This window comes from Oncorhynchus kisutch, linkage group LG14 (genome assembly GCF_002021735.2).
Source record: "Oncorhynchus kisutch isolate 150728-3 linkage group LG14, Okis_V2, whole genome shotgun sequence".
Taxonomy (NCBI): Eukaryota; Metazoa; Chordata; class Actinopteri; order Salmoniformes; family Salmonidae; genus Oncorhynchus; species Oncorhynchus kisutch.
Window position 1 is genome coordinate 14,113,827 of NC_034187.2, and position 144,179 is coordinate 14,258,005.

General features: G+C 43.2%; 2 protein-coding genes and 1 long non-coding RNA gene across 4 annotated transcripts in view; all 3 read left to right on the forward strand.

Moving 5' to 3' along the window:
* The window catches only part of LOC109904270 (calmin), a 44,550-nt gene extending 29,648 nt beyond the window's left edge, over positions 1 to 14,902 (forward strand). The window contains exons 3-13 of one of the 2 annotated variants that reach the window (XM_031787895.1): positions 1,824 to 1,919; positions 2,283 to 2,366; positions 2,876 to 2,968; positions 3,105 to 3,298; positions 3,650 to 3,843; positions 4,126 to 4,208; positions 4,365 to 6,884; positions 7,670 to 7,869; positions 9,180 to 9,267; positions 9,412 to 9,470; positions 12,022 to 14,902. In XM_031787895.1, the coding sequence (XP_031643755.1) occupies positions 1,824 to 1,919; positions 2,283 to 2,366; positions 2,876 to 2,968; positions 3,105 to 3,298; positions 3,650 to 3,843; positions 4,126 to 4,208; positions 4,365 to 6,884; positions 7,670 to 7,869; positions 9,180 to 9,267; positions 9,412 to 9,470; positions 12,022 to 12,163 (3,753 nt within the window). In that variant the 3' untranslated portion in view covers positions 12,164 to 14,902. Of the gene's footprint in view, positions 1 to 1,823; positions 1,920 to 2,282; positions 2,367 to 2,875; positions 2,969 to 3,104; positions 3,299 to 3,649; positions 3,844 to 4,125; positions 4,209 to 4,364; positions 6,885 to 7,669; positions 7,870 to 9,176; positions 9,268 to 9,411; positions 9,471 to 12,021 lie in introns of both variants that reach the window. The other variant, XM_020501513.2, reaches the window with a different exon arrangement.
* A 9,982-nt stretch (positions 14,903 to 24,884) lies between these two features.
* LOC109904588 (endoribonuclease Dicer) lies at positions 24,885 to 90,799 on the forward strand. Its single transcript, XM_031787896.1, has 35 exons — positions 24,885 to 25,083; positions 45,487 to 45,544; positions 45,685 to 45,752; positions 46,409 to 46,613; positions 46,873 to 47,035; positions 47,346 to 47,476; positions 47,804 to 47,938; positions 48,290 to 48,450; positions 48,767 to 48,935; positions 49,364 to 49,522; positions 53,214 to 53,527; positions 53,737 to 53,869; positions 54,175 to 54,296; positions 54,487 to 54,607; positions 54,878 to 55,032; positions 55,199 to 55,331; positions 55,652 to 55,727; positions 56,016 to 56,155; positions 57,141 to 57,320; positions 58,925 to 59,138; positions 59,596 to 59,749; positions 60,150 to 60,332; positions 62,151 to 62,256; positions 62,450 to 62,625; positions 64,181 to 65,438; positions 65,797 to 65,949; positions 66,307 to 66,459; positions 69,349 to 69,498; positions 71,450 to 71,700; positions 82,090 to 82,345; positions 82,670 to 82,922; positions 83,145 to 83,413; positions 85,186 to 85,348; positions 85,548 to 85,623; positions 88,518 to 90,799. The coding sequence occupies exons 4-35, from the start codon at positions 46,500 to 46,502 to the stop codon at positions 88,681 to 88,683; spliced, it is 6,387 nt and encodes a 2,128-aa protein (XP_031643756.1). The 5' UTR covers positions 24,885 to 25,083; positions 45,487 to 45,544; positions 45,685 to 45,752; positions 46,409 to 46,499; the 3' UTR covers positions 88,684 to 90,799.
* A 32,428-nt stretch (positions 90,800 to 123,227) lies between these two features.
* Positions 123,228 to 129,512, forward strand: LOC116353344 (uncharacterized). The gene is made up of 2 exons (XR_004202693.1): positions 123,228 to 123,347; positions 125,762 to 129,512. It is a non-coding gene; the product is annotated as an uncharacterized LOC116353344 (long non-coding RNA).
* The last annotated feature ends 14,667 nt before the right edge of the window (positions 129,513 to 144,179 follow it).

Below are 144,179 nucleotides of genomic sequence, written 5' to 3' on the forward strand. Positions count from 1 at the left end.
AGAGGAACCAGGCTATGTGGGGTGGCCAGTCCTCTTCTGGCTGTGCCGGGTGGAGATTATAACAGAACATGGCCAAGATGTTCAAATGTTCATAAATGACCAGCATGTTCGAATAATAAGAAGGCAGAACAGTTGAAACTGGAGCAGCAGCACGGCCAGGTGGACGGGGACAGCAAGGAGTCATCATGTCAGGTAATCCTGGGGCATGGTCCTAGGGCTCAGGTCCTCCGAGAGAGAGAAAGAAAGAGAGAAGGAGAGAATTAGAGAACGCACACTTAGATTCACACAGGACACCGAATAGGACAGGAGAAGTACTCCAGATATAACAAACTGACCCTAGCCCCCCGACACATAAACTACTGCAGCATAAATACTGGAGGCTGAGACAGGAGGGGTCAGGAGACACTGTGGACCCATCCGAGGACACCCCCGGACAGGGCCAAACAGGAAGGATAGTCATCATACATCAGACATCAGTCATCATACATCAGACGTCAGTCATCATACATCATACATCAGTCATCATACATCAGTCATCAGTCATCAGTCATCAGACATCAGTCATCAGACATCAGTCATCAGACATCAGTCATCAGTCATCATACATCAGTCATCATACATCAGTCATCAGACATCAGTCATCATACATTAGTCATCAGACATCAGTCATCAGACATCATACATCAGTCATCATACATCAGTCATCATACATCATGCATCAGACATCAGTCATCAGACATCATATATCAGACATCAGTCATCAGACATCAGTCATCAGACATCAGTCATCATACATCAGACATCAGTCATCAGACATCAGTCATCAGACAACAGTTATCAGACATCATACATCAGTCATCAAACATCAGACGTCAGACATCAGTCATCAGACATCAGTCATCATACATCAGACATCAGTCATCAGTCATCAAACATCAGTCGTCATACATCATACGTCAGACGTCAGTCACCAGTCATCATGCATCATACATCAGTCATCATACATCATACATCAGACATCAGTCATCAGACATCATACATCAGACATCAGTCATCAGACATCAGTCATCATACATCAGTCATCAGACATCAGACGTCAGTTACCAGTCATCATGCATCATACATCAGTCATCATACATCATACACCAGACATCAGTCATCAGTCATCAGCCATCATACATCAGACATCAGTCATCAGACATCAGTCATCAGTCATCAGACATCAATCATCAGACATCAGTCATCATACATCAGACGTCAGTCATCATACATCAGACATCAGTCATCAGTCATCAGTCATCAGACATCAATCATCAGACATCAGTCATCATACATCAGACATCAGTCATCATACATCAGACGTCAGTCATCATACATCAGACATCAGTCATCAGACATCAATCATCAGACATCAGACATCAGTCATCATACATCAGACATCAGTCATCATACATCAGACGTCAGTCATCATACATCAGTCATCAGACATCAGTCATCATACATCAGACGTCAGTCATCATACATCAGTCATCAGACATCAGACATCAGTCATCATACATCAGTCATCATACATCAGTCATCATACATCAGACATCAGTCATCATACATCAGACGTCAGTCATCATACATCAGTCATCAGACATCAGTCATCATACATCAGTCATCATACATCAGTCATCAGTCATCAGACATCAGTCATCATACATCAGACATCAGACAAACTCACTTTAGCTGTTGAGCATCATCAAAGGAAGACTGAAATGTGTTTACATTTTTACATCATCAGGGCTGTTGAAAGATGAACTCTCCTCTCCTCTCCTCAGTGCACTCCTCCGATGGAGGTGAATGACCTGTTCAGAGATATCCAGGATGGAAGGATACTCATGGCCCTGCTGGAGGAACTGTCTGGATGCAAGCTGGTGAGATTTCCCTTTTAAACAATATTACACCATCCACAGTGTATTCAGATGTTAGTTGCGGTTTGTTGATTCATGTGTATGCATTCCAAATGGCACCCTATTCCCTATGGAATTAATGACTGGGGTGCTGATTAATGACTGGGGTGTGCCACAAATTGCACCCTATTACCCTATTACCTAACCAAAGCCCTGTGGGCCCTGGTTAAAAGTAGTGCACTATATATGGAATAGGGTGCAATTTGTGAGGCAAGCCATGGTTATGCTAGATATGGAGAAGTCGTGTGTTAAAGATTGTGTTTGAGTTTGTTATCAGTAGCTAACAACACACCTGTTGATCATTGTATGGTTGATGTCCTCCACCAGCTTCATGGATGGAAGCAGTCCTCACATCGTATCTTCAGACTGAACAACATCGCTAAGGTCCTTACCTTCCTGGAGGAGAGAAATGTGAGTATCACAGCCAATCACCTATGAATATCACAGCCAATCACCAATGAATATCACAGCCAATCACCTATCAATATTGCAGCCAATCACCTATGAATATCACAATAATTTTTTTTAAATCTTGCTTAAAGCACTAGCCAGTCCCACCAGAATTTCGCAGGGATTTTTTGTGATATTTGTGGGTAATAATGCTTGACATTTTGCATGGCAATATGAAATGGTTTTGTCCAATTTGTCGCGAAAATGTGCTGACGAGTAAAACGGTTTAGACGGTGATGGGTTAATTTGTTGCGATAATATTGTGATGATTTTGCTGTTTTATGCAGAAACAGTGTGGTGATAGGTAAAATTTGCAGGCCCTCTCATAATATGCAGGAATTGTTGATTTTCCCCAAAAATGTGCAATCGCAAAATTGCGAAATCCCGAAAGGACTGACTAGCATACCACAACTGTCTAAACCTCCTGTTGATTGGTTGGATTGTTTACCTCGGTGTGTTTACCTGCACAGGTGAAGCTGGTCAGTATTGACGCTGCAGATGTTGCCGATGGCAACTCTTCCATCGTTCTTGGACTCATCTGGAATATCATCCTGTTTTTCCAGGTAAACTCTCTCTCTCTCTTTCCTTCTCTTTCTCTTGCTCTTCTTACCTCTGTCTTTCCACTGCTCGCTCTCTCGCCCTCTCTCTAGAAGATATTCAAATCATGAAATAAGGGCCTCCTCCTCCTCTGTCTCTCAGATCAAGGAGCTGACAGGGAACATTAAGAGTCAGTTCCCCTCGTCCTCTAGCCTCTCCTCGCTCCCCACCAGCTCAGACTCCGACACCTCCCACTCCAGCACGCCCTCCTTCGAGAGACCGCGCTCCATCGCCATGAGGGATCATGGGAAGCCCATCAAGACGCTCCTGCAGTGGGTCCAGAGACGAACCCGGAAGTGAGTGGTGATTGGACAGCAATCATATATCAAATTCATAAGAGATGATCTCACCAATTGGATAGTTTATTTGATTAGCCTGAATATCCAGTACAGGCAACAGTTAATACAGTAATATACATACACACAAGTTTGAAAGTTTGATTGCAATGCAGTTTTTCCAGACATCATGTTTAAGTGTTGTCAGTTGTTGCTGACTTGCTGAGTCCTGTCTGTCTGTCTGTCTGTCTGTCTGTCTGTCTGTCTGTCTGTCTGTCTGTCTGTCTGTCTGTCTGTCTGTCTGTCTGTCTGTCTGTCTGTCTGTCTGTCTGTCTGTCTGTCTGTCTGTCTGTCTGTTTGTCTGTCTGTCAGGTACGGTGTGGCGGTGCAGGACTTTGGGAAGAGCTGGACCAGTGGGCTGGCCTTCCTGGCTGTCATTAAGTCTATAGACCCCAGCCTGGTGGACATGAGGAGAGCTCTGCTGAGGACAGCCAGGGAGAACCTAGAGGAGGCCTTCAGGACAGCCCACTACAGCCTGGGCATACCCAGACTACTGGATCCAGAGGGTAAACTATTCAATTCCAACTCAGTTCAATTAAATAAGACTTTATTCATTCCCACAAGGGGCAAATATACTAGTCTGGTCTCAGATCAGTTTGTGCTGTATAGCCAACTCCTATGGCTGTTGTCATGCCAAACTGTTTGACATGACAGTGGTCATAGATGTCAGTTGACAAGACAGTACAAGCAGATCTGGATCCGGGCTACAATTATGCTGGACAAGCAGTGTACATTTTCCACTAGGCTGTTGTCCTTCTGTTATAATTCTCACGTTAATATTTGCATAGACGTGACCATCAACCCTCCAGACGAGCAGTCCATCATGACCTATGTGTCCCAGTTCCTCGAGCACTTTCCTGGGATGGAGGAGGTGAGAGAGGCTGCATAGAGTGCATAGGGGTCTGGCCAAAAGTAGTACACCATATAGGGATATGTAGTATAAACAAACCATAGGTGACTCTCTCTCTCTCCCTCTCTCTCTCTCTCTCTCTCTCTCTCTCTCTCTCTCTCTCTCTCTCTCTCTCAGCCCCAGGAAAATGCATCTGATGTGATACAGAGGAGTGTGTCGTCGGGCAGACTCAGCTGTCGTGTCAACGACTCCTCCCACGACCTGAGGAACGGCGTCCACCGGAGCCGGGACAGAGAGAGGCCCTACGTGGTCCGGAGAGACTGGGTCCAGCCTCCGCCCAAAATCTTAATCTCCTCCGTCTCTGAGGATCTCAAGTCTCCTACTTCCCCGGTCGCAGTGGAGCGCTCCTGGGTCAACGAGGGCTCGTCGGTTGGGTCCACCCCCAGCCCTGTCTTCACTGTCTCCACCTCCAGCTCCCCGCAGCCCTCCTTCGTCGACTCGGTCATCGGCTCTGTGTCTTGCGACTCACCAATCAGTGACTCTGTCATCGGTTCACCAGACTCCTGCTGGGAGGGCCATCCAAACGAGGCAGTGACTCCAGACAGGTTTGTGGAGAGCCGTAGCGATGGGTCGCTATGCGACAGTGGGCTATCCTGGGACATGAGCATCCCTCCCTCTACCCCCCACGGGGTCACGCCTGACCTGGAGGAACCGTTGCCCTCGGTTATGGGGCTGACAGGGAAACCCCAGGATGGGGAGATGTTTGTTGACGAGGCAAACTACTCTCTAAACTCGTTGGTGAGCACACAGGACAGATCCAGAACACGCCCAGAGAGAGAGGAGGACGGGGGGGAGAAAGAGGAGGAGGAGGAGTATAACTACATTCTGGACCTGAGTGAGGACAAGGCAGCCAAGCAGGAGCCTGATCAAAGAGAAGGAAATAACAAGTACAGGTCAAGTACAGGTCAGAGTAACAGCGTTAACAAGGAGCAGGGGTGGCCATCTTTAGAGCTCTCTGACGAGCCTCAGGAAACTGACTCTGACCAGAAGGGGGAGAGTGTGTGTGAGGGTGAGAGTGTGTGTGAGGGTGAGAGTGTGTGTGAGGGTGAGAGAGGAGGAGCTGTGTATTCTCCACAACATGAGAAAATCAGCCAATCAAAGCAGGGCTCTGACATCACACATCAGGAGACCCCCGACCTGCATGAAGAGCCCAATCAACGGGACATTGTCCCGGAGACAACAGACAGGACATCAGAATGTGCCAAGAAGGAAACGGCGGAACCATCTAGAGATTCCAGGAAGGCTGGAAACCCTGAGGAAGAGTTAGCTAAGGAACATTCTGATAAATCAGAGGGTCAAAGTGATGTGACTGACAGAGTGGAGACGGAACACAGACAGACTACTTCTCTGTCAGAGAGGGACAGCGATGGGGAGCGGTCCCTGGAGGAGTCAGAGGAAAGGCACAAGCAGGTCACAGAAGAGTCTGAAACACAAGAGAAGATAACAGATGTCTGGAACAGCCACGTAGAGTCACAGGAGAACACTACGACACAGGTTGATGATGTCACAGAGTCAACGCATCCACAACCGTATATGGAAATGGACCAGAGTCGGACCATCCTGGGGGGCACCTCAGAACAATGTCTGGACCCGGTGGAGCAGAGCCATACTGGGACAACTCCTGCCTGCACAGATGGTGGGCAGAGTTCCACACTCCTAACAGGGGCCGGTAAGGAAGGGATCCTGAGCCCAGAGATGGAAGTGGAGGCTGGGGATGAAGACATGTGTGGGCACCCTGGAGGTTGCTTGGTTGAGAGGACTGGAAAGTGTGAGAGAGCCTCTTGTGTTGGAGATGCTGACGTGAATGTAGTAGCTCCTGAGGAGAAGAGAGTCGCAGAAAAGGAACATGACTGGGTGGATGGGTCTGGGACCACAGACAACACAGAGACCGTAGTGGAGGTCCCCCATCAGTGCACGCCAGTTTCCATTATACCCCTTGACATGGTGTACTACCCCCACTATGACGTCCCCATCTCCCAGGTGATCGAGGCTTTTGTGGAGCCTAACCCTGAATCGATGCTCACTGGGCTGGTTCCTCAGTCTTCTCTCTTTGACACAAACACCCAGAGCCAGGCTGTACTGCATAGCCAGGAGGAGAGAGACTCAGAGAAGGACACAGGGGATCATACTGATGGCGGTCATAGTGAGACAGAGGTCTCTGCTGTTGAAGAGACAGGGGACAAAATGGCCGACACAGAACAGAGTGAAACCAAGCCTGTGAATATGACCTATACAGACACTGAGAGGAGAAGTGCTTTGGAGTCTGAAAGTGAACCAATGGACTTGTTCTATACAGACAGTGATGCTGGCGAGAGTTCTAGATCGGCCCTTGAGGAGCCAATGACAGTGAGCGACACTCTGGAGCCAATGGATCTGTTCTACCCGGATACAGATGATTGTGGCCCTGTAGAGGAAGCAGAGAACGACGTGGAGACCTCGCCGTGGTCCTCCTCCTTCAGCAAGTCAGTAGAGACCTGGCCCTCAACCTTCAGTGTGGCAGCTCTAAAACCAGCACCGTCCTCAGAACCAGAACCACTGCCAGAGACACACACACAGATACACACAGACTCACACACACACAACACGGTGTATCAAGAGGAACTCTGCGAGGTGTCAACCACACAGGAGCAGGATAAGGTAATCCAGTTTTTATGGAAGTCAAGGACAGATCTGTGTGTGTGTGTGTGTGTGTGGTGTGTGTGTGTGTGTGTGTGTGTGTGTGTGTGTGTGTGTGTGTGTGTGTGTGTGTGTGTGTGTGTGTGTGTGTGTGTGTGTGTGTGTGTGTGTGTGTGTGTGTGTGTGTGTGTGTGTGTGTGTGTGTGTGTGTGTGTCTTTGTGCAGTGACCTGAACTGGTGTATGTACATGGTGATCCAAGATACACAAGACAACATCAAAACGCTGTGACATTTCTCACATACACAGTAGGTCAGGTCACTGTCTCCATGTAATTCCATTGTGATAGTCTGTCTCAGATTCCCTATATGGTGAACTACTTCCATCTGAGACGCAGAGAGATTATGACGTATGGGGCCCGGGTCAAAAGTAGTCCAAGTATTTGGGATGCATCCCTGTGTCATCTAGTTTTTCTGGGAGTTTGATAATGTATGTAGTGTTTGTTGCTGTATGTTCTGACCCAGATGTCAACCACCATGAATGATTGATAGGCCAGAGGAGCAGAGGAAGATAGATGGTGTATTTAGAGAGCGCCGTGATATACCCTCTGAATCTAGATCACACCATCTGCATACCAAGCTCATATATTTATCAGTCATTTTGTACGCTTGGGCCAGTGAATCAATCATTAGAACGTGATCAATGAGTTAACGACTTATAGAGTAGTTAGGTGTTAGAGAATTAGTGATATGTTTATGCTACTCTACTCTACAAGTCTCCTTTATCCCAACACCATCCACATTACCAGGAGATTGAGGTGAGAGGGGGCTCTGGTGGATCAGACCCCCAGGAACGGTGCTCCATGCTGGGTGAGCAGACGGCGGGAGACGGTGCTGTGGTGGAGTTGGAGACCCACCGTGGGCCTGCTGAGAGCAGTGATCTCATCATGACTGACAAGGAGAGGCCTGGCTCTGCTGCTGCTGCCAGAGAAAGCAACGAGACCGTGAGGTAGGAGGCTATTCTTAGCCCCCCTGGTTCAGAGGAGGCTTCGTCCCAAACGACACCCTACTCCCTCTTATAGTGTACTACTTTTGACCAAGGCTCTGCACAAAACTAGTGCACTATGATAAAAATACAGTAGGTTTCATTTGGGGCACAGCCTGAGAAACTCAACAAAATTACAGCAGTGAAGGACATGACTGTTAGAGCAAATTGCCTTAAAAGTACTCTGGCTGGTCATAGAAATCAGTAGAGGCTCCAAGCAATTCAAGCAATGACTGATTCTGAAATGCTTTTTCCTCTTGGCTTTAATGAGGGAAATGTACTTGTATGTTACTTACTGCATGTCGTTGCGCAAACAATAGCTGTAGAAACATGATGTTGTCTTTGTTCTGAATGAGAGCGTTCATACATTATTAATCTAGCAGAAACATAAACATAGAATAAACTCTCTGTCACTCTCTCTCTCTCTCTCTCTCTCTCTCTCTCTCTCTCTGTCACTCTATCACTCTCTCTCTCTGTCACTCTCTCTGTCACTCTCTCTCTCTATCGCTCTCTCTCTCTCTCTCTCTCTCTCTCTCTCTCTCTCTCTCTCTATCACTCTCTCTCTCTGTCACTCTCTCTCTCTGTCACTCTCTCTCTCTGTCACTCTCTCTCTCTATCACTCTCTCTCTCTGTCACTCTCTCTCTCTAACACTCTCTCTCTCTGTCACTCTCTCTCTCTATCACTCTCTCTCTGTCACTCTCTCTCTCTATCACTCTCTCTCGCTCGCTCTCTCTCTCTCTCTCTCTCACTCTCTCTCTCTGTCACTCTCTCTCTCTGTCACTCTCTCTCTCTGTCACTCTCTCTCTCTATCACTCTCTCTCTCTATCACTCTCTCTCGCTCGCTCTCTTTCACTCTCTCTCTCTGTCACTCTCTCTCTCTATCACTCTCTCTCGCTCGCTCTCTGTCACTCTCTCTCTGTCACTCTCTCTCTCTATCACTCTCTCTCTCTATCACTCTCTCTCTCTCTGTCACTCTCTCTCTGTCACTCTCTCTCTCTATCACTCTCTCTCTCTATCACTCTCTCTCTCTATCACTCTCTCTCGCTCGCTCTCTTTCACTCTCTCTCTCTGTCACTCTCTCTCTCTATCACTCTCTCTCGCTCGCTCTCTGTCACTCTCTCTCTCTGTCACTCTCTTTCTCTGTCACTCTCTCTCTCTGTCACTCTCTCTCTCTATCACTCTCTCTCGCGCGCTCTCTGTCACTCTCTCTCTCTATCACTCTCTCTCGCTCGCTCTCTTTCACTCTCTTTCTTTCACTCTTTCTGAACAGAAGGAACGCTGACAGTGATGGAGCCCTAGATGATCAGTGTTCTATGTGTTTTACTCCTCTCCACAAGAGGAAGAACAATGGCTCCAATGAGGTTTGTGGCAAAACATCTCAGATATTTTGTAAGGAAATAGAATTGTTACCTGTATAATTATTTGACCATTTGAGGAGTGACCTGTTATTTTATCATTGTTACTCATGTGTTATGGATTGTAATATTCAACCCTCTGTCCCATAGAACGACAATCAGAAAAGTTTGGCATCCAGCCGAACTCACTGTACCAAGTCTGACACCAGGTATGAATAAGTCAGTAGGTCTCTAGCCCTGAAGGGTTGGGTGGTGCATGGCAGTTGTAGGCTCTTCACTGCAAAACAGTGGTTTGTTGCACGAACCGTTGCCCTCTTCCTCTTTTGTCACTGGGTGGGGTGTGGCTCGTCATCTAGTTGTTGCCATGACAACCCTCTTGTGTGAGTGTTGAGGCATCACAGGAGTCTGAGGGTGTTTTCAAATATAGTCCTCTTTAAAATAACTGATCTCAGTCCTCTTTAAAGTGAACTCTGAGGTAAAAAAAAAAAAAAGGTGAAAGAACTCAGTTCTCTTTGTATTCACACTGCCCTTGAGGACTCAACTCTTTTGCCAGTTCACTTCACCTATTTTGTGATCCGAGTCCTCTTTGCAATCACATTGCTATGTTTAGAAAGGAAACAAGATCTTTTCCCAACATTCACTCTGCACTCTGGATTTTTACCATGTGCAGGACAAGCCATTCCATCAGAATGTGTTATCAGACAGCTAGATATACACTATATATACAAGATTATGTGGACACCCCTTCAAATTAGTGGATTTGGCAATTTCAGCCACACCAGTCAACTGTAAGGGCTGTTATTTTGACGTGGAAACGTCTAAGAGCAACAACAGCTCACAGAACGGGACTGCCGAGGACTGAAGAGTATAAAAATCGTCTGTTCTCTGTTGCAACACTTACTATCGACTTCCAAACTGCCTCTGGAAGCAAGGTCATCACAATAACTGTTTGTCGGGAGATTCATGAAATGGGTTTCCATGGCCGAGCAGCCGCACACAAGCCTAAGATCACCATGCGCAATGCCAAGCGGCAGCTGGGTGTCCACATACTTTTGGTCATGTAGTGTACCTACTGACATTTTGGAAGCTGATAGATTATGTTTAGTTAAAATATGATACAATAATTGTAATCAGAATATACTATTAACATGTAAATATTATTGGTTACAGAATAAAAAAGAAGAAATTCCTGCAGATTAAATAATGCTGTAATTGACAATTGTACACCGAATTTAGGCTACTGGCCCCTTAAGAGCTAGAATAGATGTTGTACCCTATGTTGTGGTTCTCACCAGATATATTGTCTTCTCACACTATTCAAACCCCAATAAAATAAACAGCTTCTGAAGTGCTCTCAGCCTATAGATCACATATTGCAAAAAAATAATCTGAACTAAAAACTCACACACATATTTAGGAATTTCTGTGCATCCTGGACAATCGCTAATCAATATTTTAAAAAACAGCACACATTTTATTCTGCATGGTGTTGCAGTAGTCTAGTGTGGGGGTTTATGACAGGGGAAACAGTGTTACAGTAGTCTAGTGTGGGGGTTTATGATAGGGGAAACGGTGTTGTAGTAGTCTAGTCTGAGGGTTTATGACAGGGGAAATGGTGTTGCAGTAGTCTAGTGTGGGGGTTTATGACAGGGGAAACAGTGTTACAGTAGTCTAGTGTGAGGGTTTATGACAGGGGAAATGGTGTTGCAGTAGTCTAGTGTGAGGGTTTATGACAGGGGAAACAGTGTTACAGTAGTCTAGTGTGGGGGTTTATGACAGGGGAAACAGTGTTACAGTAGTCTAGTGTGGGGGTTTATGACAGGGGAAACGGTGTTGCAGTAGTCTAGTGTGGGGGTTTATGACAGGGGAAACGGTGTTGCAGTAATCTAGTGTGGGGGTTTATGACAGGGGAAAGAGTGTTGCAGTAGTCTAGTGTGAGGGTTTATGACAGGGGAAACGGTGTTGCAGTAGTCTAGTGTGAGGGTTTATGACAGGGGAAACGGTGTTGCAGTAGTCTAGTGTGAGGGTTTATGACAGGGGAAACGGTGTTGCAGTAGTCTAGTTTGAGGGTTTATGACAGGGGAAATGGTGTTACAGTAGTCTAGTGTGGGGGTTTATGACAGGGGAAACAGTGTTACAGTAGTCTAGTGTGGGGGTTTATGACAGGGGAAACAGTGTTACAGTAGTCTAGTGTGGGGGTTTATGACAGGGGAAACAGTGTTACAGTAGTCTAGTGTGAGGGTTTATGACAGGGGAAATGGTGTTACAGTAGTCTAGTGTGGGGGTTTATGACAGGGGAAACAGTGTTACAGTAGTCTAGTGTGGGGGTTTATGACAGGGGAAACAGTGTTACAGTAGTCTAGTGTGGGGGTTTATGGCAGGGGAAACACTTCAAGGAAAATGTTACGGACAGCTGTTCTACGGGATAAATGAAATCCATCATGGGCTTTTGTTTTGGTATCATTAAAGAAGCCGAGCAGCTCTTTATATTCTAACCCCTTTTTTATTTAACCTCTGACCCCTTTTACTACCATGAATAGTAGCTCTGCTGTTGATGTTGACATAAAGAGATCAACTCTCAAGTCTGTTTAGTTCTGTTGACCTTCTGCTAAACCCTGTTCTGTGTGTGTGTGTGTGTGTGTGTGTGTGTGTGTGTGTGTGTGTGTGTGTGTGTGTGTGTGTGTGTGTGTGTGTGTGTGTGTGTGTGTGTGTGTGTGTGTGTGTGTGTGTGTGTGTGTGTGTGTGTGTGTGTGTGTGTAGCTGGAAGAAGATACAGATTCCAACGTCATTGACAGAGTACTACGTTCTCCTGCTGCTGTGGCTGGTCCTCTACTGTCTGTTGGTGCTGCCACAGATCCACTACAGAGACCTGCCACTCCTTCTGCTCAACCTGGGCAAATGAACACACACACACACACACACGTCATGTACATGTCACACACACGACACATACACAAGTACGTACACACATACACACACTCATTCTCACAGGCATGCATACACACACACACACTCATTCTCACAGGCATGCATACACACACACACTCATTCTCACAGGCATGCATACACACACACACACACACTCATTCTCACAGGCATGCACACACACACTTTGCTATCTTCTCCAGTCAACATTGTCCCTCATTCATATCGGCCCTTAACCTTTTCCTTTCAACACATTTCATATCGACAGCAAATTAAGGCTTTTTTTTATTCCAGAATAATTTAAAGGTTTTTAAAGATTCTGCTCTTTGGCTTTTAATGTGGCTTGAACTGATATGCTTACATTGTAAAGACAAAGCTATAACTCTGTATGTTTCTCTGAGTTTATTGATGTACAAAGAGAGAAGTCTTGTAAGAGTCTGTAGGATTGTACAGAACACATTCTTTTAAATGTTTTGTTTTCTGCAAAGAGTTTGAATACAGTTTATGAAGCTTTGCAGTGGGCCCATTTATGTAAATGTTGTGGAAAAACATGTTTCAGATTCATCCCTTTATGTCATTTTAGAATTTACACAACGTTTGATAAGAAAAAGTAAGAAAATGTGAGGTATTTCACAGACACACAAATATCACATCCAAGACATGCTAACCTCTCACCATTACAATAGCAAGGTATATTAGCATTTTCTATCATACCTCCAAGACATGCTAACCTCTCACCATTACAATAGCAAGGTAGGTTAGCATTTTCTATCATACATCCAAGACATGCTAACCTCTCACCATTACAATAGCAAGGTAGATTAGCATTTTCTATCATACCTCCAAGACATGCTAACCTCTCACCATTACAATAGCAAGGTAGATTAGCATTTTCTATCATACCTCCAAGACATGCTAACCTCTCACCATTACAATAGCAAGGTAGATTAGCATTTTCTATTATACCTCCAAGACATGCTAACCTCTCACCATTACAATAGCAAGGTAGGTTAGCATTTTCTATCATTCCTCCAAGACATGCTAACCTCTCACCATTACAATAGCAAGGTAGGTTAGCATTTTCTGGGGATTATGATATTTGTGCATCTGTAACTTTCTCACTCATCATTATTCACAATTCATTCAGGACTATCTGTAATCATGGTAGCATCCACATTAATGTAGAAGTGTTTAGAAACCTATTCTGTAATGATTTACAATAAAAGGGACTCCAAATGACACAACACATTATTTACCATTCATTTGTATTGGGTGCAAAGTAATCTGAAAAACAACCAAAACAAACAGAAAATGCTTGATGTAATCACTGTGTTCTAGGAATATGGGACCAAATACTCAACTTTTGACTACTTTAAAACACATATAAGTAAATTTGTCCCAATACTTTTGGTCCCCTAAAATGGGGGTACTATGTAAAAAAAAATGTTGTAATTTCTAAACGGTTCACCCAGTATGGATAAAAATGCTCAAATTAAAGCTGACAGATCCAAAGTGCTGGAGTACAGAGCCAAAACAACAACAACAAAAAGTCACTGTCCCAATACTTTTGGAGCTCACTGTATTTACACATTTGAGATAAAGCACAAATTTCATTGGGCGATGAACCTCTAGAAGGTACTACTTGTCTTACAAGAATCTCTCAGTGGATTCTGCAGAGGATTGAGAGGGTGTCAGTTGTGAGGCTTGGAGGGTGTCAGTTGTGAGGCTTGGAGGGTGTCAGTTGAGAGGCTTGGAGGGTGTCAGTTGTGAGGCGTGGAGTGTGTCAGTTGTGAGGCGTGGAGTGTGTCAGTTGTGAGGCTTGGAGGGTATCAGTTGTGAGGCTTGGAGGGTGTCAGTTGTGAAGCGTGGAGTCTGCCAGTTGAGAGGCTTGGAGGGTGTCAGTTGTGAGGCGTGGAGTGTGTCAGTTGTGAGGCGTGGAGGGTGTCAGTTGAGAGGCTTGGAGGGTGTCAGTTGTGAGGCTTGGAGGGTGTCAGTTGTGAGGCGTGGAGTCTGCCAGTTGAGAGGCTTGGAGGGTGTCAGTTGTGAGGCGTGGAGGGTGTCAGTTGTGAGGCGTGGAGGGTGTCAGTTGAGAGGCTTGGAGGGTGTCAGTTGAACTTTTTGAAACACAGTGTGTGAACTGCCAAAGATACAGTGTTTGGAATGCTGAATATAGAATAGTCAACTCACCACTATAAGTTAACACACAGAGGAACTAGTTATGAAGTGACAATATTGGTTTAATAATAATATGTTGGTCTTATATTTTAAGGATTTTCAGAATGCTGAAGCATATCAATCTTTGTCATGTCTAAGGATACGTTGGAAGTACAGTATATTAAGGCATTTTTTAAGTTTAATGATTAATTCCGTTAAATAGTTATGTTTGTATGCCTGTGGGTTGTTTTTTAAACTGCTGTGATTGATTCAGCTATGCTTGAGCTTGTAAAAGTCATTTTAATAAAAAGAGAATGGTTTATGATGAATTGTTTCTTTAGAAATGTTTTTTTAGCAATGTCTGTAATTAAGTAATGTACCATGATAAACATTTGATTTAAATCTGCTTTTGTTTTTCAGCCACCTGAATCTTCAAAATAATTCCTCCAACTAGCACAGAATTCCTATGAAATAAGATTGTATTTGTCACATGCGCCGAATACAACAGGTGTAGACTGAATACAACAGGTGTAGACTGAATACAACAGGTATAGACTGAATACAACAGGTGTAGACTGAATACAACAGGTGTAGACTGAATACAACAGGTGTAGACTGAATACAACAGGTGTAGACTGAATACAACAGGTGTAGACTGAATACAACAGGTGTAGACTGAATACAACAGGTGTAGACTGTATACAACAGGTGTAGACTGAATACAACAGGTGTAGACTGAATACAACAGGTGTAGACTGAATACAACAGGTGTAGACTGAATACAACAGGTGTAGACTGAATACAACAGGTGTAGACTGAATACAACAGGTGTAGACTGAATACAACAGGTGTAGACTGAATACAACAGGTGTAGACTGAATACAACAGGTGTAGACTGAATACAACAGGTGTAGACTGAATACAACAGGTGTAGACTGTACCATGAAATGCTTATTTACGATCCCTTTCCCAACAATACAGAGTTAAAAAGTACAAAAAAATGTGCTAAATAAAAAAAGGAAATAAAATAATAATAACGAGACTATAAACAAGGACTACCGGTACCGAGTCAATATGCAGGGATACGAGGTAATTATGCACATGTAGGTAAGGGTAAAAGTGACAAGGCAATCAGGATAGATAATAAACAGAGTAGCAGCAATGTATGCAAAGAGTGAAAGTGTGTGTATGTGTGAGTGTGTGTGCGGTGTCAATATGTGTGAGTGTGTGTGCGGTGTCAGTGTGTGTGTATGCATGCGTGCGTGCGTTGGTGTCAGTGTAGTTGTGTGAGTGTGTAGGAACACTTTCACCAACAGAAGGGTGAATTTATAACATGTGTGTAGGCTATGTGTAAAAGCCACATGATACATATAGGACTTCCTGTACAAAAGGGGATCTTAACAGCCTTATATGTGCATTTTGATTAAATAGGTTGGCTATACAGACATTGCATGAGATCTAGATGGGTTGTGTGGAGGTCTGCATGATCAAGGGACACAATACATACTTCCTTGTGAATGAAGTGACCTGGGAAGGCCTCAAAGAGGGCGTCGTACTTTTGTATCGGAACCCAGTGTGTTCAAAAATGTCTGTCAAGTGCAATAAAGGACGTCTTGCTCTTTTGTCTGTTGTGTGATTTATTTGATCAAGACGTTTTTAATGCGTAACGCATGAGTAGAAGTCACAGCTCACAGCATTTCATTGTAGCTTATGGCGTGTATTCGCATGTTCAGATATACGTTGGAAGTGTGTTTGGGAACATTCTAGTCAATGCCCCTGAACTTAAAAAGGCCTGCTTTGCCTTTTGCCTTCCCTTGAAGCCGATTGCGAACCTCCTGCTGTCAGATAAGTCCTTTTTGTAATTCAATATAATCAGAGTAAATCTGATTATGTCAATAATTTTCGGTTCATACTAATGTAATAACATAAATTGCCATCGGTTGCAAGAAATTATCTATCACGTCTCATAGTAGGACTGCTGACTTATGATCAGTTTAGCTTTTTAGATCACAATGAATAGGATTACATGGACAGGGGTGAACTGATCCCAGATCAGTACTCCTACTCAGATGCTTAATACATACGGCCCCTGGCCTCAGTAACCTTGTGTATTCTGCCATCTAGAGGACAGCATAATCAGATGACTTGACACAAACAGAATGCATTTCACTAAGCCTACATTTTTGGTGTACATGTACAGTGAGGTCCAAAAGTAATTTCACAGTGACACATTTGTTGTTGTTTTGGCTTGGATTGGTGCTTTAATTTGAGGGTATTTTCATCCATTTCGGGTGAATACTTTTTGTATATAGTCCGTTCATTTTAGGGAACCAAAAGTATTTGGACAATTTCACTTATATGTGTACTAAAGTAGTCAAAAGTTTAGTATTTGGTCCTATATATATATCCTTGCTTCAGGTCCTGATCTACAGGCAGTTAGATTTGGGCATGTCATTTTAGGCGAAAGTTGGAAAAAAGCTTCCGGTTTAAATGTTTTGTATATTCAGTGTATTTCTGAATACTTCTACATTAATGTGGATGCTACCATGATTACGGATAATCCTGAAAGAATTGTGAATCATGAGTGAGAAAGTTAGATGCACAAAGAATCATACCTGCAAGACATGCTAACCTCTCACCATTACCAATAACATGGGAGGTTAGCGGGTTTTTTTGAGGCGGGGAGGGGGTATGAGAGTTTAGTACAGAACCAAATCAACAAAACATGAGTTAATGTATCAATACTTTACTTTTGGACCTCACTGACACTTGTTTGCTGATTACATCTTTTTGTATTGCATATTGAGGCATCAGAATGTCCCTTCTGAAACCATCAGAAAGGTAGACAGGACAGGAGTGACAAATGTGGTATTTTATTAGGATCCCCATTAGCTGTTCTGAAAGCCGCAGCTACTCTTCCTGGGGTCCACACAAAAGTCTTTGAATTATGCTTTACTGAAATATAAGAAGAATGCAATGAGGCGATAACAAAACAGACTTACAACACAATGAAGCTACCCGATAATCAGCTGAATAGTATTTGCTTGTCACTGATTTTACTTCATGGAATTTCTTGTAAAAAAATAAAACACAAATTTAACATAACGTTTCCATCATGCTACACCTGTCTCTGATACTAATGTCATGACAACAAACTTCACCCTGACAACATGACAAAACGTGTATATAATTTACATTAAATGTTTTATGACATTTTGATGACTGACCTGTTCTTCACAATCCAGTGGTCCATGTTGCGTCTGCCATACCCAACACCCAAAAGCACACACAGTGGATGACCACATTTTGTAGTGCATGTGTCAATCTTCAATTCCCTCTCATCTTTAAAGCTAGAGCAAATAAAGGGGATGGAGTCTTGGAAGGTTACCCTTATAAATCAAATCAAATCAAATTTTTATGAAATCAAATCAAATTTTATTTGTCACATACACATGGTTAGCAGATGTTAATGCGAGTGTAGCAAAATGCTTGTGCTTCTAGTTCCGACAATGCAGTAATAACCAACAAGTAATCTAGCTAACAATTCCAAAACTACTACCTTATACACACAAGTGTAAGGGGATAAAGAATATGTACATAAAGATATATGAATGAGTGATGGTACAGAGCGGCATAGGCAAGATACAGTAGATGGTAGTGAGTACGGTATATACATATGAGATGAGTATGTAAACAAAGTGGCATAGTTAATGTGGCTAGTGATACATGTATTACATAAAGATGCAGTAGATGATATAGAGTACAGTATATACGTATACATATGAGATGAATAATGTAGGGTATGTAAACATTATATTAGGTTGCATTGTTTAAAGTGGCTAGTGATATATTTTACATCATTTCACATCAATTCCCATTATTAAAGTGGCTGGAGTTGAGTCAATGTGTTGGCAGCAGCCACTCAATGTTAGTGGTGGCTGTTTAACAGTCTGATGGCCTTGAGATAGAAGCTGTTTTTCAGTCTCTCGGTCCCAGCTTTGATGCACCTGTACTGACCTCGCCTTCTGGATGATAGCGGGGTGAACAGGCAGTGGCTCGGGTGGTTGTTGTCCTTGATGATCTTTATGGCCTTCCTGTGACATCGGGTGGTGTAGGTGTCCTGGAGGGCAGGTAGTTTGCCCCCGGTGATGCGTTGTGCAGACCTCACTACCCTCTGGAGAGCCTTACGGTTGTGGGCGGAGCAGTTGCCGTACCAGGCGGTGATACAGCCCGCCAGGATGCTCTCGATTGTGCATCTGTAGAAGTTTGTGAGAGCTTTTGGTGAAAAGCCGAATTTCTTCAGCCTCCTGAGGTTGAATCAAATCAAATCAAATTTATTTATATAGCCCTTCGTACATCAGCTGATATCTCAAAGTGCTGTACAGAAACCCAGCCTAAAACCCCAAACAGCAAGCAATGCAGGTGTAGAGGCACGGTGGCTAGGAAAAACTCCCTAGAAAGGCCAAAACCTAGGAAGAAACCTAGAGAGGAACCAGGCTATGTGGGGTGGCCAGTCCTCTTCTGGCTGTGCCGGGTGGAGATTATAACAGAACATGGCCAATATGTTCAAATGTTCATAAATGACCAGCATGGTCGTATAATAATAAGGCAGAACAGTTGAAACTGGAGAAGCAGCACGGTCAGATGGACTGATTTGATTTGATTTGATTTGATTTGGACTGGGGACAGCAAGGAGTCATCATGTCAGGTAGTCCTGGGGCATGGTCCTAGGGCTCAGGTCAGTTGAAACTGGAGCAGCAGCACAGCCAGGTGGACTGGGGACAGCAAGGAGTCATCATGTCAGGTAGTCCTGGGGCATGGTCCTAGGGCTCAGGTCCTCCGAGAGAGAGAAAGAAAGAGAGAAGGAGAGAATTAGAGAACGCACACTTAGATTCACACAGGACACCGAATAGGACAGGAGAAGTACTCCAGATATAACAAACTGACCCTAGCCCCCCGACACATAAACTACTGCAGCATAAATACTGGAGGCTGAGACAGGAGGGGTCAGGAGACACTGTGGCCCCATCCGAGGACACCCCCGGACAGGGCCAAACAGGAAGGATATAACCCCACCCACTTTGCCAAAGCACAGCCCCCACACCACTAGAGGGATATCTTCAACCACCAACTTACCATCCTGAGACAAGGCTGAGTATAGCCCACAAAGATCTCCGCCATGACACAACTCAAGGGGGGGCGCCAACCCAGACAGGATGACCACATCAGCGAATCAACCCACTCAGGTGACGCACCCCTTCCAGGGACGGCATGAGAGAGCCCCAGTAAGCCAGTGACTCAGCCCCTGTAATAGGGTTAGAGGCAGAGAATCACAGTGGAAATAGATGATGCACTGCTGCGCCTTCTTCACGATGCTGTCTGTGTGGGTGGACCAATTCCGTTTGTCTGTGATGTGTACACCGAGGAACTTAAAACTTACTACCCTCTCCACTACTGTTCCATCGATGTGGATAGGGGGGTGTTCCCTCTGCTGTTTCCTGAAGTCCACAATCATCTCCTTAGTTTTGTTGACGTTGAGTGTGAGGTTATTTTCCTGACACCACACTCCGAGGGCCCTCACCTCCTCCCTGTAGGCCGTCTCGTCGTTGTTGGTAATCAAGCCTACCACTGTTGTGTCGTCCGCAAACTTGATGATTGAGTTGGAGGCGTGCGTGGCCACGCAGTCGTGGGTGAACAGGGAGTACAGGAGAGGGCTCAGAACGCACCCTTGTGGGGCCCCAGTGTTGAGGATCAGCCGGGTGGAGATGTTGTTGCCTACCCTCACCACCTGGGGGCGGCCCATCAGGAAGTCCAGTACCCAGTTGCACAGGGCGGGGTCGAGACCCAGGATCTCGAGCTTGATGACGAGCTTGGAGGGTACTATGGTGTTAAATGCCGAGCTGTAGTCGATGAACAGCATTCTCACATAGGTATTCTTCTTGTCCAGATGGGTTAGGGCAGTGTGCAGTGTGGTTGAGATTGCATCGTCTGTGGACCTATTTGGGCGGTAAGCAAATTGGAGTGGGTCTAGGGTGTCAGGTAGGGTGGAGGTGATATGGTCCTTGACTAGTCTCTCAAAGCACTTCATGATGATGGAAGTGAGTGCTACGGTAGTCGTTTAGCTCAGTTACCTTAGCTTTCTTGGGAACAGGAACAATGGTGGCCCTCTTGAAGCATGTGGGAACAACAGATTGGGATAGGGATTGATTGAAGATATATAAAGGGAGTATTGTGAGTCCGTGAAGATGAGATGAAGAAAATATGTGTTCTTCTAACCTAGTTCTTCATGTTTGTCACATATCTGTGTGTACGCCAGTCTCATGATGATGTGACTTTGGCAGTCGCGTTCCACTCAGAGGGGGATCTCCTCAAAGCCGCGCTGATTCTCAGCCACAACAGGCAGCATGGCATTGTACTCTCTGTGTGTCTAAATGTGTGGGAGAGAAAACAAAGTACTATCAAATAATAACTATGAAATTATCCAATCACACATTTCTTCAATGCTTTTTTTGAAGGAGCCTGTTTGTAATATAGCCTACAATTCAAATAGGTCCCACTCTATATTGTGGCACTAATACATGTAATATCTGAGTATTTACATGGTAATCAATGCAGTTATTATAGTGTAACAACCTAAGTACATACAGTACCAGTCAAAAGTTTGGACACACCTACTCATTCAAGTTTTTCTTTTTTTTTTAAACTATTTTCTTTTGATGAAGACATCAAAACTATGAACACATGCAGTAACCAAAAAAGTCTTCAAAGTAGCCACCTTTGCCTTGATGACAGCTTTGCACGCTCTTGGCATTCTCTCAACCAGCTTCACCTGGAATGCTTCCCCAACAGTCTTGAAGGAGATCCCAAAAATGCTTAGCACTTTTTGGATGCTTTTCCTTAATTCTGAGGTCCAACTCATCCCACACCATCTCAATTGGGTTGAGGTCAGGTGATTGTGGAGGCCAGGTCATCTGATGCAGCACTCCATCACTCTCCTTCTTGGTCAAATAGCCCCTACACAGCCTGGAGGTGTGTTGGACCATTGTCCTGTTGAAAAACAAATGATAGTCCCACTAAGTGCAAATCAGATTGGATTTTAGTATCGCTGCAGAATGCTGTGGTAGCCATGCTGGTTAAGTGTGCCTTGAATTCTAACTAAATCACAGACAGTGTCACCAGCAAGGCTCCCCCACACCATCACACCTCCTCCTCCATGCTTCACGGTGGGAACCACGCATGTGGAGATCATCTGTTCACCTACTCTGCATCTCACAAAGACACGGCAGTTGGAACTAAAAATCTCATCAGACCTACGGACAGATTTTCACTGGTCTAATGTCAATTTGTTGTGTTTCTTGGCCCAAGCAAGTCTTTTCTTCTTATTGGTGTCCTTTAGTAGTGTTATTTTGCAGCAATTTGACCATGAGGGCCGGATTCACGCAGTCGCCTCTGAACAGTTGATGTTGAGATGTGTCTGTTACTTGATGTTACGTTCCCCAATTTCTGTGATGTTTTGGGTTTGTATGTGTGTATTTCAGGAAATGGCTTCTTGGATTCTAAACAGCCGATTGGTCAGTCCCATTGCAGGGGATACAGCTGTCTGCAATTACCTACTCCTTCTGCAGCTTGAAAAGCAGTGTTCCTTTGTTAGGAGATAGCTTCTTTGTGTGTTGGTTTGTTGTAAAGTATTTTGTAGCTGGTCCTGCAGAGGTATGTTTATTTCAGAAGGACTGTTTTTGATTATTGAAATTGTTAATTTTATGTTAGTAGTTATTCTGTTTTTGTTCCCAGGGGGGAAGGCACCTTGGGAGTGTTTAGGCAAGATACCTGTAGTATGTACTCTGTCTATGCACACTAGGTTAGACCTGGGCGGTTCACCCCCTGTACTTTGGTTGGCGCGCCAGGTAGTAAGAATAGGTAAGTAGTATTCTGAAGCATTTATTTGTGCTGCAATTTGAGGTTGGTTACTAATTTATCCTCTGCAGAGGTAACTCTGGGTCTTCCTTTCTTGTGGAGCACCTCATGAGAGCCAGTTACATCATAGCACTTGGTGTCTGTGACTGCACTTGAAGAAACTTTCAAAGTTCTTAATTTTCTGAATTGACTGACCTTCATGTCTTAAGTTAATGGACTGCCATTTTCTCGTTCCTTATTTGAGCTGTTCTTGCCATATTATGGACTTGGTCTTTTACCAAATAGGGCTATTTTCTCTACCACCCCTACCTTGTCATAACTGATTGGCTCAAACTGATAATTTGTGGCACACCTGTTAATTGAAATGCACCCCAGGTGACTACCTCATGAAGCTGGTTGAGAGCATGTCAAGGTAAAAGGTGGGAATTTTGAAGAATCTCATATATTGATTTGTGGAACACTTACTACATGATTTCATAGCTTTGTCTTCAATATTGTACAATAAAGAAACCCTGGAATGAGTAGCTGTTAACTTAACTGGTACTGTAAATGGTATCCTATTTCCTACGTAGTGCCCTACTTTTGACTAAGGCTCCGGTCAAACAGAGTACAACAAAGGAAATAAGTTGCCATAACCATGGTTACGGGGACGTACCATATCTTCAAGATGGATTATTCTCATGGTGTAGGTGTGCTTGGCCCTGCTTCCTCCAGGTTGTGTTGGTCGAAGGAACTCATGTCGTACTCCCAGACCATCCTGCTGCGGTTCTCTACTGGACCATAAAGTACAAACTTTACTACTAGGTTATGTCCCAAATGGCACCATATTCCCCATTTAGTGCACAATGTTTGACCAGGACTCATAGGGTTCTACTCAAAAGTAATGCCTTATATAGGTGTCACATCTACTCCCCGGTGCTCGACATCATCAAATCAAATGTATTTATATAGCCCTTTGTACATCAGCTGATATCTCAAAATGCTGTACAGAAACCCAGCCTAAAACCCCAAACAGAGGGGTCATCGGCAAGTCACCTTCAACATGCGGTGTGCATAGAGATACATACACACACACACACACACACACAGCAGTGGAGGCTTTTGAGGGGAGGACAGTTTATAATAATGGCTGGAGTGACTGCAATTGCAAATGCATGGAAACCGTATGTTTGATATATTTGATACCATTCCGCTCCATCCATTATCACAAGCACGTCTTCCCCAATGAAGATGTCACCTACCTCCTGTGATACACAGTAAATGGCTAAATAACAATGAGCATAATAAGGTAAGAACAGTTACTAAATGGTAATTATTGTGAGTTTCTGTAAGTGAAAACAACCTGGTGAACAAAAACTAAATATTTTAAATTTAAAAAATAATCAAGTACCTGTCTGTTTCAATAAGCCAGTCGCAGTATGCTGAGTAATGGGACAAGACCAGATTTATCAATCACACCACTCAATGAAAATGTATTAAATGTGCATTGGAACTTCTGCTTTTGAGAGGTGGACCACACAGGTGGTTGTACTCGGGATACCTACAATCAGTGGTGCAACTTTCACTGTGGGTGGGGGGGACACCCCACATTCTGAAATTAGATATTTGTCAGTTTTATATTTGGAATGTGACATAAAACAAGGCAATGGTGTGGCTTAGGATCATGTGGACGCCCCCGAGCGGCAGGTAGGCTGTTTGGAGTGTTTGTCCGGAAAAAAGAATACTTCTAATACCAACGTTGCACTCCTGTCTCCAATCAACACATTAACACAACACAGAGACTTGATAGATAACTGTGAAGGCACACTGCTATTGGTGTGGGACTATGGAGACAGCAGGTGCTCTGTCCTGTCTCTCCATCTCCTGGCACGAAAATTAACCAGCATGGCAGTGGAAACAGGTAGATGTGTGGTGCATTATCCAGAGCAACACCTATTAATTAAAATGGACTAATCAGCTTATTGGCTACCATAAATAATAATTAATTTCATAGATGCACCTTTACCCTGTTACACTACCTATTTCAGGGACTGGCATACAGTATAGGTGTAAAAAAAACATGCAAAAACACGTTTGGATTTATGTGATACTCAGTTGATGGATATATTTAAATTGTTTAAGAAATAACAAGTCAGTTCCTCTTCAGGTCTTGATGGTCACACATCTCATCTTGTCAAACCACTGATACAATTATAATGTATATAGTGCTATTTCTATTGCTATTTTTTTATTACTATTTTCATGATTTTATTCCACTTAGTCCTGAATGATTTTCACTGTACCCTGCAATCACAACTGCAACCCTGTATATGTGACTATTAAACACTGAATCTCCAAATGTCCCTAGGTGGAACACTGCTGTTGCCCTTTTGCTTAAAAACATTTGTTTCAAGCAGGCTACAAAGTTGTGGAAACAAAATAACACGAATAAAGTTGGACAGCTCTTACAGTTTCAGTCAATGTTATAGCTATTTTCCCTGTTTCTTTGTTATGCACAAATCAGAATTTGACATTTACTTACTTTAACATGAGGGGCCAATGTTGGGAGTGGGGGGGTCGTTTTATTTGCGTAGTTACTCTTTGGTTTTGAGGGGATTTGTATTCTCGACCACCACTCGCACGTCATCCAGGCTATGAAAAATACATTTTTTTACGTAGCTAGCTACTTTACGCAAAAGTGTTGCATTTCGAAGGCCCAGGTGGAAGGAAGTCTTGACGGTGGTGGATTAGTTCCTGACAGCAGCAGCAGGAGGGAATGGTGGAAAGGGGTATCAGACGAAATAACAGGACCATTTCCTATCAAGACGGCCCAATACAAATATTTTATAGGTGAGGAAGTTTAACCGAAACACCCTGAATGCATGCTATTCCTTACTGGTGGCTATGTGCATGCCTTGTCACATCCAACTATGTTAACTAGCAAGCTAAGCTAGTGAATAATGTTAGCAAACTAGCTAGTTAGCATGGCTAACTTTGTTTCCACATGATTATTGCAACTTTGCATATGTAGCCATCTCCATTAGACGTGTCAGACAAAACAATTGTATACACTTATCTGTACTGTATCTATATTGATTATATCTAGTCAATCAGCCAGTTACTAGCTACTTCGCTAGCCTGTGTCAAGTTCGGTAGCAAAGTTAGCTAGCTGCACGCGTGGGATTTTGACGTTTTGTTTGACTAGAACGCCATTGCATCAGCTATCAACTCCTTTACTAGTTATCAAACGATCAAATAATAAACATATTGTATGAATAGTAATGTATTTAGACATTCCCCAATGTATACACGTGTTCTCGTGGACGTGGTTGTTTGCCACCAGCTTGTTGTAGCTAGCTAGTTAGCCAGTAGCCACCTGTGCTTAGCTAGCTTGCTAAATGCTACTGCAACAGACAGTTTTGTTATCATTCACTCGCCAGTTAGCTATTTCCTTTCAATGAAAGGCCAAGGTCGCCTTGAGGCCTAATTTAGAATAGCTCGTTCGCTAGTGTTTTTCCAAATTATTTCCCTAATTTCTAGTCGTAGTTTGGAATGTGTCGGTTGATGATTCTAAACGAAAGTCGTCAGTTGCTAGTTAATTGTGCATAAATGTAGCTAACTATGTGCTATGTACACTTATGTTGATCAGTTAACTTTTGGAAAATCAGTGGACTGGTTATGATGGCTCATTCATTGATAAAAATGTCCCCAGTCATATTGCCACAGTATGACTAGCTGGGGTTGTGGCATTGAGTAACACCGAATCAAGTCGTTTCACCACAGAGCTAGTTACCAGTATATTTGGTTTCACTGTCTGATCAAAGAGTTCAGTTTCTCATGTGAATTTGACTTGTTTAAAGTCAATTTTATATACCACAGGCCTATACCCACCCACCCCTGCTCAGTTTCAATATTAGCCCATGTTCCCGAATGTGAAAGCGGGTTTTGAGGTGGAGGGGGTTGTCACGTCACCATTTCCCCACATGTGCTTAGCAAATGTTTCTTCACACAAAACTGTTCTCTCTGTCACTAACCCCAAATGTGAGTTTCGGCAGAGTAACTTTTGACCAGGCCCCATTGGGTAGGGATGAGCTTTCCCAGGGTACTTAGGTACCAATACCATATGTTGGTAGTTGCCATATGGCCAAAACAAAAGTGAAAAAATAATTTCCTCTAAATTTAAAGTAAAAACACAACAAACTACATTTAGTCACAAACTGTCTCAACAATTCAAAATGTTACATGGCCACCTTCAATTTAGAATTTATATCCAATTTAATGAACCATTTCATATATTAGAGCCTTGAATTTGGCCTCTGGTGTGACACAACAATTGTTAATATCAAGTTTTAATGATTCCCAAATAGAGTAGATAATTATTTTTACACATTATTTAGTTATGTCTTTTATATCATTAATTATATTATTGCATTTAAAATGAAAAACATTTCATTGGATAATAATGATGATAACCAAGTGTCTCACAATTACATTAAGATTCACTGGCATTAAACTAAACCTCGATAAAAAACAATTATCATACTTGTGTATTATGTTACCTGCCCCATGCTTAACAATAATTAATGACACTTTCAGAAGTTTCTGACCACTGTAAAAATGCTTCTAAACATCAGTTCTAAACATCAGTAATGGATCCTCATTAAATAATTTCACGTGTACTCATTCAAATTTAGGGCTGGCCCCGAGAAGAATAAAAAATCAGGTCTTCTATTCTTTCGACCAATCGAAACAGGTGCTGTTAGATTACAATATAATTTTTATGACCGTTTGGGACAATGTAAACAACACAATCAATTATAAGTGTACCAGAGTGTGTTGTAATGTTTTTTTGTTAAGCCTTTATTACAACAAAGACTAAAAACAGTCACATTCATTTGTGAATGGAATTACATAATGGAACGGTTTATTTATTGTGTAAGCTAATTATTCAAGACTCGCTTTATTTTAAAACATAATGCTTGATTGCATTTCAAATCATGAATGACTATTAGGCTGTGTGATTACATAAACAAATGATTGATACAGTAGCCTATATAAGTATTGAAATATAGGCCTAAGTTACGGTATTAAGACTAAACAGGATGCACTCTTAGGCCTACAGCTCAATGGTGATTATACTAGGCTGCTATACGAAGCCGATTAATGATAATGACATGTACTATTATAATGAACAAAATAGATGTAATAACAATAAGTAGATCAATAAAAAGGAGGGTTATTATTATAAATATAATTTATATACATATTATATATTTTTAAATGACACGGAATCAGTAAGCTAATAAACACACACTCAAACAGGCCACAGAAGCGGGATATGTCATATGTCTGTGTAAAAATTCCCTGTCTTAGGTCAGTTAGGATCACCACTTTATTTTAAGAATGTGAAATGTCAGAATAATAGTAGAGTGATTTATTTCAGCTTTTATTTCTTTCATCATATTCCCAGTGGGTCAGAAGTTTACATACACTCAATCAGTATTTGGTAGCATTGCCTTTAAATTGTTTAACTTGGGTCAAATGTGTTGGGTAGCCTTCCCACAATAAGTTGGGTGTATTGTGGCCCATTCCTCCTGACAGAGCTGGTGTAACTGAGTCAGGCCTCCTTGCTCACACATGCTTTTTCAGTTCTGCCTACACATTTTTTTCTATGGGATTGAGGTCAGGGCTTTGTGATGGCCACTCCAATACCTCAACTCTGTTGACCTTAAGCCATTTTCCCACTACTTTGGAAGTATGCTTGGGGTCATTGTCCATTTGGAAGACCCATTTGCGACCAAGCTTTAACTTCCTGACTGATGTCTTGAGATGTTGCTTCAATTTAGCAACATAATTTTCCTTCTCATGATGCCATCTATTTTGTGAAGTGCACAAGTCCCTCCTGCAGCAAGGCGCTGCCACCTCCATGCTTCACGGTTGAGATGGTGTTCTTCGGCTTGCAAGCCTCCCCCTTTTTCCTCCAAACATAACGATGGTCATTATAGCCAAACAGTTCTATTTTTGTTTCATCAGACCAGAGGATATTTCTCCAAAAAGCACTGTCTTTGTCCCCAGGTGCAGTTGCAAACCGTAACCTGGCTTTTTTTATGGCAGTTTTGGAGCAGTGGCTTCTTCCTTGCTGAGCGGCCTTTCAGGTTATGTTGATATAGGACTTGTTGTACCCTGGATATAGATACATTTGTACCGGTTTCCTCCATCTTCACAAGGTCCTTTGCTGTTGTTCTGGGATTGATTTGCACTTTTCGCACCAATATACGCTCATTTCTAGGAGACAGAACAGATCTCCTTCCTGAGTTGTATGATTGCTGCGTGGTCCCATGGGGTTTACACTTGCGGTGTGGTACCTTCAGGTGTTTGAAAATTGCTCCCAAGGATGAACCAGACTTGTGGAGGTTTACATTTATTTTTCTGAGGTCTTGGCTGATTTCTTTTGCTTTTCACCTGATGTCAAGCAAAGAGGCACTGAGTTTGAAGGGAGGCCTTGAAAGACATCCACAGGTACACCTCCAATTGACTCAAATTATGTCAATTAGCCTATCAGAAGCTTCTAAAGCCATGACATAATTTTCTGGAATTTTCCAAGCTGTTTAAAGGCACAGTCAACTTAGTGTATGTAAACTTCTGACCCACTGGAATTGTGATACAGTGAATTATAAGTGAAATAATCTGTTTGTAAACAATTGTTGGAAAAATGACTTGTGTCATGCACAAAGTAGATGTCCTAAACCTCTTGCCAAAACTATAGTTAACAAGACATTTGTGGAGTGGTTGAAAAACAAGTGTTAATGACTCCAACCTAAGTGTATGTAAACTTCAGACGTCAACTATTTATATATCTATATATGGTTGATTTCTAAAGCCAGATACATTTAACAGTTAAGCTATTGATTAGACTTAAGTTGGGGTTTTCTCTCCTCAATTTTCTTAGACAATAAGACAAGGTCTCCTTATTCTGCTGCTATCTCCGCCGCAGTGTTCTCAACAATATGCTGGTTAACTTTGTTATTATGCACATGGCAACATGGTCTAGGCAAAGGCGTCAATTCAACAGCGCACTGATGTGTTTCAGAACCTCGGACAGTGACCGCTATCCAATGCGGGAGAAAGCGCGTTTGTTATATTATTTTTTATTAGTGTTGCACCATTATTATGTAATATAACCATATACAATTTCAGAAACACATGTTTTAGGGTGATGGACAGTGTCATCCCCACGGCCTCCACGTTGGATCAGTCCACTCAGACAGGCGAGAATCAGACAGGTGTCTTGTATTTCCTCTGGTGTGACACGGTCTTCATGTCACACCAAGGGAAATAAAGCTGTTACACTGTTGGAAATCTCAGGCTGTATGGTCCAGTTTGGGCCTTATTGTTAACAGTAGGCCTTCAGTATGATTTCACCACATGTTTTTGTTGCTTTTTATACTTTAATTGTCAACAAATATTATTTTCATATATACATTCAAAAAGCATCACACCAAAGAACTAAGAAACTGACACCTTTTATGGCAATGGCAGAAAAGTTTAATATTTTGGTACATGTTTCAGATACAATCTGTTCAGGCCATGTGCTCCAGCCATGTCTTCTGTACTTCCTCATTGCAAGAGAACCCTCCCCAGCGCAATGGTGTCCAAATGCTGGGTCGTTATCTAATCCCATAATTGTCCCACCAAGTGGACTTTGCTTTAGGGACAAAATGTAATCAATTAAAACTATTTGGAAATGTCATGAATAGACTTGGACTATTGTTTTTTTTAAATAAACTTCTGTGCATTAACTAAAAGCATAGGTAAAGGGAAGTGTTATTCATTTTTTCATGAATTTATTTAAGTTCAAAGTTCCATACCTTTACCTCAGACAGTCACACCATTGGACAATTGTCAAGTTTGGTTCAAAACTGTAAGAAAACATATAATACACTTCATGAATTTACTTGTGATCAAAGTAAAAACTCAAACCCATTTAAAAAGATGGAGAAAAAGCTATCAAGGCTAAATACTGGAGTTTTGGTGCAGGGTACTGCCAACTAGCGCAAAAATCATTTTCATATATTGTCAAAATGATACGATGCAGTCAAAAATAATATCCCGAAATGTAACTTCAGTGTTGTGTTTGAGACCACCTAAACCTAAAGCGAGACCAATTCAAGACCAGAGCGAATTGAGTCAGTCAAGACCAAGCCCGGAGGGGAGGCGATGGGTTCGAGACCAAGAGTCATGACCAAGACCAGAAAAATTAGTCCAATTCAAGACCATGATTGTAATTTTGTCAAATTGCTATCATAATAAGAGTTCAAAATGTCCAGTACTTCTGTGGTCATATGTCAGAAGAACATGTGGATTCTTTAGACATTTAGAAAAAAATTCATGCTGAGGGCAAGTAGGCATAGATATAAGGCAATTGTCACAGTGGAATCAACCAATCACATTTTGATTTGTCATTTGTGGGAATGTTTTTACAAAAACGTATAGAAACTTCTCTTCTCAAAGGCCAACAGGTCACTGCGCAATAGCGAGCAGGAGTTTTACCACAGTTTTGCTAGCTAGCTTTTGTTGTAGTCTAGTTTGCTCCAGCTGCAGCAGGTGTTAGATGTTGTTGCCAATTTGTTAGCTTCAAGTGATCATCATCTGGTGAGTAGGACTGCTTTTTTTTTATTGCAGCTCGCTTACTGTTAGCTATCTCTTCCAAAATAACTTATGTTGGTTTAGATCACCTAAAGTTCAAATTAATGTGATAGTTTTTTTTGTTGCAATGGGATGTAATAGTTGTACATTTCGATTGGGAAATTCTTAGCCTAATGGTTGTGTTTTTGTGTTCTTATGATTGGGACCTGCTGGCCTTTTATGTCTGAGTGAATGGGCTGATTATCCTTTAACATCATGCTGTGTGTGATGGCTGTCTTTCTATCAGCCCTATGTGTTTTACAAAAAGTGCAGTCTCCAACACAGAGTGCGCTGGTATTACAGTCGCTGTCCTTTCAGAGTCACAAGCTTGTCACACACATCATTTTGATGTGTCACTCATAGTGTGATGGTGATGCTGTTAGGCTACCATAGGTTGTGTGGTTGTTGTCGTTGGTAGCGTTATCTGTGTGAGTGCTATTGAGGTGAGTGGCAACCTGAAGCTCGTCTCAGTCTCAGGCCTGTTTGTTTCATTTGAGTGCATTTAAGTTATGCTATGTCAGGGCTTGACATTTTTTTGCCACTTGTCCTTCGGACATATAGGACTGACAAGTCAAAAAGGAGACTGAAAATGGTGTTGTGTGATGCAAGAAATCACTTCACAAAACAACATAAATTATTATCATTGGTATTGACAAAGGATGGCTGCTGCTGTCTGATCCCATGTGTTATACAGCATCTTTTGCCTTTGTGGCCTTAAGGCAAGGCACTTAAACCTCTACAAAGTAAAATATTGCACTGATAGGATACTGTATAAAACACGTGGTCCGTCAACCCTCTATCTGGAGAGCTACTGGGTGTTCAGGCTTTTGATCAAACCCTGCTTGAACACACCGTAGTCAGCTTAAGGTCCTGTTGAACAGCCGATTGTTAAATAAATAAATATATTTTATAAATGTGGTGTATTCGCGCAGGGTTGGTTGGCTACCCTGCATGCCCAGTAGCTCTCCTGGAATCTCCTGGAGGATGGTTCGCTACCCTGCACTCCCAGTAGCTCTCCTGGAATCTCCTGGAGGATGGTTGGCTACCCTGCATGCCCAGTAGCTCTCCTGGAATCTCCTGGAGGATGGTTTGCTACCCTGCATGCCCAGTAGCTCTCCTGGAGGATGGTTTGCTACCCTGCACGCCCAGTAGCTCTCCTGGAATCTCCTGGAGGATGGTTTGCTACCCTGCACATCCAGTAGCTCTCCTGGAATCTCCTGGAGGATGGTTTGCTACCCTGCACGCCCAGTAGCTCTCCTGGAATCTCCTGGAGGATGGTTGGCTACCCTGCATGCCCAGTAGCTCTCCTGGAATCTCCTGGAGGATGGTTGGCTAACCTGCACACCCAGTAGCTCTCCTGGAATCTCCTGGAGGATGGTTGGCTACCCTGCATGCCCAGTAGCTCTCCTGGAATCTCCTGGAGGATGGTTGGCTACCCTGCATGCCCAGTAGCTCTCCTGGAATCTCCTGGAGGATGGTTGGCTAACCTGCAACATTACAATTACAACCACATGTTTTTTTTATGTCTTTATAAGATATATTCCCTCATTCAATGAACCAGAGATCAAATGGCTACTGTTTGCGAGGTAGTTAATCTAAGATGTTTATCTATTTGTAAGGTTAAAATATTCAGTGTTCAGGGGATTTCTTGACAGCGTAGGAGTTACTTGTCAATTAGGCTATTCTAAGAACATATATATATATATATATATTAACTTTGTCAGAATGTCATGGCAAGTATTGAATCCTAGCCTATTTTGAGCATTTTACATCCGGAGTATGCAGCATTGATTTCATCAACTCTGCACCTGTATCAACTGCATTGGCTGTTTTCCGATTATACACGAGTACCGGTGGAAAGTTATTTTACGACATGGGACATGACAATGACATTAATGTCTATAATAGATATAAAGACTGTTATAATCCCGTCCCCCCTTACCAATAGTGAGCGTGTAACTTTCAAACAACCTCACCCCTGTCTCCCCTTACTAATAGTGAGTATGTAACTTTCAAACAATCCCCCCCCCCCCCGTCTGCCCTTACTAATAGTGAGCGCGCAACTTTCAAACAATTGCCTCCCCCCCCCCGCCTCCCCTTACTAATAGTGAGTGTGTAACTTTCAAACAACCCCCCCATCCCCGTCTCCCCTTACTAATAGTGAGCGCGTAACTTTCAAACAACCCCCCATCCCCGTCTCCCCTTACTAATAGTGAGTGTGTAACTTTCAAACAATCCCCCCCCGTCTGCCCTTACTAATAGTGAGCGCGCAACTTTCAAACCATCCCCCCCACTCTCCCCCCAATCTAAGAAATTCTGTCGATCATGGCAAAGTTAAGAGAGATTTTTTTACGAAAGTGAAGAACAGTAAAGTTAACAGTAAAGTAGGACGCCCAGGTTTCAACTAGGCGATAAGATAGTTTCATGAAAGGAGTGTATACAGTGCCTTGCAGAAGTATTCATCCCCCTTGGTGTTTTTCCCATTTTGTTGCATTACAAGATTTTTATTTGGATTACATGTAATGGACATACACAAAATAGTCCAAATTGGTGAAATGAAGAAAGAAAAAAAGAAGAGTGGTGTGTGCATATGTATTCGCCCCCTTTGCTATGAAGCCCCTAAATAAGAGCTGGTGCAACCAATTACCTTCAGAAGTCACATAATTAGTTTAAAGTCCACCTGTGTGCAATCTGTCACATTATCTCAGTATATATACACCAGTTCTGAAAGGCCCCAGAGTCTGCAACACCACTAAGCAAGGGGCACCGCCAAGCAAGCGGCACTCTGAAGACCAAGGAGCTCTCCAAACAGGTCAGGGACAAAGTTGTGGAGATGTACAGATCAGGGTTGGGTTATAAAAAAAATATCTGAAACTTTGAACATCCCACGGAGCACCATTACATCCATTATTACAAAATGGAAAGAATATGGCACCACAATAAGCCTGCCAAGAGAGGGCCACCCACAAACTCACAGACCAGGCAAGGAGGGCATTAATCAGAGAGGCAACAAAGAGACTAAAGATAACCCTGAAGGAGCTGCAAAGCTCCACAGTGGAGATTGGCGTTTCTGTCCATAGGACCACTTTAGGCCGTGCACTCCACAGAGCTGGGCTTTACAGAAGAGTGGCCAGAAAAAAGCCATTGCTTAAAGATAAAAATAAGAAAACACGTTTGGTGTTCACCAAAAGGCGTGTGGGAGACTCCAAACATATGGAAGAAGGTACTCTGGTCAGGTGAGACTAAAATTGAGCTTTTTGGCCATCAAGGAAAATGTTATTTATGGCGCAAACCCAACACCTCCATCACCCCGAGAAGACCATCCCCACAGTGAAGCGTGGTGGCGACGACATCATGCTGTGGGGATATTTTTCATCGGCAGGGACTGGGAAACTGGTCAGAATTGAAGGAATGATGGATGGCGCTAAATACAGGGAAATTCTTGAGGGAAACCTGTTTGTCTTCCAGAGATTTGAGACTGGGATGGAGCTTCTCCTTCCAGCAGGACAATGACCTGATGTGCAAGTAAAGATACTGGGGTGCAAAAGAGCAAAACAAATAAAAAATAAAATAACAATATTGGGATGAGGTAGTTGGGTGGGCTATTTACAGATGGGCTGTGTACAGGTGCAGTAATCGGTAAGCTGCTCTGACAGCTGATGCTTATAGTTAGTGAGGGAGATATGTCTGCAGCTTCAGTGATATTGCAATTTGTTTGTCATTGGCAGCAGAGAACTGGAAGGAAAGGCGGCCGAAGGAGGTGTTGGCTTTGGGATGACCAGTGAAATATACCTGGAGTGTGTGCTACGGGTGGGTGTAGCTATGGTGACCAGTGGGCTAAGATAAGGCAGAGCTTTACCTAGCAAAGACTTTTATAGATGACCTGGAGCCAGTGGGTTTGACGACGGATATGTAGCGAGGGCCAGCCAACGAGAGCATACAGGTCGCAGTGGGTGGGTAGTATATGGGGCTTTAGTGACAAAACGAATGGCACTATGATTGACTACATCCAATATTCTGAGTAGGGTGTTGGAGGCTATTTTGTAAATGACATCGCCAAAGTCGAGGATCGGTAGGATAGTCAGTTTTACGAGGGTATGTTTGGCAGCATAAGCGAAGGAGGCTTTGTTTCGAAATAGGAAGCCGGTTCTAGATTTCATTTTGGATTGGAGATGCTTAATGTGAGTCTGGAAGGAGAGTTTACAGTCCATCCAGACACCTAGGTACAGTGGTTCCTCCTTTAAAAGTTGTCATACTGCGGCACACCTTGCGTGCTGCCTTGGCATTCTGTGGCATGTCATTTAATTCTCACCCATTTTCTTCTGTTATTGTAAGTTATTGCTAGTTTGACCACCAGAGGCATCTTTGAGAAGCATTTGATATTTTTCCGTATTGACATTACCAGAGAATTTAAGAACTTTTTTGTAATAACATAGTATATGGGATTGATTTGATGAAATTTGGCTTAATTCATTTGATTAATATTATGTTTCTATTCAGAGAAAATCAAAACCCTCACGGTTTCTATGGCGCTGTACAATGTGACGTCAGGAGGATTCTAAATAGTTTGCCTTCATTAGCCAACTTTGTTCCAATATTTCTGTAAATCAGTGATATTTATTCCCATAGTAATTCGTTGTGGAATGGATCCATAACTAAATCAACATCTGCATTTTGAAAGAGGATTTTTTTTAAATCATTATTTTTTTACCTAATGTGTTTTTGTTTATTAGGCTACTGTGCAGTCGACAATAAATACTGTAGTAAACATGGGAAAGTGCCCAATTCCTTACATAAGGGAGAGCAGGCCATGTCTGTAGTACAAAATGCAGGGCATGCATTATTTCATAGTTCATAGTGATGTCTTCACTATTATTCTGCAATATATTAAAATAGAAAATAGTAAAAATAAAGAAAAATCCTGGAATGAGTAGGTGAGTCCGAACTTTTGACTGGTACTTGCTTATTTAATTTGATTAATATTATGGTGTTTCTATTCCATGAAAAAACAAAAACCCTCTGGGTTTCTGTAAGAATGGAGAGGAAAATATGGCGTCCTACAATATGATTCCATATGTGTTATTTCATTGTTGTGATGTCTTCACAGCATAGTTGTGATATTATATATTATTATTATTATTTATATAATATATTAGACATTAATCAACACTAGGTGAGACTCATTTCGCCTATGGTAGGCCTACAGTATATTGAAAAAAAGACTCTATTAATATCGAAGGGGCATTTTCCGTTAGGATCTGTGAGAATATCTGACAATATCTAAGGGTCTTTTATATAATTCTAAATTAATTTATTATAATAATCACTTTGTTAAAGGGTAATGATATTTAGGAGAGTTTGTTTTCATTTAACCTAGAGAGGGCAAGAAAAAGGCTTCTATTCAGTCAACACACATCTCAGGAATATGGCATATTTGAACAAGTAATTCGTTATGGATCTGAGTATTTTTATCATTATTCTATTTACGAAAGCATAGTTGCTGATGAAGAAATACAATACTGTACAGTATTGGGGTGGCAGGGTAGCCTAGTGGTTAGAGCGTTGGACTAGTAATCGGAAGGTTGCAAGTTCAAACCCCCAAGCTGACAAGGTAACAGCCCCTGAACAGGCAGTTAACCCACTGTTCCTAGGCCGTTAACAGTTAACCCACTAGGCCGTCTTAGGCCTACTGTTCCTAGGCCTAGTTAAATAAAGGTAAAATAAATATGGATAGTAAAGCATTTTGAAGATATAAGCCAGCTGCATTTGTTTTTTAGGCTACTGTGCAGTCTGACAAATAAACATAGAATACAGTACTGTAATTTCCGGACTATAAGCCGCTACTTTTTTCCCACACTTTGAACCTCGCGGTTTATACAATACGATCTTTCACAAGATTCATGCCGCCAATAAACTGAGCACCGTCACATAATGTGACGTAAATCGAGCGCGCTCAAACTTCCCATCATTCTGATTACGGTAGTCATTTTGTCACCCTCATCATGGCAAAGACAGAGAAATGCATATGATGCAGCTTTCAAGTTGAAGGCGATCGATCTGGCTGTTGGAAAAGGAAATAGAGCTGCTGACAGCGTGGAGCATTGTCAAAAAATCCACTATCATCAACGGGTTTGGCTGGACTGCTGCGTGTTGAAGAGGGCAGCGATCCAACATCGGATGAAGCAATTCTGAGGCTATTCAACTCCGACACCGAAGGAGATGACTTCAGTGGTTTCAGTGCACAGGAGGAGGAAGATAGTGACCAATGACTTTCTTGGTAGGCTACTGTTTACTGCTATTTGTATTTTTTTTGTTACAAGCCGTGTTTTGTTTAAAAGCCTATTTATTTTTGTTACAAGCTGTGATTCGTTTAAAGGCTGTGTAAAGTTAATTTGTTTCAATGTACCGGTAGGCAACTGCGGCTTATAGACATGTGCGGCTTATTTATGTATAAAATACATATATTTTTTTTAATTCAGTGGGTGCGGCTTATATTCAGGTGTGCTTAATAGTCCAGAAATTACGGTAAATACTGTAGTAAACATGGGAAATGCCTAATGCCTTACATAAGGGAGAGCAGGCCATGTCCAGACTTTCTCGGTGACCTCAAGTACTCATTAACTCTGTCTTTTAATGCTTTTTCGGGTTGCACCAGTCATGGATGGAAACTCCTGAGACACAGTATTAACGATGACCACCCGGAGGTTCACTGGTAAGCTACATTTGCCTCGAGATCCATCCGTTTGTATTCTGTGCCCAGTCGAGGTAACTCTCTTCGATTACACATCCTTGGAATAGCAGAACAGCATAATGGTCTGGGCGGCCCTTGCTGTGCCTGGTGAGCAGTTGGTCAAGTTCTGTTGTCAGGGCTTTCAGCAGGAACGGAAAATCTACTGGAGACATTTCAAAAATACTGGTAGACTTGGGGATTTTGGTCACGGACAGTGCTATTCACAAACACTATCATCAGATGCCTGTTTTACGCCGAACTCGAAAGCCCAGGAAAATTAACAGGTACAGTAGACTACCATATTTTAATGTAGGCCTAATAATGCTAAAAAATAATGCTTAAATAAATTGACTGCTGATCTTTACTGTATGCTGCACATTTTCACATTGTATTTCATTTCCAGTGAGACTATTCAAGCCATCGACTCACTGATGAATGTAAATGACGAGCGATCGGCAAAGGCAATCTGTAATCTGCTGGCATCATGGCACGACATCAACATCACTCTAATTACGGTCAGAAGACAGTTGAAGAAACTAGGGTGGACTTACAGAAAGGCTTAGTAAGAAATGATATATATATATTTTTTAAATTATCAGAACATTAACCAGGTGTGTTCACTTGTTTTGTACTGTTCTGTAGTTTCGACCCAATGATTCGTCTGACAAAGAACTTTGCGCTCTGCAGGCCCAGGCATGGATCAAAGCTGGCGAGACGTTCAATAATGTCATCGTCACAGACTAATCAACCGTGGCCCTTGAGCAATTTGCTCAAAATTGCTACAAAAAAAAGGAAGATCAAACGAGCCGAGTCCCAAGCATCTGCTCAAACTCCATGTGTGGGGGGGCATTTTCTCGCCAGGGACCAGGCCCATATTTTACTTTTGATGGTGAGTTTGGCTATTTACAAAGCAAAAGCTACATCAAATATTGTAGGCTACAACTCAGTCCGTTATGTGTTCCACAATAATTCACCTTGCCTCCTTTTTCAGGTATGGCTCAAGATTTATTTTTCTTTCTTTGAGGAAGAAAACCTTAGGAGATATGCTGGACCCTGTGTCAGAGAGGTGTTTCTGGGACCACATTGTTTCTTTCAAAGTAGGATTATAGCCATTTTTTATTACATTTAGGCCTATTTACATGTATATTTCTATTATTGTACCTAATTTTGGCTGTTAGGCGCATATTTTTTTCTTCTCCAAATGCAGACTACCCAAAACACACTGCCGCTTGGGTTGCATTGCAAATGAGGGCATAAACTGGGTCAGGACGCCAGCAGAGTAAGTAGACCTTTATGAAGTAAAATAAAGGTTAAATAAAAATGTAAAAATAAGACCTACAACACCTTCTGTAGGCCTACAGTATATCTAAAGATGTAAAGATGTTGCTGAATAAATACTGTACTGCTGTTTGAGTTAGAAATGTAACACTTTAGAGTACTTAAGCATCATACGTTGATGGATTTTCACAACAGTAGCCGGGTTATACAAAAAGTCTATTGTTCTGCTAATAGGAAACATTAGCATGATGGGCTTCACCTGCTACAGTTGTGAAAAACAAGTGTTTGCAAACCTGTTTTCAAAATGCCTCCAGTTGTCCATCACTACTGTAAATAAAAACACATTTTGTTTCCATTCTTTATTGTGTCACACATCATTTGTATCTACCTTTCCAATTACTTTTAGAGTTTGGGATTTACAAATGTGCGCTTTTTAATTATTTATTTATTTCACCTTTATTTAACCAGGTAGGCTAGTTGACAACATGTTCTCATTTACAACTGCGACCTGTCCAAGAATAAAGCGAAGCAGTTTGACACATACCACAACACAGAATTACACATGGAATAAACTGAAATAGTCAAAAATACAGTAGAACAAAAATCTATATACATGCTTTTTTTCCTTTTAAATGATTGTTTTGCGTAGGATGCTACATTTTTGACCATTTGTAAGTAGGCCCAATAAAGCCTCATAGCCTCCCTCAGCCAGTTAAGTTATTTTATATAGGTCTAGGCTCTGAAGAAATCGACTCTAATTAAGCACACTTGGTGTTTGTAAAGTCAAATTAAAATGAAGATTATTGTTGAAATGAATTGCTCGACTGGTGTAGGTTTTCGTGTGCAACACTTGAATAACAAGCTAGCTATATTTTCAGCACCAGCCTACCCCAGCACCAGCCTACCCCGGCCAATGAAGGCCTACCCCGCTGGGCCAATTGTGCGCTGCCCTATGGCACTCCAAATCACGGTCGGATATGATACAGCCTGAATTCAAACTATATTTCTATTAAAAAAAATGTGGGTTCATAACAATAACCGTGTGTAGGTAGTTGTGGAAAGATGGACACCAATTATTTGTTACAAGCTGGGGGGGTTCACACCTTGCTCGGCTATTAGACAATTCTTTAGTAAAGGTTGAATAGTCTATTGTTCAGCTAATAGCCCTCCTGCTATGCTTGTGAATAACGAATGATAATACTTTTCCCCCTTTCCACATGTTAAAGATTCCAGTAGATAGTGTTTTTAGCACAATCGGCCCCAAACCCAGTTGATAGCGTGCTGGACTTCGGGCTTGAATGTTGAGGGTTCGAAACCTGCTCCATGCTTGTTTCATTACATTATTATGCAGGTCTCAGAGCAAATAGTCTGGATTGTTACTCCCATCTCATTCCTCATTCTCTTCCATGTGTCATTCATCATGCTTGTGAGCGTGCTGGCAGGATGTACTGTTGTTTTATTCTGTATATATGAATTACAAAGTCATGTTTCTAGTCTATTGCATAGTTACAATGGGTAATCATTGATGTCCCAGGAGCAGGAGTGGTAAACACTGTTGAAGTGTATAATTGTAGTACATGCATGCAGACACAGCACCATTCACAGAATGGAGTTTGATACACTGGTCACCATAGCAGCACCCACCCGTAGCACGCGAACCTGCAGGTACATCTCAATGGTCACTACCAAAGCTAATTCTTCCTTTGGCCGGCCTTTCCTTCCAGTTCTCTGCTGACTGGAATGAACTGCAAAAATCACTGAAGCTGGAGACTCATATCTCCCTCACCAGCTTTAAGCACCAGCTGTCAGAGCAGCTCACAGATCACTGCTCCTGTACATAGCCCATCTGTAAATAGCCCATCCTACTACCTCATCCCCATACTGTATTTATTTATTTATCTTGCTCCTTTGCACCCCAGTATCTCTCCTTGCACGTTCATCTTCTGCACATCTACCATTCCTGTGTTTAATTGCTATATTGTAATTACTTCGCCACCATGGCCTATTTATTGCCTTACCTCCCTTAACCTACCTCATTTGCACACACTGTGTATAGACTTTTCCTACTGTATTATTGACTGTATGTTTGTTTATTCCATGTGTAACTCTGTGCTGTTGTATGTGTTGAACTGCTTAGCTTTAGCTTGGCCAGGTCGCAGTTGTGAATGAGAACTGGTTCTCAACTAGCCTACCTGGTTAATTAAAGGTGAAATAAAAAATAAAAACACCTGGTATTGGATATGACAGAAAAAAAACTTTGCGATTTTCGTAAATTAACTTCATGACAAAAAAATATGCACAATTGTTTGTCTCTACAGTACATTAACTAACATATTCGTCTCAATTGTACATTTTTTGCTTGACTCGTTATGCCGTTATAACTGCTTACATTTGCCTCCCCGTAATGTTTTGTCAGCCATCTATGCTGAAGAAAGCCCCCAGGGAGGGGTGGCTCTGTGTGAAATTCGTCATTGGAATCACTCGATATGATTGGTCATATAAAAACCTTGGGACCCAAATGCATAATGAGTGCTCTAACTCCCCCTTGTGGTGCTCTGGAGCAATGAAGCCGTGACGTTGGGTACCTCTAAGTCCCGCGGCGTAAGCTCGCAACTTTTTAAAGGAGAAACCACTGTATTTGTAGTAGTTCACATATTCTAAGTCAGAACCATCCAGAGTAGTGATGCTAGTCGGGCGGGCGGCAGCGATCAGTTGAAGAGCATGTATTTAGTTTTACTAGCATTTAAGAGCAGCTGGAGGCCACGGAAGGAGTGTTGTGTGGCATTGAAGCTTGTTTGTAGTTTTAACACAGTGTCCAAAGAAGGGCCAGATGTATACAGAATGGTGTCGTCTGCGTAGAGGTGAATCAGGGAATCACCAGCTGCGGGCCTCCCGGGTGGCGCAGTGGTTAAGGGCGCTGTACTGCAGCGCCAGCTGTGCCACCAGAGACTCTGGGTTCCCGCCCAGGCTCTGTCGTAACCGGCCGCAACCGGAAGGTCCGTGGGGCGACGCACAATTGGCCTAGCGTCGTCTGGGTTAGGGAGGGTTTGGGCAGTAGGGATATCCTTGTCTCATCGCGCACCAGCGACTCCTGTGGCGGGCCGGGTGCAGTGCGCACTAGCCAAGGTTGCCAGGTGCACGGTGTTTCCTCCGACACATTGGTGCGGCTGGCTTCCGGGTTGGATGCACACTGTGTTAAGAAGCATTGTGGCTTGGTTGGGTTGTGTATCGGAGGACAAGTGACTTTCAACCTTTGTCTCTCCCGAGCCCGTACGGGAGTTGTAGCGATGAGACAAGATAGTAGCTACTAACAATTGGATGCCACGAAATTGGGGAGAAAAGGGGGTAAAATTCAAAAAACAAAAAGAGAATCACCAGCAGCAAGAGCGACGTCATTGATGTATACAGAGAAAACAGTCGGCCCGAGAATAGAACACTGTGGCACCCCCATCGAGACTGCCAGAGGAACTCTATCTGAGAAGTAGTTGGTGAACCAGGCGAAGCTGTCATTTGAGAAAACAAGGCTGTTGAGTCTGCCGATAAGAATGCGGTGATTGACATAGTCGAAAGCCTTGGCCAGGTCGATGACGACCGCTGCACAGTACTGTCTTTTATCGATGGAGGTTATGATATCGTTTAGGACCTTGAGCGTGGCTGAGGTGCACCCATGACCAGCTCAGAAACCAGATTGCATAGCGGAAAACGTGCGGTGGGATTCGACATGGTCGGTGATCTGTTTGTTAACTTGGCTTTCGAAAGAGAAAGGCAGGGCAGGATGGATATAGGTCTGTAACAGTTTGGGTCTAGAGTGTCAGGGGTATGACCGCGGCAGCTTTCCAATCTTTAGGGATCTCAGACAATACGAAAGAGAGGTTGAACAGGCTAGTAATAGGGATTGCAACAATTGCGGTGGATAATTTTAGAAAGAGAGAGTCCAGATTGTCTAGGCCAGCTGATTTGTAGGAGTCCAGATTTTGCAGCTCTTTCAGAACATCAGCTATCTGGATTTGGGTGATGGAGAAGCGGGGGGGGGGGGGGGGGGGGGGGCTGGCTTCGGCAGGTTGCTACGGGGGGGTGCAGCGCTGTTGGCCTGGATAGGGGTAGCCAGGTGGAAAGTATGGCCGGCCGTAAGAAAAATGCTTATTGAAATTCTCGATTATCGTAGATTTATCGTGGTGACAGTGTTTCCTAGCCTCAGTGCAGTGGGCAGCCGGGAGGAGGTGCTCTTATTCTCCATGGACTTGTGTCCCAAAACGTTTTGGAATTAGTGCTGCAGGATTCAAATTTCTGTTTGAAAAAGCTAGCCTTAGCTTTCCTAACTGACTGTATATTGGTTCCTGACTTCCCTGAAAAGTTGCATATTGCGGGGGCTATTCGACACTGATGCAGTACGCCACAGGATGCCTGGTTCTATCAGCTTACGGTTTGATGAAATAACACGCATGACTCGAGGGAGCCAGAGATCTAGATAACCAGAAGAAAGAAAAAATAACGTACCCTGACCCAACCATTCTCCTCCTGCTGGCTTTCGCAGGTTCTGCCATTACTCTCCTGAAGTTGCCGGTAATAGGCTATACGGGGAGTCGGCAACCTTTGTCATGTGGAATGCCAATTTATATTAACATTTCTACCGATCTGCGTGCCAGTTCTGGTTTTCATATGCACATTTTTGTGGAACAGTTTCATTTAATTTATAATGTCTTATCTCAAAATCAATGTCACATGGTTAATCTAATTTCTCTCCAAATCTAACTGAAAATGATAAACCTAAAAAGTAAATATGTAAAAATAGCCTACAAATAAAAACATTGTACAAAATATCCTGATAGTTACTTTTTAAAAATCCTATAAATAACAGGCTACACATGGCCTGTGTGCAAGGAACTTGAAACGTTGTATCAACGATCAACTTCAGTCGGCCTCAAGCTTGCACTAGCAAACTTCCATCATTGTATAAAGTATCCTGGGCCCTCACAGTTTCCTGCTCCAGTGAGCTCGGGACAGACACAGCTGGAGGCTATTTGCGCAAGGGATTAGAAGCAGAGCTTGACATTGGCAAGGGCTCACCAGAGTGGAGCATCTCAAATGTTGTACTGTTTGAGCTCCTGTTCCTCTTATAGAATATTATCACAGAAGTATTGTGGAGCTCCTACACCTATATATAAACAGTACCATCACCCAAGTCAAGCACTGATAAGAAGTAATCAGGTAGGCTTGTTTTATTACGTTTCCACTGGATCACGCTGAGTGGTTATGGAAAGGGAGCGGGCTGGAAAGATTTTTCCAATAAATTGAGGTACTATTGTCATTCTCAACGGATATAAAAACATTTCTTGTTTGCTTTTTGAGGTGAAGAAAACATTACTTTGAGAAGCTCCACAGCTTAACGTACCATTGGTGTGGTACGTTAAGCCAATCAAAAATACTATCAGATACCCAAATTGACACATTTTATATGCAAAGGTGTCATCCAAGGTAAAGGGTGGCTACTTTGATGAATCTCAAATATATAAAATATATTTTGATTTGTTTAACACCTTTTTTTGGTTAGTACATGATTCCATATGTGTTATTTCATAGTTTTGATGTCTTCACTATTCTACAATGTAGAAAATAGTAAAAATAAAGAAAAACCCTTGAACGAGTCGGTGTTCTCAAACTTTTGACCGGTAGTGTACTTATGCGTAATCAGGTGCGCGTCCTTACTCAACATTGACAGGAGCACTCCAACCAAAAGACAATGACTAAATTGAATTGAATTGACAAAACTCAGAAATGGACTGAAATAAACAAAAACTTGTTTCTCACAAGTTTAGCATAGGTTGTGTGCTCTGCGAACAATGTGTCAATTCCGAGAATGAGAACGGTAAGACTGGAATAATAACATATTGAAAGCATTAACATAAATGACCATAACCTTATTCAGATTAATTCACTGAGATGGGTGCAAATATATATATATAAATATGCTACTGCTCAACTAAAAAGATCATGGTCGACCAACAGCTAATCGACCAAACAATGGACCAGTAGACTAATTGGGGTTAGGCCTAATATAATGGTTTGTATTTGATTTATATATGCATGTATGTTCTCTCTCGGCATGGCGTCAGAGAGACTGGCACACCATCCCATTCCCTAAGTAGTGTACTACCTTTGACCAGGTCCCATGGGGGCTCTGGTCAAAAGTAGTGCACTATATATGGAATAGAGTGCCATTTGTGATGCAGTCAGCGAGAGGCAGTCAACCGCCTTATAACCAGCAGCAAATGTGATCACTCAATAAAAATGAGGGCTTGTGCTGGCTGAGCTGAAATGACTGCTGGTATTGGTTGCAGCTGTGTTGAGCAGCGGTAGTCGGGGCAGACGTGGGGTCTTGATTTTAGGGCGGCAACAATGTGTTGAAAAGCTAGTGGCCATCCAGAATTTAGATTACCCTCCCATTCCACCGCCCTCCCTCCTCCACTCCCCTCCGGCCCACACCAGAACTCTCCTATTTCCTCCCATCAAGATGTCTGTGCTCATGTATTTTCCCCTTCTGTCTGTGATTTCTTTTTTAGGAAGGAAAAATCTTCAGCTTCTCAAGCCCTGCCATTACAGCCAGTCAACTGCATAGAGGTAAAAATACATTTTACCATAAGCCTGACATATGATAGTTAGCCTTAATCTAGGAAATAACAGTTTCATTTGCTTTAGTGCAATAGGTCTGTCAATGGTTTTAATGTTAAGGGGGTTGTGTTGTGTGTTTCTCTGTACAGCTCCTCTAGTTGAGATGAAGCCTAGAAGAAGTCCTGCCTGGCCCATCACAGAGTCTATGCCGCTACCTGTAAGTATACATTTCACGTGTGTGAATATCATATTTATTGTTGATCATGTCTTGTCAATAATATTAGTAATTATTGTATTACTGGTAACATCATGCTGTCTGTTACTTCCTGAACCAGTTAGCTTTAGAGGAGGAGAAATATTCAATGATTTATTATTGGTCATGTCATCTAATAATATTAGCAATTATTGTATTAGGGCAATTCCATGGTGACAGTGATGCTGAGACTCAGCTTTTTCATTATACCATGTATGTCAAGCAAAAAACATTTATTTCAAAGTTGAACAAACCATACAACTCTATGCACAAAGACCACTGTTAACCATTTCCACTGACATTTTTACAAAAACACGTTTACTTGAAGAACAGTGCAGATGCAAAGTTTGCTAACAGAATGATGGCACAAACAGCACCAACCGTCATTCTGTTACCGAAGTTTTCATCTGCACTGAGTCTGCATCACTCTGTTACTGTGGAATTGCCCATAATTAGCAACATCATGCCTGCATGCTGTCTGTTTCTTTCTGAACCAGTTAGCTTTAGAGGGGGAGATTGATTCAATTATTTATTATTGATCATGTCATTCAATAATATTAGCAATTCTTGTATTATTAGTAACATCATGTCTACATGCTGTCCGTTTATTTCTGAACCAGTAAGCTTTAGAGGAGAGGAATGATGAAATTAGATAAAAAATAAAGTGGAAGAGTGGAGGACCGCACCCCCCCAGCATCCCCCAAAAGCAGCATGGCAGGACTGCAACTGGTCACCCCCGCCTCCAATCCCATGGGGCCTTTCTTTGGTCTCCCGTGGCAACAGGAGGCCATCCACGACAACATCTACACGCCTAGGAAATATCAGGTGAGGAATGAGCAAGTAGTCCAGCTAACAATTGAGAGAGGAGAGTGCAATGAGGAGAGTGCATTGCGTTGTATGTAGACATTGGTACATTCATCACCATTGATCTTTCGCTCAATAAACTGCGAACATTCGCCAGTGTGCAGCATCTATCTTTTATTTCACAAGATTATTCATTTGTAACCACCAGTGCATTTATTTGCAACCAGTTATAGTGCACAACGTTTGAAAATAATGACTGTGACCTCATCTGTCCTGCCAGGTTGAACTTCTTGAAGCAGCTCTTGAACACAATACTATTGTCTGCTTAAATACTGGCTCAGGGAAGACTTTTATTGCAGTACTCCTAACTAAAGAGCTCTCCCACCAAATCCGGGGAGATTTAGTCGAACAGGGGAAGAGGACAGTTTTCCTGGTGAATGCAGGTAGCTACATTTGAAGACGCAGATAAATGTACTATTTGGTGCATCCCATTTCTTCATACTTTTCCCAAAGTGTGCATGTGCACTCCCTGGCATGGATTTAAAAGCATTAGATTGGTTTAAGCATTGGTTGGAGGACGTTTCACCATTGTTAAATCCATTTCAGGCAGAGTGGAAGTGCACACTTTAAGGTGAAGGGTGGAGAGTCACAATGCAGCCTTTTTATAAGTATGAACTTCTAATAAGTGTACATCAATATGATTGAGACCATGATTCTTCTGTTTTCCCCTCTTCTGTTCCATGGTAAATAAAGCATCGTCTGTGATTCAGCAAGCAGCTAGTGTTAGGACCCACTCTGATCTCCAGGTTGGAGAATACATGTGTGTGGAGAAGACCTCATCATGGTCCAGGGAAAAGTGGAGCCAAGAAATGATTGAAAATCAGGTGCCGTTCATTGAACCAACTTTCTGGAAAATTACCAGTTATCAATTTTCATATAATTCTAAGCAATCGACAGAATAAAGTACCAATTGTTAAGAGTTCTTTCATGATAAATACCAATGGTAATTCTACAAAATAAAACATTACCAAAGTTTTCTCCCCTCAATTTCAACAACTTAGAAAAAGAACACTGATTACCCTCAGTGTTTTGTCCATAAGTAGGAGAAGTTATTAATTGTGTCCATGACAGAATACTGTCTCACAACTATAATCTATTCTTCGAGGCAATATGCCATCCTCCACTCACTCTATCCATCGTTTCTGTTCTAGGTGCTCGTTATGACGTGCCATATCTTCCTGCATGTGCTGAAGAGTGGAGTGCTGCCACTATGGAAACTCAACCTGGTGGTGTTTGATGAGTGTCACCTGGCAATCACGGACCATCCCTACCGGGAGATAATGAAGGTACATTTACTATCTGTTCTACGTAGCTATCCATTCAACTGTCGCTTGAAAGCCAAGCACGTACTCTTCCTTCCCTGTATGGAGAAAGCCAAGGCCTTATGGAGATTGGAGATGATTCATTATATTGTTCCCCATTTTGTAGATGAGAAAAGTGTGGTCAGTCAGCCTTCATTATTGGACCCCATTGGAGGCTGGTCAATGTTTTTGGAGTTTCCTTGTTTTAGGCTGGCTCAGTCTTCCTGTCTCCCATTTCTTTGTTTCCAGTGATGTGATTGCCTTCTCTTCATGTCTGTTTCGTCTATCTCTCCTCTGTTTCAGTAATGTGTGGGCTGTGTCTATCTCCTGTTTCAGCTATGTGAGGGCTGTCCGTGCAGCCCTCGGATCCTGGGCCTCACTGCATCAATTTTGAATGGTAAATGTGACCCGTCTGAACTGGAACAGAAGATCCAGAACTTGGAGCAGATCCTGCGGAGCAATGCAGAGACAGCTACTGACCTTGTTGTCCTTGACAGGTAATTCTACACATCATGTATTCACAAAGCGTCCCAGTGGGACTGCTGATCTGGGATCAGGTACCTCCTGTGCACATAATCTAAGGGCTCGATTCAATCCGTATCGTGTAAGTTCAGCTGTATAGCGCGATTGAAATGTTAAGGTAATTTCCTATTGAGCCGACATATGCAGCGTTTACCATGAATGCAATCTTGGCTAACGCGGGAACATTGCCTTTAGATTTAAATTGCACTGAACTTCGGGGGACCGATTGAATCGAACCCTTACTTATTATGATTGAAAATGGAACATTTAACTGTGTTGTGTGTGTCCCAGATATGCCTCCCAGCCCAGAGAGGTGGTACTGGACTGTGGACCCTACCTGGACAAGAGCGGCCTTTCAGAGCATCTACTGAGCGAGCTGGACGAGGCTCTCCACTTCCTCAACGACTGCAACATACCTGTGCTTCGAGAGGACAGAGACCCCACCTTCATATCCAAACAGGTCTGACCCCACCTTCATATCCAAACAGGTCTGACCCCACCTTCATATCCAAACAGGTCTGACCCCACCTTCTAATCCAAACAGGTCTGACCCCACCTTCATATCCAAGCAGGTCTGACCCCACCTTCATATCCAAGCAGGTCTGCAAAGGAGAATGTGTGCATAGTCCTAATCTACACCAGAGAGTATTGAATAGCAAAAGTATGTTTTAAGGGAGAAGTGAGGCTGGTCTGAAGCTTAAAAAAAGAACGGAAATTCACATGAGCACCACAAGGCCTAACTTCACCCATGCACTACAAATGTTTTCTGGCATACAGCTTTGACCTATTACAGGAGCTATGGTGGCCTACAACATGTAGGCTACTACACACAGGTTTTTAGGATTAAAACATTCTCAAAGATCCTCATTGAATGATCTCCTTCCCCAGGTGCTGAGTGACTGCCGGGCGGTGCTGCTGGTGCTGGGGCCGTGGTGTGCCGACAAGGTGGCTGGCATCATGGTGAGGGAGCTGCAGAAGTACATCAAACATGAACAGGAAGAGATCAACAGGAAGTTCCTGCTCTTCACCGACACCATCCTGAGGAAGGTATGTGTGTAACGACTTACTCTTGTGTATATTCTTTGTGTGATTCCCGTTGAGTTTGGTCTCCTGTCTTACTATGTAGGCCTAGCTGCGTTCTGTAAAGCGCTTGCGTGACATCCATTGCTGTAATAAGGGCATGGCATCCATTGTTGTACCTTCATGTTAGAAGCAGACCACCATAGTCCCTGTGCTCAAGGAAGCGAAGGTAACCTGCCTAAATGATTACCACCCCGTAGCACTCACGTTAGTAACCATGAAGTGCTTTGAAATTCTTGTCATGGCTCACATCAACAGCATCCTCCCAGATACCCTAGACCCACTCCAATTCGCATACTGCCCCAACAGATTCACAGATGACGCAATCTCAATCGCACTCCAAACTGCCCTTTCCCACCTGGACAAAAGGAAAACCTTTGTCAGAATGCCGTTCATTGACTACAGCTCAGCGTTCAACACCATAGTGCCCATGAAGCCCATCACTAAGCTAAGGACCCTGGAACTAAACACTTCCCTCTGCAACTGGATCCTGGACTTCCTGATGGGCCGCCCCCAGGTGGTAAGGGTAGGCAACAACACATCCGCCACGCTGATCCTCAACACTGGGGCCCCTCAGGGGTGTGTACTTAGTCTCCTCCTGTACTCCCTGTTCACCCACGACTCCAACACCATCATTACATTTGCTGACAACACAGCAGTGGTAGGCTTGATCACCGACAACAATGAGACAGCCTATAGGGAGGAGGTCAGAGAACTGGCAGTCTGGTGCCAGGACAACAACCTCTGCCTCAACGTGATCAAGACAAAGGAGTTTATCGTGGACTACAGGAAAAGGCGGGCCGAACAGGTCCCCATTAACATTGACATGGCTGTAGTGGAGCTGGTCTAGAGTTTCAAGTTCCTTGGTGTCCACATCACCAACAAACTATCATGGTCCAAACTAGAGGTCAACCGATTAATCGGAATGGCCGGTTAATTAGGGCCAATTTCAAGTTTTTATAACAATTGGAAATCGGTATTGGCCGTTTTTGTTTTTACACCTTTATTTAATCTTTATTTAACTGGGCAAGTCAGTTAAGAACACATTCTTATTTTCAATGACGGCCTAGGAACGGTGGGTTAACTGCCTCGTTCAGGGGCAGAACGACAGATTTTCACCTTGTTAGCTTGGGGGATTCAATCTTGCAACCTTATAGTTAACAAGTCCAAAGCTCTAACCACCTGCCTCTCATTGCACTCCACGGGGAGATTGCCTGTTACCCGAATGCAGTAAGCCAAGGTAAGTTGCTATCTAGCATTAAACGTATCTTATAAAAAACAATCAATCAATCATAATCACTAGTTAACTACACATGGTTGATGATATTACTAGTTTATCTAGCGTGTCCTGCGTTGCATATAATCAATGTTGTACGTATCGTTGCTCCAATGTGTACCTAACCATGAACATCAATGCCTTTCTTAAAATCAATACACAGAAGTATATATTTTTAAACCTGCATATTTAGCTAAAAGAAATCCAGGTTAGCAGGCAATATTAACCAGGTGAAATTGCGCGCAATGAACGAAAGAGAAGTGACACAGAGTCAGTGTATATGCAACAGTTTGGGCCGCCTAATTATGTCATAACATTGAAGGTTGTACAATGTAACAGGAATATTTAGACTAATGGATGCCACCCCTTAGATAAAATACGGAACGGTTCCATATTTCACTGAAAGAATAAACGTCTTGTTTTCGAGATGATAGTTTCCGGATTCGACCATATTAATGACCTAATGCTCGTATTTCTGTGTGTTATTATGTTATAACTAAGTCTATGATTTGATAGAGCAGTCTGACTGAGTGGTGGTAGGCAGCAGCAGGCTCGTAAGCATTCATGCAAACAGCACTTTCGTGCATTTTGCCAGCAGCTCTTCGTTGTGCGTCAAGCATTGCTCTGTTTATGACTTCAAGCCTATCAACTCTCGAGATTAGGCTGGTGTAACCGATGTGAAATGGCTAGCTAGTTAGCGGGGTGCGCGCTAATAGCATTTCAAACGTCACTCGCTCTGAGACTTGGAGTGGTTGTTCCCCTTGCTCTGCATGGGTAACGCTGCTTCGAGGGTGGCTGTTGTCGTTGTGTTCCTGGTTCGAGCCCCGGGAGGAGAGGGACAGAAGCTATACTGTTACACTGGCAATACTAAAGTGCCTATAAGAACATCCAATAGTCAAAGGTTAATGAAATACAAATGGTATAGAGAGAAATAGTCCTATAATTCCTACAATAACTACAACCTAAAACTTCTTACCTGGCAATATTGAAGACTCATATTAAAAGGAACCACTTTTAACCACTAGCTTTCTTACATAGCACATATTGCACTTTTACTTTTGCACTTTTACTTTTTGCATTATTTAAACCAAATTGAACATGTTTCATTATTTATTTGAGGCTAAATGTATGTTATTGATGTATTGTATTAAGTAAAAATAAGTGTTCATTCAGTATTGTTGTAATTGTCATTATTACAAATACATTTTAAAAAATTGTCCGATTAATCGGTATCGTCTTTTTTTGGTCCTCCAATAATCGGTTCGGCGTTGAAAAATCATAATCGGTCGACCTCTAGTCCAAACACACCAAGACAGTCGTGAAGAGGGCACAACAAAAACTTTCCCTCCTCTGGAAACTGAAAATATTTGGCATGGGTCCCCAGATCCTCAAAAAGTTCTACAGCTGCACCATCGAGAGCATTATGACCAGCTGCATCACCGCCTGGTATGGCAACTGCTCGGCATCTGACCATAAGGCGCTACAGAGGGTAGTGTGTACGGCCCAATACATCACTGGGGCCAAGCTTCCTGCCATCCAGGACCTATATACCAGGCGGTGTCAGGGGAAAGCCCATAAAATTGTCAGAGACTTCAGTCACCCAAGACTATTTTCTGGAGTGCCAGATCTCAGACCAAAAGGCTCCTTAACAGCTTCTACCCCCAAGCCATAAGACTGCTGCTGAACAATTAATTAATTGGCCACCGGACTATTACATTTACCCCCCCCCCATTTGTTTTGTTTTGTACACTGCTGCTACTCGCTTTTTATTATCTAGTCATAGTCACTTCACCCCTACCTACATGTACAAAAGACCTTGACTAACCTGTACCACCGCACACTGACTCGGTACCGGTACCCCCTGTATAAAGCCTCGTTATTGTGTTACTTTTGATAATTCTTTACTTTAGTTTATTTAGTAAATATTTTCATAACTCTTCTTGAACCGCACAGTTGGTTAAGGGCTTGTAAGGAAGCATTTCACGGTAAGGTCTACACTTGTTGTATACCGGCGCATGTGACATAAAGTTTAATTTGATTTGGCTACATGACATACATGGTATTGATTGCCTTTAGTATTTTGTGTTGCTGTGTGTGTGTGTGTGTGTGTGTGTGTGTGTGTGTGTGTGTGTGTGTGTGTGTGTGTCTTCCTGGTGTCCTAGGTCCACAGGGTTTATTATGAAGTTATTTCTTCCTGGTGTCCTAGGTCCACAGGGTTTATTATGAAGTTATTTCTTCCTGGTGTCCTAGGTCCACATGGTTTATTATGAAGTTATTTCTTCCTGGTGTCCTAGGTCCACAGGGTTTATTATGAAGTTATTTCTTCCTGGTGTCCTAGGTCCACAGGGTTTATTATGAAGTTATTTCTTCCTGGTGACCTAGGTCCACGCCCTGTGTGAGGAACTCTTCTCCCCGGCCTCTCTGGACCTGAAGTTTGTGACCCCGAAGGTCATCCGTCTCCTGGAGATCCTCCATGAGTACAAGCCCTTTGAGAGGCAACAGTTTGAGAGTGTGGAGTGGTACAACAACCGCAACGAGGACAACTACGTGTCGTGGAGTGACTCGGAAGACGAAGACGAGGATGAGGAGGTGGAGGTGAAGGAGAAACCCGAGGCTAATTTCCCCTCGCCGTTCACCAACATCCTGTGTGGGATTATCTTCGTAGAGAGGCGCTACACGGCCGTCGTCCTCAACCGGTACGCATCTGGTGTTCAATGCCTATTTGGCTCAATTGTGTGATACCTCTGCTACACTGGCTCCTTGGATAGATTCTTGTTCACTGCTCAAAAGACTAGAAGAATGAATGAATTGTATTGATCTAACTTTGTGATTTAGCAGTATATTTTGGGGGGAGGATTTCGGTTGTCTAAATACCATTTCCATGATTATTGTCCCTCTGTGTCAGGCTAATAAAGGAGGCAGGGAAACAGGACCCGGAGCTGGCCTACATCAGCAGTAACTTCATCACGGGACACAGCATCGGAAAGAACCAGCCACGCAACAAGCAGATGGAGGTGGAGTTCAGGAAACAGGAAGAGGTGGGAACACAACATCTTGGATTGTGACATTATCCCATCTGTTTACATTGAAATTGACCTACCCCTACATTAGTGTGTCTCTGCCTCTCTCTTTCTCGTTCTCTCTCTCTCTCTCTCTCTCTCTCTCTCTCTCTCTGTCTCCCTCTCTCTCTCTCTCTGCCTCTCTGTCTGTCTGTCTGCCTGTCTGTCTGTCTGCTTTCCTGCCTGTCTGTCTGTCTCTCTCACTCTCTGCCTCTCTCTCTTTCTGCCTATCTCTCTCCCCTCCTTCCATTCAGACCTAACCATATTTCCTCATTATCTCTCAGGTTCTGCGTAAGTTCCGTGCCCACGAGACCAACCTGCTCATAGCGACCAGCATCGTGGAGGAAGGGGTAGATATTCCCAAGTGTAACCTGGTGGTGAGGTTTGACCTGCCCACTGAGTACAGGTACAGCACTGCTTGTCCATCCACTACCTTGTTGCTTCTTGCTCAATGGACTATTGGCTTCTCTTTTTGTTATGTTTTATATTGTTGATATTGTTCCCGTTCTACATTTTGTTCCTCTTTTTTTTAAACATATAAAGTGTGTTGTGACCCCTGGTAAATACACTTTCAATAAACTTTGACTTGACTGTAGGTCCTACGTTCAGTCTAAAGGCCGAGCCAGAGCCCCTGTCTCCAACTACATCATGCTGGCTGAAAGTGAGAGGACCAAGACCTTCGAGGAAGACCTGAAGACCTACAAGGCCATAGAGAAGGTGTGGTTTTCAGAGCCTGTCCTCAAGGCCCCATTGTGTCTGTCTGAGGAACACAGGGATTCTCAGAGATTTGTTTAAGGATGCATCCCAAATGGCACCCTATAGCGTAGTGCACTGTACTGTATAGGGAACTATCTGCCTGTTTAATTGATTTGTGTGTCTGTCCACAAGGCCCGTCCTTGGATGATATGAGAGGTCCTTGGTGTTTCTCTGCTCGTATTGTGACAACCCTAATACTGATGACTGTAGGTCTTCTCTTGACGTCTTCAGATCCTGAGAAACAAGTGTTCCAAGGCAGCGGGGGTCGGCGACTTTGAGGTGGAACCGGTGCAGGATGATGACAACATCCTGCCTCCCTACGTGCTCCGCTCTGAGGAAGGAGGGCCCCGCGTCACCATCAACACGGCTATCGGACACATCAACAGGTAAAGAGAGAACCGCCAGCCCTGCTTTGAGTCTGTGAAAGATATATACAGTTTTAAAATGGTTCTCATTGGAAACAAGGCTCTAAATGGACTGAGAACAAAATATGTTTGATTTTGTTTTAATTTGGCTGTGGATGGTCTGGTGTGCTAATGACCCTCTCTCCAGATACTGTGCCCGTCTGCCCAGTGACCCGTTTACCCACCTGGCACCTAAGTGTAAGACCAAGGAGCTGAAGGATGGGCGCTACCAGTCAACCCTCTACTTGCCCATCAATTCCCCTCTACGGGTGCCCGTCGCTGTGAGTCTCAGGCTTTCCTCATTGATTTGATTTGTTGGTCTGATTGATTTGATTTCTAGGTCTGATTCACAAATGGCCGTATTGCCTATATATTCTAGCTCTGGTCAAAAGTAGTGCACTATATAGGGAAACGGGTGCCTTTTGGGACACTTATACAGTGCTTCCAGGTGCACAAATGGCTGTAGTAGGCTACATGGGGGTGAAATTCACCTCTTCCACCGCCAATGTGTAGCATCCACTTTTTCCATTTGAGACGTCAAGATTCAGTGTGTTTTATGGATGTCTTTGAGACCTATGTACACTTTTTTTTGTCATTGCAGGGGCCAATCATGAACTGTGCACGACTGGCAGAGAAGGCAGTGGCACTACTTTGTTGTGAAAATCTTCACAAAAAAGGTCAATAAAATGAAACTATTTGTTAGAATATCCTTCATCATGCAGTACTCTCTGCAGATAGTCCCTGATTGTATCTCTCTCTTTCTGTCACCCTCCCTCAAATCTCCCTCTCTCTCTCTCTCTTCAAGCTTGTGGGAATGTAACTGAATTTGCTGGGGTGTGAGGGGGGTTCAGTATTAAGGGGGACCTGGTATTAACTGCTGTGCAGTGACATATTTAACTTTTTGGGCATAATTTTTTTGCTATACTTCTACGGTAGTTAAATGGTTCTGCCTTTCTCTTCTCCAGGTGAGTTGGATGACCACTTGATGCCTGTGGGGAAAGAGACCGTGAAGTATGAGGAGGAGCTGGATCTCCATGACGAGGAGGAGACCAGTGTTCCAGGCAGACCAGGATCCACCAAGAGGAGGCAGTGCTACCCTAAAGCTGTGAGTTGTCACCACACTGAATTCTACCCTGAAGCTGTGAGTTGTCACCACACTGAATTCTACACTAAAGCTGTGAGTTGTCACCACACTGGATGCATCACTGAAGCTATGAGTTGTCACCACACTGGATGCTTCCCTAAATCTGTGAGTTGTCACCACACTGAATTCTACCCTAAAGCTGTGAGTTGTCACCACACTGGATGCATCCCTGAAGCTGTGAGTTGTCACCACACTGGATGCTTCCCTAAAGCTGTGAGTTGTCACCACACTGGATGCATCCCTGAAGCTGTGAGTTGTCACCACACTGGATGCATCCCTGAAGCTGTGAGTTGTCACCACACTGGATGCATCCCTGAAGCTGTGAGTTGTCACCACACTGGATGCATCCCTGAAGCTGTGAGATATCTCTACACTGGATGCTTCCCTAAAGCTGTGAGATATCTCTACACTGGATGCTTCCCTAAAGCTGTGAGATATCTCTACACTGGATGCATCCCTGAAGCTGTGAGTTGTCACCACACTGGATGCATCCCTGAAGCTGTGAGATATCTCTACACTGGATGCTTCCCTAAAGCTGTGAGATATCTCTACACTGGATGCATCCCTAAAGCTGTGAGATATCTCTACACTGGATGCTTCCCTAAAGCTGTGAGATATCTCTACACTGGATGCTTCCCTAAAGCTGTGAGATATCTCTACACTGGATGCATCCCTAAAGCTGTGAGATATCTCTACACTGGATGCTTCCCTAAAGTTGTGAGATATCTCTACACTGGATGCTTCCCTAAAGCTGTGAGATATCTCTACACTGGATGCTTCCCTAAAGCTGTGAGATATCTCTACACTGGATGCTTCCCTAATGGCACACTATTACTTTGATACAACAATGGACTACTTTGACCAGAGCCCTATGGACCGTCAGATCTGACTGTTCCTTCTGGAGCATCTAACAGCTAGATGACCTCTGTCTCTCTCTCCTGTCCAGATACCAGAGTGTCTTCGGGACAGTTACCCTGTACCGGAGCAGTCTTACTACCTGTATGTGATTGGCATGGTCCTCACCACCCCTCTGCCTGACGAACTCAACTTCCGCCGCAGGAAGCTCTACCCTCCAGAGGACACTACCAGGTGCTTCGGCATCCTGACTGCCAAACCTATACCTCGGGTAAGGAACACACCTTTTTCATTTTCCCATTGAGGACCTGCCATGAAACAAATAAAATATTTAGGGATGCAAACAAGCAATTCCATTTCTATTGAAACTGATAGAGAACATATTTTTTTCTAGGAGGCAACAGCTAGACAGTAGGGCCCACCTTGCTTTTCGACAGTTAGTATGCCCTTTTATTTAAGTTTACTGTGATACTCACCTAACTAGAGGTCGACCGATTATGATTGTTCAACGCCGATACCAATTATTGGAGGACCAAAATAGCCGATACCGATTAATCGGGCAATTTCTTTATTTGTAATTATTAATCCGTTATTTTACCAGGTAAGTTGACTGAGAACACGTTCTCATTTGCAGCAATGACCTGGGGAATAGTTACAGGTGAAAGGAGGGGGATGAAAGAACCAATTGTAAACTGGGGATTATTAGGTGACCATGATGGTTTGAGGGCCAGATTGGTTTAAATAATGCAAAAACAAAGTGATGGAGAAGAAAGTAAAAGTGCAATATGTGCTATGTAAGAAAGCTAACGTTTCAGTTCCTTGCTCAGAACATGAGAACATATGAAAGCTGGTGGTTCCATTTAACATGAGTCTTCAATATTCCCAGGTAAGAAGTTTTAGGTTGTAGTTATTATAGGAATTATAGGACTATTTCCCTCTATACCATTTGTATTTCATTAACCTTTGACTATTAGATGTTCTTATAGGCACTTTAGTATTGCCAGTGTAACAGTATAGCTTCTGTCCCTCTCCTCGCTCCTCCCTGGGCTCGAACCAGCAACACAACGGCAACAGCCACCATCGAAGCAGCGTTAGCCATGCAGAGCAAGGGGAACAACTACTAGAAGGCTCAGAGCGAGTGACATTTGAAACGCTATTAGCGCGCGCTAACTAGCTAGCCATTTCACTTCGGTTACACCAGCCTCATCTCGAGAGTTGATAGGCTTGAAGTCATAAACAGCGCAATGCTTGACGCACAACGAAGAGCTGCTGGCAAAACGCACGAAAGTGCTGTTTGAATTCATGTTTACGCGCCTGCTTCTGCCGACCACCGCTCAGTCAGATACTTAGATACTTGTATGCTTGTATGCTCAGTCAGATTATATGCAACGCAGGACACGCTAGATAATATCTAGTAATATCATCAACCATGTGTAGTTAACTAGTGATTATGATTGATTGTTTTTTTATAAGATAAGTTTAATGCTAATTAGCAACTTACCTTGGCTTACTGCATTCGCGTAACAGGTAGTCTCCTTGTGGAGTGCAACGAGAGAGAGGCAGGTTGTTATTGCGCTGGACTAGTTAACTGTAATGTTGCAAGATTGGATCCCCCGAGCTGACAAGGTGAAAATCTGTCGTTCTGCCCCAGAACGAGGCAGTTAACCCACCGTTCCTAGGCCGTCATTGAAAATAAGAATGTGTTCTTAACTGACTTGCCTAGTTAAATAAAGGTATATTTAAAAATTATATATAAAATAACAAAAATACCGATTTCCGATTGTTATGAATACTTGAAATCGGCCCCAATTAATCGGCCATTCCGATTAATCGGTCGACCTCTACACCTAACCACGTCCTCCTCCCTCTCCCCAGATCCCCCACTTTCCTGTGTACACGCGGTCTGGTGAGGTGACCATCTCCATGGAGCTCCAGAAGGCTGGGTTCACTCTGAGTGCTGTCCAGCTGGACCTGATCACCAGACTACACCAGTACATCTTCTCTCACATCCTCCGCCTGGAGAAACCTGCTTTGGAGTTCAATCCCACGCAGGCTGACTCGGCCTACTGCGTTCTACCTCTCAATGTTGGTGAGTTAGTTAACCTACTGCATTTTACCTCTCAATGTTGGTGAGTTAGTTAACCTACTGCGTTCTACCTCTCAATGTTGGTGAGTTGGTTAACCTACTGCGTTCTACCTTAATGTTGTTGGGTGAGTTAGTTCAGCCTACTGTGTTCTACTTCTCAATGTAGGTCAGCCTACTGTGTTCTACTTCTCAATGTAGGTCATTGAGACCCCAACGTTACACATAATACTGTAGGCCCTGTTTTTTAAGGACAAAATACACTGCAACGGTGGTGAATTCCATATGTAGAATTGTTGGTAAATTAACAAAAATTGTCAGCCCATGTTGTCAGTCAATAGTACTGCTACCCGCTGTTCTTAACGTTTTGTCGGCATGGCGTGTTTTGTCCTTTAGTCCTTCATGCCGTAACTAATGATTCCCTCGTCATATAAGATCAATAACACACTGTCTCCTCTTTCAGTTGAGGATTCCAACACTCTAGATTTGGATTTTAAATTCATGGAGGACATAGAGAAGTCCGAGGCTCGTGTTGGCATTCCTACCACCCAGTACACCAAGCAGAACCCCTTCACCTTCAAACTGGAAGACTACCAGGACGCTGTCATCATTCCACGGTACGCTGCTCACTACCCTCTCTGACGGAGGAGCCAATGGAGTTTTAGGTTCCAAATAACACCCTATTCCCTATATAGTGCACTTCTTTTGCCCAGGGTCCATAGGGAATAGGATGCCATTTGGGACACATCTTCACTTTTTTGAAGCAACATCCAATACATTTCATATGACCCACACGAAAATAAGATTATTTCAAAAACTGAAACTAGCATGGTGCAGATTTGGATGTAAACATCTTGCAAGTTTTGAGTGGCGAATTTAAAGTATATCTTCACTGTTCCATTATGCCAAACCTTGACCCCTGTCTCTCTAACCCCTGTCTCTCTAACCCCTGTCTCTCTAACCCCTGTCTCTCTAACCCCTGTCTCTCTAACCCCTGTCTCTCTCGCTCTCTCTCAGGTATCGTAACTTTGACCAGCCTCACCGTTTCTACGTGGCTGACGTTTACACAGACCTCACACCTCTCAGCAGGTTCCCGTCACCGGAGTACCAGACGTTTGCTGAGTACTACAAAACCAAGTACAACCTGGACCTGTCCAACGTAAACCAGCCACTACTGGACGTAGACCATACCTCCTCACGGTGAGAAGACGAGAGAGAGAGAGAGAGAGAGAGGGAGGACGGGAGAGAGGATGAGGACGGGAGAGAGGATGAGGACGGGAGAGAGGATGAGGACGGGAGAGAGGATGAGGACGGGAGAGAGGATGAGGACGGGAGAGAGGATGAGGACGGGAGAGAGGATGAGGACGGGAGAGAGGATGAGGACGGGAGAGAGGATGAGGACGGGAGAGAGGATGAGGACGGGGAGAGAGGGATGAGGACGGGAGAGAGGATGAGGACGGGAGAGAGGATGAGGACGGGAGAGAGGATGAGGACGGAGAGAGGATGAGGACGGGAGAGAGGATGAGGACGAGAGAGGATGAGAGAGGGAGAGAGGACGAGAGAGGGAGAGAGGACGAGAGAGGGAGAGAGGACGAGAGAGGGAGAGAGGACGAGAGAGGGAGAGAGGACGAGAGAGGGAGAGAGGACGAGAGAGGGAGAGAGGGAGAGTACGAGAGAGAGAGAGTACGAGAGAGGGAGGGGACGAGGGGGAGAGGGAGAGGACGGGAGAGAGAGAGGGAGAGGACGAGAGAGAGGGAGGGGAGGGGACGAGAGAGAGGGAGGGGACGAGAGAGGGAGGGGACGAGGGGGAGAGAGAGAGGACGGGGAGAGAGGGAGGATGGGAGAGAGAGGACAAGAGAGAGGGAGAGTGGTTGAGAGGACGAGAGAGGACACGAGGGAGAGCACGAGAGAGAGGGAGGACGAGGGGGAGGGAGGATGGGAGAGAGAGAGGACAAGAAAGAGAGGATGGGAGAGGACGAGAGAGAGAGTATGAGAGAGGGAGAGGACGGGAGGGAGAGGACAAGAAAGAGAGGATGAGGTCGAGAGAGGGAGAGGACAAGAAAGTGAGAGGGGGAGAGGGAGGACGAGAAAGAGAGGGAGAGGACAAGAGAGCCTGGATGAGAGGACGGGAGAGAGGGGGAGGACACGAGGGAGAGGACGGGAGAGAGGGGGAGGACACGAGCGAGAACAAGAGGGAGAGAGAGAGGATGAGAGAGGGAGAGGACGGGAGAGGGAGATAACAAGAAAGAGAGGGAGGATGAGAGCGGGAGGACAAGAGAGAGCGGATGAGAGAGGGAGAGGAAGATGACAGGAGGGAGAGAGAGGGAGCCTGGATGAGAGAGGGGAGGGAGAGGACAGGAGAGAAAGGGGAGGACACGAGGGAGAGAGGACAAGAGGAAGAGGGAGGGAGAGGATGGGGAGAGAGGGAGGATGGGAGAGAGGGAGCAGACAAGAAAGGGAGGGAGATGACTAGAGAGAGAGGGGTGAAGAGGATGAGGGGGAGAGGACGAGAGGGAGAGAGAAGGGGGAGAGGACTAGAGAACGGGTGAGGACTAGAGAACGGGTGAGGACTTAGGGGAGAGGACAAGAGAGGGGGGAGGACGAGAGAGAGAGTTTGAGGGGAGAGGACAAGAGAGGGGGGAGGACGAGAGAGAGAGTTTGAGGGGAGGGGACAAGAGGGAGAGGAGTAGAGGACAGGAGAGAGAACGGGTGAGGACTTAGGGGGAGGGGAGAGGACGCGAGGGAGGGAGGGAGGGAGAGGGTAGGGAGGATGGAGGGGGTAGGGAGGATGGAGGGGGGAGACCAGAGAGAGGACGAGAGGGAGGGAGAAGAAAATGTATCTTAATCAACTCTGCCATCATAAGGATGACCTCTGTCTAGTGGCTAGTGTGGGGAGCATAACCAACATCAAAATTAGTAAAGATATGGGGAGAACCCTTTGTCTGTTCCTTGACACCTATACAAGTTACTGTATCTGTTAAACTCACCCAGTGTTTGACCTCTGACATCTCCCTGTAGCCTGAACCTGTTAACCCCTCGTCACCTGAACCAGAAGGGGAAAGCCCTGCCCCTCAGCAGTGCAGAGAAGAGGAAGGCCAAGTGGGAGAGTCTACAGAACAAACAGGTGATCTAGTGTACACACAGAGCCATGGCTCTATACCGGTTTATGGTTGAAGCTCTGAAAATGAACTAGATTAGAATATGTTGGAGAACAGCTGTACTCCTAGGGCCCTGGTCAAACAGTGCACTGTATGGGGAAAAGGGTCTCATTTGGGACTTAACCAATGTCTAACTTTCCTCACTCTCCTCCCCTCCAGATCCTGGTCCCAGAGCTGTGTGCCATCCACCCCATCCCAGCCTCTCTGTGGAGGAAGGCTGTGTGTCTCCCCAGTATCCTGTATCGCCTTCACTGCCTGCTCACAGCCGAGGAGCTGAGGGCCCAGACAGCCAGCGACGCTGGAGTAGGAGCCCAGACCCTGCCCTCTGACTTCAGGTACGTCTCATTTCCATTTTCCTGGATTTCACTTTGGCCTTTCTAGGGAGTTTTTCCTAGCCACCGTGCTTCTACACCTGCATTGCTTGCTGTTTGGGGTTTTAGGCTGGGTTTCTGTACAGCACTTTGAGATATCAGCTGATGTACGAAGGGCTATATAAATAAATTTGATTTGATTTGTTTGAAGAGGATTGTATGGTGTTATATTTAATAGATATACAGTTGAAGTCTGAAGTTTACATACACTTATGGCACATATTACACTTTTACTTTCTTCTCCAACACTTTGTTATTGCATTATTTAAATCAAATTGAACATGTTTCATTACTTATTTGAGGCTAAATTGATTTTATTGATGTATTATATTAAGTTAAAATAAGTGTTCATTCAGTATTGTTGTAATTGTTATTATTACAAATACAGTAAAAAAATTGTCAGATTTATCGGTATCAGCTTTTTTGGTCCTCCAATAACCGGTATCGGCGTAGAAAAATCATAATCGGTCGACCTCTAGTACACACGCAGCTCTCCTTCCTATACCCTCCTCTTCTTTATCTCCTTATTGTTGTTATTATTATTATGATGATCCTCATTATAATAATAAGTAATGTCATTAGTAGTCTTAGTATAGTTTCCTTGTATAACCACCATCGAGCTGTAGACCTAAGAGCGAATCCTGTTTAGTCTTAATACCGTAACTGATTTAGGTCTATAACTCAATATATAGGCTACTGTATCTATCAATCAAGCATTTTAGTTTTAAAATTAAATAACAAAGGGAGCTTTTGAAGTCAATGTCTTCCACACATCTGACTTCCCCGTTCCCTCCTGAGCAACCAGTAAACATTAACCCGTTTCCAGTGTCTTTTTCACATCCTCCACATCAGTTTTACTGTCGACATTACTATGTTCGGAGTTAGTTATAACCAATTTATTGATGTGATTATGATCGGCTATAGCTCAGGCCCTATTGGTCACGCAATAGATGCTTACATGTTTTACTTAAAGAGAGTAAGGTTTCAGGGAATAGGGAATGTTTTTCCTAAACAAATGAGGGATTTCTTTAACAACTTTTCAGTCAGAAACAAGTAAGAGACTAAATTGCTGAATTTTGTTGCAGCTTCAGCACGGACAGCGCAATAAACACTTCCTGTGCTCTGGTGCCTTTTCTCTGTGTTAGGGAGGAGTGCGAGACAACGTGCGCCAGTCACACAGGCACTCAGTCATTTTGTTTTAACACAGGATGGCCATCGGGCTCTTTTTTGAGTCATTTCTGTTTCTTAATGTTTTTAATCAAGCTGTATGCTTAAAGCATCAGACAAGCTCAGTGCATATTTAGTTGGTTTTATTCAAACACGCGGTGTCTGTCTAATATGGAAAAATAATCGATTGGTCGAAATAACAGGACAACTCTCAGTTGACAAATATTTTTTTGTCGGACAGCCCTAGAACTATCTTTTTAAATCTAATTGCTACTTGATGTTTGGCTGTTGGATAATAGCACTCCAACACCACATAATGTCCCTAAATCTCACACGGTATCGGTCTTTATAGGTATCCAAACCTGGACTTTGGATGGAAGAAGTCCATCGACAGCAAGTCATTCATCTGTCTGCGTGATGAGGATGAGGAAGAGGAGGAGGAGGAGGAAGAGGACAGCGGTGACGATAACTGTAAACAGCAGGGCCAGACTGTAGCCCCTGACCCTGGACTTGCTGCTGCTGTTTCCCAGCAACCCTGTAGTGACTGTCATGTCTCTTCTCGGCCTGAGGGGTACGACATCCACCAACGCCCCGAAGATGACAGACCAGAGGACGAGGAGCCCCAGCAGCCAGACTCCGCCTCCTGCACTAGCATCCTCGCTAACGGCACTGCCCCCATTGCTAATGACAACGGTGACCACGGCGACCATTCACACCTTCACGACGGACGTGACAACTGCCAATGTCTCCCGGCTGGTTCTGGTTTGCCACTGGAGAATGAAAAAGAAGTATCAACAACACAAACCACTACCTCAGTTCTTCCTGTGCAGCCCTCTCTTAGCATCGAGAACCAGAATCTAACCCCAACACCCCCTCAGCCCCAGCCAGGGACCCAGCCTCCACCCCCTCACCCCCAGGCAGGGACCCAGCCTCCACCCCCTCAGCCCGGGACCCAGCCTCCACCTCCTCCACCCTCTCAGCCCCAGCCAGGGACCCAGCCTCTACCCCCTCAGCCCCAGCCAGGGACCCAGCCTCTACCCCCTCAGCCCCAGCCAGGGACCCAGCCTCCACCCCCTCAGCCCCAGCCAGGGACCCAGCCTCCACCCTCTCAGCCCCAGCCAGGGACCCAGCCTCCACCCCCTCAGCCCCAGCCAGGGACCCAACCTCCACCCCCTCAGCCCCAGTTAGGTACCCAGCTTCCACCCCCTCAGCCCCAGCCAGGGACCCAGCCTCCACCCCCTCAGCCCCAGCCAGGGACCCAGCTTCCACCCCCTCAGCCCCAGCCAGGGACCCAGCCTCCACCCCCTCAGACCCAGCCAGGGACCCAGCCTCCACCCCCCCAGCCCCAGCCTAGCGATGAATGTAGACCAGGGAGGACCTCAGAGCTCCGTGAGGGTGACGGACACCACGTGAATCAAGCTACCTCAGACTGCTGCAGCCCAGCAACGATGACGGGGCCCGCCGGCACAGCTCCCATCACCACAACACCTTTACCTGACCCCTCAGAGCCCCTAGAGACCCAGGAGATCACCACCAGCAGCTCTGTAGTGGGGGATACCCTTGGCCCCTGCTCCAAGACCCTGGGGCCCAACCCTGGGCTCATCCTTCAGGTATGGTTCAACAAGTTTTTCAGCGTTAGTTGATGGTTACCTGGGTCGTTTAATTGAAGTTTTGATTGTTTTAACTAATAAATATCAGATTTTCTATCAAAATATACTTAGATATTCACATGCATACTAGACTTCTTACTTGTCTGTTGTGGGGGAGAAAAACCACAAATATTTAGAATCAACACATCCCTCTTGTCCTCTTGTTTATTTGACTTAAATCTCTGTTCAGCAATTAAAAATATCACTTACACATGTTTTCATTGTTTGATTCCTACCTTCAAGCCCTCAACAAAAAGTGATTCAGTCAAAAATGGTAAAAAAGACCAGCAATCACCTGAATCTTTGTTTGTTTCTGCAGGCCCTGACCCTGTCCAACGCCAGTGACGGCTTCAACCTGGAGCGTCTGGAGATGCTGGGAGACTCCTTCCTGAAGCACGCCATCACCACCTACCTGTTCTGTACCTACCCCGATGCACACGAGGGACGACTCTCCTACATGAGGAGCAAGAAGGTGAGCCTAGGGGAGGGGCGAGGGGAACGACTGACTTTTTGCTTACATCCCAAACTGTACCCTATAGCCTTTATAGTGCACTACTTTTGATCAGGGCCTACATTAGGGCTCTGGTTAAAAGTGGCGCACTATATAGGGAATAGGGTGCCATTTGGTACGCATCCCGGGGGTTGGGGTTGAATGTTTGTCAGTGGAATGCTTTGTTTGCCTATTTGTATGAGAGTTTGTTTGTGGTTCTTTGTTTTACTGTACATTTTGTCACATAGGCCTACATTTCACCTAATGCATTCTTAAGAAGTTTGCATATGATTTATGTGTGGAATGGTGTGAATTGAATAGTTATTTTGTGTTTAACAGGTGAGCAACTGTAACCTGTATCGTCTGGGAAAGAAGAAAGGTCTTCCTTGCAGGATGGTGGTGTCCATCTTTGACCCACCGGTCAACTGGCTGCCTCCTGGCTACGTGGTCAACCAGGACAAGAGCAGCGAAGACAAATGGGACGAGGATGAGGTACGTGATGCAGTGTGTCTGTGTGTGTTTGTGCTCATGTTTGTGTGTGTTTGTTCATTTGCCTTGTGAAGTTTAGTCTTACATGAGCCTTCCTAGCCTGTTTCATCACTCACTGTCTAATCTTCTCTGCTCCTCTCCTGATTTGGCCACTAGAGGGCAGGCCTATACCTTATTGCAGTGGTTCCCAAACTTTTTATAGTCCCGTACCCCTTCAAACATTCAACCTCCAGCTGCAATACCCCCTCTAGCACCAGGGTCAGCGCACTCTCAAATGTTGTTTTTTGCCATCATTGTAGGCCTGCCACATACACACTATACAATACATTTATTAAACATAATAATGAGTGAGTTTTTGTCACAACCCGGCTCGTGGGAAGTGACAAAGGCTCTTATAGGACCAGGGCACAAATAATAATATTATAATAATCTATAATTTTGCTCTTTATTTAGCCATCTTACATATAAAACTTCATTTGTTCATCAAAAATGGTGAATAACTCACCACAGGTTAATGAGAAGGGTGAGAATAACTCACCACAGGTTAATGAGAAGGGTGAGAATAACTCACCACAGGTTAATGAGAAGGGTGAGCTTGAAAGGATGCGCATCAAATCAAAGTTAATTTGTCACGTGCGCTGAAACCTTACAGTGAAATGTTGACTTACAGGCTCTAGTCAATAGTGCAAAAAAGGTATTAGGTGAATAATAGGTAGGTAAAGAAATAAAACAACAGTAAAAAGACAGGCTATATACAGTAGCGAGGCTACATACAGACACCGGTTAGTCAGGCTGATTGAGGTAGTATGTACATGAATGTATAGTTAAAGTGACCATGCATATATGATAAACAGAGAGTAGCAGCAGTGTAAAAGAGGGGTTTGGGGGGGAGGTAAATGGCTTGGGGGTAAAAACACACAACTCTGCAATGTTGGGTTGTATTGGAGAGAGTCTCAGTCTTAAATCATTTTCCACACAGTCTGTGCCTGTATTTAGATTTCATGCTAGTGAGGGCCGAGAATCCACTCTCACATAGGTACGTGGTTGCAAAGGGCATTTTTTACGCTGCTGCTACTCTCTGTTTATCGTATATGCATAGTCACTTTAACTATACATTCATATACATACTACCTCAATTGGGCTGACCAACCAGTGCTCCCGCACATTGTGGAATTCCCGCGAGACAGTAGCAGTTAATGTGATTGGAGGTTAATTATTTGACTAGGCTACCTGTATTTGACATTGTGTTGTTATTTCGCTGAATACTAGATGGTTTAATTTTATTTTGGGCAGTGAAACGAGGCCACCTGTCTTACTGGTATACATCAACTGGTAGGCCTATACATTACTGGTTTACATCAACTGGTAGACCTATACATTACTGGTAGACCTATACTTTACTGGTATACATCAACTGGTAGGCCTATACATTACTGGTTTACATCAACTGGTAGACCTATACATTACTGGTAGGCCTATACATTACTGGTATACATTACTGGTAGGCCTATACATTACTGGTAGGCCTATACATTACTGGTTTACATCAATTGGTAGGCCTATACGTTACTGGTAGACCTATACATTACTGGTAGACCTATACATTACTGGTAGACCTATACATTACTGGTAGACCTATACATTACTGGTAGGCCTATACATTACTGGTATACATTACTGGTAGACCTAATACATTACTGGTAGACCTATACATTACTGGTATACATTACTGGTAGGCCTATACATTACTGGTAGGCCTATACATTACTGGTAGGCCTATACATTACTGGTAGACCTATACATTACTGGTAGACCTATACATTACTGGTAGACCTATACATTACTGGTAGACCTATACATTACTGGTATACATTACTGGTAGACCTATACATTACTGGTAGACCTATACATTACTTGTAGACCTATACATTACTGGTAGACCTATACATTACTGGTATACATTACTGGTAGACCTATACATTACTGGTATACATTACTGGTAGACCTATACATTACTGGTAATGTATATCCGGGTTGGATGCGCGCTGTGTTAAGAAGCAGTGCGGCTTGCTTGGGTTGTGTATCGGAGGACGCATGACTTTCAACCTTTGTCTCTCCCGAGTCCATACGGGAGTTGTAACGATGAGACAAGATAGTAGCTACTAAACAATTGGATACCACGAAATTGGGGAGAAAAAGGCGTAACATTTAAAATAATAATAATAAAATACTGGTAGACCTATACATTACTGGTAGGCCTATACAATACTGGTAGGCCTATACATTACTGGTAGGCCTATACAATACTGGTATACATTACTGGTATACATCCACTGGTATACATTACTGGTGTGCATAAGAAAGTGAGTGGTGTGTGCAACAGAGAGTGAGTGTGTGCATAAGAGAGTGAGTGGTGTGTGCTCAGGGCCATTTTCAGCATCATGGTCTGACTATTATTATGTTACATGTCAATTAGCATTTAATGAATATGCATAGAGAACTTCCCACATGGTAAACTTCATGGGTTATTAATGATTTATAAATGTACTATTCAGGACAAAGCTTGTCAGATATTGAATTACATTAGGTCTGTAAGTCATTGAGTTGGATAGGGCTGCCTCCCGTCTCACATCCAAAGCTAATCTAATGCTGCGTTGAGAGTAAAACTTTGGGACGATAATCTGTATTAATCCTATTGTGGGATTTGACCACAGCTCCAGGAGTCAACTACAGGCCTGGAGGCACTACTGGATTAAAGAGACATTGGATAATAAGACATTAAAACAATTCCCATAGTAATCCATCCACTTTTTCTCCTTTCCCTCTTTGTCTCTCCTCCTAACCTCTCCCTTGGCTTTCTTTCTCTCGTCACCCTCGCTTACTCTCTCTCAGGCCAAAGAGGAGCTCCTGGCCAACGGTAGTGCTGGAGAAGAGTTGTGTGTGGAGGAACTAGGGGAGGAGGTTCTGGAGGAGGATGAAGATCTGATGTGGAAGGAGCCTAAAGACGAGGTCAACGTGGAGGACGACCTGGAGTACTACCAGGTAGGGAGGAGTTCAAGACGACCACAAATGGCACCCTATATCCTATATAGTGCACTACTTTAGACCTGGGCTCGTAGAGCGCTGTTCAAAAGTAGTGCACTACATAGGGAATATGGTGCCGTTTGGGATTGGTTGATGGTTGTTAGCACAGCTAGCACACTGTGTATGTGACGGAATATGATTTGATTTGAGTTTTATATTCAACAAATACTATACAGTATTCAGACACCTTGACTTTTTCCACATTCTGTTAGGTTACAGCCTCATTTCAAAAATTTATAAAATCGTTTTTTTTCACTATCAATCTACACACAATACCCCATAATTACACTTTTTCCCCCCTGCTAATTTATATTTAAAAAAATCCCCTAAAATATCACATTTACATAAGTATTCAGACCCATTACGCAGTACTTTGTTTGAGAACCTTTGGCAGCGATTACAGCCTGGAGTCTTCTTGGGTATGAATAACGCTACAAGGTTGGCACACCTGTATTTGTGGAGATCTCCCATTCTTCTCTGCAGATCCTCTCAAGCTTTGTCCGGTTGGATGAGAAGCGTCGCTGCAGAGCTATTTTCAGGTCTCTCCAAACATGTTAGATCGGGTTCAAGTCCAGGCTCTGGCTGGGCCACTCAAGGACATTCAGAGACTTGCGCCGAAGCCCGTGTGCTTAGTGTCGTTGTCCTGTTGGAAAGGTGAACCTTTGCCTCTGAGGTCCTGAGCGCTCTAGAGCAGGTTTTCATCAAGGATCTCTCTGTACTTTGCTCTGTTCATCTTTGCCTTGATCCTGACTAGTCTCCCAGTCCCTGCCGCTGAAATACATCCTTGCAGCATGATGCTGCCACCACCATGCTTCACCGTAGGGATGTTGCCAGGTTTCCTCCAGGCGTGACTCTTGACATTCAGGCCAAAGAGTTCAATCTTGGTTTCATCAGACCAGAGAATCTTGTTTCTCAGAGACTTTGGCTGCCTTTTACTCCAAGCGGTCTGTCATGTGCCTTTTACTGAGGAGTGGCTTCTGCCTGGCCACTCTATCATAAAGGCCTGATTGGTGGAGTGCTGCAGAGATGTTTGTCCTTCTGGAAGGTTCTCCTATCTCCACAGAGGAACTCTAGAGCTCTGTCAGAGTGACCATCGGGTTCTTGGTCACCTCCCTGACCAAGGCCCTTCTCCCCCGAATGCTCAGTTTGGCCGGGCAGCCAGCTCTAGGAAGAGGACCTTCAATGCTGCAGAAATGTTTTGGTACCCTTCCCCAGATCTGTCCCTCGACACGATCCTGTCTCGGAGCTCTACGGACAATTCCTTCAACCTCATGGCTAGGTTTTTGCTCTGACATGCACTGTCAACTGTGAGACCTTATATAGACAGGTGTGTGCCTTTCCAAATCATGTCCAATCATTTGAATTTACCGCAGGTGGACTCCAATCAAGTTGTAGAAACATCTCGAGGATAATCAGTGGAAACAGGATATACCTGAGCTCAATTTCGCATCTCATAATAAAGAGAATGAATACTTGTGTAAATAATGTATCTTTGATTTTAATACATTTGCAAAAATGTCTCAACCTGTTTTTGCTTTGTCATTATGGGGTATTGTGTGTAGATTGCTTAGGAAATTGTTTAATTTAATCCATTTTAGAATAAGGATGTAACGTAACAAAATGTGGATAAAGTCCAGGGGTCTGAATACTTTCCGAAGGCACTGTATGTGGTGTGTAGACCAATACACGTTTCCATGTAATTACTCTATATAGTAAGAGGTATGAATGCCTGCATACCAGACACATGCTTGCTTATCAATTACAGTGGGAAATGCTGTATCAAAACACAATGTCATTTATTTAAACACATTTTATTTTCAGCTATGGAAAATGTCATTTAAATGTGTTAATTTCTAATCGATAAGGATTTCCTCAATCGACTAATTGATTAACTCATTCCTACTACCAGGAGCACATCAAGTTCATCGACAACATGCTCATTGGCTCCGGTGCCTTCGGCAAGAAGATTTCCCTCGGTACCTTCCCCCCTGCCCCCGCCACCCCTGGCCCAAGTCCCAGCCCCTCCGCCCGTTCCTCCTCCCCTGCAGCCGAGCCCAGCTACGGGGAGTGGAAACCCCCCAAGAAACCTGGCCCGGTCCCCACCCCCCACTACCCCTCAGAGCCTAGCGGTAGTGGCTCAGCAGATGAGTTTGACTACAGGTGAGTTTCCCCCAATCCCATGTGATGTTGTACCTGAGCACCTAGGAGGCAAAGCGCTATATTTGAGCAGTAAGGCCCGACGGGGTGTGGTATTTTTTATTTAACCTTTATTCAACTTGGCAAGTCAGTTAAGAACAAATTCTTATTTACAATGACGGCCTGCCTAGGCCATACCAGCCCTTAGCCAATATACCATGGCTACGGGCTGTTTTAGTAGTAAAATGGCGCCGGAGAAGAAGGCTGATGTTCTACGTGTCCCCAACCGATAGTTTTTTTTGTTTGTTTATTTGCGTTGTTTGTTTTTACTTATTTTGTTTGTAACTTAATTTTTTACTTATTTTGTACATAATGTTACCGCTACCGTCTCTTATGACCGAAAATAACTTCTGGACATCAGGACTGTGATTACTCACCACAGACTAGCAGACTCCTTTTTTTCCTTTAATGAGTCTGACGAGCCCGACGCAAATTATATACTGCTTTCTCGGGAACAGGCCCAGATCCCCTTGATTTACGTGAAGAGGAGAAAAAGGGGCCAGAGGGCAGGCTGCCTTATGAGAATTCGTAGGCGATCGAATAAACTCCCACTTCCTTCCATTTTGCTAGCAAACGTGCAATCTTTGGAGAATAAAATCGATAACCTATGTGGAAGATTAAACTACCAACGGGACATTCAACACTGTAATGTCTTATGCTTCACGGAGTTGTGCCTGAATGACAACACTATCAACATACAGCTGGCTGGTTATACGCTGTACCGGCAGGATAGAACAGCAGCGTCTGGTAAAACAAGGGGCGGCGGACTATGTATTTTTGTAAATAACAGCTGGTGCACGATATCTAAGGAAGTCTCGAGCTATTGCTCGCCTGAGGTAGAGTATCTCATGATCAAATCCAAATCAAACTCAGCCTAAAACCCCAAACAGTGTAGAAGCACGGTGGCTAGGAAAAACTCCCTAGAAAGGCCCATACCTAGGAAGAAACCTAGAGAGGAACCAGGCTATGTGGGGTGGCCAGTCTTCTTCTGGCTGTGCCGGGTGGAGATTATAACAGAACATGGCCAAGATGTTCAAATGTTCATAAATGACCAGCATGGTCAAATAATAATAATCACAGACAGAACAGTTGAAACTGGAGCAGCAGCACAGCCAGGTGGACTGGGGACAGCAAGGAGTCATCATGTCAGGTAGTCCTGAGGCATGGTCCTAGGGCTCAGGTCCTCTGAGAGAGAGAAAGAAAGAATTAGAGAGAGCATACTTAAATTCAGACAGGACACCGGATAGGACAGGAGAAGTACTCCAGATATAACAAACTGACCCTAGCCCCCCGACACATACTACTGCAGCATAAATCTTGGAGGCTGAGACAGGACGGCTCAGGAGACACTGTGGCCCAATCCGATGATACCCCCGGACAGGGCCAAACAGGAAGGATATAACCCCACCCACTTTTTATTTTTTTATTTTACCTTTATTTAACCAGGTAGGCAAGTTGAGAACAAGTTCTCATTTACAATTGCGACCTGGCCAAGATAAAGCAAAGCAGTTCGACAGATAAAACGACACAGAGTTACACATGGAGTAAAAACAAACATACAGTCAATAATGCAGTATAAACAAGTCTATATACAATGTGAGCAAATGAGGTGAGAAGGGAGGTAAAGGCAAAAAAGGCCAAGATGGCAAAGTAAATACAATATAGCAAGTAAAATACTGGAATGGTAGTTTTGCAATGGAAGAATGTGCAAAGTAGAAATAAAAAAATAATGGGGTGCAAAGGAGCAAAATAAATAAATAAATTAAAATTAAATACAGTTGGGAAAGAGGTAGTTGTTTGGGCTAAATTATAGGTGGGCTATGTACACTTTGCCAAAGTACATCCCCACACCACTAGAGGGATATCTTCAACCACCAACTTACCATCCTGAGACAAGGCCGAGTATAGCCCACAAAGATCTCCGCCACGGCACAACCCAAGGGGGGGCGCCAACCCAGACAGGAAGATCACATCAGTGACTCAACCCACTCAAGTGACGCACCCCTCCTAGGGACGGCATGAGAGAGCCCCAGTAAGCCAGTAACTCAGCCCCTGTAATAGGGTTAGAGGAAGAGAATCCCAGTGGAAAGAGGGGAACCAGGCAGAGACAGCAAGGGCGGTTCGTTGCTCCAAAGCCTTTCCGTTCACCTTCACACTCCTGGGCCAGACTACACTCAATCATATGACCCACTGAAGAGATGTGTCTAAAGAGATGTGTCTAAACACTTAAAGGTTGAGCCCGAGTTTGCGTCTCTCACATGGGTAGGCAGACCATTCCATAAAAATTGAGCTCTATAGGAGAAAGCCCTGTCTCCAGCTGTTTGCTTAGAAATTCTAGGGACAATCTTGTGACCGTAGCGTACGTGTAGGTATGTACGGCAGGACCAAATCAGAGAGATGGGTAGGAGCAAGCCCATGTAATGCTTTTTAGGTTAGCAGTAAAACATTGAAATCAGCCCTTGCCTTGATAGGAAGCCAGTGTAGGGAGGCTAGCACTGGAGTAATATGATCAAATTTTTTGGTTCTAGTCAGGATTCTAGCAGCCGTATTTAGCACTAACTGAAGTTTATTTAGTGCTTTATCCGGGTAGCCGGAAAGTAGAGCATTGCAGTAGTCTAACCTAGAAGTGACAAAAGCATGGGTTAATCTTTCTGCATCATTTTTGGACAGAAAGTTTCTGATTTTTGAAATGTTACGTAGATGGAATAAAGCTGTCCTTGAAACAGTCTTGATATGTTCTTCAAAAGAGAGATCAGGGTCCAGAGTAACGCCGAGGTCCTTCACAGTTTTATTTGAGATGACTGTACAACCATTAAGATTAATTGTCAGATTCAACAGAAGATCTCTTTGTTTCTTGGGACCTAGAACAGGCATCTCTGTTTTGTCCGAGTTTAAAAGTGGAAAGTTTGCAGCCATCCACTTCCTTATGTCTGAAACACATGCTTCTAGCGAGGGCAATTTTGGGGCTTCACCATGTTTCATTGAAATGTACAGCTGTGTGTCATCCGCATAGCAGTGAAAGTTAAAACCTCTTAGGGATAGTGAGCGTCTCACGTGACCAATAGCCTCGGGAAATGCCAAATTCAAATAAAACTCGAACTTTCATTAAATCACACATGCAGGGTACTCAATTAAAGCTACACTCGTTGTGAATCCAGCCAACATGTCAGATTTTAAAAATGCTTTTCGGTGAAAGCATGAGAAGCTAATATCTGATAGCATGCACCCCCCTGAACCACCTGAACGAGTTGTAAACAAAATAATTAGCGTAGCCGGCGCTACACAAAACGCGGAAATAAAATATAAAATATGCATTACCTTTCACGAGCTTCTTTGTTGGCACTCCAAAATGTCCCATAAACATCACAATTGGTCCTTTTTTTCCGATTAATTCCGTCCATGTATACCCAAAATGTCCATTTATAAAGCAGGTTTGATCTGGAAAAAAACAGCTTTCCAAAACACAACGTCACTACAAAACATTTCAAAAGTTGCCTATAAACTTTGCCAAAATATTTCAAACTACTTTTGTAATACAACTTTAGGTATTTTTAAACGTTAATAATCGATCAAATTGTAGACGGGGAAAACTGTATTCGATAGAGAAAGTAAACAAAACATGCCCCTTTTTCCCTCTTGCGTAACTATCAACAGTGTAACGTTGTTCCAGGAAGTGCCTCTTCTTCGTTTCACCAATGATTAACTTCAACCTAATTCCAAAGACTGGTGACATCCTGTGGAAGTCGTAGGAACTGTAAAATGGGCCCTATCTAATTTCCCTTGGCAAAGACAACTGAGGGAACTGTCAGAGGAAAAACAATTTTTTATTCTGAACAGTTTTTCCTTGGGGTTTTGCCTGCTACATAAGTTCTGTTATAGTCACAGACATGATTGAACCAGTTTTAGAAACTTCAGAGTGTTTTCTATCCACACCTACTAATCATATGCATATAATATATTCCTGGCATGAGTAGCAGGAAGTTGAAATTGTGCACGCTATTTATCAAAAAGTGGTAATGCTGCCCCCTATCTCTAAGAAGTTTTAACATTATGTTTTCGAATGACATCCCCAAGAGGTAAAATATATAGTGAAAACAATAGTGGTCCTAAAACGGAACCTTGAGGAACACCGACATTTACAGTTGATTTGTCAGAGGACACACCATTCACAGAGACAAACTGATATATTTCCGACAGATAAGATCTAAACCAGGCCAGAACTTGTCCGTGTAGACCAATTTGGGTTTCCAATCTCTCCATAAGAATGTGGTGATCGATGGTATCAAAAGCAGCACTAAGGTCTAGGAGCACGAGGACAGATGCAGAGCCTTGGTCTGATGCCATTAAAAGGTCATTTACCACCTTCACAAGTGCAGTCTCAGTGCTATGATGGGGTCTAAAACCAGACGCATTTCGCAGACGAAATGAAGCATTTCGTATACATTGTTTGTCTTCAGGAAGGCAGTGAGTTGCAACAGCCTTTTCAACAATTTTTGAGAGGAATAGAAGATTCGATATAGGCCGATTTTAGTTTTTTTTTTCTGGGTCAAGGTTTGGCTTTTTCAAGAGGCTTTATTACTGCCACTTTTAGTAAGTTTGGTAGACATCTGGTGGATAGAGAGCTGTTTATTATGTTCAACATAGGAGGGCCAAGCACAGGAAGCAGCTCTTTCAGTAGTTTAGTTGGAATAGGGTCCAGTATGCAGCTTGAAGGTTTAGAGGCCATGATTATTTTCGTCATTGTGTCAAGAGATATAGTACTAAAACACTTGAGCGTCTCTCTTGATCCTAGGTCCTGTCAGAGTTGTGCAAACTCAGGACAACTGAGCTTTGAAGGAATACGCAGATTTAAAGAGGAGTCCGTAATTTGCTTTCTAATAATCATGATCTTTTCCTCAAAGAAGTCATGAATTTATTACTGCTGAAGTGAAAGCCATCCTCTCTTGGGGAATGCTGCTTTTTAGTTAGCTTTGCGACAGTATCAAAAAGGAATTTCGGATTGTTCTTATTTTCCTCAATTAAGTTGGAAAAATAGGATGATCGAGCAGCAGTAAGGGCTCTTCGATACTGCACGGTACTGTCTTTCCATGCTAGTCGGAAGACTTCCAGTTTGGTGTGGCACCATTTCCGTTCCAATTTTCTGGAAGCTTGCTTCAGAGCTCGGGTATTTTCTGTGTACCAGGGAGCTAAGTTTCTTATGAGAAATGTTTTTATTTTTAGGGGTGCAACTGCATCTAGGGTATTGCACAAGGTTAAGTTGAGTTCCTCGGTTAGGTGGTTAACTGATTTTTGTCCTTTGGCATCCTTGGGTAGACAGAGGGATTCTGGGAGGATATCAAGAAATCTTTGTGTTGTCTGAATTTATAGCACAACTTTTGATGTTCCTTGGTTGGGGTCTGAGCAGATTATTTGTTGCAATTGCAAACGTAATACAATGGTGGTCCGATAGTCCAGGATTATGTGGAAAAACATTAACATCCACCACATTTATTCCATGGGACAAAACTAGGTCCAGAGTATGACTGTGACAGTGAGTGGGTCCAGAGACATGTTGGACAAAACCCACTGAGTCGATGATGGCTCCGAAAGCCTTTTGGAGTGGGGCTGTGGACTTTTCCATGTGAATATTAAAGTCACCAAAGATTAGAATATTATCTGCTACGACTACAAGGTCCGATGGGAATTCAGGGAACTCCATGAGGAACGCTGTTTATGGTCCAAGAGGCCTGTAAACAGTAGCTATAAAAAGTGATTGAGTAGGTTAAGCTGTAGACCACACTATCTACCTAGAGAGTTTTCATCTGTATTTTTCGTAGCTGTTTACATACCACCACAGACTGATGTTGGCACTAAGACAGCACTGAATATGCTTTATTCCCACATAAGCAAACAAGAAAACGCTCACCCAGTAGCCAGTAGTGGTGCTCCTAGTAGCCGGGGACTTGAATGCAGGGAAACTTAAATCCGTTTTACCAAATTTCTATCAATATGTTAAATGTGCAACCATCGGGGGAAAAAACTCTGGACCACCTTTACTCCACACACTGAGACGCATACAAAAATCTCCCTCGCCCTCCATTTGGCAAATCTGACAATAATTCTATCCTCCTGATTCCTGCTTAGAAGCAAAAATGAAAGCAGGAAGCACCTGTGACTAGATCAATAAAAAAGTGGTCAGATGAAGCAGATGCTAAGCTACAGGACTGTTTTGCTAGCACAGACTGGAATATGTTCCTGGATTCCTCCGATGACATTGAGGAGTACACCACATTAGTCATGGGCTTCATCAATAAGTGCATCGATGACGTCATCGCCACAGTGACTGTACGTACATACCCCAACCAGAAACCATGGATTACAGGCAGCATCCGCACTAAGCTAAAGGCTAGAGCTACCGCTTTCAACCCAGAAGTTTATAAGAAATCCTGCTATGGCCTCCAACAAACCATCAAACAGGCAAAGTGTCAATACAGGACTAAGATCGAATCATACTACACCGGCTTTGACACTTGTCGGATGTGGCAGGGCTTGCAAACCATGACAGACTACAAAGGGAAGCACAGCCGAGAGCTGCCCAGTGAGACGAGCCTAGCAGTCGAGCTGAACTACTTTTATCCTCGCTTCGAGGCAAATAACACTGAAACATGCATGAGAGCACCAGCTGTTCTGGACGACTGTGTGATCATGCTCTCCGCAGCTGATGTGAGTAAGACCTTTAAACAGGTTAACATTCACAAGGCAGCATGGCCAGATGGATTACCAGGATGTGTACTGCGAGCATGCGCTGACCGACTGGCATGTGTCTTAACTGACATTTCAACTTCTCCCTGTCCGAGTCTGTAATATCAACATGTTTTAAGCAGACCACCCAAGAACACTAAGGTAACCTGCCTAAATGACTTCCGACCCGTAGCACTCACATCTGTAGCCATGAAGTTCTTTCAAAGGCTGGTCATGGCTCACATCAACACCATTATCCCAGAAACCCTAGACCCACTCCAATTTGCATACCGCCCCAACAGATCCAAAGATGATACAATCTCTATTGCACTCTACACTGCCCTTTCCCACCTGGACAAAAGGAACACCTATGTGAGAATGTTTTTCATTGACTACAGCTCAGCGTTCAACACCATTAGTGTCCTCAAAGCTCATCGATGAGCTAAGGACCCTGGGACTAAACACCTCCCTCTGCAACTGGATCCTGGACTTCCTGATGGAAGTGGTAAGGGTAGGTAACAACACATCCGCCACGCTGATCCTCAACACAGGGGCCCCTCGTGTGCGTGCTCAGTCTCCTACTGTACTCCCTGTTTACTCATGACTGCACGGCCAGGCACGACTCCAACACCATCATTAAGTTTGCTGATGACACAACAGTGGTAGGCCTGATCACCGACAACAATGAGACAGCCTATATTGAGGAGGTCAGAGACCTGGCCGTGTGGTGCCAGGACAACTACCTCTCCCTTAATGTGATCAAGACAAAGGAGATGATTGTGGACTACAGAAAAAAAAGAGGACCGAGCACACCCCCTTTCTCGTCGACTGGGCTGTAGTAGAGCAGGTTGAGAGCTTGCAGTTCCATGTCCACATCACCAACAATCTTACATGGTCCAAGCACACCAAGACAATCGTGAAGAGGGCACGACAAAACATATTCCCCCTCAGGAGACTGAAAAGATGTGCATAGGTCCTCAGATCCTTAAAGATTTCTACAGCTGCACCATCGAGAGCAACCTGACTGGTTGCATCACTGCCTGGTATGGCAACTGCTCGGCCTCCGACCGCAAGGCACCACAGACGGGAGTGTGAACGGCCCCGTACATCATTGGGGCCAAGCTTCCTGCTATCCAGGACCTCTATACCAGGCGGTGTCAGAGGAAGGCCCTAAAATAGTCAAAGACTCCAGCCACCCTAGTCATAGACTGTTCTCTTTGCTACCGCATGGCAAGCGGTACCGGAGCACCAAGTCTAGGTCCAAAACGCTTCTAAACAGTTTCTACCCCCAAGCCATAATACCCCTGAACATCTAATCAAATGGCTACCCAGACTATTTGCATTGCCCCCCCCCCCTCCTTTACACCGCTTCTACTCTCTGTTGTTATCATCTATACATTGTCACTTTAATAACTCTACCTACATGTACATATTACCTCAACCAACCGGTGCCACCGCGCGTTGACTCTGTACCAGTACCCCCCTGTGTATAGTCTCGCTATTGTTATTATACTGCTGCTCTTTAATTACTTGTTACTTTTCTTTCTTATTCTTATCCATATTTTTTTTAACTGCGTTGTTGGTGATGGGGTCGTAAATAAGCGTTTCACTGTAAGGTGAAAACTGTTGTATTCGGCGCATGTGACTAATACAATTTATTTTATTTGTTCTTAAGCATGACACAAAGGAGAGTGCCTGGATACAGTCTTTAGCTGTGGTATATTGGCAATATACCACAAACCCCAGAGGTGCCTTATTGCTATTATAAACTGGTTAAAATCAAATGGGCCTTTTACCGTTAAATGCTAACTTACAAGCTCCTAAACAACAATGCATTTCAAGAAATAAAAAGTAACACTATAACATTGTGTAACAATAATGAGGCTATATTCAGGGGGTACTGGTACCGAGTCAATGTGCGGGGAAGCAGGTTAGTCAAGGTTATTTGTACATGTAGGTAGATGTAAGGTGACTATGCATAGATTACCACTGCAATTGTAGCAGTAAAAATAAATGTTTTGTCATACCCGTGGTATATGGTCTGATATACCACGGCTTTCAGCCAATCAGCATTCAGGGCTCTAACTATTATAATACAATCGATTGTTTATTTGAACAACTTGGTACATATGCAGAATCATACATAAAATGATATGTCATACAATATATAAAAAAGAGGTACAAATATACAGTACCAGTTAAGTTTGGATACATCTACACATTCAACGGTTTTTCTTTATTTGAACTATTTTCTACATTTTACAATAATTGTGAAGAGATCAAAACTATGAAATAACACATGGAATCACGTAGTAACCAAAAAACTGTTAAACAAATCCAAATATATTTGAGATTCTTCAAAGTAGCCACTCTTGGCATTCTCTCAACCAGTTTCATGAGGAATGCTTTTCCAACAGTCTTGAAGGAGTTCCCATGTTTGCTGAGCACTTCTTGGCTGCTTTTTCTTCACTCTGTGGTCCAACTCATCCCAAACCATCTCAATTGGGTTAAGGTCAGGTTATTGTGGAGGCCAGGTCATCTGATGCAGCACTCCATCAATCTCCTTCTTGGTCAAATAGCCCTTACACTGCCTGGAGGTGTGTGTTGGGTCATTGTCCTGTTGAAAAACAAATGATAGCCCCACTAAGCGCAAACCCGATGGGATGGCGTATTGCTGCAGAATGCAGTGGTAGCCATGCTGGTAAAGTGTGCCTTGAATTCTAAATAAATCACAGACCATTACACTTCCTCCTCCATGCTTCACGGTGGGAACCACACAGGGGGAGATCATATGTTCACCTACTCTGCGTCTCACAAAGACACGGCGGTTGGAACAAATAAATCTAAAATTTTGACAGATTTTCACCGGTCTAATGTCCATTGCTCGTGTTTCTTGGCCCAAGCAAGTCTTATCTTATTTTTGCTGTCCTTTAGTAGTGGTTTCTTTGCAGTAATTCGACCATGAAGGCCTGATTCACATAGTCTCCTCTGAACAGTTGATGTTGAGATGAGTCTGTTACTTGAACTCTGTGAAGCATTTATTTGGGCTGCAATTTCTAAGGTTGGTAACTCTAATGAACCTTTCCTCTGCAGCAGAGGTAACTCTGGGTCTTCCTTTCCTGTGGCGGTCTTCATGAGAGCCAGTTTGATCATAGCGCTTGATGTTTTTTGAGACTGCACAAGTTTTCCAGATTGATCATTAAAGTAATGATGGACTGTCATTTCTCTTTGCTTAATTGAGCTGTTCTTGCCATAATATGGACTTGGTCTTTTACCAAATATGGCTATCTTCTGTATACCACCCCTACCTTGTCATAACACAACTGATTGGCTCAAACGCATTAAGAAGGAAAGAAATTACACAGGGGTGGCTACTTTGAAGAATCTTTGTTTAACACTTTTGATTACTACATGATCCCATATGTGTTATTTCATAGTTTTGGTGTTTTCACAATTATTCTACACTGTATAAAATAGTAGAAATAATAAAAAACCCTTGAATGAGTAGGTGTGTTCAAACTTTTGACTGGTACTGTATATTCTACCTAAATGTATGGACAGTGCATTAATGACTGATTTGGCATACCACTTAATTAATAAGTAGACATATCAAATGATTGTGAATTATTCCAGCTCGTGGGATGCCATGTGTTACCTGGACCCTAGCAAGGCAGGGGAGGAGGATGATTTCGTGGTGGGTTTCTGGAACCCGTCGGAGGAGAACTGTGGGGCAGAGTTGGGGAAACAGTCTATCTCCTATGACCTGCACACAGAGCAATGCATCGCTGACAAGAGCATCGCTGACTGTGTGGAGGCATTGCTGGGCTGCTACCTCACCAGCTGTGGGGAGAGGGCTGCTCAGATGTTCCTCTGCTCACTGGGACTCAAGGTATGGCCTTAGATACACCACCTCTCTATCGTCTATCTCTGCTGTTACTCTTGTGTTAATGTAGACTAATATATTAAACTACCTCTACTGTTGTGTTAATGTAGACTAATATATTAAACTACCTCTACTGTTGTGTTAATGTTCACTCTAGTTATAATGTTCCTCAAGGTAATTGATGCCTGTGATAATGTTTATTATAAATAGCAGATGCTTTTATCCAAAGCAACTATGTGACCTATGGGAAAATCAAATGCACAAGTTACATACCTGAGCCATCACATGAAGCATGACTTAATAATACAACCTATCACCATCATGAACCAGGTGTTACCGGTTGAGAGGAGGAGGCTGAAGGAGAAGGATGGGGTCATAGAGGTCGTGAACCTTGACCTCCAGTATGGCTGGCTGAAGATCCCACCCCGCTGCATATTTGACCACCCGGACGCCGAGCTCACTCTCAACCACCTCATCTCTGGCTTTGAGAACTTTGAGAGGAAGATCAGCTACACCTTCCAGAACAAGGCCTACCTGCTGCAAGCCTTCACACACGCCTCCTACCATTACAACACCATTACTGGTAAGCATGAGTTTCCTACGGAATCTATTTCAAAATGGATGAATCCTAATGAAGGAATGCACATATTGCATAAGATTGCATTGTTTCTAAAATATTGTAGTAATTCCAGCACGTTCTGTAGTGTGCCTTTAATATAATTTTGTTCCATTGTAGAATGATTGACACTTCCTCTCCCTCATACTTCCTCTCCATTCTCCCTCCCTCGTTTTCTCTCTTTCCCAGATTGTTACCAGCGACTAGAGTTTCTTGGCGATGCAATTTTAGACTACCTCATAACGAAGCACCTTTATGAAGACCCGCGCCAACACTCTCCTGGCGTGCTCACAGACCTGCGCTCGGCGTTGGTCAACAACACTATCTTCGCCTCCCTGGCCGTCCAGTACGACTTCCACAAGTACTTCAAGGCTGTGTCGCCCGAGCTGTTTCATGTCATCGACGACTTTGTGCAATTCCAGCTGGAGAAGAACGAAATGCAAGGCATGGACTCTGAGGTGGGTTTAGGGTGGTCCCACCCGCAATTGTAAAGTTTGATTGCATCTCGAATGGCTCCCTGTAAGTGGTGCACTATATAGGGAACAGGGTGCCATTTGGGATGCATCCTTGTTGAAGAAGTGTGGTGTTTTGTTGTGGTAGTGTATTTACTACTTTATGGGTGTGGAACAAAAGTGTTTGTTTGTTTGTTCTGGGGTGTTTGTTGTTGTGGGTGTACATCTGTTGTACTCTTGTTCTATTGTTCCATATTTTCCCAGCATACCCCAGTGTATATTTCTACCAAGAAATCTTTGCAGAGACCTAATGATAGCTTTTGGCCTTGTTGATAATTACTAACATTTAAACATGTTTTGTGGGACATACTCATGTTTTTTTCTGCCCCTAACATAAAAGTCCGAAAACATAGGCTGTCAGTTCATATGAATCTGTTTTAGATTTAGATTTTGGAATGTTCAGTATAAAATTACATTTATATTAAATCCAGTTGGATTTAATTTATTTTTAAGTGCCTATCTTGGCAGTGAATCGGATCTCGTTTGAGCAGAGCTTGTTTTATGCCAAAGGGATAACATTAAAACATTTTAAAGAAGAAAAACGAATTTAGGAAAATGTGTAAATATTTCCCCTTAATAGCTCAACTGGACGGCGGGGTCTCTGGGTCTCCAGTGTGTGTGAGGGTACAGCTGACTTTGTATTTGCTATTAAACTTAATACAGTAATAACTTTAAAGGCACAGTGCAGTAAAAAATTTGATTTGCCTGTGTTATATATACATTTCCACACTGAGTTGGAACAATACTGTGAAATTGAAAATGACAATTAAGCCCTTTTAGTGTAAGAGCTGTTTGAAAAGATCATCTGAAATTTCAGCGTGTTTTGGTGAGATGGAGTTTTGGTGACATCACCCGGTGGTAAGTTAGTTAATAGACCAATAAGAAATAGTTCCAAACCTCTCTGCCAATAACAGCTCATTTTCAGATTCCCCTTTCAATCAGGCCACTCCTTTCTTGAGAAATTGCTCTTTGAAGCTAAGTTTTGTTTCATTTCATACCATTTTATTTTAAAACATTCACTGTAAGGTACTTAATTGTTAACCAGAAACAATTGAATATTGAGGTAAAAACAGTTGCATTGGACGTTAAATACAGTTCAATACTTGTATTACTTGAATTTAACACTTGGCCTCCCAAGTGGCGCAGCGGTCTAAGGCTGCAGTGCTAGAAGCGTCACTACAGATCCGGTTTAGATCTCGGGCTGTGTCACGACCGGGAGACCCATGAGGCGGTGCACAATTGGCCCAGCGTCATCCGGGATAGGGGAGGATTTGGCCGGCCGAGATGTCCTTGTCCCGTCGCACACCAGCGACTCCTGTGGCGGGCCGGGCGCATGCACATTGACACGGTCGCCAGTTGGACTGTTTCTCCTCTGACACATTGGCTGGCTTCCAGGTTAAGCGAGCAGTGTGTCAAGAAGCAATGCGGCTTCTTCGGGGGACTGTAACTACCAATTGAATATCTCGGAAAATGATCCTCAGATATTCATTTTCCAAAGGAAAATGCTCAATTCACTCTATAGCAAATTAGCACATTTGTTAGTAGATATGAATATGATATCACATGGGAGACCATGTTCAGTCTGAGTTATTAGAAAGATGCCGTACTAGAGCACAGACCAAAAAAACAACAACATTCAATCCACTCGTGAGAACATATTTTTTTCCACCTTAACAAAAATGACTTTTACGGCATCTGTTATTCCCCCTTTCCTTCAGCTTCGGCGCTCAGAGGAAGACGAGGCGAAAGAGGAGGACATTGAGGTCCCCAAGGCAATGGGAGACATATTTGAGTCACTAGCCGGAGCAATTTACATGGATAGCAGAATGTCACTGGAGACAGTGTGGCAAGTGTATTATCCAATGATGAGGCCACTTATAGGTAAGGAGGAGAGCGAGAAACTACTTCTTCCACCTTTGATTTTCTCTTTTCTGATTGTTTGGCAGTTCATGCAGGGAGGCTTTTAGTTTCAATGATTTACTAACTATTAATGTTCTCATATGTCTGTCCCAGTGATCATCATATTGAGGAGTTAAAAAGATGAGGGTTCATGTTATAATGTTTTTCTTTTCCCCCGCAGAGAAATTCTCGGCTAATGTCCCTCGCTCTCCGGTGCGGGAGCTATTGGAGATGGAGCCTGAGACAGCAAAGTTCAGGTAGGAGGATTTCTGTTGTGTGTGTATACAGTGCATTCGGGAAGTATTCAGACCCCTTGGCTTTTTCCACATTTTGTTACGTTACAGCCTTAGTCTAAAATTGATTAAATTGTTAATTTTCCTCAACAATCTACACACACTAATACCCCATAATGACAATGTAAAACAGGTTTTTAGACTTTTTTGCAAATTGATACAAATACATTTTAAAAAAGGTAAAATATTTACGTAAGTATTCTGACCCTTTACTCAGTACTTTGTTGAAGCACCTTTTGTCAGCGATTACAGCCTCGAGTCTTCTTGAGTATGAGTTTACAAGCTTGTCACCTGTATTTGGGGAGTTTCTCCCATTCTTCTCTGCAGATCCTCTCAGGCTCTGTCAGGTTGGATGGGGAGCATCGCTGCACAGCTATTTTCAAGTCTCCCCAGAGATGTTAGATTGGGTTCAAGTCCAGACTCTGGCTGGGCCACTCAAGGACATTGAGACTTGTCCTGAAGCCTCTCCTGTGCTGTCTTGGTTGTGTGCTTAGGGTTGTTGTCCTGTTGGAAGGTGAACCTTCACCCCAGTCTGAGGTCCTGAGTGCTCTAGAGCAGGTTTTCATCAAGGATCGCTCTGTACTTTGCTCTGTTCATCTTTCCCTCGATCCTGTCTAACCGCCCAGTCCCTGCCGCCACCATGCGTCACCGTAGAGATGGTGCCATGTTTCCTCCAGACATGACGCTTGGCATTTAGGCCAAAGTGTTCAATCTTTGTTTCTTCAGACCAGAGAATCTTGTTTCTCATGGTCTGAGAGTCCTTTAGGTGCCTTTTGGCAAACTCCAAGTGGGCTGTCATGTGCCTTTAACTGAGGAGTGGCTTCTGTCTGACACTCTACCGTAAAGGCCTGATTGGTGGAGTGCTGCAGAGATGGTTGTCCTTCTGGAAGGTTCTCCCATCTCCACAGAGGAACTTTGGAGCTCAGTCAGAGTGACCATTGGGTTCCTGATCATCTCCTTGAACAAGGCCCATCTCCCCCAATTCCTTAGCTCTAGGAAGAGTCTTGGTGGTTCCAAATGAATAAGGCTATAAAGTAACAAAATGTGAAAGGATCTGAATACTGTGTGTGTGTGTGTGTGTGTGTGTGTGTGTGTGTGTGTGTGTGTGTGCGTGCATAGTACCAGTCAAAAGATTGGACACCTACTCATGCAATGGTTTTTCTTTATTTGTACTATTTTCTACATTGTAGAATAATAGTGAAGACATCAAAACTATGAAATAACACTTGGAATCATGTAGTAACCAAAAAAGTGTTAAACAAATCCTTCTTCAAAGTAGCCACCCTTTGCCTTGATGACAGCTTTGCACACTCCTGGCATTCTCTCAACCAGCGTCACCTGGAATGTTTTTCCAAAAGTTTTGAAGGAGTTCCCACATATGCTGGGCACTTCTTGGCTTTCTTTTCCTTCACTCTGCGGTCCAACTCATCCCAAACCATCTCATTTTGGTCGAGGTCGGGTTATTGTGGAGGCCAGGTCAACTGAGGCAGCACTCCATCACTCTCCTTCTTGGTCAAATACCCTTACACAAATGATAGTCCTGCTAAGCGCAAACCAGATTGGAAGGTGTATTGCTGCAGAATGCTGCGGTAGCCATGCTGGTTAAGTGTGCCTTGAATTCTAAATAAATGACTGACAGTGTCACCAGCAAAGCACCATCACACCTCCTCCGCCATGCTTCACGGTGGGAACCACACATGCGAAGATCATCTGTTCACCTACTCTGCTCTTCACAAAGACACACGGTTTGAACGAAAAATCTCATATTTGGACTCATCAGAACAAAGGACAGATTTCCACCGGTCTAATGCCCATTGCTCGTGTTTCTTGGCCCAAGCAAGTCTACTTCTTATTGGTGTCTTTTAGTAGTGGTTTCTTTGCATAAATTTGACCATGAAGGCCTGATTCACATAGTCTCCTCTGAACAGTTGATGTTGAGATGTGTCTGTTTCTTGAACTCTGAAGCGTTTATTTGGGCTGCAATCCGAGGTGCAGTTAACTCTAATGAACTTATCCTCTGCTGCAGAGGTAACTCTGGGTCTTCCTTTCCTGTGGCGGTACCCATAAGAGCCAGTTTCATCATAGCGCTTGATGGTTTTTGCAACTATACTTGAAGAAACGTTCAAATTCTTGACATTTTCCGCATTGACTGACCTTCATGTCTTAAAGTAATGATGGACCTTTGTTTCTCTTTGCTTATTTGAGCTGTTCTTGCCATAGTATGGACTTGGTATTTTACCAAATAGGGCTATCTTCTGTATACTACCACTACCTTGTCACAACACAACTGATTGGCTCAAACGCATTAAGAAGGAAAGAAATTCCACAAATGAACTTTTAACAAGGCACACCTGTTATTTGAAATGCATTCCATGTGACTACCACATGAAGCTGGTTGAGAGAATGCCAATAGTGTGCAAAGCTGTAATCAAGGCAAAGGGTGGCTATTTGAAAAGTCTCAAATATAAAATATAAAACACTTTTTTGGTTACTACATGATTCCTTATGTTTTATTGTCGTAGTTTTGATGTCTTCACTATTATTCTACAATGTGGAAAATTTGTAAAAAATAAAGAAAAACCATTGAATGACAATGTGTCCAAACTTTTGGCTGTTACTGTGTATATTTTTTAAACGGTTTTAGCTGGCTTGCTTACTTACTTGATTGCAATTATTATATTCTCTTTTCCATTAACTCATCCCCTACCCCATATATATTCTATAATTCACATATTATAGAATCTATATGCATTGTACAATATTTAATTCGTTTCTAGAATGGAAGCTTTCCTGACCATGTTGCTAGGATGCCACTTCACTTTATTGTCCTGTATGTAATTCAATGCCCCCTTCCTCAGCCCTGCAGAGCGGACGTACGACGGGAAGGTCCGTGTGACAGTGGAGGTCGTGGGCAAGGGCAAGTTCAAAGGCGTGGGCCGCAGCTACCGGATCGCCAAGTCTGCTGCCGCGCGCCGGGCCCTGCGCAGCCTCAAAGCCAACCAACCTCAGGTCCCAAACAACTGAGCTTCACACGCTAACTAGCTAGCTACTGATGCTAGCTACTGATGCTAGCAACTGACGCTATCTACCTACAACTGTCGCTAGCCAGTAGCCACTGATGCTAGCTTGCTACTGATGTTAGCTAGTCGCCACTGATGCTAACTACTGACGCTAACCAGTAGCTACCAGTGCTAGCAACTGATGCTAGCTACCAACACAGTGCAGCATTAGTCCTGTATCTTCAGCCCTCAATGGCACAACCAAGGCAGCCAGGGAACGTTCTGTGGAGACATGGGGAAGTCACAACGAGAGCTGATCTAGTTGTAACGGATTTCACATTTTATTTTACATTTTTTGCAAACACAATCTTTCCTTTCCTTCTGTTCTCTGCTTTGTGTAATCACAAGAGTGCTTTATTAACGTATAGCAAAGTGTTAAAAAGAAGAAAAAAGGTCAGGTGTTGCTTTGTTAATTTCTCACTTCTTTTTTTAAATTTTATTTTTTACTTTTTGTTTGTTTAACCTTTGCTTTGTGTCAGTGAGATGTTAGGCGTATGCGTATTATGAGTAGTATTAGATTTGTACATAGTTCAAATCAAAGGTGTAAATCTAAAAACGCTATACTCCTCAGTCTGTGCACTAGTGCCAGTTTTAAAGCGGTTTTTAAAATGCTATTGCTAAGGAAATGGCAAGCAGAGGCCAGACCACCAGTGAAGATGACCAGTGTGGCCCACCTCTGTCTGAACTCTGTCTTGAGATGCTATTCTTAGGATGCGTCTAAAATGGCACCCTATCCCCTATATAGGACCCTATGGCCCTGGTCAAAAGTAGTGGACTATATAGTGAATATGGTGCCATTTGGGACGTAGCCTCAATCATTATTGCACTTATTCCATTAGGGTCTGTTATGTTCAGAATTGTGTGGTCGGATTGGACAACAAAATCCTATATGTAACAAAAATATATATATACATTTATGATGAAATATAAATATTATTTGCCTTACATACTAAGGCCCTCCCTCGTATCCTGAAAAAAAGAATAGGAATTCAACATTCCCGCTTACTGTAAATTTAAAAAATAGTTTTTAAACAGCACTCGAGGATGCATGTTCGTGTAGCTTATGTATTAATAACCATGGCAACTGGATGGCTTATATAAACATTTATAAATCTATCAATATATCTAGAGGGAAAGAGATATTAAATGTTTATTATTATGACATAAGTCGACAACTTTAGTCTCAAGTAATGTCTTTTGATACCAAGATTGATCATCTTTATTTTGTTGGTCATTTTGTAAGACTCAGAGCACCTTTTGAGTATAGTCTTTAGGACACAGGTTGTTCTTCTTTTTCAACAGAATCGTGGTTCACACATCCCTTCACTTTACCAAAGCTAATACAGATGTGACTCTACAGGGTTGCACATGTGAAGTCAGTTCCTAGGGATATGCACACCAGCCTTTTTGTTTAATTATTTACTTCAAACACATTGTGACATAGCGTCCACGTTATGTGACTACATAGCCTCTTAGACTAAATGTATTTTATTTTCTCTCAATAGTATCAATAAGCCCTCTTCACTTGAATACCTCAGTTGATTGCATGCATTTGTTTTTGGTGCTATGTTTTGTGTTGTATTAAGCTTGAATTTCTCATCCTTTTTGCACTGTAACTATAATACCTCTTTCTTTGACCTTTTTGAAATCTGTCAGTTGGGTTGGTTGTCCTGTTCTAGCAGCCTTCAAGCTGTAGTGGTTCAGTTGCATCGGTGTTTTCTTTGTTTTTCTTCTCTCCCTGCCCAATTGATTTAATGCTTGATGATTTGGTGGGGTAAATCCAGAGGGTATTCTCATTCTGCACATACATGGGCCTAAACGAATGTCTTCCGTCTCTGTTGAGCATCAGTCCTCTTCAAAGGAAGAAGACATGAATTGGCCATGATCAGATGGAGGGGGCCTCCTGTACTGTAGCTTGTTGAAGTAAACCGATTGCACTCTATATCTCTCACCGTGTGTGGCCAGCGCAGTCTTAGTGTATGTCGAAGGCCTTTGCAAGACTACTTCGGATTCAGCCTTTTACGATTGTCACATGTCACACTGTGCGATGTTACCAAATTAAAATCTTGATATCAACCTTGTCAGATTGTAAGATTTTCTTCAGTTCTGTCGTCACATTCTGCGATTTGACTTGAGGCTACGTCAACTACAGCAGTGTAAAAACTGAAAGTATGCATAGTTTTAACAAGCAACCTTTATATTTCCACTCAATCAAATCTGCTTCCCCAAAATAGCGTGGTCTCTGTGGTAGAACGTTTATTTTGATTGGCGATTTGGTGCATTTATCAAATTCCCATCAGGTAGCCCGATTTCAGCCTTGTCATGTAAACAAGAATATTAGGGAAATCATTCTTCTTGCACAGCATATAAATGTTTAAATGGAACTGTTATAATAATCTGACTATTCACAATAATCGTATTATTGTGTGCCGTGTTCCTATTGGTCAGTTACCGGAATCAGCTTGTACCACCAGCCACTCTACACCGAGCCTACGACCGTCAGCACGTAGCGGTACTTAATCGGCAGACCTGTCATACTGAACGAGCCAAGCCGTCCGACAATCGTTTACAACCTACAAATTTGCCCGCGGTGTGAAAATGTCTGGATCAGCAAAATTGTGGCTTAAAACGGCTGGATTTGTACAGTCTGTGGGGGGCTTAAGATTCTAAAATACTTTCTCACCCGAAAATGGCATTCCTCACAGATGTTTCATTATTTAACCTGTACACCTGTGTTGTCCTAAAACAGTGGGTTGTGCAAGAAACGGAATTAAATAATTAATGGTTCCTAAAGTTGATGAATGAATTAGGAGGTTTGAAGAGGATTGTATGGTGTTATATTTAATAGATATACAGTTGAAGTCGGAAGTTTACATAAACTTAGGTTGGAGTCATTAAAACTCATTTTTCAACCACTCCACACATTTCTTGTTAACAAACTATAGTTTTGGCTTGTCGGTTAGGATATCTACTTTGTGCATGACACAAGTCATTTTTCCAACAATTGTTAGACTTATTATTTCACTTATAATTCACTGTATCACAATTCCAGTGGGTCAGAAGTTTACATACACTAAGTTGACTGTGCCTTTAAACAGCATGGAAAATTCCAGAAAATGATGTCACGGCTTTAGAAGCTTCTGATAGGCTAATTGACATAATTTGAGTCAATTGGAGTGTACCTGTGGATGTGTTTCAAGGCCTAACTTCAAATTCAGTGCCTCTTTGCTTGGCATCATGGGAAAATCTAAAGAAATCAGCAAAACCATCAGAATTTTTTGGGGAGACCTCCACATGTCTGGTTCATCCTTGGGATCAATTTCCAAACGCCTGAAGGTACCACGTTCATCTGTACAAACAATAGTATGCAAGTATAAACACCATGGGACCACGCAGCCGTCATACCGCTCAGGAAGGAGACTCGTTCTGTCTCCTAGAGTTGAACGTACATTGGTGCGAAAAGTGCAAATCAATCCCAGAACAACAGCAAAGGATGTTGTGAAGATGCTGGAGGAAACGGGTACAAAAATATCTATATCCACAGTAAAACGAGTCCTATATCGACATAACCTGAAAGGCTGCTCAGCAAGGAAGAAGCCACTGCTCCAAAACCGCCATAAAAAAGCCAGATTACGGTTTGCAACTGCACATGGGGACAAAGATTGTGCTTTTTGGAGAAATGTCCTCCGGTCTGATGAAACAAAATAGAACTGTTTGGCCATAATGACCATCGTTATGTTTGGAGGAAAAAGGGGATGCTTGCAAGCCGAAGAAAACCATCCCAACTGTGAAGCATGGGGGTGGCATCATCATGTTGTGGGGGTGCTTTTCTGCAGGAGGGACTGGTGCACTTCACAAAATGGATGGCATCATGAGGATGGAAAATGATGTGGATATATTGAAGCAACATCTCAAGACATCAGTCAGGAAGTTAAAGCTTGGTCGCAAATGGGTCTTCCAAATGGACAATGACCCCAAGAATAGTTCCAAAGTTGTGGCAAAAAGGACAACAAAGTCAAGGTATTGGAGTGGCCGTCACAAAGCCCTGACCTCAATCCTATAGAAAATGTGCGGGCAGAACTGAAAAAGCGTGTGTGAACAAGGAGGCCTACAAACCTGACTCAGTTACACCTGCTCTGTCAGGAGGAATGGGCCAAAATTCACCCAACTTATTGTGGGAAGCTTGTGTAAGGCTCCACCAAAACATTTGACCTAAGTTAAACCATTTAAACTTCTGACCCACTGAGGATGTGATGAAAGAAATAAAAGCTGACATGAATCATTCTCTCTACTATTATTCTGACATTTCACATTCTTAAAATAAAGTGGTGATACTAACTGACCTAAGACAGGGAATTTTTACAAGGATTAAATGTCAGGAATTGTGAAAAACTGAGTTTAAATGTATTTGGCTACGGTGCATGTAAACTTCCGACTTTAACTGTACATCTCATGTATGCCTCTGAAGCTTTCCGTCAGCATGGCAACTCATAAAATCCTACCATAGGTAAACTACCTCAGAAGACACTGCACTCTGCTCATTGCCAGGCCCTATGTCTTATTTAAATATACCGTATATCAGTACAAATAAACTTTTTTTTTTCTGGACAAGACCAATTTGATGAATATCTATGGCAGTGACATATATGCTTAAGTCGTTTTACTGTGACATCTGTACTTAGAACAATCTAATATACACTATCGTTAAAAAAATTGGGATCACTTAGAAATGTCCTTGTTGTTGAAAGAAAAGCTTGTTTTTTTTGCCCTTTCAAATAACATCAAATTGATCAGAAATACAGTGTAGACATAGTTAATGTTGTAAATGACTATTGTAGCTGGAAACGGCAGATTTGTAATGGAATATCTACATAGGCATACAGAGGTCAATTTTCAGCAACTTTCACTCCTGTGTTCCAATGGCACTTTGTGTTAGCTAAACCAAGTTTGTCATTCTAAAATACTAATTGATCATTAGAAAACCATTTTGCAATTATGTTAGCACAGCTGAAAACAGTTGTACTGATTAAAGAAGCAATAAACCTGGCCTTCTTTAGACTAGTTGAGTATAGAGATGACTCCGGGATGATGGCCTTCTAGGCAGAGTTCCTCTGTCCAATGTCTGTGCTCTTTTGCCCATCTTAATCTTTTCTTTTTATTGGCCAGTCTGAGATATGGCATTTTCTTTGCAACTCTGCCGAGAAGGCCAGCATCCCAGAGTCGCCTCTTCACTGTTGGCGTTGAGACTTGTGTTTTGCGTGTAAAATTTACTGAAGCTGCCAGTTGAGGACTTATGAAGCATCTGTTTCTCAAACTAGACACTAATGTACTTGTCCTCTTGCTCAGTTGTGCACAGGGGCCTCCCACTCCTCTTTCTATTCTGGTTAGAGCCCATTTGCACTGTTCTGTGAAGGGAGTACTACATAGCACTGTACGAGATCTTCAGTTTCTTGGCAATTTCTCACATGGAATAGCCTTCATTTCTCAGAACAAGAATGGCTTGACGAGTTTCAGCAGAAAGTTCTTTGTTTCCTGCCATTTTGAGCCTGTAATTGAACCCACAAATGCTGATGCTCCAGATACTCAATTAGTCTAAGGAAAGCCAGTTTTATTGCTTCTTTAATTAGCACAACAGTTTTCAGCTGTGCTAACATACAATTATTAACTTAGATTAGCTAACACAACATGCCATTGGAACACAGGAGTGATGGTTGCTGATAATAGGCCTCTGTACGCCGATGTAGATATTCCATAAAAAACCTGATGTTTCCAGCTACAATAGTCATTTACAACATTAACAATGTCTACACTGTATTTCGGATCAATTTGATGTTATTTGAACATGTGCTTTTCTTTAAAAAACAACCCCAAACTTTTGAACATAGTGTGTGTATGTGTATATATATATATCTATATATAGATATATATATATATATCGTAATTATTTGCACTGATAAACAACATTCCCTCAGTTACTTGTATCTATTTGATGACGTATATCTTTGACAGACAAATAACGCAAACTAAAATGGTGCCTTTCAACTTATCGTATCCTAACCAAGCGAATACTGCAACTATTGTCTCGAAGGTTCAGAAAACTTGCCTACAGTAGCTGCAACGAGCCAAGCACTGTTTGTTCATAGTAGGTATGTGTATGTATGCATTACTATTAACCTGGTGCCATACATCATTTGGTTTCTGAACTTTGGTGTAGCCATGTAAATATGTGAAAATATACTATACTTGTTAAATGTATACTTTATTGACAACATCATTCCACTCACGTGTGACTTAAAGGGGGAGGTTTTTACTAAAACTACAGTGGTAGATATTCTGACAGTTTTTGTTTTATATCATATAGTTTGACATCGTATAGAGTGCAATCTGGATTCACGCTCTCAAGCAACAGTTGTGTGACCCTGAACTACAACAGCAAATGTAACATTCTTCTATATATTTTTTTTATATATCTTTTTTTAAATTATTATCATTATTATTATTATGTGTAATATTTTTTGTTTATAAAAATTTGTTCCCAAAATGTGGAATTTGAAAGTGCGCACACAATGTTTCATGTGAGGGAGATTACTTAACAAGAATGTGACATCACTCATATGGTGCCACAACCACACCGCTTTCTTTTTGTCACGGATGAATTTACACCCTTAAGAAGTGCTAATTCAAGCTAAATGTTGCAGCATGATGCATTGCCTCCAACCTGAGTCTTAGTAAAGGTGTTTTATGGAAGTGTAGTTATAAAATTGGCCTCAATCAATTGCAAACTGGCAACGGATAATCATTGTTTGTTTTCTTTTTCTTTTTTGTACATGTAGCACAATTGAGCATTGCACTTGGGCGCCATACTTTACCTCATGTCAGAGAAAGAGTTGACAAAATGAAAAGTGTAAGTTATATATCATGGTTGTGTGACGAGGAGGGATAACTTGTGGTTTAGGCTTTGCTGGTATTTTACAATTGTATTTAAGAGGCAATGGATGAGAATTATACAATGTGCCTACAGCAGGATACCATCTGATGAAAGCACTGTAGTAAAAGATATCTACAATAGATCAGGGGCTAAAACATATGTGTTGTGTATACCTTAAATGTAATTATTTGAATATTGAATTGTAATGTAACCCATAAACTACCATGTCCTCTGATAGGCATGACTTGAATTATGTTTAGTCCACTACCCCCCCCCCCCCCCCAGCTAGATTATGTTTGACTAGATCCACATGGTTTAGTGCATGTCCAATAGAAAGGTACCCCTACTCCACATTTTTTATTTTGCGTAATGTACTATTATGATTTAAATTTTAAAAAAAGACCATTTTCCAGACCCTATACATTTTTAACAAGGGCTGGTATATTGGACAAGGAGTCAAGTGTTGTTGTTTTTTTGTTAAAAGAAAAAAATATATCACTTCTTGGATGACAAAATGTACATTAAATGAAATAAATCAAATGCACTCTTTATAGCAGCAAGTTGCTTGCTGGTGGGTAGCGAAGCCGGTGGATAGTCTGGACCGGCAGGGACTTTTAGGAATGAACTTGTGAGAATGTCATTGTCACCAAACAGCGGAACACCAGCAGAATGGAACGGAATGGAGTGGAACACTTGTTGATGCACTGATTTCAGTATGGGGAAATATGGGCCATTTACAACCTGCAGCGGAATTTTAAGGGACATGGAAAAGAAAAAAAACTTCACTCATGCTGTAATATCATGCTGCAGTGGGTTGAGGTCTGCACCTTATGGATCACAATTACCTTTAATATTCATTTTTTGTTTTGGTTCTCTTTTGTAATAATTGTAGCTGAGTTTATCTACAATAAAGTTATGGTATGGTCGTTCATTCAGTGTTGTTGTTGTTATTAGTGAGTTTCCCTCTTTGATGCTTTAAATGTTTGTTGTTTTTTGCATGATGTATTTTGTCCTGTGTATTTTGCATCATGATGTTTCCGGTGACACTTTGCTTCTTGAAAGTCCAACATTTTGAAAAGTTGACAGCTGACATGCAAAATATTTGTGGATTGTAATCAACACTGGACTAATGAAAAAGTTGTGGCGTTTCCCTTTAAGTCAAGTCAGTTTCATGATTCAGATCAAATAAGTTAATTGGTCGCGTACACAGTTTTGTAGATGTTATCACAGGTGCAGCGAAATGCTTGTTTCTAGCTCCAACAATGCAGCAAAACAATAACACACACCTAATCCAAAAGTTTAAAAAAATACATGAAAAATAACAAGAAATGAAGACATTAGAACGGGCAATGTCAGAGTCCGAAATGTAAATAAATATATATGTACAGTACCAGTCAAGTTTGGCCACAGCTATAAGGGTTTTTCTTTATTTGAACTATTTTCTACATTATACAATAATTGTGAAGACATCAAAACTATGAAATAACACATGGAATCATGTAGTAATCAAAAAAGTGTTAAACAAATCCTTCTTCAAAGTACCCACCCTTTGCCTTGATGACAGTCTTGAAGGAGTTCCCACAAATGCTAAGCACTTGTTGGCTGCTTTTCCTTAACTCTGTGGTCCAACTCATCCCACACCATCTCAATTGGGTTGAGGTTAGTTGATTGTGGAGGCCAAGTCATCTGATGCAGCACTCCATCACTCTCCCTCTTGGTCAAATAGCCCTTACACAGTCTGGAGGTGTGTTTTGGGTTATTGTCCTTTTAGAAAACAAATGATAGTCCCACTAAGCACAAACCAGATTGGATGGAGTATTGCTGCAGAATGCTGTGGTAGCCACGCTGGTTATGTGTACCTTGAATTCTAAATAAATCACACGGTGTCACCAGAAAAGCACCGTCACACCTCCTCCTTCATGCTTCACGGTGGGAACCACGCATGTGGAGATCATCCGTTCACCTACTCTTGTTCTTATTGGTGTCCTTTAGTAATGGTTTCTTTGCAGAAATTCAACCATGTAGGCCTGATTCACGTAGTGGACAGTTGATGTGTATGTTACTTGAACTAAGTGAAGCATTTCTTTGGGCTGCAATTTCTGAGGCTGGTGACTAAGAAACGTATCCTCTGCAGCAGAAGTAACTCTGGGTCTTTCCTGTGGTGGTCCTCATGAGAGCCAGTTTCATCATAGCGCTTAATGTTTTTGCAACTGCACTTGAAGAAACGTTCAAAGTTCTTGACATTTTCCCGGATTGACTGACCTTCATGTCTTAAAGTAACGATGGATTGTCATTTCTCTTTGCTTATTTGAGCTGTTCTTACCATAATTTGGACTTGGTCTTTTACCAAGTTGGGCTGTCTTCTGTATACCTGATTGGCTCAACATAACTGATTGGCTCAAACAAATTAAAAGGAAAGAAATTCCACAAATTAACATTTAATAAGGCGCACCTGTTAATTGAAATGCATTCCAGGTGACTGTATGTGTGCGTGTTGCTCTGTGTTTGTGTGTTAGTGTGCGCAGCTGACCTCAGTACTACAACCCCGCTCTGGGAACTGTTCTGTCTACTCTTTATGGTTGCTGTGAGGCTTCAGTCAGGCCAGCTCCCAAACCCCCCACCTTCCCCAGTTCATCACATCAGGGCCTATGGAATAGATTAAGTAGCTATTAACTATACACTCACCGGACAGTTCATTGGGTACACCCATCTCGCACTGGGTCGGACCCCCCTTTACCTCCAGAACAGCCTGCATTATTCAGGGCGTTCTATAAGGTGTCGGAAACGTTCCACAGGGATGTTGGTCCATGCCGACGCGATGGCATCACGCAGTTGTTGCAGAATGGATGGCGGTACATTCATGCTGTGAACAGCCCGTTCCATCTCATCTCAAACATGCTCTATTGGGTTGAGGTCTGGGGACTGACCAGGCCGGTCAAGTCAACTGAACTCACTGTTCCAGGCAATGCTTTTCCACTCCTCAATTGTCCAGTGTTGGTGACCGTGTGCCCACTGGAGCCTCGCCTTGTTTTTAGCTGATAGGAGTGGAACCCAGTGTGGTCGTTTGCTGCAATTGCCCGTTCTGCACACCACTGTTCTACTGCACTGTTATCTGTCTGTCTGCAGCCTGCCTGTTAGCTTGCACCATTCTTGTCATTGTCCTTCAACAAGCCGTTTTCAACCACAGGACTGCCACTAACTGGATCCATTTTCGTGAATGGGGTGGTGTACCTAATAAACAGGCTAGTGAGTCTGTTTACTTTTACACTTTCTCTGGCCTCTTTATGGGGTTGTGTTCAGTTTTTGTGCTTACAATGTGATGCTGCTTGCCAAGCTCAGGAAAAAAAGTGTTTTTCCTGCTTGGTGAGGAGAGAAATGACCTCATGTACAGACGTCTCACCAGACATTTTGATAAACACTTTATTGCACCTGCACAGTATTAATCCAAGATATACATCTTACGTTTACTCTCAGAATTGTATTTTAATTATTTTTAACTGAGCGGTTATAGCTTTGGAGTTACTTTCTCTCGCTCCACAGCAATGCACTTTTTGCTTCACGTAACATCAGATCAAATGTTAAAGGGTTGTCTTAAGAACATGGCTCTTGAAGAGCCAGATCTCTCATTTCAAGGCAGTGCCTTTAGAACATATTCACACCCCTTGACGTTTTCCACATTTTGTGTTACAGCCTGAATTTAAAATGTAAGTGTCACTGATCTACACACAATACCCCATAAAGTCAAAGTGGAATTTTGTTTTTAGAAAATATTAGAAATGAATAATAAATGAAAGGCTGAAATGTCTTGTCGATATTAAACCATTTTGCTATGGCAAGCCTAAATAAGTTCAGGAGTAGAAATGTGCTTAATAAATCACATAAGTTGCATGGAGTCATTCCGTGTTGAGTAATAGTGGTTAACATCATTTTCGAATGACTACCCCATCTCTGCACCCCACACATGCAATTATTTCCAAGGTTCCTCAATCGAGTAGTGAATTTCAAGCACAGATTCAACCACAAAGTCCAGGGATGTTTTTCAATGCCCCGCGAAGAAGGGCACCGATTGGTAGATGTGTTAAAAAATAAGGCGCTCAATATCGCTTTAAGCATGGAGAAGTTATTAATTAGGCTTTGGATAGTGTGTCAATACACCCAGTCACTACAAAGATACAGGCGTCAACCTAACTCAGTTGCCGGAGAGGAATGAAAGTGCTCAGGGATTTCACCATGAGGCCAATGGTGACTTTAAAACAGTTAAATGGCTGTGGTAGGAAAAAATTGAGGATGGATCAACAACATTGTAGTTAAGCCACAATCTAACCTAAATGACAGAGTGAAAAGAAGGAAGCCTGTACAAAATAAAAAATATTCCAAAACATGCATTATTATTTGCAACAAGGCAGTTAATTAAGCAATACTGCAAAAATGTGTAATTTACTTTTTGTCCTGAATACAAAGCGTTATGTTTAGGGCAAATCCATCACTTCACTGAGTACCACTCAAAATATTTTAAAGCACGGCGTTGGCTGCATCATGTTATGGGTATGCTTGTCATTGGCAAGGACTAGAGTGTTCTTTTTTGGGGGGGATAAAAAAAAAACAGAATACAGTTATAGGCACAGGCAAAATCCTAGAGAAACACCTGGTTGTCTGCTTTCTAACAGACACTGGGAGACTAATTCAGCTTTCAGCATGACAATATCCTAAAACACAAGCCAAATTTACATTGGAGTTGCTTACCGAGACGACATTGAATGTTCCTTAGAGGCCTACAGTTTTGACTTAAATCGGCTTGAAAATCTACGGCAAGACTTGTAAATGTCTGTCTAGCAATTATCAACAATCAACTTGATAGAGCTTGAATAATTTTAAAAAGAATAATGTGCAAATATAGTACAATAAAGGTGTAGACACAGCTATAATCACCACTAAAGGTGCTTCTACAAAGTATTGACTCGGGTGTGAATACTTGTGTAAATCAGATTTCTGTATTTAATTTTCAATACATTTGCAAAAATGTCAACATTTTTTTTTCTCACTTTGTCATTATGTGGTATTGTGTGTAGATAATCCATTTTGAATTCAGGATGTAACAAAACACGATGTGGAATAAATCAAGGGGTATGAATACTTTCTGAAGGCACTTTAGATACTTTTCTAAGTCCACCATTTCCTGTGTCTATCCCTATTGAGGGTCTTTTATTTGAGGCATGATGCAATTATGCAGGACAGAATCCAGACCTCGTTCACCTAACCTTGATGCTCTGCGTTTACAGCAGATTAAAGGGACAATCTGTTTTTTCAAACAACAAAGCCTTCTAACTGCTAAAAATGTATGAACCAATCCCAGATTGCCTCTTTTTAAAGGGCCCTCTTTATCCTGTCCTCCCTCCTCTACCTTTCCTTCCCTCCGGCCTGCTTGATGTGCTGACGTCACTCTCTCACACCGGCCTGAGGCTCGTCACTAGCACCCTGTATATTGTACAGTCTACCCTCCCTGGGCCGTGAGGCCTAGCTGAGGTGCCTGCTGACACTATTTACTACAGCCCTAAACCTCAGAGCAGAGGTTGAATGCAGAGGCCACAAGGTACTGAATAAGTCTCAAATTGCACCCTATTCCCTATATAGTGCAGGGTGCCATTTGAGATGCACTCACTGATCTCTGCATAAGCCTGAAGGGTGTGTACTGCAGAACGAGGTATCAGGCAAAGGAAAGGAACAAATAATATGCCTCTGTTGATGGAGTGCGCGAGGAGACTCGTCATGAACGTTTGTGTGTCCTGGTTCATTGGAAGTGGAATTGGAGCACAGCTTTTTAAAATGTCTGAAATACTGCAGTGGATTTAACATCCATACTTTTAGAGTGTATATGTTGTTTATTTTCTGTGTCAGGAGTAAGTCCCAAATTGCACCCTATTCCCTATATAGTGCCCTACAGAGCCCTATGGGTGTAATTTAAGACTCACGATAGGCTACATCTCTATGCTGCAGTCTACTCTGTGGTGTTATCCAAGGGCAGTGTGATTTGTTGAAAGGGCTGTGTGTGGGAATGAGAGGGTTATAGAGACTTATTACCTGTGTTGACAATGTGCAGGCTCTCGCCGCGTCATCTGACCCATTTATACTTTACGCTGTAAAAACAGATGAGGAATAAATATGCAGGGGGGGTTTGGGGGTGCATTGTTTCTACGTTCGCTCCTTTGCCAAAACCTTGCTCTGACCTCTGCAACGCGGGCCCCTTGCTAGTGCTGAACTGTGTCACTCAGCGAGCACGCGCTTTGCACAACTTGCCCTCCCGACCCCGGCATCTTGTTTTTCTCTCCTCGTCAAAGGCTGAGGTTGTGCTGCGACAACTGTATGCAAGAACGGCTCCAACATACACACTGTACACATATACATTAAATAGATACGAATAAACACAGACAGGACAGCCTTGCTCATTTTTCTGTCTTTGTTTCCCTCTCTTTGGAGGAAAACAGTAAATCGCAGTCTGACAAATACAATGCACATACCAGCAATGGGTTGTTAATTCCTAGGCTTACTGATGGCCCTTCAGTTATAGTAGGTCTGGCCTTCCTCACTGCTAACCACATCCAGACGTGTGTTTCTCTCTCTCTCTCTCTGTGTGTGCGTGCGTGTGTGTGTGTGCGTGGGTGTGTTTGCGTGGGTCTAGGGGGCAGGTAGAGATCAGCCTCTCAACAGTACTGTCATCCCACCATCTGTTCTGTGATTGGTTTAGTTTGTTATTGATCCAATCAGCCTATCAATCAACAACACACACTGTTTGTTGTCCTATAATAACAGCATGATCTATCATTAGACAACCTCATGTTGAGTGACACGTAAAGATATACACGGGATTGGAGAACAGCGTGTTTAGCAGCTTCATACTGTGCTCTTATAACTGGTTAGAACCTCAATTAAAAAGATGCCCATGAGATGTCATTAGTTGGCCAATCAGTTCAGGGGTAGCTGTGTGTACTGTGTTTGGGGGAGGGGGAGTTACAATCTGTAGAAAATCTTGAAGCCAGCAAATAGAATTGTCTTCATTTCAATGGTTGTGTTCCAAACGGCACCCTATTTTACAGTGCACTAGGGTGTCATTTGGAACACAGACAATGTGTTTGAAGATTGGGTGTCATTGTGGCTTTAGATTGTGACTGGAAGGGAGGGACTTCTACACTCTTAGAAATAAAGGGTTCTCCTTTTGCCCTCGGAACAGCCTCAGTTCGTCTGGGCATGGACTCTACAAGGTGTCAAGTATAGATAGAGGACTCATCTTAATATCTGTGACAGCATGGGCATCTCCATTTTAAAGTAGTTAATGTTCTTCTTCATTGTCTGTTTGCTCCCAACTCATACAAATCTCTACCCAGTTGACTACTTTAAAATGGAGGAAGCCCTCAATGGCAAGGTCCATGCTAAAACAGATTATACCCATGATGAGTCCTCTTATCTCTATGACAACAGGCACAACTCTGATATGTTTTTATGAAAACATTTTAAGTTGACGAAATGCCGCGTTCATCCACATATCAGTGCATTCATAACAACGTAACCATTACGAAACTTCTATTCGATCAAATGACCAATAAAAAAACATGACCTAGTTCGAGACTTATTGACCTTTACCAAAACTTCCTCACTTTGTGGGCTTCTTTTCGTGGACAGATTTTGGGCTGAGTAAAACCTTTCTGTCTACGTCAGAGATGGTCACTGGAAGTCTGGTGACACTTTTGCCCCAGCCTCTGCTAACACACCTAAGTGATCAACTATTCATGGCCTTCAGTTTAGAATGCAATTTGTTTAGTCAGGTGTGTTCGCTAAAGGGATGGGTGTGTGATAATTAACCACGTCCCCGAGAACTGGAGTGAACCATCCCTAATCGACTGTACGCACTTACCTACAGTAATAATAATCGTCTAAGAAAAGAAAATGCTGAGGTATGAGAATAAACTATGTAACCGAACCCTTAATTAGTGTTACTGTAGCTAGTAAATGAGAGAATTAGGTTGTTACTGTAGTTAGTAAATGAGAGAATGAGGTTGTTACTGTAGCCAGTAAATGAGAGAATGGGGTTGTTACTGTAGCTAGTAAATGAGAGAATGAGGTTGTTACTGTAACTAGTAAATGAGAGAATGAGGTTGTTCCCCTCTTCCCTTCCCTCGCTGCCCTGTTCCCCCCCCCCTCCCTCGCTCCCCTCTTCCCTTCCCTTGCTGCCCTGTCCCCCCCTCTCCTCGCTCCCCTCTTCCCTTCCCTCGCTGCCCTGTTCCCCCCCCTCCTCGCTCCCCTCTTCCCTTCCCTCGCTGCCCTGTTCCCCCCCCCTCCTCGCTCCCCTCTTCCCTTCCCTCGCTGCCCTGTTCCCCCCCCTCCTCGCTCCCCTCTGCCCTTCCCTCGCTGCCCTGTTCCCCCCCCTCCTCGCTCCCCTCTTCCCTTCCCTCGCTGCCCTGTCCCCCCCCCCTCCTCGCTCCCCTCTTCCCTTCCCTCGCTGCCCTGTTCCCCCCCTCCTCCTCGCTCCCTTCTTCCCTTCCCTCGCTGCCCTGTTCCCCCCCCTCCTCGCTCCCTTCTTCCCTTCCCTCGCTGCCCTGTTCCCCCTCCCCTCGCTCCCCTCTTCCCTTCCCTCGCTGCCCTGTTCCCCCCCTCCTCACTCCTCTCCCCCCCCTCCTCGCTCCCCTCCCCCTCCTCGCTCCCCTCCCCCTCCTCGCTCCCCTCCCCCTCCTCGCTCCCCTCCCCCTCCTCTCCCCCCCTCCTCGCTCCCCTTTCAATTTGCAGTTAGTGTTTTAAGATGAGTTGAGCGGACCGTAAATTGCCGCCACCGTTCGTCCCCAGATGACTAGTCTGTAATGACTGGTGTTTAGGTACGCAGACATGTCTCTCTCATTTGACTGGCTAGTGAATAACATAGTTTAAAATGATGAAATCTGTTTGGCTGATGGAGATGGAGATTTGCATGCATATTCACTGGTGTGTGTGTGTTTTGAACCTTGCATTCCCTTCAGACATATCTTACTGTGTATGCTCAATTGTGAAAATCCAAGGACAAGGCTACACCTAACACTTGGGTACATGAATCGTTTGTAAGGTGTTTGAAACCAGTGCAGACTTTTTATTGCTTGTAGTCTGATAATTTGTGACACTGAACAGCCCACAGTTGAAAATCCAATGCCAGAAAATCTAACTGACTGATTGTCTATTGTCTATAGAGAGATGCAAAGGTCTGAACAGAGCTGAACAATTAAACTTTTAATAAATCCAGGAAGTCCAATTGAGATTAATAATGAATGGAAAGGAGTTTATTTTCTTGAAGATGTTATCCTTTCATGTCCTCCATCCCTTCTCTCTCATAGTGTCCAGTGTTGAGAGAATATACACACACACAGAACTTCCAACCTGTGTCCTACTGTCACTGGAATGGATCAGCATTAATGCCTAACATCAAGCCTCTGTGGTTAAGAGAGGTTCATAACACATCTTGGATGCATCCCAAATGGCATCCTGTTCCCTACACAGTGCTCTGGTCAAAAATAGTGTATAGGGTGCAGTTTGGTATAAAGCCCAAGTCATTGTGATTGGGTCTGAGAGGGGGTGAAGGGTGTGAAGGGAAGGTCAGGGGTGGTATGATCAACCACTCAACCGCTCCTGGGAACTCTACAATATTCAGAATATCTCGAGAGATATAGAAAGCAATTGCCAGAAGGCAGTTTTCAATTGTCATCCTCCTGTTCTGAAACCAATCCATGCAGGGATGGAACAAAACAACGTGGCCCTGCCTTGTCTGTTTTATTTGACTTTGACTGGAGCTGGCAGTCTATCATTTGGGATGGTGATCAGTTAGTCTGGATGGTTCTGCCCAGGGTTTCTGGACTGTATTCCAAATGACACCCTATTCCCTAAATATGGCACTACTTTCGGAAAAGTAGTACGCTATGTATGCAATAGGGTACCATTTGGGATGGAGCCTGGGCTTCAGTGACATGGATACCACAGTGATAAGCCACAACATCTCCTCCCTGGCAAGCAGAGGGAGAAAACCACCGCTGTCTAAGTATAGTTGTTGTGATTGGTAATGCAACACAGCTGTGACCATGAAATCAGGACTTAGTGTAATTAGCTACTTTGAAGCGGCGATTTAATACCAAAATCTCAATAATAACAAAATACCAGGGAATCTGGTGCTACTTGATGTTGATCTGATATCCTAGCCTCTCGTCTATGTATTTTTCTCTTTAACAACCATGCATTTTTGTGGGAGAGAGTAGAGCGACCCAACCTGGGATAGATTTAGGAGTGTCTGTGTGCCAGCCAGACACAGATACACATTCAAGTACCCTCACTGGGGGAGCCTAACACCACATATGCATTATTTGAAAGAAAGATATTTCCATGTATAAAATGACAGTATTATTAAAGTTACATTTTCCCTACTGTAGAGTGTTCCATGTTGGCCCGCACACACTGGGATATTGGATTGATTTGCTGTGGGTGGGTGCAGCACTTGCGTGAGGTCTCTGACTGTTGCTATGCAGGTTAGATCATCACTCAGGGTAGGAATTTGTTCCATTATTTCTGCTAATTTGATGAATCAAAGTGGAGTTCAGAATTACTAGAACTAAGAATGAGTCCAGCAGAAATGTTTAGTACAATAATCATAATTATAGAGCTTTTGGGGGATTGAAAAGTGCCTGCAGTGGCAGGGATTGAAAAGTGCCTGCAGTGGCAGGGATTGAAAAGTGCCTGCAGTGGCAGGGATTGAAAAGTGCCTGCAGTGGCAGGGATTGAAAAGTGCCTGCAGTGGCAGGGATTGAAAAGTGCCTGCAGTGGCAGGGATTGAAAAGTGCCTGCAGTGGCAGGGATTTGAATATGAAAGAAGATACTATTCTGAGTTTACACATACATTATTACAAACATTCATTTGAAAAGGATATTGTACACTGTAACAACAAAAACATAATACAAATTTAATGCATTTCCCCTCAAACTATAGTATGTTTTTTCAATCCTCAGAGCTCAAACCAACTTTCAGTTTTCAAAACAGCAGGCCTCGTTTGGCCTTTTCAGTTAATCCCTCTAAACTCCCAATTGGTTGTTGATACAATACTCCTAAACTGTATCAAAGCTCATTTGGCTGACCGCTGTTCACCAACAACAATGTAAGCTGAGAGTGCACTAGTTGATTATCAGGCACAAACAAGCCAAATCAGACCCACTTTCAGCAAATTCACTCACCCCACTAGACTCTGGGGCCTCTCGGCTCAGCTCACGACTTCAACTGTTTAAGGCCTGTTTGGAGCGGCCATAGGGGGAATGGGGGAAGCACGGCTGACGTGGCTCAGGGAGGCATTAATGAAGTGTTTTCAGATGGGATGGCTTTGCAGCCCTGAAACTCAATGGTCCCCCTATAATAACCATACTGAACACCACCACTACCACATCTGCACTCCAAATGGCACCCAGTTATTTATTATAGTGCACTATTAGGTGAAAATATAGGGAATAGGCTGCTTTTTGGAACCAGCTCATGGCTCGCTACAACCTACTGCTCCCCAAATAAAGAATAAGAGTATTAACTAAGCCATGTGTTTCACACGCACACACACACCTTCTTTGACTTGGACTGTCTCGTCCATTGTGCTGTGTGTTATGGTACAGTGTTGTCCTCTGTGGTGTTTTAATGAAGTTGTGCGATATTAATGGCTGGCTCAACCCCAGGCTAATGCTGCCCCTGATAATTCAGCTGTGCGTTAAATTCAGTAACTGTTTTGTTAAACATGTTTCACCAGGGCTGGCGAGGAACCAACAAGGCCATCGCTCTGTGTATATTACTGAGTAATCTCATTTGCACATGCTGTATTTAATGTATACTTATAAATGGAGGGAGGTTTATGTGGTGTCACCCTCGGAGTGTGGTGTCACCCTCGGAGTGTGGTGTCACCCTCGGAGTGTGGTGTCACCCTCGGAGTGTGGTGTCACCCTCGGAGTGTGGTGTCACCCTCGGAGTGTGGTGTCAGGAAAATAACCTCACACTCAACGTCAACAAAACTAAGGAGATGATTGTGGACTTCAGGAAACAGCAGAGGGAACACCCCCCTATCCACATCGATGGGACAGTAGTGGACAGGGTAGTAGGTTTTAAGTTCCTCGGCGTACACATCACAGACAAACTGAATTGGTCCACCCACACAGACAACATTGTGAAGAAGGCGCAGCAGTGCCTCTTCAACCTCAGGAGGCTGAAGAAATTCGGCTTGTCACCAAAAGCACTCACAAACTTCTACAGATGCACAATCGAGAGCATCCTGTTGGGCTGTATCACCGCCTGGTACGGCAACTGCTCCACCCACAACCGTAAGGCTCTCCAGAGGGTAGTGAGGTCTGCACAACGCATCACCGGGGGCAAACTACCTGCCCTCCAGGACACCTACACCACCCGATGTCACAGGAAGGCCATAAAGATCATCAAGGACAACAACCACCCGAGCCACTGCCTGTTCACCCCGCTATCATCCACAAGGCGAGGTCAGTACAGGTGCATCAAAGCTGGGACCGAGAGACTGAAAAACAGCTTCTATCTCAAGGCCATCAGACTGTTAAACAGCCACCACTAACTTTGAGTGGCTGCTGCCAACACACTGACTCAACTCCAGCCACTTTAATAATGGGAATTGATGGGAATTGATGTCAAATATATCACGAGCAACTTTAAACAATGCTACTTAATATAATGTTTACATACCCTACATTATTCATCTCATATGTATACGTATACGTATATACTGTACTCTATATCATCTACTGCATCTTTATGGAATACATGTGTCACTAGCCACTTTGTTTACATACTCATCTCATATGTATATACTGTACTCGATACCATCTACTGCATCTTGCCTATGCCGCTCTGTACCATCACTCATTCATATATCTTTATGTACATATTCTTTATCCCTTTACACTTGTGTGTGTATAAGGTAGTAGTTTTGGAATTCTTAGTTAGATTACTCATAGGTTATTACTGCATTGTCGGAACTAGAAGCACAAGCATTTCGCTACACTCGCATTAACATCTGCTAACCATGTTTGATTTGATTTGATTTGAGGTAGTTGTCTCAGGGTTAGGGGAGATTAGGGTTAGAGGAGGTTAGGGTTGGAGGAGGTTAGGGTTGGAGGAGGTTAGGGTTGGAGGAGGTTAGGGTTGGAGGAGGTTAGGGTTAGAGAAGGTTAGGGTCAGGGGAGGTTATAATTAAAGGAGGTTAGGGTTAGAGGAGATTAGGGATAGAGGAGGTTAGGGTTAGAGGAGGTTAGGGTTGGAGGAGGTTAGGGTCAGAGGAGGTTAGGGTTGGAGGAGGTTAGGGATAGAGGAGGTCAGGGATAGAGGAGGTTAGGGTTAGAGGAGGTTAGGGTTGGAGGAGGTTACGGTTAGAGGAGGTTAGGGTTAGAGGAGATTAGGGTTTGAGGAGGTTAGGGTTTTGTGGAGATTAGGTTAAGGGATGGGGGAGGTTAGGATTAAAGGAGGTTAGGGTTAGTGGAGGTTATGGACAGAGGAGATTAGTGTTAGGTTAAGGGGAGGTTAGGTTTAGAGAAGGTTAGAGTTAGGAGGAGGTTAGGGATAGAGATTACAGTTTGAGGAGATTAGAGATAGAGGTTAGTGTTATTGGAGGTTATGTTTAGGGTTTGAGGAGGTTAGGGTTGGAGGAGGTTAGCGGTAGAGGAGGTTAGGGGAAGAGGAGGTTAGGGATTGAGATAAGTGTTAGAGGAAGATAGGGATAGAGAGGTTAGGTTTGGGGATGGAGGAGGTTCATATTAAAGGAGGTTAAGGTTATAGGGGGTTAGGGTTATGGATAGAGGATGTTAGGGTTGGAGGAGGTTAGGGGTAGAGGAGATTAGGATTAGGGTTTGAGGAGGTTAGGGTTAGGGTTTGAGGCGGTTAGGGTCAGAATTAAAGGAGGGTAGGGATAGTGTAGGTTAAAATGAAAGGAGATAGGGATAGAGGAGGTTACAATTGGAAGAGGTTAGGGTTAGAGGAGGGGAGGGTTATGGATAGAGGACGTTAGGGTTGGAGGAGGTTAGGGGTCGAGCAGGTTAGGGATAGAGATTAGTATTAGAGGATGATGGGGATTGAGAAGGTTAGGTTTTGGGATAGAGGAGGCTAGGATTAAAAAGGTTAGGGTTAGATGAGGATAGGGTTACGGATAGAGGATATTAGGTTTGGAAGAGATTATGGTTAGAAAGGGTTAGGTTTAGAGGAGGTTAGGGATAGAGGTTAGAATTAAAGGAGGTAGGGTTAGAGGAGGTTAGAGTTAGAGGTTTAGGGATGGAGATTACAGTTTGAGGAGATTAGGGTTAGATAAGGTTAAGGTTAGAGGAGTATAGTGTTCGTGTTATAGGAGGTTAGGGTTAGAGGAGATTATGGTTAGGTGAAGTTATGGACAGAGGAGGTTAGTGTTAGGTTTAGATGAGTATAGGGTTAGAGCTGGTTAGGTTTAGAGGAGGTAAGGGATAGAGGAGGTTAGGTTTAGAGAAGTTTAGGGTTAGAAGAGGATAGGTTTAGTGGAGGTTAGGGTTAGAGGAGGTTAGGTTTAGAGAAGGTTAGGTTTAGGCCAAGTAAGGGTTTGAGGAGGTTAGGGTTAGACGAGGTTAGGGTTAGATGACGTGAGGGTTAGACGAGGTTAGGGATAGAGATTACAGTTTGAGGAGATTAGGGATAGAGGTTATGGACAGAGGAGGATAGTGTTAGGGTTAGAGGAGGTTAGGTTTAGAGGAAATTAGGGTTTGAGGAGGTTAGGGTTTGAGGAGGATACGGATAGAGGAGGTTGGATTTAGAGGAGGTTAGGGATAGAGATTACAGTTTGAGGAGATTAAGGTTAGAGATTAGTGTTATAGGAGGTTAGGGATATAGGAGATTAGGGTTATTTATTTATTTATTTATTTATTTTACCTTTATTTAACCAGGTAGGCAAGTTGAGAACAGTTATAGGAGGTAAGGGTTAGAGGAGGTTCTCGTTAGAAGAGGTTAGGGTCAGAGGTTAGGTTTAGGTAAAGAGGAGGCTAGGTTTAGGTAAAGAGGAGGCTCGTATTAAAGGAGGTTTGGGTTAGAAGAGTTTAGTGTTACGGATAGGGGAGGTTAGGGTTGGAGGAGTTTAGGATTACGGCAGGTTAGGGTTAGAGGAGGTTAGGGTTAGAGGAGGTTTGGCTAAGTGGAGGTTAGGGTTAGGGGAGGTAAGGTATAGGGATAGAGGAGACTAGGATTAAAGGGGTTAGTGTTAGAGGAGGTTAGGTTTTTGTGGAGATTAGGTTAATGGTTGGATGAGGTTAAGGGATGGAGGAGGTTAGTGTTAGTCGATGTTAGGGATAGAGGAGGTTAGGGTTAGAGGAGGTTAGGGTTAGAAGAGGTCAGGAATAGAGGAGGTTAGTGACAGAGGTTAGTGTTAGAGGAGATTAGGTTAGAAGAGGTTAGGGTTAGAAGAGGTTAGTGTTAGAGGAGGTTAGAGGAAGTTATGGACAGAAATTGGTGTTAGGTTTTCGAGGACGTTAGGGTTAGAGGAGGTTAGGGTTAGAAGAGATTAGGGTTAGAGGAGGTTAGTGTTAGAGGAGGTTAGGGTTAGAGGAGGTTAGGGTTAGAGGAGGTTAGGGTTAGAGGAGGTTAGGGTTAGAGGAGGTTAGTGTTAGAGGAAGTTATGGACAGAGATTGGTGTTAGGTTTAGAGGAGGTTAGGTTTAGAGGAGGTTAGGTTTAGAGAAGGTTAGTGTTAGGTTTAGAAGAGTTTAGGGTTAGAGGAGGTTAGGGTTAGTGGAGGTTAGGGTGAGAGGAGGTTAGGGTTAGAGGAGGTTTGGCTAAGTGGAGGTTAGGGTTAGGGGAGGTAAGGTATAGGGATAGAGGAGACTAGGATTAAAGGGGTTAGTGTTAGAGGAGGTTAGGTTTTTGTGGAGATTAGGTTAATGGTTGGATGAGGTTAAGGGATGGAGGAGGTTAGTGTTAGTCGATGTTAGGGATAGAGGAGGTTAGGGTTAGAGGAGGTTAGGGTTAGAAGAGGTCAGGAATAGAGGAGGTTAGGGTTATAGGTTACTGAATGAGGAGTTTAGTGACAGAGGTTAGTGTTAGAGGAGATTAGGTTAGAAGAGGTTAGGGTTAGAAGAGGTTAGTGTTAGAGGAGGTTAGAGGAAGTTATGGACAGAAATTGGTGTTAGGTTTTCGAGGAGGTTAGGGTTAGAGGAGGTTAGGGTTAGAAGAGATTAGGGTTAGAGGAGGTTAGTGTTAGAGGAGGTTAGGGTTAGAGGAGGTTAGGGTTAGAGGAGGTTAGGGTTAGAGGAGGTTAGGGTTAGAGGAGGTTAGTGTTAGAGGAAGTTATGGACAGAGATTGGTGTTAGGTTTAGAGGAGGTTAGGTTTAGAGGAGGTTAGGTTTAGAGAAGGTTAGTGTTAGGTTTAGAAGAGTTTAGGGTTAGAGGAGGTTAGGGTTAGTGGAGGTTTGGGTTAGAGGAGTTTAGGGTTAGAGGAGTTTAGGGTTAGAGTAGGTTAGATTTATAGAAGGTTAGTGTTAGGTTTAGGGTTAGAAGAGTTTAGGGTTAGTGGAGGTTAGGGTTAGTGGAGGTTAGGGTTAGTGGAGGTTAGGGTTAGTGGAGGTTAGGGTTAGAGGAGTTTAGGGTTAGAGGAGTTTAGGGTTAGAGGAGTTTAGGTTTAGATAAGGTTAAAGGGAGGGTTACCTGAGATAGTTACAAGGTTTTGGGTCAGGGTTCGGGGGTAGGGTTCGTTTTAGGGGGTGCAGGTTTAAACGGAGGGTTACCTGAGGTAGTAAAGAGGTGTTGCTGGAGCTGTATTTTAGACTTGAATTACATCAGAACTCTTGAGAGCTGTTATAAACACAATAAACTGAATTATGGAAACCCAATATCTCTTATAAAGCCTTATGAAACTGCATATATACACTGTCTATTTCATACCCACTTTTACTGTCCTATTGGCAATGATAAGGAACATTTTAGTTGTATTCTTGCCACGCAACGCCAATCAAACAAGGAAAGCACATAATTATGTTATGGCAGTTCTTATTCCCAACGGGTAATTCGGCTACAGTAAGATTGGCTCTCCTTTAGTGTGTATAGAACTCCTCTGTTTCTGAGCTGGTGACCCAGTAGGACAGATCCTTTAAAGGTCAACTGCTCCTTAGAACCAACTTCTCTGGTTTTAAATGGCCTATGTGGCATCGATAGAAACATTGTGCTACAAAGTGTAAATAGGATCATTTTGATTTGTTCGTCACGATTTACTGGAGAGTTGGGTATGGATTACGATCTTGCCCAGTGCTCACTAACACGAGAGAAGCAGCAGTGCTGATTGCGTTCTATCAGCTGTGCATTCTCTATCCAATCATAGCATCCACAACCTCCCGACAGTGAGACAGACCTGCCAATTACGCAGCGCCTCAGACTAGTTTAGTTAAGACAACATGTCGCCAGTGTTATGTAGAATAACCCTTGGCCCATAGCCATGTGGAACTTGTTTGTGGGTGTTGCGAATTTTTCATTGACAGCCGTATCGGTCCGCTAATACAGGAGTAGTAAAGGCCCAGTGCACTACTTTTCCAACGCTGGAGGCGGCTATATCGGTCCGCTAATAATTTTGTACAAATTTCTATTTATTTGATTTGTTACGGCAATCCCTTGGCCCTAAGCCCTTTATGGAGTGACAACCTACTGGTGTGTTTGATGCTGTCAATCACTCAAATCTGTCTCAATTCTCATTTTGTCTAAAAAAGTGGCAATCAGAGCGCACTTGTATCCCAACTGCAACTTGTCAATATTCCAAAACCCATTCACAAGCATCTTGTGTCCCACCCAGTGACTTGATAAGCTAATTGTGCCCTGGCTGCTCAATGTGCCTGCTAGCTAGCTTCATTGCCAAACACAGAGTTGGATCTCCGCTAGCTAGCGAATGATTTTGGGCACTGATAAACAGCGTGTAACTTCTGCTTGTTTTACAATAGTTTGGCAGCTTGCAGATGATGACATAATAGACCACTCAAACTCAACTCTGGACCTTGAAGACAGTTTCCCTGCATTTTTTCATCGTTTCCATCTAATCAGGGACTGATTTAGACCTGGGACCCCAGGTGTGTGCAATTAATTATCAGGTAGAACAGAAAACCAACAGGCTCCGGACCTCATAGCGTAGGAGTTGAGTACCGCTGATGTAGACATTATTGTTCTCAGAAATCAGTCCTGAGCGTGGAGCCAAAAAACTAAAAAAATATTACAGATTTCTTGATTTATCTTAGATTCCTTCTGACTTTGAGGAAGTGGCTATGTTGTTGCTATGGTGACTCAAGAGGGAAAAACAGCACCTGCCAGGGTACGATATGCGAACATAACACCCACATCAAACCACAACCCCAAGACAACTCTCTCTTCGCTTAAGTCATGGCCAAATCAGGAAGTGCAGTCCCCCTTTAAAAGACATACTTTAAAGTATCTGTCCAGTGAAGTGCAGTCCCCCTTTAAAAGGCGTACTTTAAAGTATCTGTCCAGTGAAGTGCAGTCCCCCTTTAAAAGGCGCACTTTAAAGTAACTGTCCAGTGAAGTGCAGTCCCCCTTTAAAAGGCATACTTTAAAGTAACTGTCCAGTGAAGTGCAGTCCCCCTTTAAAAGGCATACTTTAAAGTAACTGTCCAGTGAAGTGCAGTCCCCCTTCAAAAGGCGTACTTTAAAGTATCTGTCCAGTGATGTGCAGTCCCCCTTTAAAATACATACTTTTAAGTAACTGTCCAGTGAAGTGCAGTCCCCCTTCAAAAGGCGTACTTTAAAGTATCTGTCCAGTGATGTGCAGTCCCCCTTTAAAAGGCATACTTTAAAGTAACTGTCCAGTGAAGTGCAGTCCCCTTTAAAAGGCATACTTTAAAGTAACTGCCCAGTGAAGTGCAGTCCCCCTTTAAAAGGCATACTTTAAAGTAACTGTCCAGTGAATTGCAGTCCCCCTTTAAAAGGCATACTTTAAAGTAACTGCCCAGTGAAGTGCAGTCCCCCTTTAAAAGGCATACTTTAAAGTAACTGTCCAGTGAATTGCAGTCCCCCTTTAAAAGGCATACTTTAAAGTAACTGTCCAGTGAAGTGCAGTCCCCCTTTAAAAGGCATACTTTAAAGTATCTGTCCAGTGAAGTGCAGTCCCCCTTTAAAAGGCATACTTTAAAGTAACTGTCCAGTGAAAACTTTTAAAAGTTCATATTCTGTTAACATTGTAAAAATAATGTTGACACATCCTATAATCTTATTTGTGGCCAAAGCATAAATTGGAGGGGGGGAAAACCCTTCAAAAACCCCACCTCAAACTCTGACATTTCAAAAATGCTTCCTATTTCCTCATAGAGGATATCATCCTCCTGAGGAGGATGAGCAGGCCAATCAGTGGTTGACGCACATTAATATTTGTAATGACCGGTATACGCCCACACCATTCTGTTGTTTGAGTACGCCCACATCATTCTGTTGTTTGGGTACGCACACATCATTCTGTTGTTTGGGTACGCCCACATCATTCTGTTGTTTGGGTATGCCCACATCATTCTGTTGTTTGGGTACGCCCACACCATTCTGTTGTTTGGGTACGCCCACATCATTCTGTTGTTTGGGTACGCCCACATCATTCCAACACAGAAAAGCGGTGGGGGAGAGAGAGCAGATGTCTTCTTGCCAAAGAGGAACCTTTAACACCTGGGCTATCACTAGCGATGGAGGGAACATGAGAGCGAGAACGGGTCTAAACTGTGTCTCTGTTGGGAGTCCAGAGGCCTGATAATCTGCAGAGTCCGCTCTGGGATTGTTGATCCCTGCTCAGGCACATTGTTTATTTTCACCATTTCACACAAGGATTTTAATGTATTTCTTTGACCTTTCATTTTTCTGGGAGACTTTGACTGTTTAGGATACCTGCTTCTTCCCCCATAGTGTATAGCCCTGGGTCAATTAAGTTGTCATGGAGCTGGAGATTAAACATTTGTAGCTAGATGCTGAGTAGAGCCGAGGCAGAGTGATTTAGCTCCATCTTGAAAGATCTTCGCTTTGAGAGAGTTGTGTGTTGCTCTGTGTCACATAGTGAGGTAGTTTCTCGTCATGTCAGGACAGGAAGATGAAGGGGACAAGTTGTCCCAGTCTGGCAAAATTATGGTTCTGTTTTTTGTTATGATTTAATCTATAATTTAAATAATTGTTTAACTTTGTTGATATCGGTCAAATGAAGGACATTTTGTTTTGTTTTCTTGTGTGTGTAGTTTTCATTAAATCGACTAACATGTTTTTGATTATACTAAAGACATGTTATTTCCCTCTTCCCCTCTTTTGTGTACTAAGATCAAAAGAAAAGTACCCGTCTCGTATTCAATGGAAAAGAACATTCAAATGTTTAAAAATTAAATAAAAAAAATACTGTTCTTTAAAATCAAAACAGATTTTATTTTGTCAAAATCAAACTAATTCCATTTGCTTTTATCTTAAAAAAAAGAAAAAAAATGTTCCACCAGGATTGTAGGGCCTATTTTCAAAGATAAAGCTGTGTGAGGATTAGGATTGTGAGCTGAGAAATACCTCTCTATTACCCTTTTACACAGTGACAATTTCAGGGGCTATGCCTTTGGAGTAGGAATTTGTTTAAGCTGTGGGCCTTCCTATAAGACCCGAGTCAGCTAAATGCACATGGGCAGTGTCAACCATAACGAGCTGTGACAGGGGCATTTAGTGGTTGTAATTCAAATCTAATTCAGAACATCTTCCCTGAAGTCTCTCAGGCCTCTGAAACGACCGCCGTCGATGGAACACTCATGGTCCCAATCAGGTCCTCCGCATAGCAGCACGCTGATGTGTCAACAAGCGTGGTTACGAAAACAGCTCTGCCTTAACCAGAGAAAACACATTTACAATACACGGTCAGTCCAGGAGATAGAGACCCGAGCGGGCGGCGTTCAGGCGCAGCACCGAACCGTTCCATACCGGGGAACGTGCACTGGGCTTGTAATTGGGCTGGCGCTGTTTAAAGTCACAAAGTAACGTAACATAAATAAGTGGAATCTGCTTCACATTTGGCCCCTGCCACCATGGATACCGTTATGTAGGATCCCCTCATAGCATTGTACTTGACTGAGCCACCTTTTTAAACTGCTTCCAAAATAAATAACATCACCTAGAATTGTGGGTATGACTGATGAGGGGAAAGAAAACACACAGAGAACAGTTCAACGAAGAGCCAAAGGAAATCAGTGACGTTGTCCCAGAAGGTACTCTATTCCTGGGCACAGTAACTGAAAGGTCGCTGGCTTGAATCCCCTAACCGACTAGGTGTAAAATCTGCCGGGGCACTTTACCCTAATCGCTCATGTAAATCGCTCTGGATAAGAGCGCCTCATAAATTACAAAAAAATTGGAACGCAGAAAATGGGACCACCATTTGCCCTGGTTTTGGTCATAGATGAGAGCAGAGTTAAAACCTTGAACAGCTATGATTCTCATAATCCCTTGAACTGCACACCGTTTACCTCACGTCTTTTCCCAGAGATGTACTTTCTTTCTGAATATGTTCAGCCTATTTATCTGTGTGTTTAGAAATGGCTAATGGGGCAATTTTCAATATTAGAAAAAAATCAATACATGGCGAATTGGATGATTCTGGTGTCACCACACCACACCTCAAAAGTAGCCAACTTTTCTTTGGTCGTATCAATTTCATAAAAGTGGGTCCTTACTTTTCTTCAGTTGTATCAATTTCAATACAAATGTGGGTCCTTACTTTTCTCGCTAGCTAACGTTAGCATATTCGCTAGCTAGCTACTAGGGTTTCTGTTAATTGTGGCACTAGACATTTTAATTTACCCATATGCATTGGGTGCATAACCTGATTAGGGCGTCCACCAACGGTGCTCAGAATGAAGGAAATCACATTTCGATTATGGTAATTCATATTAACAGAACATGCAAGTCGAGGATGCAACGATGTGTGGTCCTTCTTACCGAATTCCAATGCGCACTTTGAAAATATTAGAATAACTGCCAACAATTTACTTCTCCTCAGCCAACAAGACGAATAACAAACAAAACCACGACCCTACAGTTTGTCAATCTACTATCCCCCATTGTTGAAAAGTTGACCTACTCTATTGGTCAGCTTGTTTTAAAAGAAATGGCCTATTCCAAACAGACTCTGGGACATGGGTTGCTAATATGACTAGGATTGTGCGTTTGGCTACTGGACAATGAAAGAAAGTCCATATAAAATAATTACCTCCCAAGGATATGGTTGTAAGAACCGACACTGGAGATTAGAAGCAGGTACAGAGAGTGAACATTTAATTTACACAGACATGGAACTGGACAGGGACAGCGTCAGAACTGGGTAATACAATGACACATGACAATTAATGCTGAAGCCGAGAACAGAGCTGGAGAACAGACAGATATAGGGGAGGAAATAAGACAAGTGATTGAGTCCAGGTGAGTGCAATGAATCGCTGATGCCCGTGACGAGGGAAGCAGGTGTGCGTAATGATGGTGTCAGGAGTGCATAATGTAGGGCAGCCTGGCACCCTCGAGAGCCAGGTAGGGAGAGCGGGAGCAGGCGTGACTATGGTCTGATTTTGGCTAGGCTACTTTGAAGCAAGGTAAGACATGTCTCCTATATAGTAAAACGTTCAGGTTTCAAACAATTAAGTATATGTTTCCAAAATGCTTACAGCCTCCAGCTCATTGCAAAGCGGGTGTCTGACAGGTTTTCCGCTCAAAGCTTCTGTATCTGTATGCTGTACTGTGTGATAAATAAGATTCATAACAAATATACTGTACACGAGCAAATTTAATTCCATAAAATTATGCAAATTGACTAATAACGTTGACCAGTCATGTATTTACATCGACTGGTATTTCCATCAATGAATAGGCTTAAAGTATTATTTCGCAATTTGATTTTTTTTCTTATTCTCTCTGACAAATGGCCAGCGCCAATTGTATTTATCGGCTTTAAAAAATGCTATTGGCCAATTGCCGGCTAACGGAAACCTTGCTAGCTAGCTAAGGACATCTAACACATGCAGCAGTTTCATGGAACTAATCCATTGTGATCTAATTATAATGTCAATACTAGCTACAGTGGTTGGCTAGCTTGGAGCAAGTATTTAGTGTTGTGTGCATTGCATCTGTGCACTTAGCTAGCTACCATCCCATAGCCATCATAGCATATATGAAGTGTGACTGGCACATGACATTTAACCGTGGATTGGCGGAGAAAATGCTCTCTTTATTCCTTTTTAGTTGTCACTCCTGTTGGCTCTCCATTTGGGGGTTCATGCTCTCTGATTGGCTCAAAGTCAGCTGACAAGCATTTCGAATCTGCACTGTAAAAAAGGAAGTGTTGACTCTACAACACACAACTCTACAACAAATGTACACACAATATTATTAAGCAGATGTAATGTCCTATGTTTTTTAGCAAAATAAAACTTGAATAAGTTATTTGAAATTACGGATAATATGAGTTAATGTATCACAAATATTTTTTCAAGCCAAAATAGTGTATCATGACATTGTGTAATTTATTTCATAATTTTCCATTTAAGCCCACTTTGTTGCGCACAGTGCTTAATCCACCAGCAGTAACTGGAGACAAACTGCAAGTACTGCATGTTGCTGCATTTGCCTCTGTCATTAAGAGGGGTGATGGTGGGAATGGATGGTATCATCATTGAACATAAATTTGCCTGACGATTTTGATATCCGTTCATCATGATCCATTACACCTCTTGGCACAACAAACTGCTTAACATTACCCACAATCCTCTAAAAAGGGAGCCATGTAGCAAGTTATTGCAAGAACTTAAAATTGTAAGTAGAGAGAGAAATAATATAAAATGGAATTATACTGAATCCCTGTTACTTAGCATTTCTCCTTTGCCAATATAATCGATCCACCTGACAGATGTGACATATCAAGAAGCTGACTAAACTGCAACCCCCGTCCATGTCTCTAACTTTTCTTTTCTGTCTCCCTTTCCTCCAACCCTCCCACTACTCTCCTCTTCTATCCTATCATCTCTCCTTTCTGCAAAATCCTTCTCCCTCCTGATTATGTCTCTTTGACCCTACTCTCCTCCCTTTCTGCATCCTATGACTCACACTGTCCTCTTTCCTCCCGGCCACCTCGGCCCTCCCCTGCTGCTGCGTAGCTGAGTGACTCATTGCGCGCTTACAGAACAGGGCTGCAGGCTGCAGGAAAAAATGTACTTCTGAAGGACCTATCCTCCTTTCACTCCCTCCTCTCTACCTTCTCTCCCTTTGTATCGACTGCTAAAGCCATCTCCCGTCTGGACTACTGCAACTCGCTGTTGGCTGGGCTCCACGCTTGTGCCATCAAACCCCTGCAACTTATCCAGAAAGCTGCAGTCTGACTGGTTTTCAACCTTCCCAAGTTCTCTCATGTCGCCCTGCTCCATCGCACACTCCACTGGCTTCGTCGAAGCTCATATCCACTATAAGACCATGGTGCTTACCTATGGAGCATAAAGAGGAACTGCCCCTCCCTACCTTCAGGCTATGCTCAAACCCTACACCCCACCCCGAGCACTCTGTTCTGCCACCTCCAGTCGCTTGGCCCTCCCACCCCTACATGAGGGAAGCTCCCGCTCATCCCAGTCCAAGCTCTTTTCTGTCCTGACACCCCAATGGTGGAACCAGCTACAACCTGATGCTAGGACAGCAGATTCCCTGCCCATCTTCCCGAACACATCTGAAACCCTACCTTCAAAAAGTATAGTAAATAATCTTCCTCCTCACCCCAACCCCCCTGAAAAATAGAATAATTAACCAGCACTTGCACTTGACCTCCCCGCCATCTAATTCTGACTCTACTGATAGCGACGTTATTGAGGAAAAATTAATTTTCTATGCCTGTGATATGTGGCTGTAAATGACTCAAATGTAAATGTACAAATGTAAACATTATGATCACTACACAGGTGCACCGATTGTGCTGGGGACAATAATAGGCCACTCTAAATTGTGTAGTTTTGTCACACAACACAATGCCACAGATATCTTTCAGTTTTGAGAGAGCATGCAATTGGCATGCTAACTGCAGGAATGTTTGAATGTTAATTTCTCTACCGTAAGCCTCCTCCAACGTCATTTTAGAGAATTTGGCAGTGCGTCCAACCGGCCTTACAACCGCAGACCATGTTTACCCACGCCAGCCCAGGACCTCCACGTAGTCTGAGACGAGCCACCCGGACAGCTGATGAAACTGTGGGTTTGCACAACCAAAGAATTTCTGCACAAACTATCAGAAACCGTCTCAGTGAAGCTCATCCACGTGCTCATCGTCCTCAACAGGGTCTTGACATGACTGCAGTTTGGCGTTGTAACCAACTTCCGTGGGCAAATGCTCACCTTCGATGTTAACTGGCATGCTGGAGGTGTGCTCTTCATGGATGAATCCCAGTTTCAACTGTACCGGGCAGATGGCAGACCACATGTATGACGTGGGTTTGCTGATGTCAGCGTTGTGAACAGAGTGCCAGGGTTATGGTATGGGCAGGCATAAGCTATGGACAACGAACGAACTTTCATTTTATCGATGGCAATTTGAATGCACAGAGATACTGTGACGAGATCCTGAGGCCCATTGTTGTGCCATTTATCCGCCGCCATCACCTCATGTTTCCGCTTGATAATTCACAACCCCGTCGCAAGGATCTGCACACAATTACTGGAAGCTGAAAATGTCCCATTTCCTCCATGGCCTGCATACTCACCAGACATGTCACCCATTGAGCACGTTTGGGATGGTCCGAATCGACGTGTATGACAAGGTTGAGATATTGAAAACAAGAATTTTTTTTCTCCCAGTTTTACACTGTAATGTAGGTGTCGTATCCAGCCATAAAATAACTACATTATATTTCACTAGTCTAAATATGTCATGGCAGTGTTATGACCATATTATAACAGGTTCGGACAACTTGTCAGCAAGTTGCTGGTTATGACCATGTCATAATGTGTAAAGTGTTACCATTTTATACATTAGTTTTTGCTCATCTTTATAAAGGGTGAGAATAATTTCACACCCCGCTGTATATATTTTTCTGCCATGGAACACCATTGTTCAGAAATATTTGCGCATTTGTTTTGTTATCCACTCTGCTCCTTAAACATATTGTCCAGACAGATTTTCAGAATTGTTTTTTACTCATAAAAAAAAGAGGAAGAGCATTGTCTAATTTGTGGACCTTCTCAGACTTCTTGGCTAATCACAACATAAGCTATAAGAACCACCATACATCACAAGTTTTTCTTTTTTGAAACTACACTGTCCTTTTCAATTACATATGTCTGAGAACTAGCATAATAACTGTTGTGCTTGGTGCTAATAATATCCTTCATGTCTGACTGGACAAGTCATGTACCAGAGGACTTCTTGTAATTGTCTTAACACTGAAAACAGTAAGCAGGGATTCAGAGCCTGTCCAACTGGATCCATTTAAAGTCGAGCATATTTTCATTACGCCCATAATATAACACTTCTGTTAAGTGACAAATGATTGATGATGGGGAGCAGAGTGGCTTTTCTAACCCTTTAAGTGTTCATTAAGGGTCCATTACAAGATAGTAGCCCCTCACTGTATGAAATTATTTGGTCGCAAAAATAATTTTGAAAAAAAGAACTTAATCATTCAGGACACAGGCTGACAAAATATTGTGCGTTAGGGCTGTCTTATTCATCATCTCCAACACCAAACCTGTGTGTGTGTGTGTGTATATATTACAGTATGGAAAACGGAGCGTTTCTATTATCTGTTTTAAAAAGATAAGAAGGGTCTTTAAATGCTTCTCTCGTGACATCACAGGGAGAAGCGGTGATCTTCAAAACATGCAACGAGTTTCTAACGCAAGGGAAGATATCTTGGCTTTCCACGTCATGATGAATCTCATATTATTTGAAAATCACTGTTTTTCTCATGTTATTCAACTAACCATGCACCTGCAAAAAAATAGCTCAAATGTGCGAGTGCCTTTTTTGAATTTTCAAATCACTGTTTTGGTCCAAAATACGGGAGAGTTGTCTAACAAGTTTGTTTTGCTTTGGGGAGGGTAGTTCATTTTTTCCCTGATTTTATATTTGCCACTTTGCAGGATTAACTACACTGAACAAAATGCTACTTGCAAAGTGTTGTTTCATGCGCTGAAATAGAAAATCCCTGAACTGTTCCATATGCACAAAAAGTGTATTTCTCTAAAATGTTCTGCACAAATTTGTTTACGTCCCTGTTAGTGAGCATTTCTCCTTTGACAAGATAGTCCATCCACCTGACAGGTGTGACATATCAAGAAGCTTATTAAACAGCATGGTAATTACACAGGTGCACCTTGTGCTGGGGACAATAAAAGGCCACTTTAAAATGTGCAGTTTTTATCACACAACACAATGCCACAGATGTCTCAAGTTTTGAGGGAGTGTGCAATTGACATGCTGAATGCAGGAATGTCCACCAGAGCTGTTGCCAGAGAATTGACTGTTAATTTCTCTACCATAAGCTGCCTCCAATGTTGTTTTAGAGAATTTGGCAGTACGTCCAACTGGCCTCCAACCGCAGACCATATGTAACCACGCCAGCCCAAGACCACCACATCCTGCTTCTTCACCTGCGGGATTGTCTGAGTGGGTGCTGAAGAGTATTTCTGTATGTAATAAAGCCCTTTTGTGGGGAAAAACTCATTCTGATTGGCTGGACCAGTGGGTGGGCTTACAGTACATCAGGAATGTATTCAGACCCTTCCCCTTTTCCACATTTTGTAACGTTACAGCCTTATTCTAAAATTGATTAACAAAAAATGGCGTCATCAATCTACATATAATACCCCATAATGACAAAGCAAAAAGGTTTATTTTATTTTTGCACATTTTGGGGTCCTTACTTTCTTCAGTCGTATCAATTTCATAACAAATGTTGGTCCTTTTCTTCAGTCATACTACCATGTTTTGCTAGCTAACGTTAGCATATTCGCTAGCTAGCACAACATAGCTAGCTACTAGAGTTTCTGTTAGCAAAATGTGGCACTAGACATTTTAATTTACCCATATGCATTGGGTGCATAACCTGATTAGGTCGTCCACCAACGGTGCTCAGAATGAAAGAAATCCCATTTAGATTATGGTAATTCATATTAACAGAACATGCAAGTCGAGCATGCAACGATGTGTGGTCCTTCTTACCGAATTCCAATGCGCGCTTTGAAAATATGCTCAATCTTTTTATTTATAAAAATTTAATACCAAAATACCTTATTGAGATGAGTATTCATACCCTTTGCTATGAGACTTGAAATTGCAGGGAGGTGAACAAGAACCTGACGGTCACTCTGACAGAGCTCCAGAGTTCCTCTGTGGAGATGGGAGAACCTTCCAGAAGGACAACCATCTCTGTAGCACTCCACCAATCAGGACCTTATGGTAGAGTGGCCAGTCAGAAGCCACTCCTCAATAAAAGGCGCATGACAGCCTGCTTGGACTTTGCCAAAAGCACCCAAAGAACTCTCAGACCATGTGAAACAAGTTTATCTTTTCTGATGAAATCAAGATGTAACTTTTTGCCCTGAATGCCAAGTGTTCCGTCTGGAGGAAACCTGGCACCATCCCTATAGTGAAGCATGGTGGGGGTGGCATCATGCTGTGGGGATGTTTTTCAGCGGCAGCGACTGGGAGACTAGTCGGGATCGAGGGAAAGACGAATAGAGCAAAGTACAGAGATCCTTGATGAAAACCTGCTCCATAGCCCTCAGGACCTCCGACTGGGGTGAGGGTTCACCTTCCAACAGGACAACGAGCCTAAGACAACACAGGAGTTGCTACAGGACAAGTCTCTGAAATTCCTTGAGTGGCTCAGCCAGAGCCTGTACTTGAACCTGATCAAACGTCTCCGGAGAGACTTGAAAATAGCTGTGCAGCGATGCTCCCCATCCAACTTGACAGAGCTTGAGAGGATCTGCAGAGAAGAATCGCCAAATACAGGTGTGCCAAGATTGTAGTGTCATACCCAAGAAGACTTGAGGCTGAAGTCACTGCCAAAGGTGCATCAACAAAGTACTGAGTAAATTTACTTATGTAAATTACATATTTTTTAGTTTTTAATACATTTGCTAACATTTCTAAAAAACTGTTTTTCATTATGGGGTTTTTGTGTGTAGAGGGGAAAACATTTTAATACACTTTAGAATAAGGCTGTAACGTAACAAAATGTGGAAACAGTCAAGGGTCTGAATACTTTCCGAATGCACTGTATGTCCTCCAAGGCCCCCACCCATGGCTGCACCCCTACCAAGTCATGTGAAACCAATAGATTAGGGCCTAATGGATTTATTTCAATTGACTGATTTTCTTCTATGAAGTGTAACTCAGTAAAATCTTTAGAATTGTTTTGTATTTTTGTTCAGTATATATGTATCCATATAGCCACATTTCCTCATCTATTGCAGGCTCCTCCCCTATATCAAGGTGTTTTGGTACTTCCCTTTTGCATGTTTGTCCAGGTCTGCAATAGGTTAACTAGCAATCATACATACAATCATGAGAGTCCAGGTGTGTCATTACACATTAAAGAACAGTGAAGACACACAGCTCAAAAAGCTCCCCTTGTATTGTCCCCCCTTTAGGGACAATACAATTATCCTACCTAGATTAGCCTACGACACAGCAATCCAATGAATATTTGCATTATCGTTTTCAAGTAAGTACAATTCTACTCTAGGCTGTTGTGGGTGTACTCTGGACAGATTACAGAAAGGCACAGTAGCAGGCCAGCCTGGCTGTAGTTTTGCTTCTGATACTGATGCGCTGTCTGTTGATCATCATTCTCCCAAGTCGTCCTATATAGTGTGGCCACATAGGCCGGTGCTCCCAGCAGGCCCAGTTATTCAGGAAAGTTTAACACACATTCTGCCTCCTTTCCAATCAGAGCGACCATTCCTCGACCTAGAACCTAACGCTTCAATATAGCCTAAATATTTGTCATTTAAGTTTTAAAATGTATTACTTTTTATGTGCGGCATAAACACATCTAGTCACCAATGTTTTAATCTGATTAGGCTCCTTCAATAGTCTCCTGTAGGCTACCTGCTGACCCGCTCCACTCTGACCCACTCCTGCTGACCCGCTCCACTCTGACCCACTCCTGCTGACCCGCTCCACTCTGACCCACTCCTGCTGACCCGCTCCACTCTGACCCACTCCTGCTGACCCGCTCCACTCTGACCCACTCCTGCTGACCCGCTCCACTCTGACCCACTCCTGCTGACCCGCTCCACTCTAATATACAGCAATTCCAGCATTCAAACTATGCAACTGCCATTCGATTAATGGAAAGAGACATCTGTTACAAAACACAAGTTTAATGACATTCGGATATTGTCAAACCAAGCCTTCACTACTAAATAGGGATGGATCTATTTTCTGTTTGTTGAGATTGACATACTGTACTTGATGTGTTAAACACAAACAATGATAAGTGCTCAAAGTCAGTAATCGGTTATCAGTTGTGTTGCTTAATGGTTGTGTGTGTGGTGTATTGGTGTAGAAACTTGCTGATGGAAAATGTTGCATATTTTATATAATTATATATATAGCACCAAAATGTTAAATTTCCCCCTGGCTGATCATTGTCTGTAGCCGGCTCTGATTGTAGTGCAATGAGACAGGCAGGGAGAGTGAGCTTGTCTGTGGTGGTCAGTGAACCCTTAACCTTCTGGCCCGTTAGCCCTGCATGGCATCGACTGTGCCACAAAACCATGCTGAAGTGGTAAAGTCGATATACACATGGTTGCTGTAGTTATCATTATTTGTGAACATTATGAACATAAAACATTTTAATCTATTTCTCCACTCTTATATAAAAAGTCTACAATTCCTCTTAGCATACTGTAATAAAATGTGTGTTTTATGAAGCTGATGTTCCAGCTTTGGAACATGCTTTATCCAGACAACTCAGTATTAATGAAAGTGAGGTTTTCTCTGGTGCACATGGCGCACCCAGTCAAACAGCAGACCTGACTTGTGTTAAAACAGAAGGAAAAAAAAGTTCACACATGGAGCTAAGTGAAGGTGTCAGAGCACCGTGCGTTAGAACCTCTGATTCGTTCACGGGTAAAGAGAGCTCCCTCTCCGGCCCGCCGCCCGCCTGCCCAACCTACTCTTTGTTATTAAGCAGGTCCAACCAAAACACAAAGGGATACTGTTTTTTCTGTGAGTAATGCATTAACCTGCTGGGGAAAAGTTCATGTTAAAGTATAGGTTTGGACAGCACAAGATTTATGGCGATGGCTGCAGAAATTATGCCTCTTTCCCCCCAAAGGCACTTTAATTATGTAATTACAGCCAGCTGCTTTTCATTTGCGGCCGTCGTTAATTAGGGACAGGGGTCTGCAGTTCAAGTGCTCGGACTCTGCTCTGCGATAAGTCTAGTAATGTGCGGGGGGCTGCAGCCTAGGCAGGCAGGGCCCCGCCGGGATGATTAGCCAAATCCACAGCAACACTCATTTGTTATTCAAGCTTTACCCAGGAGCCTCGCTCCAGCCTCCTCGTGGGTCTAGAGAAAGAGGGAAAGAGTTTCGAGCGAGCACCATTTACTCCCCGTTGTAACAATTGTCCTAAAATAAGAAGCAGCGATATGTGTGTTTGTTTCCCTATTAGGGGCAAATGCAGAGTAAATATATAGTGAGTTGGGGGCCCCGACACGAGTAAATATATAGTGAGTTGGCGGCCCCGACACCAGAGTAAATATATAGTGAGTTGGGGGCCCCAGCCTTTTTTTCATTTTAAGTCATCTCCCCATCTCAGGTTATGGATAATTCCTTCAACCGAACAGCAGGGGGAAGGATGGAGGGAGGAAGAGGGGCCATGTGGATCTGCGTTCCATAGCTGTTGGATTGATATTCAAGTCAAGGGTGCGGTGCTCTCTAAAACTCAGCTGAAGACATTTTAGGAGATGTCATTTAGGGGTAACAGTGTCTGCATGTCTGGGATGAGGCTTGCCTTGCACTGTCACAACCGAGGATGTTTGGATAGCAAAGCCTCAATCAATATGTTCCTGATAAAGCGTGTCTCTATGGAACTGCTATGTAGCCTTAAGGGAGCGTTAACATTGAACACGCAGTAGATATGTCACTAGACTGAGAAGGTCAAAGGTCAGGGATAAGGAAATGCATGCATTACTTGTATAAGGGGCCGTCTCAGTCAGTACTACTCTGTATACTTTGGGACTAGGCCTTTGGTTTGTCTGTAACGTTTCTCAAAGTTTGCAAGCAGTAGAAATGTATGCATGCACCGTGTCTGTCGACAGTGATTATGAATCAAGATCTGTTTCGGTTTGGTAGACAGTCAAAACATCTGGGGAAAGAAAGTTGGTATTTGCATGAGAAATGAAAAAACATTTATTCATAATTAAAATCTGTCCTTTCGTGTTAAATAGGTATTCTGTAAAACTATCACAGCTTGCTCTTAGATTCATTTGGTTGTGGTCAACAAACACACTCTGGATTAAATCCTTCTTCACACCTAGTTTTATGCATTGTACACAGATACTGATGGTCCCAAACGGCAACATATTCCCTTTTTATAGTGCACTACTTTTGACCAGAGCTCTATGATCAAAAGTAGTGCACTATTTAGGGAATACGGTGCCATTTGGGGCGTACAAACCATTTGTTTTGGAAGGTGACTTTATAAACAGACAATCTGTAATCTGATTACATTTAATAACTGCCGAATTACCCGAACAACATGAGAAAGTAATTCAATTATTAGCTGTGTTGTCTTCAGTAAGCCACTCATCTCAAACTGCACTCCATTCCTCATTTAGTGCACTACTTTTGACCAGGACCCATAGGTTATTGGGATGACTCGTGAATTTGTTTGGTAAAATCCCAAGGTCATCCTAAGAAAGAAGTGTACAGAATTAGAACACAATGCTATGGTAATTCATTATGACACATGATAATGCTATGGTAATTCGTTATGACACACGATAATGCTATGGTGATTCATTATGACACATGATAATGCTATGGTGATTCATTATGACACATGATAATGCTACGGAGATTCATTATGACACATGATAATGCTATGGTCATTCATTATAATGCTATGGTAATTCATTATGACAAATGATAATGCTATGGGCATTCATTATGACACATGATAATGCTATGGTAATTCATTATGACACATGATAATGCCATGGTAATTCGTTACGACACATGATAATGCTACGGTGATTCATTATGACACATGATAATGCTATGGTAATTCATTATGACACATGATAATGCTATGGGCATTCATTATGACACATGATAATGCTATGGTAATTCATTATGACACATGATAATGCCATGGTAATTCGTTACGACACATGATAATGCTACGGTGATTCATTATGACACATGATAATGCTATGGTAATTCATTATGACACATGATAATGCTATGGTAATTCGTTCTGACACCTGATAATGCTACGGTGATTCATTATGACGCATGATAATGCTATGGTCATTCATTATAATGCTATGGTAATTCATTATGACACATGATAATGCTATGGTAATTCATTATGACACACGATAATGCTATGGTCATTCATTATAATACGTGATAATGCTATGGTCATTCATTATAATACGTGATAATGCTATGGTCATTCATAGTTTAAAGATTTAACCTTAGATGAATTGATCCAGGTTTAAAATTAAGTGGTGCAACAGATCTCTGATTTCTTATAAACCATGTTGGTGCAACCCTATCTGTATTGATTGTTTGTATTACATTAAAAAATATATATTTGACCTTTATTTAACTAGGCAAGTCAGTTAAGAACAAATTCTTATTTTCAATGATTGCCTAGGAACAGTGGGTTAACTGCCTGTTCAGGGGCAGAACGACAGATTTGTACCTTGTCAGCTCGGGGGTTTGAACTTGCAACCTTCTGGTTACTAGTCCAACGCTCTAACCACCAGGCTACCCTGCAACCCCATATCAACTTCTTCTCAGTGTTGTGGGTAGAGACTAACAGTCATTACAATGACCCACTGATGGTAACATTCATATGTTTTGTGTCCCTGTATATAAAATGTATATTCTTCATATGGTCTTGATTTGAGCAAAAGCATGTTAAGACACCAAAAAAACAAACATGTTTATGGGAAAAAAGTGAGATGAAATAGAGGCAATAACAAATAGAGGCAAATACATTTTTCTAACCAAACATCTATGCTTGCGTTCCAAAGTACACCCTATTCCCTACATAATGCACTACTTTTGTCTAAAAAGGAACAGGGCACTATTTGGGATGCAGACTTTAACACGTCGCCATCAACGTCAGTAAATGATGCCAACTGCAATCCAAATTACTTGCAGTGGAGCAAAGTGCTGCCGTTTCTCTCTTGCCCTCAGCCAGCCAGCCGAGCCTCACCTGACACTGAGTGAAGACATGTCCACTTTGCATCCCGCTGCTTCCTTGATGTGTCGCAGATGTGAATAAGAGAATGCTTTCTTTCTTTCCGCTTGAGACCAACATCCTATCGCCTTTAACAGCTAGGGAGACCACCATCCTATCCCCTTTAACAGCTAGGGAGACCACCATCCTATCCCCTTTAACAGCTAGGGAGACCACCATCCTATCGCCTTTAACAGCTAGGGAGACCACCATCCTATCGCCTTTAACAGCTAGGGAGACCACCATCCTATCGCCTTTAACAGCTAGGGAGACCACCATCCTATCGCCTTTAACAGCTAGGGAGACCACCATCCTATCGCCTTTAACAGCTAGGGAGACCACCATCCTATCGCCTTTAACAGCTAGGGAGACCACCATCCTATCGCCTTTAACAGCTAGGGAGACCACCATCCTATCGCCTTTAACAGCTAGGGAGACCACCATCCTATCGCCTTTAACAGCTAGGGAGACCACCATCCTATCGCCTTTAACAGCTAGGGAGACCACCATCCTATCCCCTTTAACAGCTAGGGAGACCACCATCCTATCGCCTTTAACAGCTGCATTTAAAAACGGAAACTTCTAGAATACTTGGAGACATGGGCAACTCTGAGCCCTTCCACCATGGTGTGTGTGTGGCGCACTTACGTCTGTTTGTATAGGATGACAGGTCTGACAGGAGGCTTGATATTTTAGTCATGGAAATGATCCCCTCAGCTCACCATCACTGTCACAGTATCTCCGTGTGTCTGTCACAAGCCTCCTTTCACAGTGCAGCTTGCTGAGAGGAACAAAACACCATTTTGTAAAAGGGATGGTTTGGAGTCGACAGGCTATTGGGCTGTGTCACTGCGGAAGTGGTTACAGTGAATGATGAACGTATAGGCCCACTAGTGTAGAATCACTTGGAAAGGTGATGCTGCTGTGTCTGACACGTTAAATTACAAACATAATCTTGCAAAATCAGACTCCAATAAATGAGTCAGTGATGTAGTGCTAAAAACAATTGGTGGGTAAATGCTGATCGCCATTTGTGGTGAATATTTTCAAAGCATTTATCCACAATAGGTGTTTAACCGCATGTTCATGTACGCTTACCTTACCCTCCACTTGAATACACCACTGTTCAACATAAACTATGATATCTAGTTTCTATCTTCCAGAAATAGGGATCCTACATTAATGTCCTGCAATGTAAAGATATGTTTTTTTTTTTGCCATATGTGTAATCAACCTGGTTCAGTTTATCAACTGGCAAATTATTAGAATCTGGTGTGCTAGATTAGTGTTAGAGAGAACCTACGGGGTGGTAGCTCTCCAGGAACAGGGTTAGAGTGAACCTACGGGGTGGTAGCTCTCCAGGAACAGGGTTAGAGTGAACCTACGGGGTGGTAGCTCTCCAGGAACAGGGTTGGAGTGAACCTACGGGGTGGTAGCTCTCCAGGAACAGGGTTGGAGTGAACCTACGGGGTGGTAGCTCTCCAGGAACAGGGTTGGAGTGAAAACCTACGGGGTGGTAGCTCTCCAGGAACAGGGTTGGAGTGAAAACCTACGGGGTGGTAGCTCTCCAGGAACAGGGTTGGAGTGAAAACCTACGGGGTGGTAGCTCTCCAGGAACAGGGTTGGAGTGAAAACCTACGGGGTGGTAGCTCTCCAGGAACAGGGTTGGAGTGAAAACCTACGGGGTGGTAGCTCTCCAGGAACAGGGTTGGAGTGAAAACCTACGGGGTGGTAGCTCTCCAGGAACAGGGTTGGAGTGAAAACCTACGGGGTGGTAGCTCTCCAGGAACAGGGTTGGAGTGAAAACCTACGGGGTGGTAGCTCTCCAGGAACAGGGTTGGAGTGAAAACCTACGGGGTGGTAGCTCTCCAGGAACAGGGTTGGAGTGAAAACCTACGGGGTGGTAGCTCTCCAGGAACAGGGTTGGAGTGAAAACCTACGGGGTGGTAGCTCTCCAGGAACAGGGTTGGAGTGAAAACCTACGGGGTGGTAGCTCTCCAGGAACAGGGTTGGAGTGAAAACCTACGGGGTGGTAGCTCTCCAGGAACAGGGTTGGAGTGAAAACCTACGGGGTGGTAGCTCTCCAGGAACAGGGTTGGAGTGAAAACCTACGGGGTGGTAGCTCTCCAGGAACAGGGTTGGAGTGAAAACCTACGGGGTGGTAGCTCTCCAGGAACAGGGTTGGAGTGAAAACCTACGGGGTGGTAGCTCTCCAGGAACAGGGTTGGAGTGAAAACCTACGGGGTGGTAGCTCTCCAGGAACAGGGTTGGAGTGAAAACCTACGGGGTGGTAGCTCTCCAGGAACAGGGTTGGAGTGAAAACCTACGGGGTGGTAGCTCTCCAGGAACAGGGTTGGAGTGAAAACCTACGGGGTGGTAGCTCTCCAGGAACAGGGTTGGAGTGAAAACCTACGGGGTGGTAGCTCTCCAGGAACAGGGTTGGAGTGAAAACCTACGGGGTGGTAGCTCTCCAGGAACAGGGTTGGAGTGAAAACCTACGGGGTGGTAGCTCTCCAGGAACAGGGTTGGAGTGAAAACCTACGGGGTGGTAGCTCTCCAGGAACAGGGTTGGAGTGAGAACCTACGGGGTGGTAGCTCTCCAGGAACAGGGTTGGAGTGTGAACCTACGGGGTGGTAGCTCTCCAGGAACAGGGTTGGAGTGAGAACCTACGGGGTGGTAGCTCTCCAGGAACAGGGTTGGCGTGAGAACCTACGGGGTGGTAGCTCTCCAGGAACAGGGTTGGCGTGAAAACCTACGGGGTGGTAGCTCTCCAGGAACAGGGTTGGAGTGAAAACCTACGGGGTGGTAGCTCTCCAGGAACAGGGTTGGAGTGAAAACCTACGGGGTGGTAGCTCTCCAGGAACAGGGTTGGCGTGAAAACCTACGGGATGGAACAGGGTTGGAGAGCCCTGGCCTAAGGTATATGGAGGGAACTTGTAGGAATGGCAACACTAGGTGTTAGATGGATTCTCTAATTGAACCCTGACTCAGCTCACAACTTATTTTCACAGTCTCTGTTATATCCTTGATCACAAGTTACTTAAAACCTTTGTGTCACGACTTCCGCCGAAGTTTGCTGCCCTGCCTGTTTGGGTGGTGCTCGGCGGTCGTCGTCACCGTCCTAATAGCTGCTACCGATCCCTTTTTTCGTTTGTCTGTTGGTTTTGTCTTATTAGTTTCGCCTGTGTGTATTTTGGCTTAATTAGCTTCCCTATATGTAGTAGTTTGACCCGCCCTTGTTTTGTGCGGGATTGTCTTTTGTTACGTGTGTACATATTAGGTCGTGGTGTATTTTGTTTTCTATACTGGACACCCTGTGGTTTTGGGTTGTCTGGTATAGTGTCCTGCGCCCTGTATTTTATTGGGCTTATCAGTTTGGTGTGCAATAGTAAAGCACTTCTCCTTTACTCTCTCTCTGCGTCTGATTCCTGCACACACACCTAGTCCCATGTGACATTTTGGCACCAAAACTGTCTCTCAAATAAAGAAAGGAGAACATAAAGAGAACTCAAGGCAGGAGTCATGAAGTAGTCCCATAGCCTAATGGAAAAACAGGAATTAAGCTTAGCATAAAAAGATATATCTAATATCTCTCTGGGTTTTGGCTATCCTCTTAACGGTAAAGCTTTTACAACAAGCTAAAGCTATTGCTAATGGACAGTACATCATACCCACTCTCTGTGTCCCAAAACACACCCTATTCCCTTTATAGTGCACTACTTTTGACCCATAGGGGCTCTGGTCAAAAGTAGTTCACTACGTAGGGAATAGGAAGCCATTTGGGACATAACCCATGCATTGTTTGGTGAACCTGAGCTTTGGAAGGGGAAAATCATTAACCTCCTGCATGTTTTTCATGGCTATTTCCAAATACCTAATTGAAATTCTTGGTTTCTGGAATAATTTGACTTGTTTCATATGTTTTTGCAAATTAGTTTTGTTCCCTGCGACTTTCCCCTGAAACCACAGTTCTTGTCACAGTTTTTCTAATTCAATTTTCGTAAAATGAGAAGTACTGTTTGAAACAGACATTGCCTCTTCACAGATATAAAGTACAAACTGTGTGTGTTTTGAGCAGTCTCATTCAGGTTATGTACTGTTTTTATACTGTGGCCTATACTGGAATGAGCCAACTTGTGTGACATTTTAGCATTAACACTTACATAAGACATTCAGTTCAGTCACTCAGGCAGACCCAGACCCAAGGCTGTAGTGCTTTTAGTCAAGACGTTTCCCTAGCAGACCCAAGGCTGTAGTGCTTTTAGTCAAGACGTTTCCCTAGCAGACCCATTGGCCAGGTCATCAGTGGATCCCTCGCAGAAAAAATACTTAGCAAAGTCATTCCCCACCACGTGCTGAGTGAGCCTTGCCTTGCTCTGCTCTCACTCACATGAAAAGTACCACTGTTGAGAGAGAGAGGAAAGAAAAGAAAAAAGTAGGAACCAGATCTTGATTTTTACAAAATCCAGAGGTGGGAGAAATACCCTTGATACTTCATTTTATGAGGTTTTGAAGTCCCTCAGTCGTCTGTAGTGGAGCCATGGCCATGACCCAGGCATTTACAGACAGGCATCAACAGAGCCTTCCTTTAAGTCAGGGCCTGTCTGAATTCTCCTGACAGAGCATATTACTCTGCTGTTAAGCCAGGGCAACCACTGGCTTTGGGGCCAAAGCCTATAACTTGCTAATGCTTGGCTCTTTAGGAAACTGCAGAACCTTTTAAATCTAATATGTAGAAACACCTCAGCTTTAAATTGTGGCTTGTCCCTTCATATACACATACAGCACCGACGTCCATTTAGTGTGGAGTCAGGGGTTGTGTCCCAAATGGCACCCTTTGGGCCCTGGTAACAAGTAGTACACTATATATAGGATAGGATGCCATTTGGGATGACGGCAGGATTAGGGCTGGAGGGAGAAGCCAGGGGTGTCAGCGTTGCAAATCTGACAGATTGTTCAGTTTGTTTGTACTGTACGCATGTCTCTCGTTTTCTATTCAATTAGTTAATTCAGCTAACACGCTCATGAAGCCATGATTTATACCAAGACAGTTGTTTGCCAAGTTAGATGGTTTTAGTATTTGGCTTGGACTTTTCATGCGAGTAACTGGTTAGATCCTTGACGTGATGCATACCAAATAGAGTCCTATTCCCTATATAGTGCACTACTGCACGTTAAATGCCGTCATTAGGGATGCGTACATGGACTTATTGACTGATGGAAACACTTATTTTCAGATCAGGGGTCAGAGGCCATTCTAAAAACCCATGTTGGGTCTGTCAGCTTCTCTGTGTGGTCAGTAGGCCCTACTTTTCAATCTCCACTCATACACCAAATAGCCCAGAGAAGACTGAGGACACAGCCGATCCAGTCTGACAGTAAATAGCCCAGAGAAGACTGAGGACACAGCCGATCCAGTCTGACAGTAAATAGCCCAGAGACTGAGGACACAGCCGATTCAGTCTGACAGTAAATGTATGATCCCTTTTTGTTCAAGCCTAATCCTCCCAGGTTTGTCTGTGCCTTGTTCATGTTCTGGGTTGTTTCACTCCCATTCTCCCGTTGTTTCACCCCGTCCGTGCGGTGCAGGAACTCATAAAGGTTTTACGGGGTTCAACAGCCGTTTATTGGCCTTAGCTGCCAGACACCATATACTTTTATGACATAGTCAGGATCTTCCTCCTGTCCTTAGAGCAGGTTCCTTACTGCAGCAGATGAATGCGTAGGAGGGTCAAGGCTTTTGGATGTGTCCCAAATGGCACTCTGTTCCCTATATAATGCACTACTTTTGACCAGAGCACTATGAGTCCTGGTCAAAAGTAGTGCACTATATAGGAAAGGAAACTATAGGTTATGTAACCGCTAAGGACAGCACACTTATAGGACACTTGTCATCTTGTCTTTTCTCAACCTCTGACCTTTCAAGGTGCACTGTAACCATCCACTGGAATGTAATAAAGAGGCCCAATACTGTGTGTGTGATGTTATACACACCCAGTCATTTTTACAAAATTATTTTAAGACTGTTTTTACTGCTCTAAGTACAGTGGAAGAATGAGAAATGACAGTCCTTGTTACATTGTACTTAAAAGATCGTTATAATCATATAGTAATTTGAACACTGTTACCAGAGATTGAGCTGAGATAACTACTACATTATGCCTAATTTATGTATGTTTTTTGCCAGGTCTTTATTGTAAAATAATATGTTCTCAATAATCTACCCAGATCAATAATGCTAATATAAAAATATATTCGTGTAAATTAATTTCTGTTCAATCGTTCCTTCATTATCCACACATGTACTTGTTTTCTTCATTTATGTATCTTTGCATACTGTGGATTACATCACATACTCCTGTGTTGCCCCAAGCCTGTTGACAGGGCCCAGGGCAGACTGACAGACAGCCTGCACTAATGACCTGTGAGCACTGGTTCCTGCTTTATGACTCCGAGGAACCACGGTAAACCAGTTTGACTTTGGGTGTCTGTCAGAGGGCAGCTGTGTTTACACATAACTCAAACAAGTGGTTCTGCTCCCTGAGTGAGTGCTTCGGCCCTCTCTGTGACACTACCAAGGTCACCAACTACACACTACACTATGCTGAGTGGGTTAGAAGATGCGTCTCATATGGCACCCTTTTCCCTATATAGTGCACTACTTTTGACCACCAGGGCCCATTGGGATGTACCCCTACTCGAGTGCGTCACAAATGACCCCCTATTCCCTATATAGTGCATGACTTTTATTCAGGGCCGATAGGGCATATATTATATAAAGTAGGGGGTTAGTCAGAAAAGGCTGGTGGGAGGAGCTATAGGAGGACGGGCTCATTGTAATGGCTGGAATGGAATTAATGGAACAGTATCAAACACATGGAAACCACGTTGGACTCCACATGTTCCTATAGCCTCCACTGGGGCTGGTGTATTATATGGAGTAGGTAGAACTGGAGTTGCCCTTAACCACAGATCTAGGATCAGATTGGACATTTTTCATTCCTAGCTTTAACCATTTGGTTGATTGGAAATATCTGACCCTGTATCAGTGATTGGGGGTGATTACTTCTACCTATTCTATAAACCAAGGTTAAGGGCTAATGCTAAATAGTAGGTTTTAAGTGATGATCAGGAAGGTCTATTGGAAAGGAATGTTGACTATGCCAATACCACCAGTCTCTTCCTCCACCCTCTTAATGCACTGACCGACCCCACCCCACCCTAGCCCCAAAAATGATTCAAATCAAGTGTTCTATTCTGAGCCTCTCTCCGTCCCCTCCCATCCCTATCCTACTGATTTGTAAGTAAATCATGGCTGTCAGTATAGTAGCAACCCTGATTAAAGTTCAGGGTTTAATAGATCATTTTAAATAACCCCAAATTACTCCCCTCTCCCCAGACGATCCACCTGGACCTCTGCCCTGGGTGCATGGCAGTTTTCAACTGACAGGCCGAGCCAAGTCCAGGCTCGCGGTTCCTGCCTTTTCCCAGAGGATGGCGCGCTGCAGGCCTACACCAACATTCTCAGCTGTACTTAATCTGCTCTGAGACAAGCTGGCTATGAGAAAAGGCAAAAGGAAAGGGGGAAAAGGCACACACACACACACACACAGGCGAAGGGAGACATGGAAAATCCTGGACAGTTGGTGTGCTTTGTTCACTTGGTTGGTGGAGCTGGAGTGTTTCCAGAAAATTGGGCCCCCAGCTTCCCCTGACGATAGGAGTCCGTTCCAATTAATCGTGTTTAACCATTCTAATCACACTTTAGCACATTAATCCTATTTTCAATCCAAAACACATCTGAGACGACCGGCATGTGGGCCCGGGATCTTTACGTTTTGTTTTATTTTATTGCCACCGCAAATCAGATGAAACCCAGACTGTGCTGGGCCCCCAGTTTATCCTGCACTCTCACTGAACTTGGACTTCATAAAACACGGTCCAACATTTAGGCTTTTTTTTCCCCCCACTCCTCTAGCTGCGTCGCACGTAGGTAGAATTTATTGCATGAAGCTGATGTATTGACAAAGAAAAAGTCCCAGTAGAATCTTTAAAATGGCGTCTGATTAAGAGGCAGAATAACTGGTTTATGATAGAGAAGGGTCTACTTTTTATTTCCCGACTCCTGATGATGTTTCACTATTACAAATATTAGGCATATATTTTCCCCTGTCACAGTATCTTATCAGTTTGACATCCTAAGTCATCAAGACGGCTCCAGTCTGAAAGGTTACTAGAGTATTCCCGGAGGCAGGTTGTGATATCTATGTTCTCATAAGGTCTTGGAATCCATCTGTACTGTATCTACCATTTAACTACCAACGTCCCTGGGGGAAGAGTTATCAAGGAAAGAGGAAGGTTGTCCTCTGGAAATTATGTCTCCGGAGTCCAGAAAACCGAAGTCTCCCATTTCTTGGGGAGTTGTGTGTTGGCTGGACTGAAGTGTCAAGCTCCCCCAAGGCTTCTCTTTTATATAACTAAAGTAAAATGACAGATTTAACCCCTAGGAGCTCTTAAACTTTGACAGCCAGGAGTCCTATAGAACATTCTGGTGTATTGTTAATTAAGACCTGCAGTGCAAACAAAGCATCCTAAACAGCAGTTTAACCGCTTCTATAAAAAAAACTAAAGTCACATTTAAACTGAGCGATAATACAGTTTGTCTACCTCTCAATCCAAGAAGTGAAAAAATGTGCATTTAAGAAGCTAATTGAGTTTAGAAAGATGTAAAACTGTAAGGATACTCAGAATTTTTAAAAACAAACAAAAGGATGACTGATATGAAAACAAACCCTCTGGAAGTTGTCATGACCTCGCTGCTCAGCATGAGTAGAGGGTATGGCAGGCTGGCCTTCTAATGGTGTACTGGGAAGGAGTTGGAGTAGCAAGCCTGGCTGCCAGTGACTTTTTTTAACCTTGAGCTAGCCCCTGGACATCTTTACCCACCCATCACCATGCTCAGGCAGCATTTATTTACTTAATCACGCGTTCATTAGCATACAAATCTTAGAAATGAGCTAAGGCTATTAGGCGGATGAAAACAGGGGTACTTGTCACATGGAAAGACAGGGGCCTGTTGTTACTTAGCATAATAGTGAAGAAACACACATAAATCCCTCTCTGAGTAAGTGGGAAGACTATTTTAGAGAGTAGGGTGGAGCTCTTTGCGTAATCTCCTGTTAGATAGCGCTAGCCCCATCTTCAGTCAGTCCCTCTGCGGACCAACATGAACCCACACCACTTAAACTCTGAATCACAGGTTCCTGGCTGGCAACTTAGTATTTCTCTGGTGTAATGTAACTGTCGACAGGCTCTGTGAACGTCCCAAATGGCACCCTATTCCCCTATCCACCCTGTAATGCACTGCTTTCGAACAGGGTGTCGCTTGGGACATAGCCCTCTAGTTTTCCCTTTCCATTTGGTTGGTGGAAGTCTATAGTGACCCGTCTCCACTTGAGCTTCGACCTACTACATACACACACATACACCAGCCCTTTGGTAATGCTACCAGGATTACCTCTGACGTATACTGTACTGAAAAAAATATAAACGCAACATGTGTTGGTCCCATGTTTCATGAGCTGATATAAAAGATCCCAGAAATGTTGCATATGCACAAGTTTTCCGCACAGATTTGTTTACATCCCTGTTAGTGAGCATTTTAATCCATCCACCTGACAGGTGTGGCTTATAAATAATCTGATTAAACAGCATGATCATTACAAAGGTGCACCTTGTGCTGGGGACAATAAAAGGCCATTTTAAAATGTAAAGTGTTGTCACACAACACAATGCCACAGATGTTACAAATTTTAGAGCGAGTGTGCAAGTGGCATGCTGGCTGCAGGAATTTCCAGCAGAGTTGTTGCCAGATAATTGAATGATAATATCTCTACCATAAGCCGCCTACAACATCATTTTAGAGAATTTGGCAGTACGTCCAACCGGACTCACAACCGCAGACCACGTGTAACCACGCCAGCCCAGGACCTCCACATCCGGCAAATCCTGATTGTCTGGGCCTGGCTCCCCAGTGGGTGTGCTTGACACCCAGACATGTGAAATCCATAGATCAGGGCTTAATTTATTTCCATTGACTGATTTCCTTACATCAACTGTAACATAGTGAAATTGTTGCATGTTGCATTTATATTTTTGTTCAGTATACAGTGCATTACATACAGGTATGGTACTGAAATATGTCCAAATATAAACAGGTCTGATAGCCTTTGTTTGGTACTTTGGGAGAGAAGGAAAGCTTTGTGGGTTGTTTTGACTATGCATATGTTATATTTCTTAAAGGAATCAATGGATTTTGACTCACTATTTTACGATTGGTCTTTGCCATTTTACATCAAACGTGGTCATTGGGGTTTCATATATTTTACTGAAATATGACTGCTTACTTTGGTGTAGTCTGATCTTTTTAAATCTATGATATAAAATGTCTGCACTTTCTCAATTCTGACTGAATGAAATAAGTGTAAACTAAACGTGTTCTTTCCCACTCTGCCCCGTTCGGGACAATGTGAAAAAAACATCCATGTTTACTTTCCACATGGTTTGAGAATGGCTCTTTTTTTCCTACACTTAAAATGTGAAAAATAAATACGCTGGCAACACAAGGAAACACTGCGAACCAGACAGAGAGAGAATGTGTGCTATGGACGCGTGCCATGGCTTGGTTGTCAATGTGTTTGTAAGTAGGCCGCAAGTGTGAGCAATCACTGGAAATGATCCGCTTTTAGAGGGATTTGATATAAAGTATTAAGCCAGTCTGGGATGTTTGGCAGCTCAAATCAAAGAATTACATTCAGTAACGTTATGTGCACCACAAACACAGGTTTTGTCGGCCCCGTCATATCGCATATTTTCCGACTGTAAGGAGCGTATGAATCGGATGCTGGCAGATTGCTTTAATAGGACACATAGAGGTGTGGAGTGGGCACCACATGTTAGGTGGGATGGAAACTCAACTCTATTCTTCAGGAAAGCTGGCTGGCTGGCTGTTCCAGAGCCTTCACTAAACCTCTCCAGCTACTAGTGTCACTGGAAACCTGAATGGCTATTCAGAGTGTTTCTGGTTGCACATTTCATCTCCAAAGCGACAAGATAAATTGTATAATTGAAATGTTTTTTGTTTGGTTTTTCAATTGCTTTCATTTCAGTAGGAATGCACATGTGTATGTAGGTATGCACAAGTAACTTCCAAAATAAAGGAAACATCAACATGGTGTCTTAATAAGGCATTGGGCCACCACGAGCCAGAACAGCTTGGCATGGATTCTACAAGTATCTGGGGCTCTATTGGAGGGATGCGACATCATTCTTCTAGGAGAAATTCCATAATTTGGTATTTTATTGATGGTGGTGGAAAACGCTGTCTCAGGCGCCACTCCAGAATCTCCAACAAGTGTTCAATTGGGTTAAGATCTGGTGACTGAGACACACACACACACACACACACACTTTAAACCCCCATGCTCCTTTGAGGACACTCTTTCAAAGTCACTGAGATCTCTTCTAGCCATGGTAGCCAGAATAATGGGCAACTGGGAATTTGTATACATGATGGGATGTTCATTGCATAATTTACTCAGGAACCACACCTGTGTGGAAGCACCTGCTTTCAATATACTTTGTGTCCCTCATCTACTCAAGTGTTTCTTTTATTCTGGCAGTTACATTTACAGTACCAGTCAACAGTTTGGACACACCTACTCATTCAAGGGGTTTTATTTTTACTATTTTCTACATTGTAGAATAACTATGAAGCTGGTTGAAATAATGCCAAGAGTTTGCAAAGCTGGTTACTTTGAAAAATTAAAAATATATTTTAAATTGTTTAACACTTTTGGTTACGACATCAAAATCAAATCAAATGTATTTATATAGCCCTTCGTACATCAGCTGATATCTCAAAGTCCTCTACAGAAACCCAGCCTAAAACCCCAAACAGCAAGCAATGCAGGTGTAGAAGCACGGTGGCTAGGAAAAACTCCCTAGAAATGCAAAAACCTAGAATGAAACCTAGAGAGGAACTAGGCTATGTGGGGTGGCCAGTCCTCTTCTGGCTGTGCCGGGTGGAGATTATAGCAGAACATGGCCAAGATGTTCAAATGTTCATAAATGACCAGCATGGTCAAATAATAATAATCACAGGCAGAACAGTTGAAACTGGAGCAGCAGCACGGCCAGGTGGACTGGAGACAGCAAGGAGTCATCATATCAGGTAGTCCTGAGGATGGTCCTGGGGCTCAGGTCCTCCGAGAGAGAGAAAGAGAGAATTAGAGAGAGCATACTTAAATTCACACAGGACACCAGATGGGACAGGAGAAGTACTCCAGATATAACAAACTGACCCTAGCCCCCCGACACAAACTACTGCAGCATAAGTACTGGAGGCTGAGACACTGTGGCCCCATCCGATGTCAGGAGACACTGTGGCCCCATCCGATGACACCCCCGGACAGGGCCAAACAGGAAGGATATAACCTCACCCACTTTGCCAAAGCACAGCCTCCACACCACTAGAGGGATATCTTCAACCACCAACTTACCATCCTGAGACAAGGCCGAGTATAGCCCACAAAGATCTCCGCCACGGCACAACCCAAGGGAAGGCGCCAACCCAGACAGGATTATAACACATGATTCCATATGTGTTATTTCATAGTTTTGATGGTTGTCACTTTTATTCTACAATGGTAGTGTGTATGTGTGTGCATATACAGTATAAGTATGATAATAAGTATGATCATTTTATTTGGATAAAGCAAATACAGTGTCTTATAAGCCCATGTGGGCTGGGCATCATGAAGATGCATGACCCTGATAAAATCTGTCAAGCCCTCTCTGGGAGGCTTGGGTGGGATGGGGTGGAGAGCAGAGCCACTTTAGACCTGAGTACAGGCTATATAGGGAATAGGGTGCCATTAGGGAAAGATCCCAGGGATGGGCCAGGACAGGCCAGCATCCATTAGGGACAGATCCCAGGGATGGGCCAGGACAGGTCAGCATCCCTTAGGGACAGATCCCAGGGATGGGCCAGGACAGCATCCATTTGGGACAGGTCCCAGGGATGGGCCAGGACAAGCCAGCATCAATTATAGGCCCATTGTTTTCTCAAAACATCCCTCCTTCTGAATTCACAAGTGAAAGAGCCATAAGGTTTAAACCAGAGCCTGCATATCAAATGGCTCCTATATATAAAAGTAGGTCAATATGTAGGGAATAGGGTTTGGGATGTGCACAGTATAGATAAAGAGTCTAAATCATGTATCCTGTGTTTAGCGGGAGGGAGGGAGCGACGGACGGTGTTGTCCGTTCAGTCTACCATCAACTCAACAGTGTGGCGAATTGCAGCCGTCAGGCACTCTGCCATGCAATCAGGTCTGAATTTCAAGCTTGGTTTACTCTGACGTCTGACAGGAATTCTCGGCGTACACAGAGATGGTAACAGATATGAAGGCATTATGACGATAGATTTGCCTTTATCAGGTTGTAATGTGGCCCAGGACATATCGCACTGATGAGAACAACAAGGGAACGAGTCCCTGGATGCGTCCCAAATGGCACCCTTTTCCCTATGCAGGGTACTACTTTTGACCTGGGTCCTATGTGCACTACATAGGGAATAGGGTGTCATTTGGGACACAGCCTCTGTAGTAAGGTGAGGTCACTCTCTCTGTGCAGCTGTAGTTTGGGATCCAGCTTTGGATTCTGAGGTGGAAATGGAAAGGATCAAGCTGGGCTGGAAAATCTGATAGGCCTTCATTTGTTTCACAGGTCTTGATTTTAACCATTGGCATATTTTGGAAATACTAAATGTATCTCAATCAGCCTCTTTTGTTTTGAGCCAGTCACTCTTATTTTCTCCTGTTTAGGTTTTGCAAAAAGACAAATTAAGTTATGGAATCCACATAGTGTTATCCAGTACCATCACTTTAGAGCTTAATCTATAAATGGTGTATTGTACTTATATAGTACCAAAGTAGTACCTTATATAATACCGTAGTATACAGT

Bases quoted from the DNA above. Each gene is read 5' to 3' on its own strand.
- LOC109904588 (XM_031787896.1), top strand. From the start codon at position 46,500: ATGGCAGGACTGCAACTGGTCACCCCCGCCTCCAATCCCATGGGGCCT. The intron at 47,036-47,345 runs GTAGCTACATTT...TGGTAAATAAAG, and splicing joins AGTTTTCCTGGTGAATGCAG to CATCGTCTGTGATTCAGCAA. The intron at 83,414-85,185 runs GTGGGTTTAGGG...CCTTTCCTTCAG, and splicing joins TGCAAGGCATGGACTCTGAG to CTTCGGCGCTCAGAGGAAGA.